At 50.4% G+C, this 119,420-nt stretch overlaps 1 protein-coding gene across 3 annotated transcripts; it reads right to left on the bottom strand.

Moving 5' to 3' along the window:
* Positions 1–9,174: 9,174 nt before the first annotated feature.
* Positions 9,175–107,860, bottom strand: IGF2BP2 (insulin like growth factor 2 mRNA binding protein 2). Of its 3 annotated transcripts, XM_054039516.1 has the most exons (16): positions 107,551–107,860; positions 106,279–106,339; positions 53,408–53,456; positions 51,980–52,031; positions 48,218–48,281; positions 44,110–44,382; positions 40,841–40,975; positions 39,842–39,964; positions 39,235–39,370; positions 38,823–38,951; positions 29,032–29,100; positions 23,792–23,908; positions 16,174–16,248; positions 14,637–14,768; positions 13,553–13,666; positions 9,175–10,941 (listed from the first exon to the last, which is right to left on the bottom strand). In XM_054039516.1, exons 1-16 carry the CDS (start codon positions 107,726–107,728, stop codon positions 10,846–10,848), a joined length of 1,803 nt encoding a protein of 600 aa, XP_053895491.1. In that variant the 5' UTR covers positions 107,729–107,860; the 3' UTR covers positions 9,175–10,845. The 3 variants fall into 3 exon arrangements, with proteins under 3 accessions (XP_053895491.1, XP_053895492.1, XP_053895493.1); XM_054039517.1 differs by lacking the exon at positions 29,032–29,100 and having other exon boundaries at positions 107,551–107,859; XM_054039518.1 differs by lacking the exons at positions 48,218–48,281; positions 51,980–52,031; positions 53,408–53,456; positions 106,279–106,339; positions 107,551–107,860 and adding an exon at positions 45,022–48,203.
* Between the last annotated feature and the right edge of the window lie 11,560 nt (positions 107,861–119,420).

The following is a 119,420-nucleotide window of genomic DNA, read 5'->3' as shown; positions in this document are numbered from 1 at the left end:
ACTCCTGTTCCTTTTGCGGATACAGACTAACATGGCTGCTACTCTAAAATTTAACATGAATGTGATGTTCCGTTAAGAGGTCTGGAAGAGTTTAAGATGAAGAATATAAGAATTGAGGAGGCTGAATACCCTGCGTCAGCAGGTAGTAGGGGAATTTAAATTATTCAGCAGATGGGGTTGAATGTTATAAGTGGGGAGGGGGATATACAGGATGAGAGGAAGAATGGCCCAGTGGTTGGGGTGTTAACCTGAGACTGGGTTCAGTTCCTCACTCTGTCACAGCCTGCTTGTGGGACCATGGACACGTCACTGTGCTTGGATACTAGAAGAGGGTATTTGCATGCTGCACATTTCCACATGGCCTTCATTTTGCTCTTTGGCTAGGTTTCCAGTCACTAAGCACCCCTCACAGCAGCCCACATTGTCCCTCGTGTGCACATGACCCAGAGAGGTTTAGTTAAGGTGAGACACTCAAATTGGGAGGAACCCTGGTCTCCTAACTCCCAATCCCACAATTTACCCACAAGACCATCTTCATAAGCAGCTTATGTTAATGCTTATGTAAGTGGAGATGACACTCACCATAATAGGCAGATGTTACTAGAGGAGGGAAACAAAAGATCATTGCATGGCAGTGATTTCTATTCAGTTAAGTTTAACATGAGAAGGCGAACCCTGCCCTCTAGAGGGGGGATGTCAAACATACTGTCTGCCAGCTGCATCTAGCCCATATAGTTTCATCTATCTTGCAGACTTCACCTGAATCTTCTGGCTTGTCTTCATGACATCATAGTCCGCATTACAGGTGTGTGGTTTGTAGAGTGCATCAAAGTGTTTCACTCTAACTCACCTGTAGACTCTGTTAGTGTGCACTGATGCAGTCCTGTTTCAAACAGGACTACATCAGTCTGCACTAAAGAACATTGAGTGCATGCCAGCAGGGCCCACCTGGAGAAGTTGGAGCACAACACGCTGGTGCATTCCATACCCTACATAGTCCACATGGGGCAGGGTAGACAAGCCCTTAATTTCATTATTAGGACAACGGTGGTCGACGTGGTTATTTGCTCCAAAGTTGATGCTCTGGTTCAAGTTAAGAGATGCCAGGTTTCTGGGAGCAGCAGTAGTCACTAAAATCTAAAATAAATGTAAGTAATTACCAACAGAGAAATTAACACCAAAATTAGCCTTTGTAGAGTGTGGCCTGCATCAAGTTGCAAGGTGTCCAATCAGGCCAGACATACACAATGAGTTTGACACCCCTGCACTACAGTCAAGTTATGATTTTGAAATGATAATCTTCAAAACAAAGTGTAGTACAGGACAGAATCAACTCAAATGCTGAAGAAATGCCACCATTAAATAGCCTCCAAAGGAAACTTTCTCTTTTAGTTTTACCTTAGAATTTGAAATTTATCTTCCGGGCTGCTCTGGGAGGTCTCAGATGTGTAGTGGGAGGGGAACACAGTTCCTGATATTTAATTGTTCACCCATTCAAGTTCTTACGTCTTCCAAATGAATATTTTGAACACACCAACCAGTGTTGAAATGTTAGTGGCAAGGTGGTGGTCTTTCCACTCATCTGCACCTGTCTGTAGCAAAAAAATCGAGGCTTTGATTTCTCTGATTATGTCAAAGGGTGCTGAGGGAGATCTACCTAGGGGATCACATCAGATTAGTGCTGCATATGAACATAAAACCTAACTCACTTCACATTTTTTCCCTGCAGAGTTACATTTGTGCAGTTTCCACTTTTAAGGCTTTCACTCCAGTAGGCTCACAGTGATTAGCTGAGATCAATAGCCAGCCCCCACTACCCCTTTTGAGGAAGCAATATTGAAAGTTTTTCACATAAAAGTTGGATCTACAGTGGGGCTTGAGCCAAGCTGGAGACAGTCACGCATGTGCAGCATGATTGGGATTCCTTTGCAAGCCAGTATTTGCAGGCAAAATGACGAGCAACTGCCACACCATAACATGCTGTGGCCATTCAACCTGAGCAGCACCTGCATAGTGGGAGTTTACTCCTGCCCATGGCAGCTTTTTGAAGAATGTGGTGTGCATGTTTGTTGCTCTTTGCCTGGGTCTTGCCAGGGCTTCTTTTGCATGTGTTGTCTTTGCTTTCAGGGTACTTGGGCAGCTAATTCCTTTTGATTTCAATGGAAGTAGGGCCTAAATAACTTTTGAGGAGCTGGGCCTGGTTTAAGATCTATTTCAAAAGCCAAGTGCAGACTCAAATTGTTCTGAAGCTTTCTGTGCCTCATAAGCAAGGCCACAATGTTAGCACAGGGATATTTAGTATATTTCAGGGCAGGGGTGTGGGGAAAAATGATTAGTTATGGAGAGGTCACCAAATGTAGTTTTCATGACATCTGCATACACAAGTATATAGTGGGGGCATTAGAGTGAGCCCTGCACCATGGGGCCTGGCTCCCCATTTCGGGCACTGTTGCCCAGAGTGTCAGCACCTCTCAACCTTGGCTCATCTGCGCCTCCCTCTCCATCTACAGTGGGGCAGATGGGCCAAACCTGTGTGGCATTGTGACCTACCGCAAGGAGTCATAATGCCACTTGGATGAATCCAATGTCTTTTTACAGCCATTTCCAAGATTTCAGACTTTATTCAACTGCATGATTTCTGTGAGATCTGATAAAATTCTAGCCCCAGCAGGGCCCTGGGTGCAAGTTTGGGATCATGTGGTCCAATGATTACTCAGGTAAAGCTTCCCATAGCAGTAATATTCTAAAACCTGTAGGTGCTGTGAGATTTTCTTGAAAATTGTTGTTCCCTAACAGTAGGGTTACCATATCTAATAAATAAAAAAAGAGGACCCTCCATGGGCCCTGGCCCTGCCCATTTCCCCACCCTAGCCCCGCCCCTTCCCCATCCTAACTCCGCCCCCTCCTCCCTCCCACTCCCAGCCAGGGGGAAAGGGCTGCCCCAGGGCTACTGGCTTCAGGGTTTGCCGGGCAGCCCCCAGACCCTGCGCCCCCGGCCGGCGCTTCCCCAGCGCAGCTGGAGCCCGGGAGGGGAAGCGCCCAGCTGGGGGCGCAGGGTCTGGAGGCTGCCCAGCAAACCGTGAAGCCGGTAGCGCTCTGGCTTTGGGCAGCCCCTATGCCTCCGGACCCTGCGCCCCCAGCCGGGCACTTCCCCTCCCGGGCTCCGGAGGCCCGGGGGGCTGCCCGAAGCCGGTAGCTCTCCAGCAGCCCGGCTCTTAAACAGAGTCGGGGAGGAGCAGAGCCGCCATTTTCCCGGACATGTTCAGCTTTTTGGCAATTCCCCCCGGATGGGGGTTTGACTGCCGAAAAGCCGGACATGTCTGGGAAAAAGAGAACTTATGGTAACCCTAAGCCTAACAGAGATGGGCTAGAGCTGGGACTTATTGACATGTGACACTTTACTGCTCCAACTCCTGTGTGGACACTCCTGGCTCAGAAAGTGGGATATGCTACTTTGGACAAAAGAATTCTGACTGGTCCAGGGGATGTTCTCTCTGTGTAACTGTACCAGTAAATTTCTCCCTGTACCCATGAGCTTTGTGAGAAGAACAGCCAGTGAGATGAATAGGTCAGTTCCCACCTCTGCACTATTGTATGGCTGTATTCATCTCCAGCCTGTGGTTATTTGTGTGGGGATGTTAGTGAGTTGATACCTCTCAGAGCCTCATGCTGTGGAGGTTTGTGCAAAGCCTGTTCCCACTTGCTGCCTCTAGCTTGTAATTGTTCTCAGAGACCACCTCCCCCCATGAATCTTAGATGCTGCCATTGTCTTCCCTCTCTGGACGATATAATCCTAATTCTTTAATCAGCCCAAAACACTGGTGTGGCCACAGCCTCCTGCTCATAGTGAAGACTGACAGAGGGAAGCTATGCTGCTATCCCATAAGAATGGCAGTACTGGGTCAGACCAAAGATCCATCTAGCCCAGTATCCTGTCTACTGACAGTGGCCAATGCCAGGTGCCCCAGAGGGAGTGAACCTAACAGGCAATGATCAAGTGATCTCTCTCCTGCCATCCATCTCCATCCTCTGACAAACAGAGGCTAAGGACACCATTCCTTACCCATCCTGGCTAATAGCCATTAATGGACTTAACTACCATGAATTTATCCAGTTCTCTTTTAACTCTGTTATAGTCCTAGCCTTCACAACCTCCTCAGGTAAGGAGTTCCACAAGTTGACTGTGCACTGCGTGAAGAACTTCCTTGTATTTGTTTTAAACCTGCTGCCTATTAATTTCATTTGGTGACCCCTAGTTCTTGTATTATGGGAATAAGTAAATAACTTTTCCTTATCCACTTTATCTACATCACTCATGATTTTATATACCTTTATCATATCCCCCTTAGTCTCCTCTTTTCCAAGCTGAAGAGTCCTAGCCTCTTTAATCTCTCCTCATATGGGACCCGTTCCAAACCCCTAATAATTTTAGTTGCCCTTTTCTGAACCTTTTCTAGTGCCAGTAGATCTTTTTTGAGATGAGGAGACCACATCTATACGCAGTATTCGAGATGTACCATCGATTTATATAAGGGCAATAATATATTCTCAGTCTTATTCTCTATCCCCTTTTTAATGATTCCTAACATCCTGTTTGCTTTTTTGACCGCCTCTGCACACTGGGTGGACATCTTCAGAGAACTATCCACGATGACTCCAAGATCTTTTTCCTGATTTGTTGTAGCTAAATTAGCCCCCATCATATTGTATGTATAGTTGGGGTTATTTTTTCCAATGTGCATTACTTTACATTTATCCACATTACATTTCATTTGCCATTTTGTTGCCCAATCACTTAGTTTTGTGAGATCTTTTTGAAGTTCTTCACAGTCTGCTTTGGTCTTAACTATCTTGAGCAGTTTAGTATCATCTGCAAACTTTGCCACCTCACTGTTTACCCTTTTCTCCAGATCATTTATGAATAAGTTGAATAGGATTGGTCCGAGGACTGACCCTTGGGGAACACCACTAGTTACCCCTCTCCATTCTGAGAATTTACCATTAATTCCTACCCTTTGTTCCTGGTCTTTTAACCAGTTTTCAATCCATGAAAGGACCTTCCCTTTTATCCCATGACAGCTTAATTTACATAAGAGCCTTTGGTGAGGGACCTTGTCAAAGGCTTTCTGGAAATCTAAGTACACTATGTCCACTGGATCCCCCTTGTCCACATGTTTGTTGACCCCTTCAAAGAACTCTAATAGATTAGTAAAACACGATTTCCCTTTACAGAAACCATGTTGACTATTGCTCAACAGTTTGTTTTTCTATGTGTCTGACAATTTTATTCTTAACTATTGTTTCAACTAATTTGCCTGGTACCGACGTTAGACTTACCGGTCTGTAATTGCTGGGATCACCTCTAGAGCCCTTTTTAAATATTGGCATTACATTAGCTAACTTCCAGTCATCGGGTACAGAAGCTGATTTAAAGGACAGGTTACAAACCTTAGTTAATAGTTCTGCATCTTCACATTTGAGTTCTTTCAGAACTCTTGGGTGAATGTCATCTGGTCCCGGTGACTTGTTAACGTTAAGTTTATCAATTAATTCCAAAACCACCTCTAGTGACACTTCAATCTGTGACAGTTCCTCAGATTTGTCACCTACAAAAGCTGGCTCAGGTTTGGGAATCTCCTTAACATCCTCAGCCATGAAGACTGAAGCAAAGAATCCATTTAGTTTCTCCGCAATGACTTTATCGTCTTTAAGCGCTGCTTTTGTATCTCTATCATCAAGGGGCCCCACTGGTTGTTTAGCAGGCTTCCTGCTTCTGATGTACTTAAAAAACATTTTATTACCTTTGGAGTTTTTGGCTAGCTGTTCTTCAAACTCCTCTTTGGCTTTTCTTATTACATTCTTGCACTTAATTTGGCAGTGTTTATGCTCCTTTCTATTTGCCTCACTAGGATTTGACTTCCACTTTTTAAAGGAAGTCTTTATCTCTCACTGCTTCTTTAACGTGGTTGTTAAGCTACGGTGGCTCTTTTTTAGTTGCATTCAATCTCCGGAAAGCTGCTGCGTGCTGTTGCCACCTGAAATGTCAGCCTTGATTCAAACCAGGCCAACAAAGGCCCAGGATCTCTGGAAACCGAGATGGCTGCTTTGTGGGAGGGGAAGAGAGCCTTGCTGCTGGTGGAAGAGTTTAACTTTGCCATGAGTTGCTCTTCTCTACATTGGAGCCTGGGCTGCTGGTTTATTTGTGTCTCATCCCTCTTCTTTTCTGAGCCCATTTCCTCCTCAGCTAGAGAAAAAATGAAAGGAAGAGCAGTGCATTATCTGTCACAGGGAGGATACTTGTATATGTATTGCCCCTCAGTGGTCCAGCAAGGGCACCCACTCAGGTTTCTGGCTCCCTTGGCTCTCACCTCTCCTGGGTGGAGATAGACCTCGCTGCTCCCTTCTGACTGGGGTACTTCCAGGCTGTACAGTTCCCTGGTCAGCAGCTGCCAGGCCTCAGCCTGTTTGTTGCGGGTATTTTAAGTATGTCGTAGGCAGGGCGGGGCTTCTGTGACGTTTTGTTTATTGCCCATGACATGTATGTGACTTTTACTAAAAAACACCCAGATAAAAACCTTACTCTTACTGCTTGTCATTATGACATGGGCTCGAGGGCAGGTCACAGCCCAAGCTGCTTGGGCACTGCCTCCCCACTGGTGGCCGGGGGCTAGCACAGGTGCAGCGGATGCAGGCTGGTGGCAGACACAGCTGTCCAGGAGTTGCTTATATCTTGAGGCCACTAGGCTGTGTGAATGAGTCTCGGCTGCCCTGGTTTTGGTCAGACACACACCTCGATGCCATTGCTGTCTGGCTCAACCGCAGTAAGTTTTGAATGCTGCAGCAGCTTGCTTCCAAACTGTCTGGGAATGGGTGCAGCTTCAGGGACCAGAACACCAGCAGGCGCCTGAAAGAAGAGAATGGCAGGGGCGGAGGACAGAAATGAACAAAGTGAGGGAGGGGAGATGGGGGGCACTCTGGTATGAGGGGGCAGGGGAGAGGGATGGGGGGCATACAGAGCCCCCTTGCATGGGGGGGGAGGAGAGGGTTTAGACTGGGCTGGGCATGGGTGGAGAATGGGGGACCCTGGGATGGGGGAAATGGAACTGGGGTGCACAGAACTAAGCCTTGGCAGAGACAGGTGTCTACAGGTCAGTGATTACTGTCTGTCCCTCGTGCAGTACCGGGGCAGCAGAGAGTGGTGCTGGGATGTTGGGTGATCCTGTATCATCAGGCAGCGGTGCCTAGGTGACTGTCTGGGTGATAGGGATCTGTGCTAAGGTGATCTTAGGTGGGAGGCTGGCTGGTACCAGGAGCGTGAGGACCAGTGCCTCGATTCCAGCAATCTGTGCCCGGGGGAAGGAGAGCGCAGTGCCAGGGACCTGGGCCTTCTAGCCAGCGACCGAGGTTGCGGGACCGGTGTCCTAGGCTGGTGTCTGGCATGGCATTTGCGATGCTGGCAGGCCTACCAGGTTTTTGGCTGCTTGGACTGTCTGGGGCGATGAAGATCCCCATAGGAGCTGGAATCCTCCACCACTCCCAGGAGTTGGAGGAGGATCCCTGGCTGGACCAGGGGGGTCTGTCTGTAGCAGTATTTCCCTATATCTCTGGGGCAGGCATGTGGCCTGAACCAGGTCCTTTGCCTAGCACCCCCCTTCCCCTCCTTGGGTGGAGCCAGGGAACCCTTTCCTTTAGTTGCTTCTTGGGCACAGCTGAGGGGGAAACAGTGCTGGCAGGATGCCAGTGCCGGCAGGGCACTGATGCCGAGGTGCCAGGAGAGGAGTTCTGGTGGGAGGGCTTGGAGGTTGCGCTGTGCACGGTGTCGATCAGGAGGGCTTTCAAGCACATGTCCCTCTCCTTTTGGGTTTTGGGATGAAATTTTTTTTAAATCTGCACTTGTCCTTTTATATGGGATTCCCCCAAGCTCTTCAAACAGCTGCTGTGGTGGGCCTGGTGCATGAGGAACAGGCCTTGATGCCCTGCTCCAGGGCGAAGCCCCAGCTGGGACTCTTACCACTAAACTTACAATTAAATTGGCTCACTAAGGACCTAAGAACTATATACAAAGGGAATAACAATTGGCTGTTAAGAACTGCTAATGCTTTTGGGATGCAAGACAAAGAGTGCTGACTGTCACAGGTGTAGGGCTGGTGGTGCCTAATATACTGCTGCATGGCCTATCAGAGGGTGCCCCAGCTGACCCCACAGCTACTGCTAAGGCAAAAATCTCCAACTGCACGTGGGTGTGCACACACCTAGAATGGAAGTGACATGAGCAAGCACTTGAAGAAAAATGAGGGGTTCAGGGTGCAGAGGGGGCTCTGGGGTGGGGATGAGGGGTTTGAACTACAGGAGGAGACTCAGGGCTGGGGCCAAGGGGTTCAAAGTGCAGGAGGGGATTAAGAGCTGGAGCAGGGGATTGGGTGTGGACTCTGGCTAGGGGATGTGAGCTCTGGGGCCAGGGATGATGGTTTGGGGGTGCGGGAGGAAGCTCAGGGCTGGGGGGTTCAGAGTGTTTGTGTGTGGGGGGGCTCAGGGCTGGGGATAAGCGGTTTGGGGCAGGGTGTGGGAGGTGCAGGCTCTGGTGTGGGGCTGGGGATCTTGGGGTGTAAGAGGGGGTTCAGAGTGCAGGATGGAGTTTGGGTGCTGGAGTGGGCTGGGGAGCGGATGCAGGCTCCAGCTGGGCGGTGCTTACCTTTGGCAGCTCCAGGAAGCGGCCAGCATGTCTGGCTCCTAGGCAGGAGCAGGGGGCTCTGTGCGCTCCCCCTACAGCGCCCATTGGCTGCAGTTTCTGGCTAATGGGAGCTGAGGAGCCAGCGCTCCAGGCGGGGGCAGCACATGGAGCCCCTGTGGTTGCCCCTGCGAGCCAGGCATGCCAGGAGCTGAACGGTGCCAGGGCAGGCAGGCAGCCTACCTTACTCCCTGATGGTCTAATTGCTTTGGGGCAGCCACCAATTTCTCCCACTCTTATATCCCCTCTGAGTAATGTTGCCATGTCCCCTCTTTTGGGGCTATTCACTGCCTTACACAGCTCCTGGTGGACCCAATGGTGGTCTGGCCGTGGCTCTAGGGCACGACTAGGGCCTTTTATAGCCCACCCACTACCCACCCTTCAGCCAAGCTTGCAGCCCTAGTCAATTCCATGACATTAAATGAAAATAAATACCAAGATGAGGCTCTTGTTAGCTGGATATATTTCTTTTTTTCACAGAACACTGTTTGCAGTAGAGGAAACTGGCATTGCAGTCTGTTGGTACAATGGTATGTTCACGTAAACCAGTACATGGTCATCCTTTAGCGTAGAAAACTCTAATGGCGTGTGCCCTATCAAAACTCAGGAGTTCTACTTCAATCCTTTCTCTCTCGGGTTGTCTTTTTGTCAGTTTGTTTCTAAGAACATTTTCAAGGTTTCTCCAAAGGAAAGGCCATCGGCTCTCAGCTAGCAGAAAGATAATACAGAGCTGTCGTTGCACACGCGGGACGGCACCTTCTCCCGCTGGGCAGCTGACTTGGTCTAGATTTTTTTCCAACTCATTTTTATTAAAAAAATAAAAAAATGCTCCAACTATCAGTTTTACAAGGCATACAAAATCTCTAAAAGGGAAACACGAGGGCAAGGTGCTGAGGTACGAAAACACCTGAGGTAGTTTTTTTTTTTTTTTTTTTTTCCTCTTATTTAAAAAGAAAAAAAAAAATTGCAATTTCCATGCCCTGGGCCAACAACATCTTGTAAGTTATTTGTGTCTCCCCTCCCCCCATTTAAAAAATAAAAAGAAAGAAAGAAAAGCCCCTTCCCCCATCCTGATGCAGTGTCCTCCCCCCACAGGGGCTGAAGCTTCTGCGTGGCTGGGGGCACTGAGGTTTCTTGTTTTTCTTTCTTTCTTTTTTTGCAAAAATGCTAGTACAAGTACCATGGTGGCTGGGTTGGGTGATAATCAAAGTGGAAGTTGTGGCTGGGTGTTTCTTGTGTTTGTTTTCGGTGGTGTGTTACTTAGAGCACAGCTGATGTGGTGGTGGAGAGAGAGAGAGAGAGAAAGTGAGAGGGAGGGAATAGGACAGGATGCAAAAACCAGTGTGGAATCTGTGAAGCAAAGAGAAACAGGTATGTGAGCTGGACAGAGATATATAGAGAGATTCCTCTTCTAAGAGACGGTATCCCTTGTGTTGGCACAGACAGACAATCCAAACGCTGCTCTTCCTAAAACCTTTATGGAAATTGCCACTTTTTACCCTCTTTTAATTTTGCTGCTGGCAGTATCTTCAGTCTATTGTATATTAGATATCCAAGTGGACTCGTTTCTTTCCTTAGAGGTCTAAAAAAAGCCTGCTTTTTCGTAAAACAAAAAGCCCCAAAAAACAAGTAAAAAATAAAAAATTACTTTTTTTTTTCAAAAAAGAAAAATCGGTTAGTTTCGTTACAGATATATTAATTCTAAAATATATTAATGCTGCGAGTGCCACCTCATGCACTGCAGCCCATGCACTGTAAAAATCTTCTCATCTAGTATGTGCACACGTGCACAAAGAGTGGGTCCTAAAGAGCTGTCAGTGGGTTGTTTGCCCCATCTCCGCCTATGTTAGTCCAACTAAAGGGATAGCGTCGTGCTAGTAAATAGAGGAACATGGAGGCTGTGGCCTGGAAGAGTCTGCAGAGCCCCTGCTGTGTGGCATCGTCAGTGTGAGTGGGTTGGAACCCTCCCCCTCCCCACTGTGAGTTCTCTGCACAGCCCAGCCGTGGGCAGACGTTTATGCCTCAGGAGGGTCTTTGGTTGGCTCCCCGATCTGGCGCTCTGGCAGGTGTTGGAAGGGCTACATTCATCGGTTGTTGCTGGCTGGTGTGTCGGAGCCTCACTTGCTGCGCTGTAGGGAAGGAGCTCCCTGAACATGTTTCTGCTCCTGCTGCTTCACCTGCTGTACGATTTCCCTGATCTTGCGCTGTGCAGTCTGCAGGCAAAGCGAGAGAGAGAGAAACAGCTGCAGAGATGGGCCAGGCGGGGTGGGACCCAGTGGCCCAGTGCACCGCCCCCACCTGGTGCAGAGAGAGTCAGGCCTGGGGTTGTGTTGGGGCACACACAGCGAGTTTGCAAACAGCGTTGGCCTGCAATGCTGCCCAGGGCGTGGGGTTTTCAATTGTGCTCAGTGCTGGGCTGGCTGGGGCTGAATTTCCATTCCTCAGTGCCCTGGCTCAGCTGTACGAAGCAAAGCCTTGTGTGCTGGTCATGCCGTCACTTCCACACTGTGACGGTGGTGCCTGCCCCTCACACTGCCTACCCATGCCCTGTATGTCATGGCTCTTGCAATGATAAAGCCTGGCATGGCCTCGCCTACAGCAGAGCATGGTTCTACTGGGCCTAGCGCATCAGCCACTGCACAGCTGCTAAAGCCTGACTCCCTATGACCCCATAATTTGAAATTCCTGTGGGTAACCCCAGAACTTGACAGTACTGCAGTCAGCCATCTTGTGTGTCCAGCCACCACTAGCTGAAAACCAAATGCCACAGAGCTAGGACTAATCTTAGCGCTGAAGGGCAAGGCCGTGCAGCTGCATGTTTGTGGTTTGCTAATCAGAATGGGAGGAAAGGGCAGAGAGTCAATGCACCATGAGAACGGGAGGCATGTTTGGAGAATTGACCTTGGTTAGGTGCCCCTGACACACATGTTTTATTGTTGTTATGACTGGAAATACTAGAAATGTTTTGATGATGAGAAATAATGAATAGTTTGCTGAAATTAGGGGTTACTATGGTGACCTACCAGGAGTCACTATGGGTTATGTGCTTTGTTTAAGTTAGCTATAAAAGTTTAAGCAAAAGGATACATTTTGAAGCAGCCTGAGGAACTTTCCTTTGGGCAAGGAGCTGGCACCTAAGTTCCCCAGCAGCTGGGTGGAAGGAGGGCACCCGAAAGGCTGGTAGCTGATTCCTGAAAACCATTCCAGACTTTGGGTAAATATAGATGTTTGGGATGCGCTAACCCTGCTGCTACACTACAGTATATGTGTGTATGTATGTGTGCTTAAGAGTTAATAAAAAGTAGTTTTAGGTAAAAGCTCTCTTGTTTGTACCAATCATTTATCAGATGGAGGAGCTGTATCCCCACTGATTTATTCCTGACACCACCTAGAGAGAAGCAGTTAAGTTACCACTGCAAGGAGTTCTGAAAACCCTGTGTAATAAATACCCACCCTCTTCTATCCTGGGTTGTCCTGTGATGTGTGGCCAGGTGAGCAGGACTAAGTAGATGCTCTATTTAGCCTTTAGGGAAGACTCTAATGGCTGCCATTAGCCTAGAGACAGTCAATACAGGCTGGATGCTGCCTGTGGTGATGACCGGGCAGGTTCTCTCCCCCTTTGCTCTTGCAGCACAAAGAGGCCACAAACTGGGCAGCGGCAGACACTTGTGTGCACTCATCAGGCCCCTTATGTTTGAAAATCTCGGTCTTAGTCCATAGTTTATAACCAACAAAATCATATACCAGCACGTTCCACCCTTGTCAGCTCGGGCACGCTCACTGTTGTGCTACAGAACAGGCTCTCGCCAACCATGGGGCTGGAACATTCTAGAACAGTGGTTCTCAAACTATTGTACGGGTGACCCCTTTCACATAGCAAGCCTCTGAGTGCAACCCCCCTTATAAATTAAAAACACTTGTTTATATATTTAACACCATTATAAATGCTGGAGGCAAAGCGGGGTTTGGGGTGGAGGCTGACAGCTCACGACCCCCCCTATAATAACCTCATGACCCCATGAGGGGTCCTGACCCCCAGTTTGAGAACCCGTTCTAGAAGGATCCGGGAAATAACCACCCATAGCCCTGAGCTCTCCAGGTAGACAAATACAGACACAGATCTGTATCAAACTAACACTGACAGAATGGCTCCAGTCAGCGGTTTGACCTGTAAGACCCCAGCCGTCACCTGGGGATGGTGTGAGGGGTAGACTTCTTTTTTTTGAGGGGGGGGCGGGGGGGGCGGAGAGGGAGGAAGGAAATTAAATGCAAAATCCTACCCAGATGCAATGTGACTGAGGCAAATTTAAGCAAACTAATGGTCAGGCAACAGAAAGGTTCAGGTGATTACAACTCTGACCTCTTTGCTCATGGGTTAGGTTGTGAAATGTGTGTACACTGATATCCACAGTGGGACTGATCCAGTTTGCCTTGACATCAGTGCCCAAGTTTCTATTGACTCCAATGGGAACAGGGTGAGAGCTGATGTGTGCAATGTGGGAAAGTTAACAGTATTAGAATGGTAACAATCATTTACAAATGAACTGCTTCAGTATCACATGAACAGAGCTGGTTACACATATAGGAAATCAAGTGACTCTGATGTGTGGTACGTACACTTTAAATCTAGGGACAACATACCCAAATGCATGTACTGAAATGGTTTTGTACTTATGGGAAACCAGGCCTCACACCCTTGTATCAGAACCAAGAAGGCAGGATTTGTATAGATAATACAGATTTTGTCCCGGATGTGAAGGGGCGGACAGATTTCCCTTCTGCCACAAAATACTTTGGAAATTGAAAAATATTCATGCCCTATACCTGACTGGCAAAGAAATGCCCAATGATTTTAACGACAACTTCCTCATTCTCATCAGGAGTTTGGTCACGGGGGACAATGACTTCTGCACTGGTTAAGTTCTGCAGTTCATTCACCTGTAGCAAGAGAAGTTTTAACAACAGTCTGTGTGCATTGTTAACCACTCCAGCTACTGCACCTACCCCCAAGCCAATCCTGGGTTTTCCTCAAAGCCCAGCCAGCAGCAGGACAGCCAGCAGGGGTGTTCTGCTCCTCCTGTGTGTCTGCTCCAGCGGGCTACTTGGGGTGTGGAAGAGATGGGCTAGGGCTGTGGTCAATGGATCCAGCACACTATGGATCCTGGACGGGCTGCACCATGCGGACAGACTGGAAGCTCTCTGTCTCCCTCCTTAGCACCTCTACGCAAAGCATGTTTACTGGGGCTTTGTTCACTGGAGACTGGACTCTAGACTGTTACCCATAGGCAGAGTCCAACCAGCCGACTGGAGGGATCTCTCCCCTCTTCCCACACGCCTTTGTGCCTTGCTGGGCTTCTCAGATCAGCAGCGGTATGAGCTCAGCTCTGCTTACCCAGTTGTACCAGTGCCCAGCGCCCAGCAATTCCAATACCCTCCCCCTAAGGAATCAGGCCATCCCCAAAAGTGGCTGAAGGATGGGTAGCTAATGGCTCTGCAGTGCCTCCAGCTGGCCAATAAGTACAGGGAAGGACTCAGTGAGACACAGTTTTGGCTCAGGCATCAGCAGGACTGGCGCCAGAGGGGGTGATGCCAATCCAACCCAGCAGAGACTCTCCTGCCAGGCTGCTGGTGCAGTTCACTGGGAAAGACCCAATAGCACAGGACCGCAGGCCATGTCTGCTGCGGGATCAGAGCTGTTTGTATTACTGAAGACCCTGAAGTGACCCCAGCTGCTTTGCTGGGTGTGTGTGCAGGGGCATCCTGTCCCATGTGATTCTCTCTCCAGCTTGGGCGGCTATAAAAGAGCTACAGAACAATCAGCAAACAAAGCCAAAAGAATTTCAGTTCCATGACTCCCCCGTCTCCTGGGTCTGGCTGGGGCAGACCGCCGTGCTGCTGGCTGACGTACCGTTTTGCCACCTTTGCCTATCACGCGTCCAGCTGCAGAGGAAGGCACCTTGATGTGGGCTTCAAGCTTTACTTCTTCTTTGGGATTAAAGAAGTTTTCTTCCTTCAGTTTGCCAAATATCCGGCCCTGGGCCTGGAGAGGAAGAAGATCCCATGGTGAATTCCAGGCTCAAGCTCTGTATTTCTGTGCACATGGGGCAGGGAAGGGAGAACTGGACTGGGCCACAGCGAGGGAGAAGAGCAGTCTATGGGCTAAACCACCGGACTGGGAGGCAAGGTGAGTTCTTGGCTCCCTCAGCCCCCCTGGGGGGCCAAGGCCAGAGTTCAGAGGTGACCCGCACGCAGCAGCTCCCAGTTAAGCATCTTGCTGAAGTGGCCAGATTTTCAAATGCTCTTAGTGTCCAGTGACTCTGGATCAGACCCCTATCCTGGGTACTGAGCACACTGGGACATCTGGCCCTTCGCCTTCTGGCTCCCTGCCTGCACAATGGGAACACCACCACTCCCTGGGGCTGCCTTGTCTGTGCGGCACCTCGCGCTCCGGGGCTCCGTCCGGGCAGCACTTCACGCGCCGGAGCCCTGCGCTCCTGAAATCCTACATGGCCAGTTCTGTACCACGGGCCCAGAGGGCATCGTGAAGGCCAGAGGAGGATACTGGGATCCCGAGGCAGGACTGTTGGCAGTCTCCTTCTGGTAAGTGCAGAGTGGAAACGGGGGATCGAGGCAGCGTTGCCCCCTGCTGATAGCCCCACTGCCTTGTGCCAAATGCAAATGTTACTAGCCCAGTAGGTCTGTAGCTCTTGTGAGTGCAGAGGATACAGCTCTGGGGTGTGCTCTGCCCCTGTTCCTTTCAAGGAGATGTTGACACAGAAGCATAGTGACGACATGACACCCATGAACATGGTTAACTGTCTGAGGGTTGATGCTTTTGCAGTGACACTCAGCTGCTCTGGAATTGTAGGGGGAGCCCGAGACTGCAGGCTGAACCCCAATCTGTCCCTATAATGCTGAGCTTTGGCTGCCTGCTGGGCAGCAGCGCCCTCTCCTGGCTGTAAAAGGGTCACGTAGCCCCCCTTCTGGATGGCCGTCTGCAGGCAGGGCGCCTCCACCCCAGGCCGGGAGCACATCTGGGCAGTTAGCTCTCTTCATGCATGGAGCCTGCATGGACGGGACAGAGCAGGCTGCCTCATTAGCAAAGCCAGGCAAGGCATTGTGCCCGTGGCACCCTGCCAGCCCTCCTCTCCTCCCACTCCTCTGGGGCACAAACAGCCTCTTGGATAGGTATGAGGACGCGCAGCAGCAGAGCCCCCAAACAGCACGGCTCTCCCACTGGCAAGCGGGAGGAGATGTGATCCCTTCGCACAGGATCAGGCCCGTCAGTCTGCTCTCTCCCCTCCCTGCTAACCCGGAGTCCTCAGAGCTACTCTTTAAAGCATGTGTTTGCTCTGGCTTCTCCAGGGCTGAGCATCAGGGGGCTTCGAACGTGTACAGTGTCACAGAACCCCTGCTTCGCTCCGCCCTACCCGCTTCCCACTGACCTTAAACTGGGCTTCCGGGGGCCCGGTGATGATCACCATCCTCTCGCTGGCATCTGGACCCTCTGCTGGTGCGATCTACGAGCCACAGAGAGGCAAGTGATTAGCAGCAACATGAGCCTGGCACTCTCTCCCCAAGCCCCCCGCACCTGACCCTGGGTCTGCCCCCCCATCGGAGCACTCAGACTTAGCGTGTCATGGGGAGCTCAGCCAGATCTCGGGCAGGCGTCAGAGCGTTCAGGGTATTTCATGTTTTTTAATGGATGCAGAGTGGAATTTGCTCGGTCTACAAAAAGCCTGATTTCACACTAGAGTAGTTCAGCACTGGAGCTGGCTGGGAAACGAGGATTTTCCCCAGGAAAAGTTTAGACAAAAATGAATTCCCGCTCCTTTTCATTGGCATTTCCCTTTGAATTTCTGAGGGTTTTCAGCAAAAGGGGACATTGCTTGCAAACATTTCTGTTGTGCTGACAGGCCCATTCAGCTGGCTTGACAAACTCTGTCGAGATCTGAGCATTTGGATGCTGTGCAGAAGGGCTTGCAGACATGCCCAGCTTGCTAGATCTCTGCCTGCATGTTGCTGAAAAAATAACACAGGCTCTTAACATGCAATTGGCTGCGCTGGACTGGGCCCAGCCCTGGGCCGAGTCCTGCACAAACAGGGAGGAGTGCGGTCACAGTGCCCCTGATGACAGAGGCACCTGGAGGCTTGAGGGGGTCAGCTGCAAAGTGTGATAGCAGATGCTAGCGGGCAGCATGCCTTTATCTAGACCCCACCGACTTCAAGGGAGCAGCACTGAGGGTCTGTTCTGTGGAAATGGGATCAGACAGGCCCAACACGAGAGTCCAGCAGCAATTTGCCATGGTACTCACACTGCCTTCACATGGGAAGAGTTAAACACTGATTCATGCCTGGAGATTAGCGTTACGTTCACCCTGACTCAGGAATGACACACCGGCTGACCCATGTTGCGGTGGCCTGGAACCCAGCCCCCAAGTGGTTGTGTGTCTGTCTGCATCACTGAGTCACTGCCCATGAGTATCGGCTGCTCCCTACTGCGAGCTGCCTTCCTTGGACCCAGCCACATTCTCCTGAGGGGGTGGTGTGTGTGGGAAGGGGGCACTGTTGTGGGGAGATATTCGGTCTTCGCGTGTCAAAAGCCATGTGAACAGATGTGACTCAGCAGCCGGGGGCTCAGCCTGCCCCTTGCTATGGGCTCCCCCAAAACCCAAGGGGAGGAGCTGTGTCCCCGGTTACAGTGGAATGGGAGCTGCCGATGGTGTCTATGTTCAGTATACGCTGGCTCAGTCCAGAGAAGGGAGTGTTCGTTTTTCCTAGGGGAATGTACGAAGAGAAGCAGGTCACCGCTGTCTTCACTGCACAGGTCAGTCTGGTGATTGGCACCTGGGTCTGAGCACCTGGGTGAGCCCAGCCTGGATGTGGGCACCCCCACGGCAAAGCTCTCCCCCAGCACTCTGTCCCTCTCCTCCTGTATTCCCCGCATCAGCCAGGAGTGACGCTGGAGGCGGGGTAAGCTGAACAAATGGAACCTTATTAAATCCTGTGCACTGCTCTGTCCACGTGGCTGCGTTGCGTCCAGCCCAGCTCCCTGCACTGCCTGGCTTGCTAGTGTCCCCTCAGTTACAGTCCCTCCAGGGAGCATGGACCCAATGACTCCGGTCCCACTGGTCATGGTCCATCTTCCTAATTTTACAGACATTGTGATACAGCCTGACACCCAGCTCCGGCCCCAGGTCCCTCGGCCAGAAGCTCCTAGCATAGAGCCAAGCTGGGCTTGTCTTTACCCAGACTCAGCTGGTCACAGGCTCTGGAACACACTTTGGTCTCCTCAGCAGGCAACTGCACCAGGAGCGACCTAGCTCTGTCTTCCTGTCACCTCTCTCCAAGCCCAGCAAACTGTCTCTGGAGTCTCCTCCATCCCTGAGGGGTCGGCCTCTGCATGGTTCTGTCCCTCCATTCAGGGAGGATCTCTGTATCGCTGTGGGGTCTCTCTGGGTGCCGTGTCTGCTGGCTCCCAAGTGTCTCCTCTTCCTTCAGTCACTAGTCCCTTCTGCGCAGTCACCTTGTGTGATCTGTGTGCCACTCCACCCCTTACCCCTCCTTGCTAGCACCTGCTTTCTCTGCTTCTTGGCCATCTCCTCTCACAGCACCTCCATTCTTCTGGCTGCAACAGATCTCTTTACTTGTAGCAGAGTTTTGGTCCTTCACCCCACTATTTCCTTGGTCTGGACTGTTTGGCACCCCTGTGCACCAAAAATACTAACAAAGAAGAAGAGGAGGAGGAGGAGGAAGAGGAAACAGCCTTGTGTAACAGTCTCTTAGCTGTTTTCATGGCTGATTCCACCTTTCTATTACTCTGGGGTATGCTGCATCTGAATAGCGCTGCTTTTCCTTGAAGGTAAATACGTCTGCTCCCACCTTTTCCCACAGGTAGGCTGGCAGCTCACATGGAACAGAGTCTCCTTCTGCTGGTGGCTATCACGTGACAGGCAAATGTCACATCCTTCTATCCATGGGCAGAGTTGTGTATCCATTCACAGCTAGTAAATACACTCTCAAGCCAGGCTCAGACAGCAGGCAATGCCCAGGCGTGAGGTGTGTATTTTTTGCCTGACATCCATCCTTACTGTGGCAAGGACAACAGTTCTCTGTCCTCAAAACATGATTCTGACCTACATTCTCAGTTCATCTTTCATTTGAAAATTTGGTTCTGCTCCTACCAGAAGTTGGCTTTTGTCTTCCGGCCTCCCTGGTTGGATGTCTTTTTCTGCAGCCTCTTTGGGAGACAGCTCTCCTGCCTGGTAGTACTTCAGGGCGGGGGCATCCATTATCGTTTGTTTCAGTGTCTCCAATGCTTGCTGTTGGGGACCTGCCCAGTCCCACTCAATATCCTGCCTCAGGAGCTGTTGTATGGGTTCCACCACTGCAGCCAGAACTTGGACAGAACATTTTGTCATTCCTATAAACCATTGTAGCCCTTTCCCACCCACTGGAGCATGCCTTGGGCTTGTTGGGATCTGCTTTCAGTGCCCTTGCTGTGAGCTGATGTCCAGCGTATGGCACCTCATGCTGTTTGAGTGGCTTCTTTTCTGAGTTGAGTTTTATGTTTTTGTCCCAGCATCATTGTAGAAAAGCCTGTTGTTTTCTGTCATTCTCTTGTTCAGTTTCTGTATCGTTGCTCTCTTCACCTACAATGAGGATATCTGCAATTATTTTCACCCCAGGCAGTCCTTCCAGCACTTGGGTGAGTCTTCTCTGGAACACATCTGGTGCTGGGCTTATGCCCATGCAAAGGTTGTCAGCCAGTTTATTTGCCAAAACCCATTCCTTACATCAGAGACCATAAAGATTCGCCTTTGGAGAGTTCTAGCAAGATGGCATCAATGGTGGGCAGTGGATAGTGTCATCTTTTCAATCGCTGGTTCAGTGGCTTTGGGTCTATCCAGATGTGTAATTTGCCTGATGGCTTCTGTACACCTCCATGCTGCTTACCGAGGCTATGCTGGCCTCTGCATGTGCTATGATACCCCTATTCTGCGGACTGTTGAGCTCCTTGTGTCCTGGATTACACAGTGCTACCAGAGCTGTCCTTCGTGCTAAGCGCATAGGTTCCATAGTGGGGTCTATTTCCAGGAACAGCTTTCCTGCTAGGCCCCCGTTGCCCTGGAAAACATCCTCATATGCTTTTGCCATTGCCTCCATCATCCATGGGACTCCCCCTTTTTCTTCTTGCTCTGCAGCTGTGAAATTCTGACGCTGCCCTCGGTCACATCCAGGGCTTGTACAGCTGTATGCCCCAAGAGGGGTCTGTGGTGCTTGCCATCTGCCACCACAAACTTCAGCTGGCCCTGGCTGTTGTTTTCCAGGCTTGTTACTATGAGGTGACATATTTTTCTATGGGCTGCATTGTGTTCTCATTATTATTACATTTTAGATTGCACCTGCTCTTTCTAATGGGTGTGTGAGTCCAATTCACCCTGAGGAATCACATTCCAGGAGGCCCCACTCTTCAGCTGAAATTGCACAAGGTGTTTCCTTGTTAACATTGCTGCATGCACGAAGGTTGGTACTGTCTCTTCCTGCTTTCCCGTCCCACCAGCCTGAGCCCAATATGCCCATCTTGTACAAGTCTGACAATCTTTGGGGACCTTTGTCTGCTTTGCCCACACTGGTTCAGTTTGTCTTGTTCCTTGCAGTGCTATCCTAGCGCAGAGCCCATCTCTACCTGCTCATGCTGTCTCTCTTGGTAAATTCATCTCATGGAGCCCTGGCCACCTGCTCGCCTTTGCTGTTGTCTTATTGTACGTACTTCTGGGGCTGTTGTGCCTCCTAGGGCTGTCATCCTCTCTCTTGCAGCTTCCATTGCACGTCCCATGTGTAAGCATCTGTCAAGTCTGAGATCGCATTCCTGGAGCAGCCGTTCCCGCAGGCAGGATCCCAAGTGCTGCATTGTCCTGTCCTGAGTCAGGGTGTTTGACAAGTCCCCAGAATCACATGTGGCAGCCAGTGTGCGTAAAGCAGTAGCATAGGGGTCCATCCCCTTCCCTTAGGATGGGTCTCTAGTCACTCTGCAGTTCTGCATTGGGGAGCAATAGGTCGCTGCTGTCAGGCTTGAGGCCATGGTGAGCTTCAGAGTGGTGCCGACCTCTCTGCTCTGTTCCCTAGTATGGTAAAGTAGCAGTTTCATTTTCCTGCTGTGGTCATCCTCCTGCTTGGCCAGGTCTGTGCACAGCTCAGCTCCTCTTTCCCCCGGGTCCATCGCTGAGCTAGGTTTGTGTCTGCACAATCCAGGGCTGGGGGTGTCGGACCAAGTGCCACGGCTCACGCTGCCAGCTGCTGTGCTGGAGAGAACTCACCGCTCCGGTGTTGCCACCGTGTTTCATTTGCAAAGAGTGAGGTTGGAGGCGGGTAAGCTGAACCCTTTATTAAACCTTGTGCACTGCTCTGTCCACGTGGCCGCGTTGCTTCCAGCCCAGCTCCCCGCACTGGTGTCCCGTCACTAATAGTCCCTCCAGGGAATATGGGTGCTCTGACTCCAGTGTGTCTGGAGACACTCCCCATGGGTCTTCGTGCAGAGACTCTAGGATTAATTCCCAGGCAATTGTGATGAATGCAGACGAACTTGTCTGTTCCTTTTTTTGGGGGGGGGCAGAAAGGGGGGATTGTGGGAAGGGATTGGAGGCCTATCAGCACATGAGTGATTTAGCCTGTGTCCTCACTACAAAGCGGGAAGGTTCCAGCCTGAGCTAAAGTGGAGACTGGGCCCTACCTAACCCCTGGGTCAGCTAGCCTGGACTTAAAGCACCTCCAGACCCAGGGCAGAGGTTACTGTGTGTGGTAGGGAGCCTGATTTAACTGTGCAGTGACGACAGACCTCAAGTACTAAACTGGTGCTCATCACTCTCTAGATAGCTGCCATGCATATTCCATGCCACCCCATGCAGCACTGCACAGTGGGCAGAGAACACTGCTCTGAGAGCATGGATGGGGGTGCTCCACAGGTCACCCCCCCAACGTAGGGTTCAGTAGGAGCATGGGAAGTGGATGGAAAGCAACTAAGAACATAAGAATGGCCATACTGGGTCAAACCAATGGTCCATTTAGTCCAGTATCCTGTCTTCTGACAGTGGCCAATGCCAGGTGACCCAGAGGGAATGAACAGAACAGGTAATCATCAAGTGATCCATCCTGTCGCCCATTCCCAGCTTCTGGCAAACAGAGGCTAGGGACAGCATCCCTGCCCATCCTGGCTAATAGCCATTGATGGACCTATCCTCCATGAACTTATCTAGTTCTTTTTTGAACCCTGTCATCCTCTTGGCCTTCACAACATCCTCTGGCAAAGAGTTCCATAGGTTGACTGTGATTTGTGTGAAGAAATACTTCTTTTTGTTTGTTTTAAACCTGCTACCTATTAATTTCATTTGGTGGCCCCTAGTTCTTGTGTTATGAGAAGGAGTAAATAACACTTCCTTATTTACTTTCTCCATACCAGTCATGATTTTATAGCCCTCTATCATATCTCCGCTTAGTTATCTCTTTTCCAAGCTGAAAAGTCACAGTCTTATTAATTGCTTCTCATATGGAAGCCGTTCCATACCCCTAATAATTTTTGTTGCCTTTTTGTGTACCTTTTCCAATTCCAATATATCTTTTCTGAGATAAGAAAAACTAAGAAAAAAAGGGATGGAGAGATGTCCTCCAAAAGTAGGGAGTAGGGGTGCTGTGCTGCCCCCCCATTTTATTTGCGGGGGTGTCCTGCCGGCTCTTCCATGGGTGCACTTTCACCATGAAAAATGTACTGGGTTGTACCCTATCCTTCTGCTGCAGCCTTGTGACAGGCAAAAATAAATGATTCCTGGTGAGCGAGTGGAGGAGTCCTTCACACCAGGAAAGGGGACTCCCTGTCTCCCGTTACAGTGATTCAACCACGGTAAGCTATTTTATCTTCCAAGTGACCCTGCTTTTTCTAAAGGATCTGAGGGGGGCTTGACCTGTGAGTCAGAGCTCTAGAGCGGTCTTGGGCTGTGTCGAGCATTAAATATCCCTGTCCATTCAGCTTTCCTGATGGTTTTATAACTGTGCACTAGAAAGCACATGGGGGCTATTCCATTAGAGAAGTATTTGTGTTCGCAGCCTTTTTGTTCAACCAGAAACATACTCTGCACACAGGACGCCACTCTGAGGGGTTCACACTGGCGTGCTTTTCCCCAAAGCTCCTTAGCTCCCGGCCACTGGTCAGATTGAACTCTGGTTTCTCCCCAAGCGGCTCCAGTAAAACAAGGACTGGATTGATGGGGAAGGAAGCGGCACTGAAGAGACAGGCGTCAATGGTAGCATGTGTGTGTCACCCCTGGTGTGGGTTAGTATGTCTAGTGGTTAGAATAGGACTGGGAAGCAGGAGATCCTGGCCTCGTCACCAGTGGCCTTACTCAAATCACTTCAAACTTCTGGCCAACAATTTAAAACGGGGGAAATCAAATTAGGCAGCTAGGTCCATACTGTCAGAGTGGCTCAGTACCTGCAGCTCCTGTCACCTTCAGTGGGGACTGGCTGAAAATGAAGCCATTCTGACAAATGTCTCATTTTGAAGCGGTCAGGTTTGAATACTGCATTTCTGCCCCTCCATTTCCCTAGTGGTGTGGTGGGGACCATCTCATTCACCCACCGGGGGCCAGCAGCGCTGGTACAATGGCCACCTGCGAGTAGTCAGCTAATCACCATTGCGGCGGTATTCCCCACATCAGAAGAGCTGTACAGGTTTCAGCACCACCCCCTGGAGTTCACGGAAGCTGAGAGATTTGGGGATGGCAGACGCTCTGGAGTGACATCCCCCTGCTGGCTCAGGAGAGGATGTCGCCATCAACAGACATGATGCATGAGCGGAGAGATCAGAGCTCTCAGGGGACAGAGATGAAGAAAAGAAGCATTTGGCACCAAAGCCTGAAATGGATTTAGGTGCCTGACTGCTGGGGTTCTGAGCCCCTGCGTGTCAAGGTACCAATTCCTTTCTCCATGTCAGCTTGGCAGTTGGCTGGCAGACACCCGAGAGGAGGAGGAGGGTGGGGATGAAGGCAGCCAGCTAGGCTCTTTGCTTACCTTGATAGAGGCGCCAGCAAATCTCGCCAGCTGTTTAATGTGTTGGCCTTTCTTCCCAATGATGGCACCCACTGCCTGCGTCGGGATGAATAAATTCACAACCTCCTGTGCCGGCAACTGAGAGGAGAGAGACAAACACAGAGATCTCAGTCGGAACCCGGCCTGCCTGATGCTTTCCCAGCCGCTTGCCAGGCAGGGCAGGGCGTCATTTCACGGTTCTTGGACGCAAGCAATCGGGGTGCAGCTGATTTGCCCCCTGCGGGAGAAATGAAATCTGTAAAGCTGAGCATGTCTAAAATGCCCATGAAACCATGCTCTTCTCCTACGACGGAGATAGGAGGGTTTCTCTTATTATTATGCATTTCACTGCTTATGAAGACCTAGATATTTGAAATGTCACACCCCAGGAAGGCATCTAAATATCTGAACAGGCATTTGAGTTTTCAGATGATGCGTAAACAAGTGGGCACACAGAGCGGCATGCAAGAGATGCGATCTGCGTGTGGCACAGTGCAGCAAGCGACAGGGCAGGAGAGAGAAGCGCGGAGGCAGCTGCAATGCACACGTATGTGGACAGCTTCCAGAAAAATGAGATTCCTAGGCAGGAAGGCTGAACAGGCCCAGCCCGAGCACCTGCACAGAACAGACCAGAGCCCCTTCCCCAGGGACTCCAGTGGGTGTGAACTAGAGACGATCTCCTAGAAAATGCTAGTCTTGATTTTAACATAGGAACGAGGACAGCTAGACTGATCTCGTGACGTAGCAAAGAGAGGCTGGGGTGGGGATCAGGACGCCAGGCTCCTCCTTGATCCACCACGGGTAAGACGCCAGCCCCTGGGTAAGACGCTAGGGTCCCCGGGATCTAAATGTCTTTAATTCTGGCTTTGAGAAAGGGTCTCCGCTCCCGTGCTGTGCTGCCAGGCAGGGCTTTGTTGAAAGACCTGGACGCAGGCCAGCGCTAATGCTGTACCAAAGCTGGGTCCCGTCCCCTCACCAGCACCAGGCTAAAAAATTTTGGGGCCTTGTGCACTACGATAATTGGGGGCCCCCTTTTCCCTGCCCTGGGGGGGGGAGGCACGGGGTGTGTCTGAGAGTGAGCCTACCCCACGTTCACTGCACCATGGCTCCCCGCTCTGGCCATCGGCTCTCACCCCAGTACGCAGGCAGGCCACCCCCACCCACTGCGTGGCCCTGGGTTGGATTTTGTGTGTCCAGCAGCTAGTCCTGGCTCCGGTGCAGTGCCCAGCGGCAGAGCAGTAACTGTCCCCATGTGAGAATATGATGGGCAGTACTGGTGGAAGGTCTAGGAGAGCCATTTCCATAAACCATCATCCAAAGCACTGCTGTGTATGCCTGCAGAATACAGAGACCACTGTGATCTACCCCCCGCCCCCAATTCCATGTCACACCACACTCATTCCCAGGGCAGCCAGGGGGCCACACACACACACACACACACACACAGTGGGTGAGCATGGATGCATACATCACAGCCCTGCTGGATTTGCAAGGGGGGGACACCACCTTGCTCAGCAGGCTTTACCAGTGCCCCCTCTGCTGCTCTGGCTTAGAAGACCCTTGAAGATGCAGTGTCCTCAAGTACATGTGCATCCCAGCGCTCAGAGGAGGACGGGCTGGAGGAAGGGCAGTGTTGCCAGCTCCTGTGATTTTGGCGTGGTGGTGAGGGAAATCTTAGCTTGCTACAAGCACAGCAGCCCCTGCCCTGGTGATGAAGGGCTTTGATCTCCAGAGCTGGCAATTTCTGTTTCAAAAAGCAAAAATCACCTCTCTGAAGCAGAAGCCACACCCACAGCTTTGGCCGTGGTTTCTATGCACACATAGCAATGTGGCCTCCCCCTCTGACTGCAGCTCCCACCAGCCAATGGTTTTATGACCTTATTTGGGGGCCACTCCACATCCACCAAGGCCAGGCAACTGGCCCCTTTTCGGAAATCCCTAGTTAGTGCTGACATGTTCAGCACAGAATCTGGAGCACACTTAATAGACCTGCCAGTTCTTAATCCAAACTTCCCTAGGATCCTCGAGATCCATCTAGTAGCACGCGGCCGCCCCAGGCCTGTGAACATTCTCTCCTGGTGGCTTCTTGGCTTTTACCATCTGCATTTCCCATCTCGGCTGCTTCATGCAACATTTCAATTTGGTAAAACCAACAATCCAATCGTGCCATGTTTAAAAGGTTCAACAATCCAACCCACCACTGAGCGTTTCTCAAAGCCTCCTCCCCCAAGGGCTAGAAAGAAGAGCTAGAAAGAAGTTGCCAGAGGATGGGTCCACTGTGTGTGTCTCTGACTGGCTAAAACACCATAATCATCATTAAACACTGCCAGTGTGGTGAAAGAGGGAGAGACAAGAAGGCCCCCAGGTAGGGCTTACAGCAGATTTAGAGGCCATTTCTGCTGTCCTGGTAGCTCAGATGCCCCTGGTAAAAGCAAGTACTATTTGAGGCTGCTCAACACAGTTTTGACTCTGATTTTGCTATTTTGGGTAGGGCTGGGAGTTTATATGGGTCTAGTGAAAGCGCTAGGACCCCTAATACAGATGCAGTTGTACTGGCACAGAACCGACATGCAGAGCAGCCCCTGGCGCGTGCTGTAGGAAGACACCGAGTAGGTGCCAGTCCTGGTCTCCTCATCCAAGGGGCTGCACCCATCATTCACTCCAAGGCCCATTCCAAACCCAGCACCAATGGACACTGGCCCTTCTTCAGAGGGCTGATGGGGCTGTAGGAGTGAAGCGTCAGGCTCCTCTCTGGGGAAATACTGACTCTTGGTCTTTTCCCGACTCCGCCAGGACTCAGCACAGGACCCCAGGTCACACTCCTTTCCTCCTAGGATCTGCATGTGGCTCTACCCCCCAATGGGCACAAACCCCCACAACTTCTCCCCCAGGTGAACAGCCTGGCCCAGAGGGGTGTGTCCATTAGCTAGCACCTCGCCTGGGGCAGCTCCCAGCCCGGGGTTCTGCCCCCCGGAAAGGGCACAGGCACAAAGACGGCAGCAGCAACAAGCTGTCCAGGAGAGCTGCTGTAGCAGCTCCCACGTGCAGCGGAGGAACAGAGAAACAACCGGTGGCCACGGCCATGTGCAAATGTGCACTTGGAGCCTGGAGCATGCGACAGCTTTACAACCTCCCCAGGCATCAGCTGGCTCAGGTGATGGAAGTACCCAGCCCGCTCTGTGGGGGCCATGCCTGATTCCAGCCCAGGCTGGTAGCATTAGGGGCCTACATGAACTGAGTGGGTGGGCTTGGTCCACCTCTCACTGTGCATGCGTGTGTGCGTGTGCGTGCATGCATGTGGCTGTGTCCCAGCCTGGAGCCAAGCAGGGAAAGGGCCAGTGCCAGCAGGTGGGGTTGAGGTGCTCAGGGCGTTGTGTAGAGAGGCTGGCACTGTGCCAGGGCAGTAGATGAAGGGGCAGTGGCATCTCCAGACAGACGGTCCAACAGGGTAAATCGTGAGGCAATGGCAGGGGCAGCGGCAGGGCGTTTTCAGGAGTCGCTCATCTCTGGCTTGTCTGTAAAGGCTGCGAGGCCTTCACGGAGCCCTAGGCCAGTGGTTCCCATGAGGAGAACACACACTGCCTTAGATACAGATCTAAAAGTCACTATCATTGAACAAAAAAACTTCAGAAACAGACTTCAAAGAGAAACAGCAGAACTAAAATTCATTTGCAAATTTAACACCATTAATCTGGGCTTGAATAGGGACTGGAAGTGGCTGGCTCATTACAGGAGAGGAAGCAGCTTTTCCTCTCCTGGAATTGACACCTCCTCATCTATTATTGGGAGTGGACTACATCCACCCTGATTGAATTGGCCCTGTCAACACTGGTTCTCCACTTGCGAAGTAACTCCCTGCTCTCCATGTGTCAGTATATAATGCCTGCATCTGTAACTTTCACTCTATGCATCTGAAGAAGTGAGGTTTTTACCCACGAAAGCTTATGGCCAAATAAATCTGTTAGTCTTTAAGGTGCTACCAGACTCCTTGTTGTTTTTGTAGATAGAGACTAACATGGCTACTCCTGATACTTGCCTTAGCCAGAGGTTGGGGCTCTTGCCGGGGATCTCTTGGCTTGAGGCAGACGGTGCCTCCTCCTGAGGCTTTGTCCTGCAGCCCAATATACAGGCAGAGGCAGATTCAGCCCCCGTCTGTGTTCCAGCCCTGGCTGGCCAGATCTCTGAACTGCTAGCTCTGTACTCATCCTGGGACCGGGCTAGCGGTCAGGGACAGCCTGGCAATGAACCACTCTCAGGGGCAAAGCCCAGGAGCATAAGCCCAAACCCACGCTCCGCACTGGGGCAGATTCTCGGAGAGGCCAGCACTACAGACCCTGCTCCGGAGGGGACCCCAGGGCTGCAAAAGGTGGGGTGGGGGGAGGAGCCACCAGGGCTCCCCACCCATGAGTCTCCTGTGGAGGATCTCAGCTGGAATTGCCTTGCTGCCCACATGTGCAGAGCAGCAACACCAGGGACCCAGTGCTCTCCTTGTGGCTCTCTGCATGCTTGTCAGGAGCATCTGGTGCCGCACTGCATCAGCCATCCCTCCCTTGCAGCAGCCGTACCCGCATGCCCCTTGCAGGGAAAGGGCCCCCAGCACTCTGCACCCTGGCACGGGGAAGGTGCTGCCATGTGTCCTTGACTTGCCCTTTAAAAGGCTCAGTTCATCACCCCCTTTCCCCACTGAGCACACATGGGGAGACAGTAAATACACCATGGGCCACCTGGTAGGAGTGGGACTGAGGGGAATTCTCGGGGGCTAAAGGAAAACCACAGCCCCTGCTGCTTCCTCCTGGCAGCTGGGTTTAAATCCCAGGGGCTCAGGTTTGTAACGACACCACGTCACGTGCAGTGAGAGCGCGCTGCCAAGCCTCTGGGTGCCGAGGACTGGAACAGCTCTGGCACCAAGGCCTGTGGAGACACAGGAGAGGTGCCCAGGCCATGCTGTGCTGCGGGGGAGCCCTGCATGGGTGCCGATGTGCTGGCTTGTGCAGAGGGGAGCGGGAACGCACTCTGAAGAGGACTCAATGTTTCCCTGCAGGCGTCTGGATTCCACAGCCTCATTTCCAGCGGCCGCGTCACTGCCGCCGGTTGCCAGGAGGGCACTGACCTGGCACGCTCGCTGCAATGGCAGAGCAGCACCGGACAGAATCACAGCCAAGAGAGGAACGCGGCAGCCAAGCAGGGCGAGCGGTGCCAGCACGGGCAGAGTGGGCACTTACAGAGTGCTGCTGTGGGAAGGCGCCAATGGGGGAGGCTCCGTACAGACCCGAGAGGTATGCCGAGGGGCTCTACGGCAGGAAAGAAAACACAGTCAGTGCAGGTTCCCAGACAGCACGGTCCATACACACCGCGCCTGTGCTACGTCCAGGGGCTGGCTGCTGGGGATCTACCCCCAGCACCTCGCAGCGTGCATGTACACCGGCTTCCCTGCATCCCCTGCCATTGCGCATGCCGTACTTCCTAACACAGGGGGCCCGAGACAGACTGAGAACCAGGCCTGAGGAACAACCAAAAACCCTGCCGGGGCCCCAGCAGAAATGTTGGCCCCTCCCCCAGGCAAATCAAAGCTCTGGGGCTGATGTAAATGAGCCCAGCTCCACTGAAACTGATGGAGATGGCCATGCAAACCTGGAGCATATCCTGACAACCCCCTGGAGGGCCCCCATTCACAGCATGGCTGTGGCTGGTTTCTGGAGCTCTTTAGCCCTCAGAGGCTCACCCAATGGTACGCTGGGGAGGGTGCTCCCCAGTGACGCTATACAGGGAGCTCTCTCGCATTCCTGCTAGCACAACATCTCCAGGAAAATACACTAGTCAGCCACATCTGGCGTATGACAGCATCCCCCTGGGGCGAGCCAGGCACCACAGGAGGGGTCCCAAGGCTGGAGACTTGTTGTGAAGTGGAGAACGAGACGAGAGAGAGAGAGAACAGCCAGGGTTGTGCAGGGGCTGGCACCCAGAGTCCGCAGGGTGCTGCCCCATGAACACACCATGACAGCGCTCCCGGTATGAGGGATGTATGTGGGGGTAACTGACAAGGGCCTGACCCTGCTCCCATTGAGCTCAGTGGCATGGGACAGCTCACACTCAGACCTTGCAGCTGACCCGGAGGGCACAGCTGAGCCATGCGGTGGAGTTATGGCCTGGCTGCTGACGGGATCAGGACTGTAATAAAATGTATCACCAACTGGTCCAAAGGAGGCAGCAAAAGGCAGGAGGAACCTTATACTTTGGCGAATGGCCCTGAGGAGGGAGCAGGCTGCACTAGCCACCTGGTCCTGCAGAGAGGAGGAAGTTGGGCATGAGGACAGAGTGAAAACAGCGTGATCTCAATCACCTGTAGCACTCCCTCCCAAGAGGAAGAGATTCACACAGGCAGGTCTAGCCCTAGGCACAGTTAAACTTGGGGGACATGAGGAAAGGCAGCAGACCCAGAGAAGTTAAGGTGTGTGAGAAACTGAGGTCTGGGCTACACTACAGCTGTCTTACATAGACCTAGGTCAGTGTCTACATTACAGCCTTGCTCCCGCCGATGTGAGTGCCCTGCTACACCGACATGATAACTCCACCTCCACGAGAGGCATAGGGCTTATGTGGTGTCGTTAGGGCAATGCAACATCTCTGTAGATGCTGCCTTACCTCAGCTGTTGTTTGTCAATGTCACAGGTCCACACTGAAGCTGTGAAATTGACAAGAAAGGCTGTTCCCTGTTGTGAACCCCATGCTGGGCTCACAGCTGGGGCTGTCGCCCCAGGGCATGTGGGGGCTCCAGCTGGGAACCCGGATACCGCCTGGGCTCTCAGCTCCCCGCAGAGCTAACCAGCTGGAACCCGCTGGAAGCCTGATAGCCACCCCAGCTCTGGACGCTGAGCTCCCCACTGCGAGCCCCACTCCCTGCTGGGAGAAGGGCAGACACCTGGGCTCCAGGCACAGAGCGCCGCACTTGGATCCTGGGCAGCTGCTGGACTCCTGAGAGCCGGGGTGGGGGTAAGCTTGGGCTCTCAGCCCCCCATGCTACCCCTCTTCAGTCGGTGGAAGTCTGCCTGATGAGGACACACACCACCGACAGCAGGGTAGTGTGGATATGAAAAATAGCAGTAATCACTGTGGGGGCTGTAAATCGAACTAACACGGGTTGACTTAATTTTGTAGTGTAGACAAGTTCTGAGTGTGAATCTCCAGCTGCTGCAGCAGAGCTGGGGCATAGCAGGCTGGCTGGGATTACAGAGCTTTGCGTGTGACAGCAGCAAGGTAACCATGCTGTGCTCAGCACTGGCTCTCATCCTATCCGTTCCTGCCACACACTCAGCTCCCTGGGCCTCAGGCCCAGTCCTCAGCTCCGTATGGGCCTCCTGTGCAGGCTGGGTGTTGGGTGTGCACTCAGGAGGAGTGAGTCTGGTCCCTTGGCTGGTATGTTCCATCCCTGCCCCACCCTGTCTGGTCTGTATAGACTGCAGCCTTTTCCATCCAGAGGGGCTGTCCATCCAGTGCCAGGTACAATGGGTCTGGGACCACGAGGCACTACTGCAAGCCACAGAACACGCTCTATAGAGGGGAAACTGAGGCACAGAGGTGAAGCGACTTGTCTACGGTCACCCAGCAGGTGAGTGGCAGAGCCAGGACCAGAACCAGGACTCCTGATTTCCAAGCCACTGGCCTACCCACCAGGCCATGCGGCTGGCCGCTACGCTGTCCTACATGTTCACACCCATAAACACACACAGCAGAGGGGCCTGCTGTCCACTAAGGATTTGTCTCCAAACACCCCACAGACAAACAGCATCCGAACAAAGCCCATAGCCATTCTCAGTGCATTCACCTTCCCGGGGGAAGCTGTTAGAGATTGAATAGTTTGGTGGTATGTAACCCCTTCGGGGTTTAGAAAGCATGGCTCCTTTAAATTTTTTTTCTAGGAGGGAGGGGGAGAGTGAGGAAAAAAGGAGGGAAACTTCAGGGGGTGGCGCTGGAGCTCAGAGGGAGAGAGAGGCAGCAGCCTGCAAGCCCTCGAAAAGGAAGCAGCAGAGAACCTGCCTGAAGCCTGAGAGGGACAGGGCGGCCGATTGGTGACACCCCAGGACAGGAGCCAGGAGGAGCACTGGGCCAGGGAGGAATTACCCAAGAAGGACAGGCCGGATTTGAACTCGGCTGCGAGTACTGGGGCTTGTGACTCTGCATTGGGAATGAGGAGGGAGGCTGTAGCTAGTTAAGTGGGGAGGTGATCACTCTGTGTGGCTTTGCAGAGAGCGGCAGAAGAGGGCACCGGAGGGATTTGTTGGGGGAAAGTTCACTGGCACTGAAAACGACCAGGAGCATCCAAGACTCGCCACTGGACTGAAACTTTGCTCCGGACTTTTGAACTTTGTGTGCAGACACATTGCTCAGTGTCTGCCCTTCCAGACTGTGCTACCACTGGGCCTTGGTTTGGATGCAACCCTGTTTTACTGCTCCCCCTATAGTTTCCCTTGTTGTTTTTTTCCTCTCATTCCTTTGTAAATAAATATTTCCCTTTCTTATATCCATTGTACTTTTCCTGTGGGTGTGTGTGTTTACTTTGGGGGGTTTGAAACAGGTGCCCTGGGGTGGAAGGAATTTCTCCTGCTGCATTTTATGCGCACCTTCTTTTGGCCAGAGCTGCCTGCAGAGCAGACTCCATGTTAGCCACGAGGGCGTTAAAGTTACACTTGGTGACCCGTACAGGGACTTAGCAGTACACACACGCACACACCTATGTTGCACACCCTGGGCTCTTCTTCACAGAGCAAAGAAACTCCTGAGTGACTTTCATCTCAGTTTCAAAAAAAATAAAAATAAAAATGGAGAGAGGATTACCAGAAGACCTGTACCGAGGGGCATGAACCCCAGTAACCAAAGCTGTGCTGGTGGAGAGGTTCCCAGAAGAGATGGAACCAAATGAAATTGAGGAGAGCCTAGATGCAGCTGAAATACTGGGGAGGGTAAAGGTCCACACCCGTATTTACAACTGCAAAGTGAAGTGCATGGTAGCACTATGTACTCACTCCAAGGAAGCAGATCTTGATAAAGTGCCCAAAGAGGTGCAAGTAGAAGGTATCCCCTGGACAATTCTGGGGGCAGAGCAGTCCCTTCCTAGTGTGCCAGTGTCACTTGAGGTGAATTCTTTAGCGCAGAAATTGCAAGCTCTGATGGTGGATGAGAAGCGGACAAGAAAAGAATTAATTTTGGCATTAGGAGGGGCTCCAACACCTGCAGCACCCAGCCTGGTGGGATGGGCCAAAGAGCTGGGAAATGGCTCTCAAAGATGCATTAAAGCCGGCATATGAAAGTGCTCCATACAAGCGGTGACGTTCTTTCTCGGGGGTGTCACCTGTATCCTCAGGGGAGGATGATTACAAGACCTTGGAGGGATTTTATGGTGCCACTTGTCCAAGAGTGGGAATGCTCTGATGCTGAGAAGCGGAAACGTGTGCTTGAAAGTCTGAGGGGGCCTGCCATGTGAATTATCCGAGCCCTGAAAGACTCCCAACCAGCTGCCACAGTGCAAAACTATTTAACTGCTCTTGAGAGTGTCTACGGTGCTACTAATAGCAGTGAAAACCTGTATTATCGTTTCTGCCATACCTACCAGGAGCCCCACGAACGATTGTTGGATTTCATCAGGAGACTAGAGGATTTGCTAGGAATTTCTCCTGCTGCATTCCTGCGTGCACCTTCTCTTGGCCAGAGCTGCCTGCGGAGCAGACTCCATCTTGGCCACGAGGGCGCTAAAGTTACGGGTACAAGAAACAGACGACTTGATGTGTGCACGTATTGATGAATACAAGACATGTGTGTGCCCCACCAAACAGTGCTTTTGTGGGAGACCCGCACAGCTCTGCTGAGACATCCTCGCCTGCTCTCGTTATGTATTTCATTAAGTCCATTTTTGCAATGCCCTCAACAGAAACATTGCACAGCTCTGTGGGGCTTTTGTTGATCTGCAGCAGCCTCAGATGGCGTCACCTGATATTACTGTGTGCGACTGACACAGGTGTCTGTGTTGCCTGCCATATCACCTGCTAGTGGAAGAAATCTCTGCCTGAACACGGGGAGTGCCTGGCCCTCCAGGAGCAAAGACTGCAAACAAAAAAGGCTTCTCCATATCCTGGCTTATTAGAAGGGATTTAAAGCCACCAAGTGAAACATCTAAGCCTTGATTCCAGGATCATTAATTCCCTTCAACTTTTCAGTCACCCAAGCATCTCCAAGCAGGCATATTTGATATCAAAGTGCACATGGATGTATTATTTGGCCTTAATTTGCAATAGGATTTCTGCAGAGGATTCTCTCCCTTTTGGTTGACTGAACTTTATACAATAGATGTTTGCAAATCAACTTACAAAGGCTTTGATAAAAAACCAAACAGAGCCCAGTTCATTGGGCAGCAGGGTGAATTTTCCATGTTTTAGCCCTTTTTCTAAAACGGTGTGCATCAGATCTTCGGGGGGCTGATCACAAGCAGCTGTCACCCTCACTCATCTGCAGGATACAGCCAGGCGTTTGCAGCTCTTTCACGTCTGCTATGATTGTACAGAGTGACACAAGTGACAGGCTCAGAATGCACGGTGACTAATGACGCTAGTTGCTTGCAGGACAATTTGTCTGGGCGGATGGAGGCAGAACTGTACCCCTCAGACAGAAATGCACATGCACAGCACTAATACATAAGTCTGCATCCCCCCATCCTCCCGCACACACCACCCATGCACACACATGCACCCTCTGCTTCCCAGGAGAGCTCTCCTGAGTGGTACATTCTTTCAATACTATGCCCTGTCTCTAATTTCACTCCGTTCCCCACCTGTTGTGCATATACAGCTAGAGGTTGCGTAACCTACAGATGTTAGGCTGGGAATAGGGCTTTTTACCCTTCCTCTCCCTTTGCCCAAAAAACATTACAGAAGGGAAGGAAGTAGCTTAGTGTGAGAGCTCTCCACTCGTGGTTAGACTGACAAGGAGAGGGCAGGGAGCCAACGCTTGGCCTGGAGCACTTTTTATATTTGGCATAATAAATCATTTAATTTTTCTCTAAAAATAAACTGCCAAGTAGCTTTGCTGGGGCTTTGAGGTCACAGGAGTTTGCTGGGAATGTACACTCCTCCCTTATATCATGTGCACGTTCCCAAAGTAATGCACCAGTCCTAAGAAATGTGAACATTGACATGCAGTGTTCATGAGGAAAACACACACACACAAATACACCACGCAGAAAAGCATGGACACAGTCAGGGCTTTGGAGCTGTGCTCCGGCTCCGCTCCAGCTCCAGGCAAAAACCTGCAGCTCCACTGCTCCGGAGCTGCACCGGGCTCCGCTTCAAAGCCCTGACAGACAGACACACACACACACACACACACACACACACTGGTTTTGCAGTCAATATTTTGTGTTCTTTCTGCACCACCCCCCAAGTATTTCAACTCTGAACGGTGTAAAACTCACCATCCCTCTCCGATCACTTGGCCGCTATGGTTTTCAGAAAAAATAATAAAAGTAAATAGACTTGTTCTCGGTTCCAAATACAGTTACAGCAGCTGAACTGAAATGGTGACACGGAGTGTTAGATACGCCGTAGATCAGGGGTTTATCTGCAGGAGTTAAAAGCCATCTCTGTGATTTCCTGCAGTGCTATCCAAAATCAAGAAGTTATGAAATAATCACTCCATACCAGCAAATCAAGCTGATCGCACAGTTTCCATTGTCAATCCTCTCAACATGCTGTATCTATGCATCTCTGTCCGCCTACCGTGCAGGCAAATTAGGAAGAACGCAGCTCAGAATACGCAGTCACTTATCATATACGGCTCTGGGCTCTCTATCAACTTTCACATACGGATGTCAAGGTACTTATCCCAACTCTGGACACACAGGCACAGAGAGCGAAGTGTCCACTCCAAGGCGTGTCTGGCACCTGCCGGCACCTGTCTGCCTAGGCCCAGGCAGGCCCAGCAGCGGCACAGCTGGGACAGTTTTCGAAAACTGCCCCGATTGGGTTGGTTTTGCCTCATGTGTCCAGAGAGTGCAGTGGCTGTGCGAGTCGTCACAATCCCACCCCTGGAAAGGCACTGCTGCACCGTTAATGGGGCAACTCCAGCATGGCTGGTTAAAAAATGATCCCACTCGTTTTGAAACGATCAAGTAATAAACACAGTTCCCATGAACTGACATCAAAGTTGTCTGACACCCGACAAACGTACAGCCCTCCTCCAGGATGAAACCATTCCTCAGAGGGATGGTGTATTACTCAGCATTACTCACACTAGCTATGTCTGCTTTATGGTAGTTCATCCACTTCCAAGCCAAGGGCTGCTCTTCACCCCTGCAGGAGCCTTTCCCAGTTCTCTCTCGCTGTCACCTCAAAAAGCCTGGCCCTGCTTCCTGAGAATCACCCTGCATGGGCTCTGTTGGGGTACTCAGATCCCGGCTTAGCCAGAGCTAGGATGGGCATGGCCAGACAGGCTGTTTCCGAGGTAACCCACCCCAAGTAATCCAGGCTTTTACAGAGGACAGCGCACTTAGAGTTGTGCCAGAAACGGGTTGGGAGGCAGTGCAGAATGAAGAGCGCAGAAGTCATGTGTCTGTCAGCTCACCCCACTTGAGAGCTGGCCGTAGCACATGAAGCTTCTGAGTGACCTTCAGCTGTAGAGCATGTTACACCAGGAGAGCATGGAAGAGCCAAAGTCACAGCTGAAGCCTGCCCCTAACAGGCCACCCCAGATAAAGGGCTCCCCGGGGTAGCACTGCCCCGTGGGAGTTCCAGAGCAGTGATGGACACACACAGACAAAGGCTGTGAAGACCCCTCACAAGGAGGAGGAAAGATTCACAATCTTCTTCATAGAACCACCAAAATGCAGGGCTGGAAGGACCTCGAGAGGTCATTAAGTCCAGCCCCCTGCGCTGAGACGGGACCAAGTAAACCTAGATCAATCTGACAGATGTTTGTCCAACCGGTTCTTAAACACCTCCAGTGATGGGGATTCTACAACCTCCCTTGGAAGCCCGTTCTGGAGCTCAACTACCCTTATAGGTAGAAAGTTTTTCTTCATATCTAACCTAAATCTCCCTTGCTGCAGATTGAACTTCTTGTCCTACCTTCAGTGGACATGGAGAACAACTGATCGCTTTATAACAGCCCTTAACATATTTGAAGACTATCAGGTGCCCCCTCAGTCTTCTTTTCTCAAGACTAAATAGGCCCAGTTTTTTTAACCTTTCCTCATAGGCCAGGTTTTCTAAATCTTTAATCATTTTTGTTGCTCTCCTCTGGACTCCCTACAATTTCTCCAGTACTGCAGCTGGGGCCTCACCAGTGCTGAGTAGAGCAGTACTATCATGTCCCGTGTTTTACATAGGAGATGCCTGTCAATACACCCCAGATTGATAGTAGCTTTTTTGCAGCCGCATCATACTTTTGACTAGAATCCCAGATCCTTTTCAGCAGCACCGACACCTAGCCAGTTAGTCCCCATTTTGTACTTGTGCGTTTGATTTTTCCCTCCTAAGTGTCGTACTCAGCACTTGTCTTTATTGAATTCTGTCTGTTTGAATTCAGACCAATTGTCCAATTTGGCAAGGTCGTTTTGAATTCTAATCTTGTCCTCCAAAGTGCTGGCAGCCCCTCCCACAATGCTGTCACCCCCAAATTTTATAAGCACTCTCGCCACTTCATTATCCAAGTCATTAATGAAAATATTGAATAGCACCAGACCCATGACTGAGCTGTACGTGTCTCACTAAATACGCCCTCCCAGTCCGACAGCACACCATTAATAACGACTCTTTGAGTAGGTCTTTCAACCAGGTGTTCACCCACCTTTATAGGAATTCCATCTAGACCCCATTTCCCTAGCTGGCTTATAGGAACGTCATGTGGGACTGTGTCAAAGCCTTACTAAAATCAAGCTCTCTCATGGCTCCTGCCCATGCACTCAGCCAGTAACCCTGCTCTGCTCCTGCCCAGCTGCACCATCTCTGTTTGGGATGAGCTTTCACCTAGGAACCTCACTCACTCAGGCACTGGGAAAGCAAGCAGGCTCCAGAACCTTGCTTCACACTGAGCTGAGAATCACCAGCTGGCCAAGTCTCACAGCCTACAGTGGGATGGGGAGAGATGAGCGAATCCAGAGGGTGCTGGATTTGGTTTATCACTACCTCCTTTAACTGTTCCATAGCCCGAATCCTGGCCTTGTTACTGTTTTTAATTCCGACTGACTTCTGCCTAAGCAGCTGCTGAGTATGGACACCAGGTCTGGGCTCTGTGTAGGAGTGTTTGACGTGAACGCCAAGTGTGCTTATTTCAGGGTTTGCAGGGGTGTGTGCAGAGCCTGGGATCACCCACCACCAATACGTGCTGTTCTACAAGCTTGTCACCCGCAGACATGCAGACCCCAGCCCCGCCCCCACCCCACTCCACAGGCCAGCTGGGCAAGGGAGCACGCTCTGTACCCCCGAAGGGGGGAAGCATTAGGTGCATTGCTCCTGCTGGCGCAGTGCAGGTCCATGCTGCCCCAAACGCAGGCCAGAGATTTAAAGCCGCAGCAAGCCCTTAAAGGAAAAAAATATGTACAAAAGTACTGACCTAGGCCTAACTGGGAGGGATTATACACAAGTCTATACAGTGCTGGGGCGCTGCTTCTCCTTTCTGGGTCCTCAGCCCCAAATATAGCACGTGAGGCCCCATCCTGCTGGGAGAGCGAAATCTCCGCAGGCTGAGGAAAGCTACGGGCGCATGAAGAGTTCGTACTCCAGCAAGAAGCAGGATCTCCCTGGTGCTGGGGCCCCAGGGGGGAGGGATCGGGGTATAAACAAATCCTCCCAAAACCATCAAGAAAAAAATCAGTGCTCTTATACAAGAGTGTATACGGGACACCTCCTGCCAAAGCCATACCTGTCCTCACTAGAGGGTTAGCGTGAGAGTGTCTCCTCCTAACCCCACTGAACTAGGGGAACACACCCCGCATGCACACACACAGAGGCCTGGCCTACCGCGTACTTACCGCAAAGGGGTTGTAGGAGGCAGCTGCAGCAGCTCCGCGGGCTCCCGCTGCAGAGGGCAGCATGGACAGCCCCGTGGAGAAGATCCCTAGTGCGCTGAGGTTCAGCCCGGGGATCAGGTTGGCTTGTTGCTAGAAATGCAAAACACAGAGACATGGGAAACATGGAACAAATGGGGGGGGAGGGGAAGAAGAGGGGAAGCCACATGCACCAAAGTGCCCAATGACTCCTACACGTCTGCCCAGACAGCTCGATCCAGTAGGGCCCGTTCTGCATCAGCCCCATGATGAGCAGAACCGCCTGCAAACACCCTGGGGCCAACTTCACCAGCTTCCACTGGACTAACTCTGGTTCTGGCCCTGACATTTGAGGTCTCTACTGGGAGGATGGGAGCCGCAGGAAGGGGGTGCTTACGTTGACGGCGACAATATCATTCTCATAGGCCTCTCGCAACTTCTTCATGATCTCCACTTCGGCATTGGAGCAGGCCTCGATGCTGCCCTTCACCGTAATGGTCCGTTCAGGGTTATAAATGGTTAAATCCTGTAAACTAAGCAGTTACGGACAGGTGAAACTGCTGCCATCAAGGCAACAGAAAAGCAAGCTGCCTTCACCCGCCTGCTTAGAGCAGGGAACCTTCTCCTTGGAGCAACCAGGAAGAACCCAGGGCTGCAGATTATCCCCCACCGGCCAGCCACTTCCACTGGCCATTGTGCAGGGGAGCATAGCCTAGATGTCCTGTTTCCATTCCAGACCTTCCCAACATGGCTCGCTTTACTGGCATCCATGTCTTCACCAGAGCCGGGCTGGGTGGAGCACCCCTACCTGTGTCTGTACACCTTTGGAGGATTCCTACGCTGGCTCCACACACTCACCAGCGTGTACCCTGAGGGCTGGCTTCAACAGCTCCCCTGACGCTCACCTCCCGCAGCCAGAGAGCAAGGAGCCCAGTTTTGGGCCATACAGTAGCTCTCTGGGCTGGAGGTGGGTTGTTCTCCTCCACTAGGATATCACAACTTACGGAGAGATGGTGATCTTGGTCCCTGTGTCTTGCTCAATTTTCTTCAGGTTTCGTCCCTCTTTGCCGATCAGTCTCCCAACTAGACTGTTGTGTGCTAAGATTTTCAAGGGAACCTCTTCGGCGCTAAAATAAACAAAAGGCGTTTGGTTTTTTTTGTAAGTTCCTTTTCCCCCTGTTCTCCTATAACCAGTATACTCCAAACCGTGGAGTTCTCCTGGCCAGGAACACACACAAAAAGAAAAGAAAAGTAGGACAAAAACACAATATGGACTTTTTTCATTGCAAAACCTGTACGTTTGTAGAGTCCTTGTCATTTAAAGAATCTAAAATGAGTCCTCTCCACACTTACAGAAAATCCAGACAAATAGCTCCTCCTGCAGCTAACCGTTTGGGACAGGAGAGGAATCAAAATAACCCTGATCTAGAAAGACTGATTGCAACTGGGGCTGGTCGACAATGGGTTGGTATTTTTCCATGAAAAAATTCAAACCACACACAAAAAATTTTTCATTTGGTTCAAACTTCTTTAAGGGATTTTAAAATTGTTTCAATGAAACAAGTTGAATTGCTACTATTTGTTTCAAATTGCTGTTTGGAAAAAAGGAAATCGACCTGAATCTCCAGAACACAGGAAATGGACTCCCATTCCAGCAGGGAGAAGGGGAGAGAAAAAGCAAGCATTGAAAGCATGGGTCCTAAGGCATTACTAAAAGCCTGAGGCTTTACATGTGGGCTGGTTTCCTTTGCTGTCAAACCAGGCATGTTCTAGTAACCAAAACCTTACATCAGTTAGTTGTGCTGACTAAGCCTTTTAAATACACAAACGTATTAAACCAAATCCCCATTTTTTACATAGGCAACTATTACATTTTCTCTGCTGGACCTCTGGGGATTTATTCTTCAAACCGGCTCATTACTCTCCATCATTGTTTCTCCCCGCCTGATGCATGTGGCTGCAGGAATCCTCCTCCTGTGGAGTGCTCTGTACGGAACACTTACGATTTAGTCTCGTCCGCTTCTTTCTGCATGATATCGAGGATCATGCGGCATGCTTCAGAGCACCCTTCGGGGCTGGCGTGGATGGTGATTGGCTTCTCAGCAGCACCGGCATTCTCCTTCCGATGGATGTCTACCCTGCACCAAGAGAATCAGCACAGAGAAGCCCGAGATCAGGCTGACGTCATAACAAGGCACTTCAACGAAGCATCAAAGATAGTGCATCTATTTGCGTTACATTGCGTTTACACTGCTGTCTACAGACAGTACCTCTGAACCAGGAGTCATGCTCATGCTGCTGAAACCAGCTCTGAACCAACCGTCCTGAAGGGACCAGAATTCAGCACGTGGCTGCACTGACAGTTGTGCAGAACCGTGGAAATCTCACCAGATGCACTCACCATTCAGGACAGGTTTGTTTCAAGGTTTGTTAAACTTTTTGCAGGAATCCGGGCCTAAGTTTTGAATGATTGACGGCCCAGGTTTGCATGAACCCAGACTGAGTTCTACTAAACACAGGGTTTCAAATAGTGTTGGCACTAAACCAGGTTCAACTCAGATTTGACTTTCTTTGGCTTTAAGATTTGGGGTTAATTTGCAAGTGAAAATCAAAGAGAATGAGTGGGTGGGGGGAGCTGAGCCAACACAGATCAGCACAGAGCTGGTCCCTAAGACGCAGAGCAGTTTTTTCAGTTCCAGCAGGTGCCAGTACTGCTATACGTTCTTCTCCTCAGCTTCTTCGGGATCCACCAGAACACAGCAGGGCAACAGAGCTCTGCTGCGGCACCCACAGGCCTGAGGGCAGGGAGAGGCGTCACAGCCACTGCACAGCGCAAGTGGTATGTTAAAAACCAAAAGGGTGAAGTGAGTGCGTGAGTGTGTCTCTCTGCACATGTGTGCGTCCCTGTCCCAGCTGGAGAGGATGACCCCACTCTGTGTGCATATGTGAGTGCTGTTCTCTTTGTTAGGAAATGTCTTGTATATTACAGAGGAATAGTCACACTTAGGCAGCATCACATAGGAAAAGAATTACACCAAGAGAGGGATTTGGCCTTCAGTTTTGGTACTCTTGGAGATAGCTGTATCTTAATTAGGGCTTTCTCCTTCCCATAGCTGATTGTGACATGACAGGAACAGACCAGGGGTCCATTTAGCCCAACTAGCCTTCTCCAACAGCAGCTTGTACTGGATGCTTTCAAAGGAGACCAAATATCCCCCTAATTCACTTGGCCATATCTGCAACTCTTGTTCTCTCACACCCTGGCTGAAGATCAACTCACACCAGCAGGCTGGACTGTGGCTTCACTCCACAGCCTGCATTTTGGGGCTCCAGGAGGTGTACCGGGGAGGGCTGTGCTGCAGGGGGAGCCTGGGAAGCATTTTGGCTGCTAGCCAGGGTGCAGCATGCATTTCCCCCACTCCACACCCCCATATTGGCTCTGCTCTGCTGGCCAGTGCCTGGCTACAGACTGGTCCTCGTACTGCCCACTCTGGTGTGGCTGCTGCTGTTGAGAACACGCCTGGAGCAGCTCTGGTGCTCACTCAGGGTGCGGGAGAGCTGTGGCTGAGTCGTGCTCAGGGGGGCGGGATGGGGAAAGTGCCACGCACCCTCTCCTCCCACAGAGGGCTTCTCACAATTCGTGATAGCTGCTACAAGGCATTCGGTTACTCCGTGTAACCCAGGACGTTAGTCTCCTTCAAAACAGATCTAATCCTGTTCAGGCTCTTGAGAAGATCAATAATTTAATGATAACCTGTGGGACTTGCTGATGCAGTGTAACCAGATAATTGTATGTCACATTAATGCTGAGTACCGTGATGGATCTGGTAGCAGCATCTTCTCTCATGACTGCCAGGCTGAAACTACAAAGATTAGCAATCCTCAGTGTGTTTCAGAGTGAGCTGAATACCAGCTGGGGTCAAGACATTTTTTTGCCCAAGTAGGTGTATTATCAGGATTTGCACATTTTCCTCTGACGCTGCTGTCAGAAGGAGGACATCTAGAGGAACTAAATGGATTGTGGATCAGTTCTGGGATGATAATTTCTTTGTCCTGCTATGTCTTCGTGTACAGAGACAGGCGGCAGTTGATGACTGATGAATTTTGGGTTAAACACAAATAGCTTTGGGCAATAACAAACTGGAGAGGGAAAACTGTGAAGAAAATCAGAATGTTACATACATGTTCAGCATTAGGGAGGCAGATCTGAAAAACCCCACCAGCAGCAGACTCCTTCTTTAAACAACACAAGATTAGAGCAGGGGGAAAGAGTTAAAGTCGGACGCACAGCCTGGGCGCTGAAATCTACTAGCAATTGTCCCATTTCCAAGTAATGTACTCCTGACACTGAGCTCTCCTCTGAAGCCTCTATTTCTCACGTCAGGTATTTTATAAAGTGCCCTAAAGGCATCGCTCAGGAGGGCCTTGCTCACTAATCCTGGGATCAGCCTCATGCCACTTGGATTTTCTTCCCAATTTGTGTGTTCCTTGCTAGAGCAATGGGCTGAGATGACCCGACTCTTGGCCTATCTATGCTTGTGGGCCCTGCTCCTGTGCTGCAACGTGTGCCAGCATCGCACAGCAGCGGCACGGCTCGGTCTTTGAACGCGCACAGCCCAGGAAGAGCTGCCTCCTGGTTCTGGCTGCCGGCAGTGCTCAGGCGTCCGGCTGTTACGTATCTTTTCGGATACAACACACGCTCTGATCAGAAGTAAGGGGCCCTGTTACTGACCTCATCCGAGAAGAGACTCCCCCTCTCATGGGCCAATGTGAATGGTTTGGGACTGTGACCCCAGGCAGGAGATGATCTTGTGACCAGACGCCAATTTAATTCAAACTAGGGTGTTCAGTCACTGGCCAGCACTGCATGCGGTGCCAAGCCAGCCTGCCCCAGAGGGAGCTTGGGAATGGATGGTGTAGCACGGAGGCATGGTCCCTCCCCTAGCAGCAGAGTGAATGCATGAGGCACCAGCTCCGAGAATTGGGCCACTTATTCCTGCGCCTAATTTCAGGCTCCCAGGTTGGACCGTTCTGGCCAATGTACTATTATGGCATGATGGCCAGCACTGCCGTGCTGTGCGCCCCCTGCTGCTCTGATTGCTACCATCCTAGACATCAGACTGAGACAAGACAGCATTGCATTAACGGCACAGGCAATGACACATTCCTGGCATACAGGCGAGCGCGCTCTAGTGCACCCAATCTGAGCTGGGCAGCTACAGGCCACCTGCGGAGTCCTGGGGAAGGAAACACAACCGTTCGCGGTACTTACTTGGACTGGGTTTGCTTAGTGAGGTTCTTTATGGTCAAGCCCTCCTTTCCTATGATCGCACCAACAAACTGCGTGGGGACCAGGATCCGCAGTGGGAAATCGAGCTGTTTGGGCTGTGAGGAGCCCCCCGGGGAGGGGCCCCGCTCCCTGGAGGCACGGCCCCCCCGGCGGGACCGCTGAGAGGGCGGAGGGGAGCTCACCTCTTCATCCGGGATGTAGGAAATCTTGAAGGAATAGTTCTCAAACTGGTGGCCGCTGAGCTTCTCAATTGCTCTGAAAGGTAGAGAAAAGAAGCCACTGGTTAGGCCCTGCACCAGCTGCGGGTGCCAGGCCTGAACACCTTTGCCAGGAGACAAGCCACTGACCTGACCAGGTGCAGAGACTGTCCCCGTCCCTGTGGACTGGGTAAATGTCCACACTGTCTGGGCATGGTCCAAGGTCTCTCCTAGGAGCACAGGTGTCCCTAGAGCAGAGATCTCACGGCTCCCCAAGCCTGGGCCTTCGCCCCTGTCAGAGACATCCAAATGCCTCAGACAGTCACAATGTGTCCAAAGGGTGTGTGTAACCCACTGCCACTTGGCAGGGCTCTGTTCTCCTCAAGGGCGCGTCCCGAGCCCCTGCTCTGCATCCCTTAAGGGCATGTCCTCTGTGCAGCGCTCTATCCCCCAACCCCTGCTCCCTGCCCCTCAAGGCACGTCCCCCACCCCTGCTCCCCGCAGCGCTCTGTGCCCCCGGAACACTGCAGGGGTGATGAGCTTACTGCAGCTTTGGCTAACTGATGGCTGGTGTGATCCCAGCACAGCTGATGGAGCTGCATTGCGGAGGCATTAGTGCAACATTGACTCAGTAGCTCTCTCCCAGCCCCTCCCAGGGCTGCCCAAGTCCCAACCCAGAGGAGAGAGACAGCCTCACCTTCTCCATTCCTCAGCAAGGGACCACGCCAGCTCCATCCCAGCCTGGCAGGAGACAGGCAGGCCAGTTGGAACTCGCACAAGTAGGGGTCCTGGCCAGTTCTCCCTCCCCGCAGCTCCAGGAGCGCCCTCCACCCCAGCTCTGTAACCCTCAAACACCCCTGGAGACTCCCCAGGCAACAGCCTCCTGGTAACAGCACTTTCCTAAGCCCACCGTCCAGGGGTGAAAGTAACTTAAAGGACTTACTGGTAAGCTGGAATCCTTAGCAGGGGGGCGGGACCTCAACTGGAAGGGAGCGGGGCCTAACACCGGAAGAGGCGTGGCCTTTAAATCCGTCCGCTGCTACCGCAGTGGAGCCCCAGACCCTTTAAATCACTGCCAGAGCCTTGCTGCTGGAGCCCCAGGGTAGCGGAGGTGGCTTAAAGAGCCTGGGGCGGTGATTTAAAGGGCCGCCGCTACCCCAGGGCTCTGGCAGTGATTTAAAGGGCCCTTTAAATTGCAGGCTGGTGGAAGCTGAGTCCAGCTGGTATGGTCAGCTGTGTACCGGCTCTTGCCAGTATGCCATACCGGCTTACTTTCACCTCTGCCACCATCTGGCTAGCTGTGCTCCGCTGGCATGCACCTTCCCTGTGGAGCCCCGCCGGACAGCGGGAGCCTAGCAGCAAATCAAGTGTCGCCAGTGGCTGGAGCCACCCTGAGCACAACAGCCCTCAGTGTACATGGAGGGCACTGGGTTTAATCTTCCTTATACATCCTAAAGCAGCTGATCGGCTCTGCATTCCTGGCCCTTTGCACAGAAGGAGCATAGCCTGTGGGACAGCGTCCAGGATAGGGGCTGCTCTACCTAACCAGCACAGGCAGGGCCAGGAGCCATGGGGCTGGAAAGCTGCCCAAGCTCTACTTCACACGCACGCTGCAAGGCGCTGTATAGAACAGTCCACGTCCCAAACCGGAGCCCAGTTCAAGGGACAGGGTGAGAGTTTATGGGGTGCTCCGCTTGGACCGTTCTCTGGGGCCAGCCCCACCCCCCGACTGCACAGCGAGGCCAACACTGAGCCCCTCTGAAAATCCAGTCGGCACCCGGCTCTTTGTGGGCTGCCTGCAGTTCCTGCTCCTGGAGCTGGGGCAGGTTCTGTGACCAGCGGCACAGAAGAGGGAGCGCGCCGGGGCCGGGGCAGCCGGGGCCGGGGCGTCTCAGACCAGCTGATGGGGACATGGATCCCATGGATTTCTGGGCCAAAGAACATTCTAGCCCACTCTGACCCACTGACAATAACTCTGGCAATTCCCCCAAGCCCAGGGCAAATGGATGGGGGGTTTTCCAGGCGGTTACTGAACTCTGACCCGGGAACAGCTCATTCTTTAGTGCCAGAGAAAGCCGGGGGGGAACAGGGTTCCGGGTCCTCTTACAATAGTGAGGCTGTAGCAACTGCTCAGTGGGAAGCACTCGAGGATGCTTGTTGAAAGCAGATGACCAACAGAACCACCTCGGATTCGCAGAGCAACGGGAGGTGCTGAGGGCTTGTCCACCGTGATGCCAATGGTAATGGAGCAGGGAGCTGATTACTGCCCCTACTGTGCAGCGAGAGCTTGCTACCAGGGAGGAGCTGAATGATTTGCTCCAGGAATGCTAGGTAACAGACCAGCGGGAGCTGCGACAGAGCAGCCGGCCCCGGGGGAGTGCAAGCCGGATGGGAGATGTCTGACCTTTCCAGATACTCCTTGTTCTCCAGGACACAGTGAGTTTCTGGGATCTCCAACGTGTGATGGCTTCAGAGTCTCAGCTCATTAAGGGCCTGGCCCTGCTCCCTTTCTCACAATGAGCAGATCACAATGCCCCAGATTGTCCTGTGGGTTTCATGGAGTGGTGGGGTGGGGGCTGAATCAGGCCCTGGCCTGCAGTGACCACTTGTGTGTGACTGGACTTGTGAGCTAACATGATCTCAGCAGCAGGGCTGGCTCCTGGATGGGGCCAGCTGAACCATTCGCCCAGGGCAAGTGAAAAACGCCAGCGCCGAGAGACTGGTCACAAAGCAACTGGGCATGCAGCCACTGGGTGGGCACAGTGCCCCATCCGGCATAGCACAGGAGGGAACCAGGAAGGGCCAGATTCTGCCTCCCTTTTGCATGCTGAGCAGTACTTTCCTGGGAAGGGGATGGGGGGGGAATCCATTGATTTCAGTGCCCCTCCCCCCCCCACCCAGAGCACCTAGATATGCAGGGACATTTGGAAACACTGCCAGCACCTCCTGCTGGGCTCCCTTCCAAACTGAGCCAATCAGGTGGCTTAGTTTGCTGTGTATTTGGCCAAAGTACTGGCCTTACTGAAGGCAATGGGAGTTTTGTCATTGCCTTCAGCGGGGCCAGGATTTCACCCCTGGATGACACTGAACCTTTCGACTGAGCCCAGGCAAGGGGCAGTGCTAGCCGCTCCGCACCAGGAGCACTGGGATGGACTCAGGGTTTGTCCACCAGACACTCAGTGTGTGGCCAGTCAGGACGTGAATGAACAGCATGCCAGCCTGCTGCACATTAACTGACCACGTGTATCCTGCTAGCGTGCGCGAAAAGGTCTGCAGTGCACACTGCCATACAGGGCCCAACAAAATCACACTCTCCGATTCATTCAAATCGCCTTGGACTGTCAGCAGGAACAAAAACTAGCAAAAGGGTCCTAAAGAAGAACGGGTCTTAGCCGACAGCTTCATTAATGATCTAGAGAAAGGAAGAAACTCAGTTTATACTAAATTATGAGACAGAAAATAAAACCAGGAGGCCTAGTGAGACAGGACGAACTGGCAGAGCAGTAACAGCATGAACAGAATCTGAAAAAATGCAATCTGAACATCTAGGAGAAATAATTTGGGAAAAATGAGGCTGAATTTCAAGGAAAATCTTCCTGAGAGCAAGATCAGTAACTGCTATGGGATCAGCGACGCCCCCCTCGCGTGGCACATCCCAAACAGGGCCTTCAGGACCTAAGTCTTTTCCCTCCCCTGAGTTGAGGGGCAGCTCACCGCCAGCATGTCAGAACCCTGGGTCAGTCGCGGGCAACCCCACTGTTCCTTACATGGAAATAAATGAGCCCCGCCCCAGCGAGGCGGAGAGACAAAAGGTGAATGCAAGGAAAGGCACTGCCCGGAGGAAGAAAGAGAGAGGGTGAAAGGAAGGATGAAAGAGAGCAAGAGCCACTTACACTTTTGCTTCTTCTTTTGTTGCATACGTTACGTTGACAACGGCCGTTTCTGCGTCTGTGTTGACTAAGGGGAAAGCAACACACGCTGGCATTAGACGGAGAAGGTCTTCGTCACCTTTTCCTGGGTGACAGTTGCTAAGCCTGTCAGCTGTTCCTGGCCAGGGGTGGGTTTGATTGATCTTTACAGTGAGAGGCTGGGAGGGAAGCCATTCCCTTGGGCCGGATGCCTGCGATGGTGGGGTTGGCTAATCTTTGCTCACTGGCTGATCTATGCCCTCTGTGGATACTAAGTTCAGGAGTAGCTGGGTGTGGACCTCATTCTTGGAGCTGCACATTCTGCTACTGCCATCTGAGGCCTGTCCTGCGCACCAGCTGGGTCACAGCGGGGTGCGTGTCGCTCTGTCTGGCTGTGGGCGGAGGTGAATGAGTGTCCACTGTTAACTGTGATGAGAACTCCAAACTCACTTTCTTTGTGACCTGGTCAGCAGTTTTTAACCATCGTCTCTAGGTGCTGCGCCAGTGGTTTAGTGTCCCCAGCCTGTTACGCTGGTAAACAATTCTGCTCTTTGATGGGGCTGAAGAACACCTGCATCCAGGGGAGGATGAGCATTGATGCATGGTTAATGCAGGGCTCTGCCTACTGCTGAAGGCTAACAGAAGGGATCGCCTCTCTCCAGGAGTTCTTGGAGACCTCTCTCTAACCCAGCTTCACCCCATGGCCAGGATGTTTTGCATAGACACTAAATTGCAAAGGGAAACTTTTCTATTTCCTACTGTGAGTGGGCCAGGCAGTCTAGCCCTTTGATCACTGCTGCTCAGGCTGGCAGGCACTGGCTCTGTGCTGCGTGACACAGCTGAGGAGAGCTGAGCGTAACTAAGTGAAGTGGCCCAGAGAACAAGGGGCAACAGAAAAACAAGATGCCCCTGGTTGGCGTCCTGTGGCATTACCAGGAGCCCAAGTGCCCCCCACACTGGCTCTGAGCAACTGGTGAATGACTGCTTGGGGCTCTCTCTCATGTACCCACGGGAAGATTCACATTCTTGGTAGGGCGGGATTTCTAGCGGAGTGCAGTGATGCTAGAGGGCCGCCCCTACCCTTTGGGAGAGAAGTGAAGCTCTTATCTGAATCAACAGCAGTTGCCGGGAGCTAGGAGGGGCCTCTCCTGGGTGCTGCCTGGCACGGACCTGCTGGGGCGCTGGGGAGGGCGCTTGGCCAAGCTTCTCTGCTGTCTGGCTGCCTGTGACTCTTCTCTTCATGTCCTGTGCTGTCTGGGGACCTGCCCCTCTTCCCCCACACTGTGTGAAACATCCCAGGGCTTTCTCCAGCCCTCTCCCCTTTCCGGGTGGGATGAGTCAGGTCTGTGCTAGGCTGGTCGCTGCCATCACCCTTTATCATACGGTTTCACAGCCACGTGGGAGTTGCACCTGCAACAGCTGGGGAGATGGGAGTCTTGGGTTCTAATCCAGGCTAGGCCACTGATCTGCTGTGGGATTTCAGGCAAGTCACTTAAACAATCTGTGCCTCGGTTTCTCCACCTGAGCATCACACTTCCCTAATTCACAGAACTGTTGCAAGGGCTAACGGAGGCTCAATAGATCTCAGAGAAAAGGCAGTAGACGAAGGCCAGGCAAGTGTTACTGTTATGCAGTTACAGCACCCCCCTCATGGCAGGGGTGGGCAAACTTTTTGGCCAGAGGGCCACATGTGGGAATAGAAATTGTATGGCAGGCCATGAATGCTCAGAAAATTGGGGTTGGGATGTGGGAGGGGGGGGAGGGCTCTGGTTGGGGGGTGGGATCCGGGGTGGGGCCAGAAATGAGGCATTCAGGGTGCGGGAGGGAGCTCTGGGCTGGGGTAGGGGGCCAGGGTGCGGGAAGGGGTGCAGGCTTTGGCTGGGGGTGCAGGCTCTGGGGTGGGGCTGAAGAGTTTGGGGTGCAGAAGAGTGCTCCGGGCTGGGATGAGGGGTTCAGAGGGCAGGAGGGGGATCAAGGCTGGGGCAGGGGGTTGGGGTGTGGGGAGAGGCTCAGGGGTGCAGGCTCTGAGCGGCGCTTACCTCAAGCAGCTCCCAGAAGCAGCAGCATGTCCCTTCTCTGGCTCCTACGCAGAGGTGCGGCCAGGCGGCTCCGCATGCTGCCCCATCCACAGGCACCACCAGTGCAGTTTCCATTGGAGCGCCGAAGAGGGCCATTGGAGTGCATAGGAGCCAGAGCGGGGCCATGCCGTGGCTTCCGGGAGCCGCACAGCGCAGCCCCGACCCAGTGCCCCGGCTGGAGCGTGGAGCGGGGCAAGCCCCAGACCCCGCTCCCCAGCGGGAGCTCGCGGTCTGGCATAAAAAGGCTAGTGGGCCATAGTTTAAAGCAGGGGTGGGCAAAGGGTGGTTTATACTCAGAGGCTGATTCCCAAAGCTGCCCAGGGGACCTAGATGCCCTTGAGGGGTTTGAGATACTCTGCCAGAGTGCCCAGTCCTGAAATCCTCTCTCAGGCAAAAATCCCACTGACTTAATGGGGCCATTTATCCTGTGGCATGGATCTGATCCTGTTCTAGGCTCAGCTCAACAGGGAGCCTGGGGGATTTCTCTTGCACTTATCTCTCAGGCGCTGCTGAGAGCTCACACCCAACGCATTGCTGACAACACAGAGAGGGGCTCCGGGACAGCTCTGGTAAATGCCTTGCACTCTGAATACAAAGTACGGAAAAGTCTCATTAAAAATCAGCCATAAAAATACTGCTCCTGCCCACCGTGTGCAACTGCCCCAGGAACGGCCTAACAGAAAACAAAGGCACCCTTTTAGTATGCTAACAGGGCTCTTGGGACATGCTCTGGGTAGCTGCTAAGCCCTGCATCCCTGTGGTGCAGTCTTGCAAGATCATGTGTGCACGCGTGCGCGCGTGTGTGTGTGCATTGCCTTGGAGAACACTTTGCAAATCTCCATCACTTGCTTGAGCACAATGGGGTGCAGCTCTGATGAGTGCAGGATTTCGTGATGCCCCCAGGGCCAGATGCTGGCAGCCTCATGCAGGGGGAGTAGGCCTTTACCCCGCAAAAAGACCCAGTAGGACTGCCAGAGAAATGAGGCACTCCTACTCAACAGCAACTAGTGCTGATGGCAGGATCAGGCCCCAAGCCACCCATGGCTTTATCAGATGAGCCCAAGCACCATCAGCAAAAGCCGAACTGCTACCTGGTCTCAGGCAGACCTGGGGCTTGCCCTGTGTGGGCAGCCCCATGCCTGGCAATGTGGAAGCACGGAAAGAGGAGCTGGCCGGGTGAGGATAGGTTTGGGGATTTCCTGGCGTTCCAGGTGCTGTCTAGATGGCTTCTGGAGTCCAATGGCCTTTTACTGCCAACCTACACTGCTCCCGAGTCAAAGGGCTGCTGGCCAGTTGGCTCTGGTGTGCACAACAGCCAGAATCCCAGATAACGGGACTCATGGCTGTGGCACTGAGCGGGCCTGTGTCCTGCAAGGCGGCATGCCACCATCCCAGCCCCGCCCTGCCAGACGGCGTGGGCTTTTCTCCCCTCCTCGCCTACAGGCCAGGTAGCGGGTAGCTTGGAAACCCACCTGCTGCCAATACAGCTGAGCTAGGAGCACTTTGTCCCCCTTTGGCCCGGTCCACAATGACCAGGCAAAACAGGATCACGTATCTGAAGAGATGGGTTGGGCTGGGACTGAGCATAGAAATATCCAAGGGAGGGGAGGAAGTCTCCTAAGTGGAGGGGGGGGGGGGGGGCGGATGATGCCATCTCCCCATTTCTTACCTTGTTCCACATTCTCTACAGTCCCATACTGAGCTAAAAGTCCATCTAGCACCTGAAAGAGAAAGCATCAAGCAATGCAGGGTAAGTCAGCCTGGAAAGGCTCCCAGGGTTAAAGACCTAGCGATAGGGACCCTCCCCTGTGCGTCTGGCTGACATGGGGAGCAGGACAGAGTTCCGGCTCTACCTACACAAGACAAGTATCAGAGGGGTAGCTGTGTTAGTCTGTATCCACAGAAACAGTAGTTCTCAGATTTTTGTACTGGTGACCCCTTTCACACAGCAAGCCTCTGAGTGCGACCACCCCTTATACATTAAAAACACTTTTTATATATTTAACACCACTATAAATGCTGGATGCAAAGTGGAGTTTGGGGCGGAGGCTGACAGCTTGCGACCCTCCATGTAATAACCTTGCAACCCCCGAGGGATCCTGACCCCGAGTTTAAGAACCCCAGCACAAAAACGAGAAGTCCAGTGGCACCTTAAAGACTAACAGATCTATTTGGGTATAAGCTTTCGTGGGAAAAAACCCCCATTTCTTCAGATGTATCTTATGCCCAAATAAATCTATTAGTCTTTAAGGTGCCACCGGACTCCTCGTTGTTATTACACAAGACAAGTGACTGGTTGCTGACTGTCTCTCCTCAGCCCTTGTCGCCTGAGGTTCAACACGCCCAGTTGCTGGGCTGGACGGACCAAACCACTTTCCGATTCCCGGCAGAGATTCCCTCAGGCACGTTCTTGGAGGGAGCACTGACAATGGCTGGGCCTCGCCTTCTGAGTGGGGAAAGATGTCCTTTTCCTAGCGTAAACATACACTGAAGCCCAAATGAACCTGCAGCTGAGTCTCTCGAGCACCACTGTCCCTATGGCAGCTATTGCTGGCATCAGAATTGGACTCGGCTGCCTCCAGACCTTCTGGGTCACCCCAGCGAACGTCGCCACGGCAGGAACAGAGAGGAAACGCCACCTCCGAAGAAACCCTGGAAGATGCTGGAGGTACTTCCCCAAAGCCCATCACGTCAGCTCTATGCTGGGTCTGGCTTTGGCCAGCTGATGGCAAGGAACCCAGGGCGCTCCCCAACATGAGCCACTCCCCAGCCTGGCACCTGGTGCCAGGCAGAAGCAGCAGGTGAATTATTTTCACAAGGCAGCTCCTCTCCCGGGACTGCAATGCTGTAGCCACTTTGAGGAGATGGGACATCTTGAGCTATAGCCAAGCCACACCCACGCCGTGCGCCTCAGGCTAGGAAACACAATGTCACCGGAACAGCCTTCTGCAAAGGCTGCTTTCTGCTTCCCTCCTCAAGCCACCGGGAAGATGCCACAGGACAAAGCTCAGACTGCGCTTGCAGCTCCTGCCCAGCCTGCAACGTTTATTCAGATGCAATGACAGGGGGACTTTGTAGGAAGCGGGAATCTACTTACCTCCCACTGTAGGTGAGGGGGGATGTTCCGGATCTGAATCTTCCTGCTCCTGTAAAGAAACCAGCACAGATTAGCCCAAACACCACTCCAGCTCCTGGGGGCCAATCCCCATCACTAACTCTCCAGCCAGGATGTACCCTGTGAGATGCGCCACCCCATGATTCCCCTCACTTATTCACTTGTCTCACAATTAACGTGGAGGAAAAAATCCCAACCCTGCCCCTCCCCCGCTGCGAAGCAGTAACCCCTGTCTGCTAAAGGAACAGGTATGATGCCATTTTACAGACCACGAAGCAAACCCAGTGGCAGGGTAAAACGCTGCCTGGGTGTCGTTAGGAGTACAAAAAGAGCTTCAGTGCTCCCAGACAGTTCTCTGAGAGCAGGAGCCTTGTCTGTTTCAATCTCCTGTGTTCTCCCGAAACCCAGGAAAGCGGATGGAAGGCTGGCACATGTGCGTATTTGCAATTACACACGCACCCGTGCTCCAGGGTTTGGTGAGCAGGTCGCTCCCAGGAGGAGTCGAAATTTTACCAACAATTTGTCCCTTCCTTTGGAGCCACATGCAAGTCTTTTGCATTGGAACCAACAACGTGGGGCACAGCAAAGGGGAGCAGGCCCAGGAGGCAGTAAGAATGCTGGGCCAGGAAAACCATGGCAGCATTTCCTTAGATACAACTGCAGTGAGAGCAAATTCTGCCAAGACAAAGCCCATGGTGCTGCAGCTGCACCCAGGGCCAAAGAGGCAGAGGCCTCTACCACTGGAGCCACTGGCAGGCGCGATTTGGGAACAACACATTGTTAGAGGAGACAGGCTGCAGCTGAAGGAAAGGGGACTGGCTAATTTAATGCCAGCCAGCGCAAGGCAGTCACCAGGCACTTAGCAGAAGGCGTGCCTACACTGGACCTGGAGGTAGAATTTCCAGCTCAGACAGACATACCCACGTTACTGCTGATCCAGCAGTGCGGATGGCCGGAGGGGCTGGCTGCCCCCCATACACACAGGATCATGCTCTCGGGGCGACCAAGCCATGCTACTGTTTTTAGCATGCTACGGCGGGCACATCTGCCTGAACTGGGAATTATGGCGCCAGCTCCCATGAAGCTGTACCCAGAGAGATGGGGTGGGGAAAGCAAACCTTGTCCAGACTCTCAGAATGCTATGGGCATTAGCAATCCCACTGTGAGACCCCGGCGGAGACCAGGTGCGGGAGTATTTACTGCAATGTGGCTAGGCGAGGTCATATCCTGGTGGGCAGGGAGTACAGTGTTGACCTCTTGGTAAAACCTACCAGCACCTTGCCTTCACTAGGGTTTTACAGCAGGACAGCTCATGCACATTGGTTATCCTGCTGTAAACCCCCCTCCACCGACAGCGAAGATATAGCCGGAGACAACGCCACGGCAGTGCCTCGGGCGGAACTCTCACAAGATGGAGATTTTCCACTGAGGGGACCTGACCTCTGCACGGCCTGCTGGCGGAACCGCGATTGGATCGGAGCTGAGCCAGTTTCAAAGAACACTGCAGGGTTTGCCTCTGTGCAACGACCAAACCAGGGAAGGACGACCCCGCCAGACCCCCCAGGCAGGACAAGTTGCTGCACTGCAACAGGCACAGAGCAGTGTCCACTGAAGTCCACTGTAGACAGTACTGCAAATCTGACTTCCTAGACACACCATTCATATACTATGGCGATGGCAGAGGGCAGTTAGGAAACCACAAGATGTCAGAGCTAGCCACACATTTCAGGGTGTCTCCTCCAGCACCTCTCCCTTGGCTTTCTGTCCTGGGTGAGAGCCCCACTGTCATCAAAGTTCAGATTCCAGCCATGAAAAGCCAGTGCTGATGACAGACATGCAGTGACATCATCATTACTAATCAGCCCTCCTGAACAAGCTCATTGGGTGCATCACAACGTTAGGACAACACGCTGCCTGGAAATGTCGTGGGAGAGAAGCCGGGATGACACAGGGGCCTGGGATCACTCAGGCGCGTTGCGGGAGGGAATGAAAAGCAGATGATCTCAGTCGGTGGGGGTAGATAAAGTGTATCTGCTGTGCCCTGGACACTGATGAGGTGTTTGCTACAGCTTGACTGCGCCCAGCCCTGCACGGGTGTGCCAGGGGTGAACAGAGCCTTCCTCTCCCTTGCACATCAGTGCGGAGGCTGAGCAGAGGGCAGGCAGCCATGGCCCATCCCCACTACTCCATCCGTTCCTGCAATTCTGTGAAGTCTGGGGGGCCCTAAGCTGCCTGTGCTAGGCACAACGGGCCAGATTTACAAAGGGATTTCAGTGTCTAATGGGATTTACATAAGCGCCTAAGCAGGTTAGGTGCCTAATTCCCTCTGTCAATCTGGCGCAGTGCCCCAGAAGTGCCCGCTTTAGGCACAGTGCCATCACACCACTGGCCACCAGGAAGCCCTCACCAGGTACTCATCTCTCCTGCTCTGAAAGGGGATCTAACATCACCGCAGCTTCTGAAAGCACCTCCAGTCTCTGCAGCAAGGCTGCTGGTTCCTGCTGCTAGTTGTGTTCTTCGGTGACTCCGAACCAACATCGCCTACACCTCCTCCAGCATTAGGGCAACTCCTCTGTCCTCAGCAGTGGGGGGCAACAATGGTTTGATCAGAGCACGGAGAGCGCAGCACACTAAGGAAACACGGCCTGGCTTTGCCAGTGCCCCGCCACCCCAGAGCACACAACGGGGAGCTGACAAACTGCCTTGGAAATGATTCAAACGCCCCTGCCAGCCGAGCCAGTGGAAATTCACAGCTCCTGCAGGTTAGTGGGGGGTGGGAGGAACATTTTCTGTTCTCCCCTCAACTATTTTCCCAACCCCCAAAGCAGTGCTCAGAGGTGGGAAACCTAGGGTGACCAGATGTCCAGATTTTATAGGGACAGTCCTGATTTTTGGGTCTTTTTCTTATATAAGCTCCTATTACCCCCCACTCCCGTCCTGATTTTTCACATATTCTGTCTGGTCACCCTAGGGAAACCAATTGTGCTGCAAGGAAAACCGGCTGCCTTGTACACCTCCCTTGGCTGGGGGACGCACGCCTGGGGCTGGGAGAGGGGCATTTATCCATTGCTCCCCTTCCACCAAGGCACAAGGATGACCAAGAGATGCACTGCTAAGCAGAGGTGCCACATGTGATCAGACCCGCTCTGCTGCAGAAACAGATACCAGGCACAGAAAAGACACAGCCTTGGGAGGTGGTGTAATAGAGTTTGGGAGAGGCACAGTACTTTTGAGCAGCAACACCACACAGACCTCACATCTGAGAGACACAATTGGCATTGACTGCCCCACATCTGCTCCTGGGGGGTATCGCAGATCAGGGACCTGCATCTGCATTTCCCCTCAGAGGTCCGGCAAGGGCCCCCAATCTCAGGCTTCCAGCTCCCTACCCGTTGCCTTTCCTGGGTGGAGTCCAGCACCTCTCTCCCTTCTGACTAGGGTATTCCCAGGCTGCACAGTTGCCTGCCTTCACTGTGTTATCCCCAGCACAGACACCTCTGCTTGATTTCTCCTCAGAGACTGGTAACAATGATTGCTCCAGATATGTTACCACCCAGCTCTTTCTAAGCCAGCCCACTCTATTCTTCAGGTAAAATGCCTTACAGAGAAAAGAATCAAAAACAATACAACAACCTGCACCCCTTCTAACAGCTCACCAGGCATCAGTCCCTCTCCCATCCCCCCGGGGACATCTTTGTGGTCACTAGTTCATCAGAGCTTCAGCTCAGAACAAGGAACCAGTCTTACGAGTTCATTAGCATCACCCTCCCTACTCCAGAAGGTATGTCAGATCCAGTCTGGCAAGTCCTGTGTTCACATCCTCTGCCCTTAAAACCAAGGTCCCAGGATCCCTTCCATTTGCTACCTGGTGCTTTTGGGATTTCTCCTCCCATCTCAAGCCCTAGAACAGTTCCGCTCACTCCTGCAGCCAGGGCAGTCAGAGAGGAGCAGCTAACAGTTCCAACCTGCCAAGGATTCCCCACCAAGCACATTTCCTTGAGGCCGGGGCTAGTGGTGCTTCTGGATTGGCCCTGGTACTGCTGGTCAGTGTCTCCCGGACCACACCGGCAATGCAGAGAAGAGCAGAGAACAGGCTGATTTGTCTAGAAATCCTTGGTTCTGGGGAATCCGTTCGTTCACACTGACAGAACTGTCCAGCGAAGCGGCTGGAGCACAGTGCTCCATAGACTGAACTTCATTTGCCCTTTGGCTTTCACAGGCACAATTCCTGGGCTTGTCGGGACTCCACTCACTTTGACTTACTAATGTCCTGACATGCTGTCACAATGCGAGATGAGCCGCATTAGCACCCAAAGGGAGGGCAGGGTACTGGTGATTTTTATATGTTTATATTGCAGCCAAACCTGACTGGAATTTCATGGGACAAGGAGAAGACACTTCCCTAGCCCCAGGGCTCTGTTTCTGCTAAATTTCAGAGGCCTGCTGCAAAAAAAACCTCTCATTTCTAAAGTCAAGAAAAAAACAAAGAGAGAAAAGTCCCTTTTCCCCTGCCATGGGCTGGCTCCTGAGGTCCTTCCTCAGGAGGAATGTTCATCAACTGTGGTCGCTCCCAAGGATTAGTGGATGTCCGCATAATGGCATGAAGCCCCCTCCCAGCACTGCGACCAAGGTCTAGGGCTTGGGGAAGGGACTCACTTGCTCCCCCTTCCTTGCAGGAGTATGCCGTGCCCCTCCCCCCTCCCACTAAGGAGAACAGAGCTGCTGCTGAGAAGGTGTCAGTGTAGCCATCACTTGTGTCACCTGAACAGCCGGTCCCTCGGTCCTGAGACAGGTGTTTCCATGGCTCCCATCAGTGGAGGCCACTGAGTGGAGCATCCACTGCCTGAGGACCCTTATAAAGCCCAGCCATTCTCCCGCCTGACAGTCCTAGTGGCGTCACGGCCTGTCTCCGATAACCTGCCCCGCTCTGCCAATAGATATCATACAGCTGGAGCGCTCCAGAGTGCCGAGCGACATACCCTGGGTGCAGCACAACAGCCGGGGCACAGAGGCCTTCTTCCCCCACAGTCACAAAGACCAGAAACATCCGCGCTCCCAGTACCTCAGCCAGCAGACAATGACCACAAGAAAAGACCCTCACCCCAAGTCATGCCTGGGAACGTGCCCCCTCCTCAAACAGATGGCATCTGCAGTGTGCCTGGAAGGTCACCAAATCTGGGGTATTTTGGACCAAGTTCCAGAGCCCTAACACCCTGCCAACTGTCCCCTCCCTTGGATAACGAGGGAGAACCAGCTGTGGCAGCATGGCATGGGGCAGAGGTGATCCCTCAGGTAGGCCAGTCCCAGGCCACATAGGGTTCTATGGGTCAGAACCAGGATGTTAATAACATCCCTGGGTCCGTTAACCTTGGAGGGCAGAGCATCCAACCAGACCTTGGCCTGGCAGAGAGATGCTCCAATCTCAAAGCGCAGGAGGCAACAGCTGCTGACCCAGGGCTAACTTCCACCTGCCTCACCTCCAATGCCAACCCAAAAGCCAGGTCCCAGGTGTGACCAGCTGCATAAGCTGAGCCAGTGGCTACTTGGGATAGGCCGGGAGATTTGGACCTGGCTCAGAAAACTCATCCTGGGCATGCAGAAGGAAGTAACTGAGAACAATTGATCTCTGTGTGTCTGTTGCCACTGCCACGGGATGCAGAGGGGGCAGCACAGTGGGGCGAGTGGCAAACGGCCACCAGGGACCATCATGCTCAGTGGCACACTCATCAGACCCCATTTTGGAGGGGGAAGCCTCCTACCCCAGAGATCGGATGCAGTTACCCTGCTTTAGTCCCTGCAGGTACCCAAAGCAGGCCCAGCATCAGCTGCCCGGTTTGGGGCACACATACCCAAGCAGCTAGCCACCATGAGCGCAGTTCACACCAGTGCAAGGAAGGAGCCCTTGGTGGCTCAGCATGGGCTGAAACGGCCCTCTCTGGACCTTGGGCCCTTCACTCGTCGTGCCACTGGAATGACTCTCTCTAACTTGGCCTGTCCCCCTACTACCTGCTTTGAACAGAGCACATGCCCACCACCACCTGCCTCAGAAACCCTCTGCCCGTCCTCTGCCACACGCCTTGCCTCCACTACCGCCGCTCCCTCTCAGTGGCCTCCCCTTGGGTCCATGTGCCAGGTCCAGGCCGGTCAGAGTGCTGCCCTCCCCCGTCCTCGCTGTCTAGAGTGATGCAATCATGTCTCCTCAGCCCTCCTCCTGGAGCCCTCTCCTCTCTGCTCGCAGTGCCTGAGACTCTTCCACAGATGGCCCAGTGGCTGCTGTTGCTCCATGGAATTGTCTGCCTAACGCTCTCCATTCCACTAAGCTCAAACCCCATCTTCCACGCTGCCTGCAACCAGCAAACAGCCAGCTGCTTCCCACAACAGCATGGCCCTTCCTTGTGGGCTGCCCCACCCAGGCCCATCCTTTCTGACTGGACTGCCATCATTCTAGCTGTCGCGTTCACGGCACATTTCACACTGAAATGGAATCGTCTTCTGGAGAGCCAGGAGCCTCAGCAGCGAAGGCCAAGACAAGGCTTCAAAGATCAGGATGATTTCCATTTCTCCACCCACCAAATTCTTGGAAAAGCTGCTTGCACCCTTCTACTTTTGCACGTGAGCTGTGAGCTGAGGAGAATATCAGACGGCCTTTGGGAGGAATCAGAGGTGGCTCCGGAGAGACAACGCTTAGAAAACAAAACTGCTCGCTCTGGAAAAAGTCGCCCAACTTTTTCAGTCACTTCGTCGCTGGGAAGAAGCCTGGCCTACAAACTTCCCATCAGTTTCCTTCAGGAGCCTTTTGCTAGACTGAGGGTACAAGGCGAGTTCTGAAAGCCATGGCCCTTATTCTGAGAGCTATTCACTTCCAAAACCAGCCCGCGTGAATTCTCTGTCCGCCTTCGGTGAACTTTAGACCATTTACCAAAGGCCTGACAGGCTTCCCCCATATAGATATGTTCCCCATAAAGACTCAGCATGCTCTGCCAAGCTGGAAGGCCCACAAGGACTCCTGCAGAGATTATATCACCTGCAAAACTGCTGCCACAGAGATTACAGGCTGTGTCTGAACTCCTGCTCCTTTCATGAAGAGCTAAACTCTGTCACGCTTACTCACGGCCAGCAGCCTCTTAATTTCCACGTGGCTTGGTCTACTCACAAAGTAAGGCACTGCTCAGAGTGAATAAGAGTGGCAGAGGGTAGCTCATAGCTACAGTTGTCTCCAAGTTTCCTCCCAAGCCCAACCTGAAAATGCACAGCTGGAAGATACAGGAATCTCCATCAACTTCCCGCAAACTGGAGGCAGAGGTCTGACTGCCCCCATTATGCACACCTGGTAGTGTCTTACACTCTCTTTGGTGGGACCACTCACCGAGTAATGTGCTACTCATTATGCAGCTTCCAATTGACAAACAACTTTGCCAATGGCATGGCGAACCTGTCAAAACATCATAAAATGACAGACTTGAATAAGTCAGAAAAGTTGCCCCAGTGCAAGTTCGAGACTTGTCTATGCCTGCGAGCATGCATGTGCGTGTGAGAGAATGAACTTTCAAGCTCTGCCCAATTCACCAGCCTAGCTCAATTTTTTCCCTCGTCATACTCAGGAAGGTTTATTTTTCTCAAGGAAACTCTATTTGAACTTCCCACACAGGCTAAGCAAAGAATGCATAGCACAGCAGATGCTGGTCTGATTCGGCAGCAGAGGAGAGCTGTATTAAAGCCCTGTTGAAGTTTGCTTCCATAAAGTTTCTATCAAAAATTCTCTCAGAACAACTGAGGATTCATTCCTATAACTCCTTTAAAGAACAACGATCTCTGATCCAAAACCTCCTGCAAGTAAAACACTCCAAGTCCAAACAAAAACACTTGCACCGTAGAAAGTTGTGATTAGTATAAAAACAGACACCATAGAAAATGGTTAGTCAGGGCAGCCCTCTCCAGTTGGTACAGCACTAAAGTTAAGCAGCTGGAAATTAAACCTTTCTGCTTCTGCCAGTCTGAGGCTTGGTCTATGTTTAAAAACTAGACCAATGTAACTATATCACTCGGGGCTGTGAAAAATTTCACACCCTGAGAACCGTATTAGGTCAACCTAACCTCTAGCGTAGATTCAGTTAGGAGAGATAGATTAAATACAGTTGACAGAAAAACCCCTTCCATCACGGTAGGAAGTGTCAACACAGTAGCTGGGCCACTGTAGCGGTGGCAGTGTAGCTGCGCTGAGCTAAAAGACAGGCAGAGTCTTGGCAAATTCAAACCGTTGTATCAGTCAGGAAACAGGCTGGGGGACAGGGCATAGGTGACATGTAAGGGGGGCATTCAGGGCCAAGGCTTCCCCCCCTCCCCGATTTCTGCTTGGCCTGCCGTGGGGGAAGGGAGAGGGGCTTTGTCCTTCTCCCGCTGCACCTGCTCCCCTGCATGCTCGGCCCCTGTCCCTGGCAGCTGGGCCCAGGCAGGGAGCAGAAGTGGCAGGACCAGCCACGTCTCATGCCAGCCACCCTGGGTTGCTACTCTGTGCAGTGTGATGGCTGCCTGTGAGAGCCCAGTTGAGGAGGTGGCGATGTCAGCAGGCCACCCCACCCCCCCAGTCCCGGGGACCAGGGCTGAGTGAGTCGGAGTCCCCTCTCCCTCCCAGCACGTTTCCAGCTCACTTGGCTCCTGTCCCCGGCAACCGGCCCCTGCTGGGGGCGGCAGGCTGGCTACCGCCGCCTCTCCAGCCGGGCTCTCTGAGGCAGCTGCTGTGCTGCACAGACCAGCCACCCCAGTGGTCAGTTCCAGTCCTGTGAGAAGTGGCTCCCTCCTGCTCCCTGCCCAGGCGCCAGGGAGAGCTGTGCTGGGGCGGAGGCACAGTGGGAGAAGGACAGAGCCTCCCCCCACCCCAGGTAACGTGGGACGGGGAGAGCATGGCAGTCCTGGGCTGGGTGCAGGTGTCACGGGGCAGAGGAGACACATGGGGCAGTCACGAGTCTTCCCCTTTGATTGGACCCCTCCAGTATTGGAGGCACGAGTCGTCTATGTGACATGCATGCAAATGGGAAAGACAGCAATGTGCTAGGGAAATGGAAAGCACTGGAGAGAAAAATGCAGGGGCTTCCCTGGAACAGAAATCCACAATCACCTGATCCCAGGGAACAAACAGAGAAATAAAAAGAGAAAAAGACTGAAGGACAAATGCCACAGCTAACTCCAGAGACAGAGGGGTACACCTGGGGCCTAGGTCTGCTCTTGCCCACTGATTTCAATGGCAGGCAGAGACAGGTAAAGTGAGAGCAGAACCTGCCTCTGAAAGTCAACACAAAAGAGGCATGGAAGCCAGATGAGAATGAGGAAGGACTGCTGAAATAACTGGGGAGACTAACACGGAATATACAGAAGAGAGGAGAGAAAGACAAGGGGAGAAGAATAAATGAGAGGGGCAGAGAGCAAAAAGTGGGGATTGGTCCTGCCCCACTAAGGTCAATGGGAGCTGTACTTCTGGCTGGATTGGGAGCAAGACAACGGAAAAAGGACCGGAGAATGGGAAAAAGCCCAAAGCAACCCGGCCCCAGGCAGCCAGCACAGTGTGCGAAAGGCCTATTTACACACAGTGACTGATTGGTTATAAATGCCAGCAATATTACCTCTTTCTAGGGAAGGTTTCTAGAGACAAGAAGAACCCAGGTGTGTGAGATCCAGCAGTTTGTGTGTCCATCCCCAGCATCCTGACATCTCCCCATTTGGCCACAAGAGGGCGCATGCTACACATCATCAGTGCAGGAGAGTGCGGACTGTCGGCAAACCTCTATGGTGCATGTGTATTTTCCCTGGAGCAGAGTTTGGGTGTGCTGGGTGCACACACTTCTTGGGTGGCAGCAGACACTTTGGTCCCAGGTGAAGACACTAGGGACACTTGGGAATCTGGTACAAGCACCACCTTGTCACATATCACTCCTGGCACTTCAATATGCTTTTGATACGGTCTTCCGCAGTATTCTTGCCAGCAAGTTAAACAAGTATGGGCTGGATGAATGGACTATAAGGTGGATAGAAAGCTGGCTAGATTGTCAGGCTCAATGGGTAGTGATCAATGGCTCCATATCTAGTAGGCAGTCGGAATCAAGCGGAGTGCCCCAAGGGTCGGTACTGGGGCTGGTTTTGTTCAATATCTTCATTAATGATCTGGAGGATGGTGTGGACTGCACCCTCAGCAAGTTTGCAGATGACACTAAACTGGGAGGAGTGGTAGATATGCTGGAGGGTAGGGATAGCATACAGAGGGATCTAGACAAATTAGAGGATTGGGCCAAAAAAATCTGATGAGGTTCAACAAGGACAAGTGCAGAGTCCTGCACTTAGGACGGAAGAATCCCATGCACTGCTACAGACTAGGGACTGAATGGCTAGGCAGCAGTTCTGCAGAAAAGGACCTAGGGGTTACAGTGGACGAGAAGCTGGATATGAGTCAACAGTGTGCCCTTGTTGCCAAGAAGGCTAATGGCATTTTGGACTGTATAAGTAGGAGCATTGCCAGCAGATCAAGGGACATAATCATTCCCCTCTATTCGACATTGGTGAGGCCTCATCTGGAGTACTGTGTCCAGTTTTGGGCCCCACAGTACAAGGAGGATGTGGAAAAATTGGAAAGAGTCCAGCGGAGGGCAACAAAAATTATTAGGGGGCTGGAGCACATGACTTATGAGGAGAGGCTGAGCAAATTGGGATTGTTTAGTCTGCAGAAGAGAAGAATGAGGGGGGATTTCATAGCTGCTTTCACCTACCTGAAAGGGGGTTCCAAAGAGGATGGATCTAGACTGTTCTCAGTGGTAGTAGATGACAGAACAAGGAGTAATGGTCTCAAGTTGCAGTGGGGGAGGTTTAGGTTGGATATTAGGAAAAACTTTTTCACTAGTGATGGAATCTCCTTCCTTAGAGGTTTTTAAGGTCAGGCTTGACAAAGCCCTGGCTGGGATGATTTAGTTGGGGATTGGTCCTGCTTTGAGCAGGGGGTTGGATAGATGACCTCCTGAGGTCCCTTCCAACCCTGATATTCTATGATTTTATGATTCTAATACCGCTTTGGAGGATCTCAGAGCTGCTTCTTTGATTTCAGCAGGAGATGCAGGCCGGGAAATCAGCGAGGACGACACTTGTCTCATTTTAAACCAACTGCAATTTGCACATTTTAGTAGCCAAATATCAAACTCCTCATTCGCAACCACAGGCTCCTCCCCACAGGGTGTATTCATGGCCCCTCACTATAGGGGTGTGCTGCCCTCCTGAAACATTTTCCGGCATCACCCAGCACTCCATGCAGTCAGCTGTGGTGCAAGCCAGCAAAGCGGTGTCTCCCCAGCGCAGCTGCCTCCAGAGGCTGGGTGGGGTGGGTATGAACTCTAACACTTAGGGCAAGTCACTTAAAACACTGCACTGGCGCAGCTATGCTGCTGTATGTAGTGCTTTAACAGAGATGCTTTAAGCTGACCAGAGAGAGCTCTCCCATCAGTGTGGTTAATCCACCTCTGCCAGAGGCAATAGCTACGTCAACAGGAGAAGCTCTCTTGTCGACATACTGCTGTCTACGCGGTGGTACAGTCGGTGTAACTGTCCCTAAGGGTGCGGATTTTTCACACCCTTGCGTGACGAAGTTACACCGATCTAGTCCAGACCTCACTCAGCTCTTGGCAGGAATCCACAGGCTAAACACCACCTTTCCCTTTACTAATCACAAGTGTATTTTACCTGTAAAAGATAGGCCAGAATCAGCACAAGAAAGTGTGTAACAGGCCCTTGTCCCGGCACCAGGATCGTGCAATGTGTCAGAGCCATTTGGCCAGACTTTCCTAAGTTGCAAACCAGGCCTGATAAAGAAATTCTACTGAAAGCAGAAGTTGGAGATGTTAGCAATGGCTTTTGGATTTATGCTCATGCCCACTGGGAAACATCACTTTACTAATCTCAACTCAAAGCTCATGGCCATGGCCATCTGCACCCAGGACAGCAAGAGACGCTTCTGCATGGACATCCTGGTGAAAAAAGACTGATTGGAAGCACAGGAGAGCTACGCCCTGGAAACAAAGCTCCTGAATGGACCATCTTCTCCTAGTCCTAGTTCAGCGTCGGTCTGCACTGCCTGGGATTTCACACTCAGCTGGGGCTGAAAGTAGAAACTTGGGGTTTGGCAATTTAAAAACAATCCAGCCATTTTATATTGCGAGGAAGCAAGAGAGAAAAACGAGCGGCTATGGAATTTGGACTTGGATTTTTTATGACTAATTTTTCAGATGTTCACCTGAAATTTCTCAGCCCACAGTGTTTAAAAGACAAGAAATAAACAGCAGCTTAGATCTTCAGGGGTGTATCATATTTCAGTTTATTTATAGAATTGTGTCGCTCAAACGCGCTCTGCTGATTAACCCTTGCTCGCAGGGATTAGGACTCCCGCAGCTCAGCAACTATGCCTGGCAGGAAATGCGCCACACCCACCAATGGCAACACATTTTTAACTGGGAAGGTAATTAACCATTGGAAGAATTCACCAAGGGTCTCAGAGGATTCTCCATCACAGACAATGTTTAAATCAGGATCGGATGTTTTGCTAAAAGCTCTGCTGAAGTTCTAACAGGCTTTAATTCAGGGCAGTCCTAGGGCCTGTGTTGTGTAGGGGGTCAGACTAGATGTTCATGGTCTGGGAATCTATGACTCTGTGAGAAGCCAGGAAGGTCCCATGACTTCAGGGAACATGCTGGTGCCTATTCACTCAGAGTCCCTCGAAGTACCGGGAAGCCAATTCAACCTTAGCCTCGCTTGGAGCATCTGAGCCCAGCAACAGGATCGAGCTCACGTCAGCCTGATGCTGCCAATGGAACAGCTCCCTCCTTGTAAAGCCGTGCAGACTGGCTCTGCACCCCAGGCTGGGATGCAGTGGGAGCACACAGAGCCAGGACAGTTCTGGAGGCAACCTCATCTCCAGGGTCCTGGCCGTGTGGGAGCAAAAGAGCCATTGGCCTCTCATGGTTCAGTGAGGAAGGGACTTCAATGCTGGGTGGCTGGCAGCTACCATAGAAAGCAGCACCAGGCCTAGCTCAGCACCCAGGGCAGCACCGGGCCTGGCTCAGCACCACGCCAGACAGGATCCATCACTCCCAGGGAAACTGCTTTCCAACTCCTGCTGGTGGCGGGAGGGTAACCCTGGGGTCACCGCGAGGAGCTGTCAGCCTGGGGATGCCAAAGGGGGGAGGGCAGGAGGGTTCTCTCCACAAGTCCCAGTAGCCCAGCACCCAGCTGGCTGGGAAATCCCATCCCCACAAGGACACTCACTGCCTGGGGCTGGTTGAGAAGACGGGGACACAGGGTAGGACATGAGCGCACTGTGCCAGCCACACTGGGTGGGAGCACAGCAACTCAGGAGCCTATGCCAGGACTGGGCTCCTGTCCCCACCCACTGACAGGTCTGGTTCTGGCCACCAGGCTGAAGGCCCACTGTACAGGAGCTGGGAGTTCCCCCTTCCCCAGCAGGATGGAGCAGAAGGGGAGCAGGGAAATGAGACTCAGTGGGTACAAAATTATTTAGCTGCAAACAAATATGACAACTTTCCACAGCCTGTGGCTGGCCCCTCCAGGGCCGAGGGTCCACTTGGGCCGGCTGGCGGCCGTTCCTGGGGCAGCACAGCAGGGCTTAAGCTGCGACTGCCCAGATGACCTGGCCTGTGGAGAAAAGCCCCCTCAGCTCCCTGTGCTGCCAGCCCTGCCCCAAGAGCTCCCTGACAATGCACGGCGCAGGGAAGGGTCCTGGACTTGATTGAAAGCCTGCTGCAAAACAGAAGCCTTGCCTGGGAGCTCGACAGCACAGAGCAAGGGGTGACCTCCACTCCAGGCCTAGCGGGTGGGAAGCACAGCCCAGCTGAGATGCAACCACCAGTCAGCAGCAGTGCTGAGGACAGTGCAGGAAATGAGTCAACCAACTTTCATTCCCTCCCCTAGGGCAGGAAACCATCAGGCAGAGACACCCACAAACGAAACCAGGTCACTGAGGGGAGAGGCCAGCAGAGCCTGAGCAAATCAGCCAGGCACAAGGGTACAGCAGTGCCAGGGGTGGGGTGCAGGGCCACACAAGCCAGTGTCCTTCACAGCCGGGCTCTGCCTCCAGACTGTGCTGCCTGCTGGTGGTTTGCTCCCATGACTTGGGTGTGTGCCCCACGCCAGCCAGGGTGTCTCTCCTCCCAGCTTCCCCATCACTAACAGTTAAGGGTGGCCATCAGCAGGGCATTTGCTGTCAGTCTGCCTTGCCCCAGACGCCCCAATCCCTGCTTGCTTGAACATGGGAGCAGGACTCCGGGTGGGTCAGTGCCAAGGGGAGATGAGCAGTTCTACATTTCATGCCCTGCTAGGATCACTAGAGCAGCAGCCAGGTTGTGCGCAGAGGAGGAGAAGTGTCTGCGGGGGAGCAGGGCTCTGGTGGTCACTCTGTCCCTGTATTGAACATCCCAGCACGGACTAGCTCTGCATGTCAGCTGGGAGCTTCTGATGTGGGGCCCTTGGCCAGGCACAGCATGAGCAAAGTGGCTGGATGCTGGCAGCGCCTCACAGGCAGCAGGAGAAGTGGCGTCCCCCTGCCATGGAGCAGTAGCATAGCCATGACAGTGCTTGTGTCCCATGCCGGGTGGGAGGGTGGCTGGTGCATCCAGAGTGGCAGGGATGCGCAGGGTAGGGTAGGACAGTCCTGAAATGCAGAGTTCAAGTCCCGGTCTCGGGCTGGATGACTCTGGGACAGCATCTGTCCCAGATTCCATGGGCTCAGAGGCAGCACTAGCATCTTCCTGGGGGGCAAGGGGGATGGCGCTGAGATGGGCTTTAGCCCCCCCCGTCACCATGAGGCCCCACCCCCTGCTCCTCCTCTCCCTCGAGACCCTGCCACCTGGCCAGGCCGCAAACTGGTGCCAAGTCGTGGTAAGACCCGCCCCGGGGGCAGGGACACAGACCGGGGCTGTTCTCAGGCACCCCATGCAGGTGGAGGGTCTGCGGCTCCCCACAGTAACCCAGGCTCCCTGAGTGGCTCTTACCACTGCCTGGCTTTGGCTTCTGGCCTGGCCAGGGGGCGGGGCCACAGGGGGAAGAGAAGCAAGGGGCAGGGCTAGGGAGGGGGGCCAGGCCCCTGGATGTGTCCAGTTTTTGAATTTTGAAAAGATAGACTCCCTAGTGTAGGACTCGCCTCATGTTGGCATTCGGCACACTCCCGTGCTCGGGATCCCCAGTCCTGCTCCCTGTGCTGTGTGGCGTGGGGTCTGCCGTGCCCCAAGAGTAGGGGCAGCACTGGCACCTAGCGTGTGCTGGGCATTTCTTGCTCGGGCCATGAAAACAAGCTGGGGGCTGGAGCCCTGCCTTCGCTAGCCCTTACCCAGCTGCCTGCCCTGCTGCTGCACTGCCCACAGCATTTCTGTCAGACAGGGACTCGGCCCTTGGTGCAGACCAGGCCTCCCAGTGCTATGTGGGGACTCCTGGAGGGGCCCTCTTCCCTTGGAGCAGTGGCTGTGACCGCCCTGAGGCTATGTGGGCACTGCTCTGCAAAGCGCCACCTGCTGGGCACCCAGGCACGCAAGGCCATGCTTTGCCTCTTCCTGCTCCCTGTAACTTTGTCCCATCCGTTCAGACCCCAGTCAGTGTGCTGGCGTCGACCAAGGGCTGCGGGTTACTAGTGAAGGTACGGCTGAACATGATGACCAGGAGGTACTACAGGCGACACACAGATTTTGTTCTTATTGAACTCTTGGTTAGGGGTGTGATTTTCTACCAAACAATCCAGCCCCGGGTGTGGCTGCAATTATCCCAGCATAAAGGAGCCTTCTCCCAGTATAGTTTATTCCCCAGTCCCGTCCAGGAGCAGCTATCCTAGTACAAAGCACCTTTACACTGATAACTGCATCTACACCACTTGAACTAGGTCAGGGTAGTGAAAGGTGTACACACAGCCTGTGTGTGGACCAGCCCTTCGTGAGCTGGGTTTCAGCTGTGACTGTACAATAGAACCTGGCTAACCTGTACAGCTCCTGGCTCCCAGCCCTTTCCTTCGGCTTTCAGCAGGGCTGGATAGCACAGTGCTGCAGGGATGTCTCCGGTGCCCCATCTACACAAAGCAAACAGCTCTGGTTACACAAAGGGCCAAAGCAGGTCTAACACAGCTTGGCCAGTGAATGTGGCTGGGCTTGAAGTGTGTTAGAACTGGGCTCCTCTACAAATGTGATACATGCCTGCTGCAGAGAGGCCCTAAGACTTCACTGCTGATATAGACATGTACCAATGCACCCAACAGCCGATGAAACATTCTCCTAAACAATTAACCCTGCGCTACACTGATCAAATACATGAGCAAAATCAATTCGGGGCTGCATGTGGCTGTGAGCTCTCCACTGCTCTGTTCGCAGACCAGCCTCTATCCAATAGCCCATTCCAGCACCCTTGCAGCAAAGTCACTGCTACAACGGCTCAAACCGTGCTCCGAACGTCAGAACCGTACTGGCTTTGGAAGCATTTGCATCTTTTCCATTCCCTTTGAGTGCCACTCTGAAAGCACCTCGATGACTGGCTTCACACCCCGTACAAGGGACAGCGCGGGAAGTCACTCGCAGTGACTGTTGATGCACCGAAACCTGGCGTGGCGAGATGAACCTGCAAGTCCCTGTTCAGCAAAACAGCTGCCGATGCCATTGGGGGCTTGCCTGCTTATACACAGAGCAGGGCCTTGGTGCCTGGTCATGGGAGTGGTTCTGAATTTACACTCATACAACAGAACAGAAGCTGACTGCAGGACTTAGTGCCAATGTCCACTGAGGGGCTTCTCCACCCCCTCAGCTTAAGGCAGGAAACCAAAGAGGAGGCTGATGTTGCTCCCCAGTCCTGGGGAAAATGCTGAGAGGTAGCTGGAGCAGCTCCCTCATCCCTGGGCAGTGACAAGAGGCAGCACTTACTACGGAGTGTGAACATGCTGGAGCAACAGCGTTGGCCTAGACACCCCAGAGCAAGCTGCGTTATACATACCCTTGCCCCACTGATCAGCAGCACTGGCCTGGCCAGCTGGAAATGCAGCTCAAGGGACAGCGATAACTGATAATGGACGAAAAAAACAGCTTGTGATAAACAGGCAGCTGGGTAGAGAGGCTGCCACCATGTTTTGGCTTAACTCCAGTAAAAGCAAGTATTTTAAACCAACAAACCATCCCTCCCTTGCATCTAAAACCCCAATCACTGCAGTACTGAGCACCTGAGAGTGAAACCAACTCGGAGAGAAAGTGAAAGTGACTTCCTGCTGGGAGAAAGGCAAGCACCTTTGAAGGGAAAACACGCAAGCTGGATGTTAAAAGCTCTTCCACGTCTCACGATCTACAATGTTATTAGTAAGATAGGTAACACAATGTGCTGTGTTTACGATGTGTCTTGATCAACAGTGAAATAGTTAACAGTGTTGACATTTAAGTCATCATCATTAGGCTTCTGAGTTAACACACCAACGAGATGAATGGGACATTTTGTAACTCTATGGGCTTTTGTTTCTAGCTGTCTGTAGACTCAGGCATCAGTGACACTCTGGTTCACACTCTGAAGATTTATTCATAACCATGAAGGTGAGAGGCTAATTTAAAAAAACCACCCAAACACAGCTTCTGGAGCCGTAGAGAGCCACCTCCAGGAGAAAGCTCTAGGCTCACCAAGCCACTGTGACATAGGCCTGATAAAACCAGGGGGCAAACTCAGACCTAAGAAGGTGGAGATTTTTATGTTCCTTGATCAGGGGTAGGCAACCTGCGGCACGCAAGCTGATTTTCAGCGGCACCAGTCTGGGGGTCTCTGCATTTTAATTTAATTTTAAATGAAGCTTCTTAAACATTTAAAAAATCGTATTTACTTTACATACAACAATAGTTTAGTTATATATTATAGACTTCTAGAAAGAGACCTTCTAAAACTGTTAAAATGTATTACTGGCACGCAAAACCTTAAATCAGAGTGAATAAGTGAAGACTCAGCACCCCACTTCTGAAAGGTTGCTGACCCCTGCCCGTGATAAATACTGGTAGAATGTCGCCACCAGCAACTTATCATGCAGTGTCATTTCTCGCATCCCCCCATGGTCAGGGGAGGTTTTAACGTGCAAGCACAACATTGCAAGCCCCTATGTACCCACAAAATTACCTCTCTAGACAGAAAACTGCCTGATTTGTGACTGCAGTCCAGAAGCGAGGCTTAGTTATAGATGCAACTGCAGAGGCAAATAGCCACCCACATTTCACACCTGCATTTCATTTCAGGCAGAAAACAGTCTGCAATATCGGAGGCTGTACATTACGCTAAATGCCTGTGCTTGCTGTTTAAAAACCCATCGCCTTGTCACCAGAAAAATCAAATCAGTGTTGTGTATGACAAAAAAATCAAATCAGTGTTGTGTATGTAGGACCTACAATGTGTCGTACTGAGGACTTAAAATACTGCTGCCAAGCCAGCAAAAGGCACACAAATACAGTCATAAACCCTCCTTCCAAAGTCGTACTGCGGCCATCATTGATGATTCTCAGACAAGAAGAGAGCGGTGTTTATTCCACCTGGGATACATCTTCACTACCCGCCGTATCGGCAGGTAGCAATCGATTTATCTGGGATCGATATATCGCGTCTCATTAAGACGCGATATATCAATCCCTGAACGCACTCACCGTCGACTCCAGAACTCCACCAGAGCAAGCGGCGGTAGCGCAGTCAACGGGGGAGCCGTGGCTATCGATCCCGCGCCGTCTGGACCCCAGGTAATTCGATCCAAGATACTTCGACTTCAGCTACGCTACGCGTAGCTGAAGTTGTGTATCTTGGATCGACCCCCCCCCAGTGTAGACCAGCCCCTGGTGTCAAGTATCAGAGGGGTAGCCGTGTTAGTCTGAATCTGTAAAAGGCAACAGACGGTCCTGTGGCACCTTTAAGACTAACAGAAGTATTGGAGCATAAGCTTTCGTGGGTGAATGATGAAGTGGGCATTCACCCACGAAAGCTTATGCTCCAATACTTCTGTTAGTCTTAAAGGTGCCACAGGACCCTCTGTTGCTTATTCCACCTGGGTGACTCTGGTTCCAACCCTGGTTCTGACCTGCTCATGAGTGAGTTCAGCTCTACTCATCACCGAGTAGAAACAAGACTCTCAGTTGACTCTGATTACTAAAGAAAGATGATCTAAGATTCATTAAACAATCTCCACACACCCCAAATAAAAACACCCATCCCCACCCACTCTTCTACTTGAGTTTTGCTACTCCCTGCTTAGCAAGTGTGGTTAGAGTTAGGCTGACCCCCTCAAGTAGGCTATATTAAGTGCAGTTCTGCTGCCCTTTATACACACAATAAGGATAACAATGTTTTATTACCTGTGCATTTAAGACTAAAATGAATTTTAACCCAAACAGCCAAAATTGAACACTTTGGCAAGGCAGATCTGTCAGCTGATCAACTAGGCAGAGTAGGTGTGTCTATGCAAATACAGTCTGCTCCTGAGGCCTTTTCACCCAGTTCATCACTAGAGGGCAGGGGAGAGCTGATTCAGAACCTGGCTTACAGGGACAAACACTTGCCAGGATCTAGGCCAGGGATCGGCAACCTTTCAGAAGTGATGTGCCAAGTCTTCATTTAGTGACTCTAATTAAAGGTTTCGTGTGCCAGTAATACATTTTAACATTTTTAGGTCTCTTTCTACAAGTCTATAATATATAACTAAATTATTGTTGTATGTTAAGTAAATAAGCTTTTTAAAATATTTAAGAAGCTTCATTTAAAATTAAATTAAAATGTAGAGCCCCTAGATGGACGGCTAAGACCCAGGCAGTGTGAGTGCCACTGAAAATCAGCTAGCATGCCGCCTTTGGCACGTGTGCCAGAGGTTGCCTACCCCTGATCTAGGCTGATACCGCCTAATACATCTCCCTTTGTGACCTGTGTTTCCCCTAAGAATGTCCCTAGAGGTAGCCCATTTCACTTCCAGGAAGGTTAGCAAGTATAATGAGAGAGGGAGGCTTCTTCTCCAGTGCTGTTCAGGTTTCTCGGGCCCCATTGTGATCATCTCCACCATGTCGATATGTTCTCATCATTGCTCTGATCCGACTGCATCTTACAGTCCAACCGGTTCTCTGCCCAGATATCACAGGGCTGGGAGGAATGCTACTAACAGTTTCATCTTTGCACCTTGTGCAACAACTATGACAGAGCAGAGGGAAATCATCACCCGCAGCCACGTTTGGGGCATGGAGAGCCTACTTGCCACTCTCGCAGAGCGTCAGATGGAGGGTGTTCCTGGAGCTGGGTCACTTCAGTTCCCTGGCGCCAAACACCGACAGAAATGAGGATAAGGGATATAAACCCATGTGCATTAGGGCATCCTGCTGTCAGGGAGCCATCCCCCACAGCAGATCATTCCATCCTCAGCCACTGGGGGGGGAGGGAGGGGGGGCTCCTTGTACCTTCCTCTGTAGGGCAGCAGGCTGGGCTAGATGGAGCAGAACTGGATTTGGCCTGGCAGCATCCCAGCTTGGGGGCTGTTTTCTCCTCTCCCCGTTGGCATAGAAAGCTCATGGGCTCATCTGGGGTACATGAATACTCACAGCACTGAAATTCACCCCAATAGCATGGCACCTGGCACAGGGCCCTCCCCACCAATCAGGCCAATCTGGGGAGGGCTGGTCCATGGTGTGCCGGACCTGGAGACTCCCCTCTGCACTGAGAGCAATTTCCAACTAGTGTTTTTTTAAACTCCACCTGGGCACTATGGGTGGGATGCAATGGCAGGTGGCACAGAGCTGCCTAGGGCATCTCCCCTGGCAGAGTCTAAGAACATACATCCCTGCCTTCGCTGGACCTCTATACTGGGAATGCAAACGATGGCACTTGAGTGAGTAGCACTGGCAGAGGGCAGAATGAGGCCACGTTAGGTAGGGAGATCTCTATTCTTGGATGCTCTCCAAGTGGTTTAATGACCTTAAATACACATTCCCTACTCAAGACAAGAGGGCATGAGCAATTCTTTGGCACAGGGGGTTTGTTTCGGGAGATGAAGGTTATGAGTTTACTCCCAAGCGGGTGGTTTCATTGACAATAGAGGTGTCTATCTGGATTATATTTAGAGAGAGTAAAATGCTTTCCAAAAGCAACAGGACATGGTAAAACTCTACAAGCCAAACTTCCCAGAAGGAGTATACAGACATCATGTATCTACACACTTCACTCACTATTGTTTGTGCCTTCAGTAGCACCCAGTCAGATGTCTAACTACCTTGCAGTTGCATATGATTATTTTATAGGATCCTATTGTGCTTTTCACCTGGGTTAAAAATTGGGGTAAAAACTATGAAAAGTGCGGACCTAGGCTGAGGTTATGGAGTGAGGATCACGCTTCAGCCCCACTCTGGGGACCAGGCATTCTTTATCCACTCCGCCCCTCTACTGCTCTCCCACCATGTCAAACATCATGAGTCACACCCCCAAAATCAAAAGATAAAAAAACAAAACAAAAAAAAAACACCTCATGATTTTGGGGCCAAAGATTGTAATGTGTTTTTGGGAGCGTTTGGGGATTTTGACAAATGTGTGTGTGCGTGCGCGTCCACCCATGGCACACAGCATCCAGCTTCTCCCCAAACCCCGACATTCTAACTCATTAATTCTGTGTCCTGCCCTCCCCAGCCCACGTCTGCCCCCCAGCCCAATAACTAACTATACACCCCCTGCCCCCACATCAGTGCTAACCCCCCAATCTGCCCCTTTCCCCCAGCCCCACAATTCACTCTGAGCCCCACATCTGTCCCTTGCCCCATCAGCACGAGGTTAAAATTGGCAAGAGGGCTGGAGCTTCTCAATCATTGTGAGATTGGCTCCAGCTCTGGCCAAATCGCACTCCTGGAGAGGACACTGTGAGAGCTGGCCACACTGGGCAGCAGCCCTGGAGCTTCCTGCAGCTGCAAGAGGTTGCCAGAGGTGGAGGTGGGTTTGATCTCCCCTGTGCTGCTGGGAGTGCCCTGCAACCAGGGCAGGTACCTGGAGGTGGGTCTGATCTCCCCCTGAAAGTGGCTGTGCAGGGAAAAAGCAAGTCCTGTCCCTCCCCAGCCCTGTCAGGACTAGCAGCTAGGAGTCCCCAGCTGGGGCGCTCCCAGCAGCATGGGGGAGATCAGACCCACCTCCACCTGGGAGATGGGACCCACAGCAGTGCAGAAGTGAGGGTGGCAATCCTGTGACCCCTCTACAACAGGTTTGCGATCCCCCCACAACCCCATTTTGGGTTGTGATCTCCACGGTTACAACACCCTGAAATTTCAGATGTAAACATCTGAAAATGTGAAACTGACTAATTTTCAAATCCTATGGCTGTGAAATTGACCAGCATGGACCATGACTCTGGTAGGGCCCTAGTTTGACAACACCTTCCATTTCCTTGGCCCAAGATGCACTCACTTACTTGTGCTCTAGGAAGCGCTTTAGGTAAGTAATATTGATACAATACTGCTGCATGATACCTTCATAATTCTGCTGGCTGGCTAGTTAAAATCATCCTCTTCTTTTTACCCTTTTTCCTTTAGAGATGAACACCCACAAACAGAGTGTGCCTGGATTACAACAGAGCTCATACTCTCCAATGTGTGCGCTGAAAGCTTGCCCTCTAAATCCCTACTACTTGGGCACTGAAATAGGTGTCCTGGTTTTCAGAACTCGCACTGAAATCAAAGCGGAGTCAGTGTTTTAAACTAACCTGTCCCTGGTCAGCAGCTGCAAACACAGCACACGAGGTCACTCAAAGATCCTGCTGTTTGTGTTCAAATTAGACTGGCGAAGCTCCAAATGTTCTGCCTGGAGCAGCATCTCAGAGCTGGATCCTTATTCGCATAGATGTGCTCTGGAATCTCCCAAGCATCGGCTGCTAGCATCTAGTACTTCCTGCTGTCCCCCGGAGAGACACACCAATGAGCAGTGTCTTGTTACGTTTCTTTCGGAGCCCAGATGAAATGTGTGCTTGTTCAGAGCTCTGAGCTACAGAATCCGGATTTGGGCTGGAGCACACCTCATCCGTGTGGACAGGGCTCACCAGCCTCCTCCTTCCTGGGTTGGGAGCGCAGGCCCCAAGAGGCTCTGACGACTCTTGCTCCTTCTGCGCGGGCCCACCCGCATTCCAGCCGGAGGCCGATGGGAGGCAAGACATTGTGATAAGGTACTTGTGGGATGAATTCTTCCTTTCTGAGTAGTGCTGTCAGGACACATCCTGGGGTAATAGCTGAGCCAGCCAATCCCCAAACAGGGAGCACAGCAGCAGGAAGGGCTGAGGGCAGAGTACACCTGAGGCACAGAAGTGAAGCCCCAGCTGGCTACAATCAGAGCCTCCCAACCAACCAAATCCAACAGCTCAGTTGAGCCCTGCCTCAGGCACTGTAAAATATCCCATTGTTTTCTACAGCCAGAGACAACAGAGAGAGGCCCCTGGTCCTGCTGCTGGAGGAGATGCCGAGAGGGAAACACGAAACACAACATTCTAATCAGGTGACAGAAACAGAGTCAGGGCCAGAAGTTTGATCATTACTGGTACAAAACCAGATTTTACTTGGGGGGAAAAAGGCTCACAAATCAGTGGACCCATCTAGCCTGGTTCCAATCAACCCATAAGGACAGGTGAATGGGATCCCAGCAAGCACACAATCATGTCTGCCCATTTCCCATCAGACACCAAGTCCCTTGCTTTCCTGGCCCTCCAGATGAGTCTTCCGTCTCCCAGGGATGGGTGGGTCTCTGCCACAGAACAGTGGGGCAGACTGGTTCAGGAAAATGGCATATTTCACAGGGTAACATGAACATTTCCCAAACCCATTTGAAGGGCCAGGAGCAACCCGGTAATACTTTGGGAGGTGCTCAAACACCTGCAGAGACAGACACAGAACTCCCATTCATTTGTTAGCTTGTTGGGGCTTTTCTCTGAAAAACAAAAAGAACCAGACAGACAGTAACGGGTGGGTGATTAGTTCAAAAACGTAATGAAGGTCAACAAGACCAATATCAATATGCTGGACCTTCTACTGCAAGAAGGCTTGTATGTGAGTGATGAGCACGCTGAACCACAAGCAAAATCCAAGACAGCATGCGCCTGGGTTTATCAGTTAGCGGTGCAATACAAAGGGGAAATGCTCTTTCATTGCTTGCACTGTGGACAACTCACTACAGAGTCTATCCCAACTTGGGGATCTTGTTGTGCTTCTTCCCTCCAAGTAGGCAGGTTTCTGGGATTTCCCCCAAATTGGCAGCTTCAGACATCTCAGCCTAAGAGATTTGGATACCCAGTTCCCATGACACTTAAGGGAATTGTGTCTCCAAACCCCTTAGGCAGCATTGGAAACCTCAGCCACAGATCCTGACTAGTGCTTTGCTAGGTGTACTGTCCTCCTCAGAAGCCGGTGTCCTGGAACACAGCTGATTTATCACCTGTGCCAGCCAGGGCAGCAGCCTTGAAGGGTGAAAACTCACTCTGCTGTAAAGAACCATTCGGCTGGCTGAACACCACCCCCACCCCTACTCCGTTCTGTACCTCTCTCTCACACATCCTGCAGTTGTGCTCCGGGGAGTTGTCACACTGGGTCTGGGTTCAAGCAGTCCTGGTGCATTTTGCAGCTCTATATTAGGTGATGCCCTGGTGACTGTAGGAAAGCGGCAGAACTAGGAAAGTGGCAGGCAAAGGACAGAAGCTAGAAAGCAGCAAATAGCCACCCTCTCCTGGGAGGGCACAGCGCTGCCTCCTGTTGCTCACGGGGCTGGCTGGCAGCTTGGCCCCAGACCCCAAGAGCAGGACAGCTGGCTCCAGGCAAGGCCCAGCTGCCAGTTCTCTCATGCCTACGTCAGTGGATTGCAGGATCACTCACACCGCTCCCATGACGAACAGGGCAGAGTTTGGATCTCAGCCTTTGCTAAGGACAGCTAAAGTTTTCACAGGAAAGATTCAGTTTCACACACTTTGGACTATCTGATCCCCCTAACTCGCGACACTGGATGGCTGGTGTCTGTGTGCTAGCCCGGCTCTGGCAGGGGGTGCCTTGCCCAAGGCGGTTCCTCCAGGCATCAGCTCAGGCGGATGTTACTGAACGTGAAGTAGGCACTAAGAGTGCCTGGAGTGGAAACGTGCTTGGGGGCAGGTGAGCAGAGAGACAGATGATGAAAACTGCCCTCGATAGAGCTTCAGCAGCTGGTGTGGATGGCGCTCAGACCATGGCATCAGACCCTCCTCAGCACAGGATAGACTTGATTCAACCCCAGCTGTCCCATCATGGAGGGTGGACTTGTAGATCAGGTGCTGGGCTCAATCCCATGCTCTCCCAGCCTCCCTCTGTGACCTGTGGGACTTTCAGAGCTGCCTTAGCCACTTGGGAATTCATGGAAATTGGGCAGTTGGTACAATGGGGTTACAGCCAGGGCCGGCTTTAGGAAGTGCGGGGCCCGATTAGAATACCCGCCAGCGGTCCAGGTCTTTGCTGCGGAAGACCCAGAGCGAGTGAAGGATGTGCTGCCGAAGACCTGGACCGCTGCCGGGCGAGTAAAAAAATTAAAAAGGCGCCTAAATTAGACACACTTCTTTAGAGCGCAGGGCCCTCTTAGGCGCAGGGCCCAATTCCGGGGAATCGGGGGAATTGGCCTAAAGCCGGCCCTGGTTACAGCCCCTCCCGGTCTTGCAGGGGGCGAGAGGCTGAATTTACCCAGCCCATCCAATGCTCTAGCCTTGCTGAAGAAAGCTACATTAGACAGAGAATTGCAAAGGCTTACATGGTCCCTGAATTAGCAGCCATGTGGCTATTTTCAGGCCGCCAGTGGCTGATTGTTCTGCAGTTTCCATCGCAACTTCATTGCAAGGAAATCATTGTCCTTCCTGACCTCTTGAGACTATAAATACAACCCATCTCACTCCATCTTCAGAAAAGGGTCCCTTGCTTTCTTTGTGCCAAGCGTCATCTCTGACAGCGCCACTCAACAGCAGGTCAGCTTCTGACACAGAGCCCAGTTCCTCCCGCGGCTCTCCACAAAGCTCAGGAGGAAAACCCAAAAGACAAGCAAGGTCACAGGCAAAAGGCAGCTAAATAGCTTGACTCAGTGAGATCGAAACACCAGTGACTTGGTTTTTCAACAGAGTCAATCACCTCCAGCTCCTACGGATGTTAGCGGGAGATGGAAGTGCTCAGCCAGTTTGAAAATCTGGCCAAAGTGTATGTCAGCAGTGGAAACAATTCATCCAGTACCTAGAGAGCCTGCAAAAACAACCTACCCTCCCCCACACACACACACACTCGCACATGCACACAGGCATGTAGAGAGGCACAGGTTGTACCATCTTTGTTAATTTCATGCAGCAGATGTCACTGGTAAATATTTCTTTGCAATGGACACTTTCTTTTTCTCTGCAGCTGCTACACTGAACCTAAAGAAAGGAAGAACAAGGAGAGGATTAAAAGAGGAAAAAGATGAACCCAGAAAGAGGAGACAAAAGGGAGCAGAGATATTAACCTGGCACGTGGTGAACTGCAGTAACGCTCGGGGGAACAGGTGGCACCACACACCTGTAATAGCTCTGCACAGGGCATTTTACCTGGCAGGTTCATTCTAGCTCCTCGGCAGCATGCAGGTGGAAGAGGAAACCTGGACCTGCTCTCCCTTCACTGGTGTCTGACAAGAGTAACACCACTGAAGGAAACAGAGTTTCTATTCCAACCTGGGCTTGTCCAGGGTGTTGCATCATTGCCATGTAATTGTTCTTATGATCTTAAATTATCCTAGGGTTGGTTGCGTACTAGGCTTCTTTGGCTCACCAGCCCCCTGCTCAGTCCAGACTAGTGACCTCTGTCTATTATTAAATTCACAAGCGATTGGTATCTCAAATCCCCAGTGTAATTTACAATATTTGGACAGAACAGGTGCGGAGGTTGGAGGAAGACAACAGATTGGAGTTTACCAGGTCTGATCCGGACACTTCTGACATGAAGTCACCAGGAATTTTGCCATTGTCAAAGGGACCTGGATCAGACCCAAAGAGGAAGTACTTAAAGTGCTAAGATGGCAGGTAGAAAGCAATCAGCGTGGGTTGGAGGGGGTTGAATCTATTGTCTTTCCCTTTGTAACCCCCCCCCACTCACAATGAAAGATCAAAAAACGGGTTTCAGTGAATTTTGCCCCGTCCTTGTTGTCAGCCTACAGAGCATGTGAAACAGCAGCTTGGGGCAGTGGTGCTGGAAGGGTTAATGGCTGCCATCAAGCATGCGTTTGATAGGCAGTCACAGACCCTGTTAAAGCTGATGAGCATATGCCGGCCACCCTTCATTTGGGCCAAATAGAAGCAGCAATTGAGCTGCTTGATGCAGTCAGATCACTGGGGACAGTGGAAGCCAACGCCCAAGGCACTACGCTGCATGCAAAGCCGATGAGCAGCCCAGCCACATAGACCAACCTTGGGGCTGGGGACTGACTGGGGGCAATTGCATGTGTCAGCAGCAGCAAGGGACCAGAAAGCCAAGAGGAGGCAGCGGACAGTGAGAGCAGCAGTGGCGAGCACGGCCCTGAGAGGGAGCAGACAGAGCTCCTTGGAACACAGGACTGGCTCAAGGGGAGGCTTGGGAATTGCCAGCATGGAAACTGCTGGCTGACGGTTGCTCCTGCTGGGTCCAGGGGAACAGGACTTGATGGACGTGCTCTGTAAATGCACAGGATTGCTCCAGAGAAACACCTGACTTAGAATCACAGAATCATAGACTATCAGGGTTGGAAGGGACCTCAGGAGGTCATCTAGTCCAACCCCCTGCTCAAAGCAGAACCAACCCCAACTAAATCATCTAAATCTAAATAAATTGAATAACCCAGTCTCCTCCTGACCCAAACAGCCTGGTAAGGTTCAAGATAACCACTCAGGCGAAAGGGAGTAGTACATGGCCAGGCACTTGGTGGCTCTTCACAGCCGTAACCGCGGTCCCTGGGAGCACACCTGACGCTGGAGCAGGGTCTCTCCCAGGCATACGAGCCACAGAAGCGCTTTCTGTTCTGGTCGTGGCTCAAGGCTGCACTGATCTCGATGGTCAATGACATAAAGCAAAGTGGTGTCCATGGCAATGGTACTTGACCGTTCAGCAGACACCAATGTTACTGCATCTGATGGCTGTGATGCTCGGGTGCTGGTGAGAGATCTGGCAGGCTGGCATTGCTCTTCCCTGACTCCTTTCCTTCCTGCTGGTGTGTGATGCTGAGCAGGATGGGAGCTCACTGGTGCTCTGGAAGGGATATTTTTTCAATGCCTTTCCCCCCCCTTCAGAGAAAACGGCCTAAACTCCACCAAGATTCATAGATGTGCCCTGCGGCTGTGAGCTAAAGGCCACCCAGTTTGTGAGGAGAATTATTATATGTCAGTGTAGCTAGATGCCCCTGGGTGGGCTGTTGGCAGTGGGCACTGAACCTGAGGACCTCTGGTTCTAAATGCAGGAGCCCCTCTCTACTGTCTGGGCTAAAAGGCCCCACTCTGTTAGCCAAAGCTCTAGCAGACTCATCAACCTCTGTATGCTCAGGCCACTAGAGGGGCCCCAATAACCACACTGGGTTTGCTCAGGTTACATCAGCACCTCTGGAAATCAAGGCACACATCTGGATTATGGGTGTAGGCACCCAAGGCTCACCAATTTGGTCATTTTGGTCTACGTGACTTACCCAAGACGAGCTCAGCCCAGACTGCCTGAATGCCAATCGCAGGGTCAAAGCTCTACACCACACCTTGTAAGCAATCTAATCTCTGCACCACACTCTGGATAGATGAGGTCTGAGTTAACAATCTCATGAGTAGACTGAACATCAGAAAATACAACTATGTGCAGTGGTGCTGGAGGTGCTGCTGTCCCCCTGGCCTGAAGTAGTAACAACAAACACCATCAGCAGCACTCCCACTATAAAAATTGTTCCGGAGCCCATGCGACAGGGAAGGAAGCAAATCAAGATATCGCTGCTCTCAGAACTCTTCACCCGAGCACTGCTCCTGCCAGACAAAGCTGTCCAATCTATAACGATACTGCAAAGCAAGCAGAGACAAGCAATCCGGCCCTTCGGCATCTCTAGCTGCTGAGATCAGCGAGCATTCACTGTACCCCACTAGAACCATCTGCCGGAGTTGCTCTTAATAGGCCAAATTCTCTGCTGGTGTCAACCGGCCCTACTGGCTTCAGTGGAGGAGCACCAGTTTAATCCAAGAGGGGACGTGACCCAATGGTATATCTTACTTTGGCACCTTCCCAGATAAGCAATGCTGTCTGCAGCTGAAAGATCCGTCATTCTTTCCAGACAGAACTGCAGGGCCCTCCAGAAGCCACGACCCTTCTCTTCTGTCGTAGCCTTCACACATGGACAAAAGCTGGGCAGAGAAGCACCCTCACTGCACCTCTGGAGGGACTGTTGGGCCAGTCCTTGGCACTGTGTGACAGAATGCTGAGAAGGCAGGGCCAAAGAAGAGTGCCAGACCAGGACATGGCCACACAGAAAAGGAGCTTGCGAGTCCAAAATGGAGGGGAGGCAACACAAATAGCTCAAAAGGAGACTCACAAACCCACCTGGATATTAACCAAGGCTTCAAGACTGAAGTGTGGGCTTTGGTGAAGGTCTCAAGAGGGAGCCACTGCTGGAAAGATCCCAGTGGAAGGCACCATCCTACCTACACACAGCACTCTTCTCCTGATGGCCCAAGGCACCAGCACAGACTGGGGAATTCTGGGGTGCTGTTCCTTTGTCTGGACCCTCGCTAAGAAACTGTAGAACATGCCCAGCAGAGGCATTTGTGGCCCGAGCTGCTCTTCTCGACCCTGGGGTACATACGACAGGGATGCAGCTGCCCATTACCTTTCTTGGTGTAACACCACCACTTCTAGCTCTTCCTGCTCTCTCATCCGGCCTTGAGAGGGGGTACTGCAGGGTCTGAATGACTGGCTGATGCGTATGTCAGAAGGCGCTACATGGAAGGGAAATGATGAAGTCATGGCTATCTGCATTGGGTCAGCACCAGAGCTGGCTGGGTTCTGTTGCAAAATGCCATTTCAGGGAAGTAACTTTTTTTTGTGATGGCCTGTGGACATTGACGAAACCTCCTATGGAACTAAACATTGGAAGAAACATTTTTTTAATTTTGGAAAAAAAAAATTTCATCTAAATATGACATTTTATTCAAAAGTGATTTTATTTTTTCATTTTAAAAAAGAATTGCATTTGTTTTAATTCATTAATTTGAATAATTATTTAATTGCCCATTATTTTATTTAATTTTAGTACTTAGAGTGAAGTATCTTATTTTCTAGAATATCCTTGGAAAATGCTTCCAGACTGACACAAAGATATTGAAAACAGCTACTTCTCTAATTAGTACATTGTCTTCTTTTTTTTGTTCAAAACATCAAAGTGCCAAACTATTTCATTACCATGCAAACAGGAGACACTTTTATCTAGAAAATAAGATGTCTTCATCAGTATTAAGTAGCACTGCCCTTAATAATTTTAAAAATAAACTAAAACAGAATACTTTTACTGTATGATGTTATAGGAGAACAGTCACGTCATACTATGCACTATTTGTACTGACAGCATAAAATCATGCAAACATAATAAAATAATGTAAAAGTGGGAGAAATAACTTTCTAAACAAACATTTCATTTTGCAATTTTTCCAGAACACAATTTGCTAAACAAAATTTGGGGGGAAGTTCTGCTTTGAGGCACATTGCAGCAACAGGGATTTCATTCCTGCTCCAAAAGAAAAAAATTTTAAATGTCAAAATTTCGTGTGTGTGTGTGTGTGTGTGTCAGTCTTGCATGGGGTGGGGCTGTCTGTCTGCTGAGAACCTGTGACTAGACCCATTCACTTGCATTGCAAGGTAACTCCTTATACTAAACTTCCTGCCCTAAGAGACACAAGAGGAGGCTCCCAGTGTGCAGCCTTGTTCTCTGTCCTGCAGCTGCGAAGAAGAAAGGCCAGAACTACCCACAGTCACAGACAAGTCCATTCATTACAGCTGCTTCTCAGCGCAGGTGTGTGATTGGGGAGTAGAAATGGCAGAGTATTTCCAGGGTCTGCTGTGCTCTCTCTACAGCCTCAATAAGAACATGGTGATTTCCTTCCATACCCAGCAATGACTGGGTGTGGGCACAGAGAAATCGAACCACTAGGGTTACTGCAGTAAATGGTCAATAATCAATAAAGCAACGAGGAGTGATGGGCCAGCCCCAGGGAAGGGCTGGGATTAGTTTGCAAGTGGATGTCATGGAGTCTCAGACCAGGCAGCCCCAGACAGAGAGAGAGAGCGCCCAAAGTTGATGAAGAAGGGAAAGCGTCATTTCAGGCCATCGGAGACTGGGTGGAACATGCAGCATGGACCAGGGGAGCTTAAGAATTTATTTGAAATCAATGGCTTAACAGAAACAAGCGACGCTGCCCCTTTCCAATTCGCTCCACTCTTTCCCTGTCCCCATACCTTGGTTGGAGTAACTGAGTTTCAGGTGAAGCCCTGATCTCGTGCCTGCATACAGCTGGCACATGCACTGCCTCCACTGGCACAGCAGCAATGGCTGACAGCTCCCACCGTTGTCTTGGCCTCGGGATTCCTGCATCACTCAGAAGAGAAGGATGCTCCTCCGCCAGAGGTGGGAGTGAGCATTACCGGTCTGCTACTGTGGCTGGAACAGGCTCCGTGCCAGGGGAGCGGTCAGTGTGAGTGACAACCTGGCTGCAATAACGGAAAGGGCAGCATCCATCTTCCCAATGAAATAACCCAGCTAAGACCCACCCAGGTCCCAGAGCTGCGAACCCGGAGCTGCATGTCGTCAGACCGTGCACTCGCTCTAATGACACGAACGGCACGGAGGTCCGTGCTGGAAGCTGTGCACAGGGGCTGGGGCACAGAAGCCCAGTGCGGGTGGCAGGCAGAGGGAAAATACAATCTTGTCAACCCAGATCCTGTGCTCAGCACTTCGGGCTCGCTCTCTCTCTCAGTGTAAACCCTGTCCTCAAGCCCAGGCGTGTGGTGGTGCGAGGAACTGGGGCCGCGTGCAAGCCACCACAGCAGCACAGCCATCAAGTTTCTTTAAGGTGCCACCTGATTCCTTGTTTTTGATGGAGAAACCCAGCAGTTAAATGCTTCTGGCGGCTCCTGCCTGGTCATGGGCAGCAGCATCCTGGCTCGCGCTCTGTCAAAATTGGAACCCACAAGCGGATCAGATCTCGTGGTCCCTTCTGGCCTTAATCTCTATGACTAACTCCAGGTTATGTAGCGTCGCCCACACTCAGTGCCAACTGTCTGCACCTGGCCACTTCCCCACCCTTGCCCCCCATCGCTGCCCCACCCATGCATCTACCTGCATTCCAGGGGCCACAGCAGGGCTGGCCCAGTGCACTTGTGAGTGAAAGAGGAAGGCCACAGCCCGCCCAACAGGGGGAGCTCTAACCTTGGGGGGAACCCACAGGGGAGACCGTGAGTCCCTGTGAGCAGAGCTGCGCTGAGGGGAGCGTGGCATACACCCTTCCCAGAGTGAAGCACGTCCCCCGGCCCAGCGTGCACTCCAGTGCAGGGGGCAGCACTCCACACAAAGGCATGATGCTAGTAAGGGGCTTAGACTGGAAGATCTCTGGGGCAGGGACCATCTCTTTTTTCTGCCTTTGTCCATGGTCCTGATCTGTGACTGGGGCTCCAGTAACACAAATCATGAATACCGGTGCCCATCCTCCCCACCCCCACGTGCAAAGAGCTCTTGCTCTGCTCTGAGCAGAGGAGGCAAGCCCAAAAGCCGTCAGTACCCAGTGCCAGTCGTCAGGGCTGAGGCATGCACGCAGCAGGAGGAACACAGCTAGTGTCGCAGTGTCACTCCACAGGCAGGTTGGATCACACCCTGGCCCAGGGTGCTTGTGGAGGGCTACCCTAACTGAAAGAACAAGCCAGCTCCAGAAGGATCAGTTCCTAAGAAGAGACTAAGGAAACCCAGGAGAATGCAAGTCCCCCCACCCCCAATCCCAGCAGTTGGTTGGTGTCTGAAGGATGGCGCTAAGCCACTGAAACCAGAACCTGTCTGGGAAGGAGAGCTGGGATGCATGTTATGATTTCCGCTCCCCCAAATCCCCATGACTGCTGTTCGCAGGCACATGTCACAGGCCAGCCGAGAACAACAGGCTGCTAGCCAACAAACGCTGCATTTCAGCTAGACAAGGTTCCACTTTCCTCCACTAAAATATGCTTGGGTAAAATGTTCAAAAATGCTTAAGTGTACATCTACCCAGCGTGCAGAGCACATACACATCACACCCCCTTGTACTGGTACAGAGAGTAGTGTAGACGGTGAGGTCTGAACCCTGTGGGTAGGTACCCAGGTGCATCCCACGGGGCCCAAGCAGTGCTGTTCTTAGCAACACAATGTCCCATTGCCAGAGCCCTTCCCCACTGCCAGAGGGAAAGACTCCAGCAGTACAGAAGGCTCTGACAGAGGGCAGACAGCAGGGAAAGGCTTAGCTCTCTCCTGCCAGAGCTTTTCACCGACACATGTAGCTACACGCTGCAGTGTGGACTCAGCCTGCTTTTCACTGTGGCATGTAGTGACACTCTGAACATGCTGCCGCAAGAGGTGTGCTCTGTAGGCGTAGGCTACGTCCACACTTCAAATGCTATAGCTTCAGAGTAGACACCTACACCAGCGACAGGCATTCTCCCATCGCTGTAGTCTGCCCATCCATCTCCCCGAGAGGCAGTAGCTAAGTCAATGGAAAGATTCTTCCATCGCCCTGTGCTGTCTACCACCCAGAGCGACGCAGCTATGCCGATGTACATTTCCAGTGCAGACCAGCTCGTAGCCTAAGCCCCATTTTCAGAAGTGAGACAGCCCTAAGCAGCCCATGTCCCACTGAAAGGCAATTGGACTCGGGCTTTAACAGGCAAGAGTTACAAGGGCATCGCATGGGATTAACAACAGCACTGAAGCAGGTCAGGTGCCCAACTCCCAATGGGGAGTTCCATCTCTGCTCTGTTCCCAATGGGAGTTAGACACCTAACCTGCTTCGGGGCTTTTGTCAATCCCCTAAGGCACCCATCTGCATCCTTAAGAGCCTAAATCCCTACATCACTTCTGAAAATGGGGTTTGGGCTCCTGGGTCCCTTAAGGGCTGTTGACAGAGTTATCCCCCTTAACCTTTGCTTGGACAAACTCCGTGTGCAGGAGTCAGGCGAGACTATCATAATGGCCCTTCTTAGCCCCCAATCTATGACTGTCTGATGTCCAGGGTCCTGGCTATGCAGATCTTGTGTCTCTGTGCAGCACATAGGCCCTGCTGTGATAAATGGGCTCTACAGAAACCCTTAGAGGGATCATTTGCCTTTAAGTGCCAGACATAAGATGTCCATTGTGGGCCAGATGCCTCTCTTGCTGGGGACCCCATCAGCAGCTAGAGGCAGGCGATACATGCTCCTGGCGAACAGCCAAATGCTGGCGGCGTTAAAAGTTAAGGGCAAAGTCTGAGGCCAACTCCTCAAAATGTAGACTTTCCCATGATTTCCAGAGTGCGACAGTGAGGATCGTGGAGCAGAAAAGGGTCTTATATTCCTCATCTCTTCTTCTCCTCTTTCCCTCTCTGCCCAGTCATTCTCCTAGCCAGGCTAACAGCGAAAGTTACATATAGGCCCCAGCTAGGAGTGCATCAACTGTCTAATTTTAGTATTCAGAGAAAGCCAAACACAAAATCAAAAAATAACCATAACGATAAACCAACAGTTGCATTACATCTGACCTGTTTTGTAGCAGAATAAAACCAATAACTACAGGCATACAGCAGGAGGCTACAGTTTACAGAAAAATACTTACAGTTGCAATTAGCACTGCAAATAGTTAGCCGACCTCAGTGTAGGAACACAAACACAAAAATTGTGGGGTTCAACATTTTTCCATTCTGTTCTCTTTCTCTCCTTCCATCTCTGAGTTCCTTCCTTACTTTTATTTCCAACCTTTTTTATTCTCTGCCTTCCCTTTTCGCTCTTTGCTTCTGCCCCATCGCCCCTTGCCTCCATTCCAGACTCACAGGGTATTGTGGTTCTCCCCTGCTGCCCCGGCCCCAGGGTGATCTCGCAGAGCATCTTTGGCTCCATGTTCTGCAGACTGCCAGTTGTGAGTTTGTGAAATAGCCCCTAGGAGCCCCTGCAGTGCATAGCTACTGTGGAGTCATCTGAATCTCTTGGACCCTCCATCTGTACACCCTACATTGGGTCTCTGTGAAAAGGCAATTGGGGTGTTTTCCCCCGTCTACGCACCCAGGCATGACAAAGAAATTCATTAACTATATAGCTAGGCAAACCGTGCCTTGCATCGCAAGGCCTGGGAATCACAATGCTGATCAAGCTGGATTAGTTCCTGACGTTCTAGGCCTGCAGACGTGTGTTCTCTGAACACTCTACAGTCTTTCTTGCGAGTGCAGTTCCAGTCAGAAATATAGTCAATGTAGAAAAAGGCACAGTCCTATTTCACAGCCCAGCCACCTGTGCGTGTCTGAATCCGATCTGCTCCCTTTCCCGAGAACACAGCAGCTGGCTATGGTTAGCACGCTAGCACTAACACTGCCATGCAGATGGTAAAGCAGGAGGGGGAAATGGCGGTGCTGCTGCCATGAAGCATGCCTAGTCTCCAACCACCAGGGTCGGGTCTGTCCAGCAGAGGACAGTGCAGACAAGCACATGGCAGCTGATCCCTTATTCCAAGCAGCCGTACATGGCAGTTTACCAACACGAGGCTGACGTGGTAGGTCCGAGTTAGGTGATCCCCGCTCAGGGCCCAGGGGACATTCTTGGGACATGGGAAGCTACAGGACCAGGCTGTATTAGGAACAGTCTAAAGCCAATGCCAACAGCCCCAGTGGGGAAGGAGAGATGCAGACTCCTCCCTAATGGAATCACAGGAGGAATGCTGCCTCCCCAACGGGCTCTTGGCGGGGGTTAATCCTCAGCCCTACCCCGTGGGGGATCCAGAGAGGATCTGAACAGGGTGGGGCTCTTGTATGCAGGGCCCAGTGCTGACCACAGCCCCAGGAGTACCCACAGCAGATCAGGTGCTGTATTCAGGCACTGGGGGGCATAGCCAGGAGCCCCCCGTTTGCTCTCCATGCATCTGGCAGCTCTGCTCTAGGGCGAGGTCCTGCTGACATAGAGGCCGGGCAGAGGAGGGGTTAGGCTCAGATCAGTGGATCTACAACTCCTCTGAGGCTCTGCTTACACTGACAATGCTACCCTGAGAGGGTCCCAGAGCACAGACTCTGGCATGAGCCGGAACCTCTACACTGCAATTAAGCAGCCCCTTAGCCCAAGCCAGTTGTCATGGGCCAGCCACAGGTGTCTAATTGCAGGGAAGACATACCCACTGAGTGCTTTTACCTCCGTCCCCTGGAACAGAGTGTGGGGGCTGGCATAGGGGATGGCACTCGCCCTTACTTATCTGCAGTGCAATATCTTGTCCTGTTGCAACCTAGTGCATGTCACGTACTGACAGCTCAAGGTTATTACTTGGGAATGAAAGTTCCTAGAGTGTTTTGTGTTAAACTGCACTCTGGGGCATCTTCCTTCTCCAGACCTGCTCAGCGACCCTCCTGGCCTCTTCTCTCCATGAGCCTCCCTTATTCAATCCCTGCTGCTCCTTCACTTTTCTGTGTGATCAACAGGACAATTCTACTTTGGAGGGAAAGAGAGGCTGTGCCAGACTGTCTCAGGCCCAGTCTACACATCAAAGGTTTGCCAGCACCATCTTGCTTATGTTGGTTAGGAGTGTGACTGTTTGCTGACCTGGCTGTGCCGGCACAAGCCCTAGTGTAGGCACAGCTATGCCAGCAACACACTCCTGCGCTGGTATAACTGATTTGCTCAGGGAATTGGAATAACTCACACCAGACAAAGCATTTATTGCTACTAGATCATCATCTATGCTGGGAGGGTTTGCTGGTAGAAGTACAAACAAGGCCTAATGTTTTGAGCAATCAAATCAACAATGGAGCTGAAAGAGCTGAAGCAATGAAAGCCGCATTCTCTTACTGCTGCGCTCCCAGGACTCATTCTAGGTGCAATCAGATAAATTTTCTGTCATCTTAAAACTGTGCGCACACACACACACACACACACACACACTTGGAGAATTGCTGCAAAGTCAAGGCTTGGTCTTCTTTTTCAGTGGTAGAATGCTGAACCCAAATAGACCCTTTCACATTGTATTTGACTTTGAAAGGAATCTGGCCACCAGTACAGGACAGTAGGTGGCACCTTTCATGGAAAATCTGTGATTAAAAAAAGATAGATAGATACATTTTCCACTTATAGGCCATGCCTAACCACAACAGAGCAGAACTGGAAAAATGAGACCTCACCCAGTTACAAAGATGGTAAAACAACTCTGGCAGCTGGTAGAGGAATTGTGTGTAAAAAGTCTTAATTTTCATTAGAGGGGAGAGAGGGAGCGATCTTTGGTTATTAGACAAACAAAAATATTAAACAAGCGAGAGATAATCTCCATGCACCTGGCATACGATAGCTGGCTAGATCTGTAGACAATAAAAGCAAATGAAATAACACAAGCTAGCCAGTGCAAAGGCTGTTCAATGTACTCTGGAACAGAAACAAGCCACTTCTCTGCGGAAAAACCACAAATGCTATCAAAACATCCAGGGACTGCAAACAGGTACAAACAATAGAGTCACCTAAATGTCTGTACTCAGCAACCATCTTGTTGATTTCATCTAACATGTGAGGTTGGTTTTTTTAAAGATACGTATGGATTTTTAAACACACTATGAAAACAAGGCTATTTACATACAAAATTTATTAAAATTAGGACTAGATGCTATCATGGCATCTCTCTTGCTACACTTTCCTTTCATTCAAGTGTAACTATTGGTAAGAATTTAGTAACATTTCTTTCATAAACCTTTATTTAGAGGTACGAATTTGACTGTAAAAATTAGGCTGAAATATAGCAGTGGAAGTGTCAAACTGAGCTAGGGATAAATATAACGCAGATACACAGATGTGCTCGGTACCAATTTCCTTCACACTCTAGACGCCCACTGCAGTTTGCAATCAAGGAATTTGAAGAGCAGCCAGGAAGGGCATATTGGACCCATAGAGATCTCAATGCACATTTATCAGAAAAGCTGTTTTTCTATCAGATAAATTTAACAAAGAAACATCACAGTAAGAACGGTGGTTACGTGCTGCACAGAAAGTATCTGTCAATTCTATTGCAGTCTTATTCCTGCGGCACCATTATCCAGAAAGGAAGGAGTATATTTCACAGCACTCTTCAGCTACAGTCCTGATGTAAGAAATAGATTCATAGATTCCAAGGCCAGAAGGGACCATTGTGATCATCTAGTCTGACCTCCTGTGTAACACAGGCCAGAGAACTTCTCCAGAATCATTCCTAGAGCAGAGCTTTTAGAAAAACAGCCAATTTCAAAGTTACCGGTGATGGAGAATCCACCACGCCCTTTGGTAAATTGTTCCAATGGTTAATTACTCTCACTCTTAAAAATTTACATCTTATTTCCAGTCTGAATTTGTCTAGCTTCAACTTCCAGCCATTGGATTGTGTTAGACATTTCTCTGCTAGACTGAAGAGCCCATTAGTAAATATTTGTTCCCCAGATAAGTACTTATAGACTGTGATCAAGTCAACCCTTAACATTCTCTTTGTTAAACTAAATAGACTGAGCTCCTTGAGTCTATCCCTATAAGTTGTCTACTAATCCTTTAATCATGCTTGTGGCTCTTCTCTGACCCTCTCCAATTTACCAAAATCCTTCTTGAATTGTGGGCACCAGAACTGGACACAGGATTCCAGCGGCCGTCGCACCAGTGCCAAATACAGAGATAAAATAACCTGTCTACTCCTACTTGAGATTCCCCTGTTTATGCATCCCAGGATTGCATTAGCCCTTTTGGCCACAGCATCGCACTGGGAGCTCATGTTCAGCTGAATATCTACCACAACCACAAATCTTTTTTGTAGTCACTACTTTCCAGGATAGCGTCCCTCATCCTGTAAGTATGGCCTGCATGCTTTGTTCCTAGATGTATACATTTACATTTAGCTATATTAAAATGCACATTGTTTGCCTGTGCCCAGTTTGCCAAGCAATTCAGATTGCTCTGTGCCAGTGACCTGCCCTCTTCATTATTTACCACTATCCCAACTTTTGTGTCAGCTGCAAACTTTATCAGTGATGATTTTAAGTTTTCTTCCGGGTTTTTAATAAAAATGTAAAAGAGCATAGGGCCAAGAACTGATCTTTGCAGGACCTCACTGGAAACACACCTGTTCAATGCAATTCCCGTGTACAGTTACATTTTTGAGATTCATCAAGCCTGCTTTTAATCCATTTAATGTGTGCCACCTCAATTTGATATCTTTCTAGTTTTTTTATCAAAATGTCATGCAATATCAAGTCACACACATTACAGAAGTCTATTACATCAACACTATTACCTTTATCAATAAACTTGTAATTTCATCAAAAAAGATATCAAGTTAGTTTGACAGGATCTATTGCCATAATCTCACACTGATTGACATTAATTATATTATCCTCCTTTAATTCTTTATTAATCATGTCCTTTATCTTGCCCAGGATCAATGCCAAACTGACAGGCCTACAATTCCATAGGTGATCATATTTACCCTTTTAAAATACTGGCACAACATTGGCTTTCTTCCAGTCTTCTGGAAGTTCCAAGACTTATTGAAAATCAACGTTAATGATCCAGCAAGCTCCTCAGCCAGCTCTTTTAAAACTCTTTGATGCAAGTTTTTTTGGACCTGCTTTTTTTTTTAAATGTCTAATTTTAGTAGCTGCTGTTTAACATCCTCCAAAGAGACTAGTAGAATGGAAAGAGTGTTATCACTATCACATGAGACTGCATCATCTGTTTTTTCTCCAGATACAGAACAGAAATATTTATTGAACACTTCTGCCTTTTCTACATTATTATTGAGAATTCTATCATTTCCATCTAGTAACAGACCAGTACCATTGTCAGGATTCTTTCTGTTCTGAATATACTTTAAAAATCTCCTTATTGTTCTTAACTCTGTTGGCCATGGATTTCTCCTTGTCTCCCTTTGGTTCCCTTATCAAATTTCTACAATTCCTAGCTTCTGATTTATACTCATTACTGTCAACTTCCCCTTTCTTCCATTTGTATATGCGCGCGCACACACACACACAGAGTTTTGTACAGCTGCCTTCACTTCCCCGCTAAACCAGGTCATTTTTTAAACCAATATAGCCTTCTTCCTCAATTGTGGCATTTTGGGCATCTAGTAAGTGTTCTTAAACAATTCCCAGTTATCGTTCACATTTTTCTGATTAAATTCTTCCTCCCAACTGATTTGGATCATAATTGTTTTCAGCTTTGTGAAACTGGCCCTTTTAAAGCACCAAGTATGTGTGCATATAGATAGATACAAACTGGTTTGGACTTTGTAACTGACTTGTGACAACTCCCATTGTTACAAAATTTTGAGATTACTGCACATCAGAATAATGGTGTTTCTGATTTACTCTTTAATAGTTCATTAATGGTGAATATATACTGAAGTATATACTGGGTTTTCACTTAGGCATCTTCCCTGTATCTTACACCAAATCTAAGATTTTCAGTGGTATCAGAAAACACTACACTCTGCAACACCAATTATGTGCTGTACAGACACCGAAGAGTCCAGAGACAGAAGCAGGTCTCCTTCAGTAATCTGCTTGTGACGGTGTGGGACTCACCCCTGTGGCACCTCCTGCTGGTCTCTCAGGGAATTAGCTCGTCCAGCCTCCGGAGTGCCCTCTGCAGGCCAGTGTCCCACTGCCGCTGGCCCCCCGTGTCCCTCCCGGACCTGGTGCCCCGTTATCTGGGGTGCTGCTCTCTGGCGGTAACCCTTCACTCTCAGGGTCTCCCCTCCCCGGGGAACCCCCACCCACTATCCCCACCTTTCCTCAGTCGTAAGGCTACTGCCAGTCATCATCTAGCCCCCGCACCCTGGGGCAGACTGCAGTACCAGCCTACTCATCACTGGCAAAGTTGAGTTTGGACCTGCTGCCTTTGCCTACCCCTGGGCTGTCCTCTGCAACCCCCAGTACCAGTTGGCCTTCTGCTAGGCCGCAGCCTGGGGCTCTCCAGGCTCGAGCTCCCCAGCTCCTCTCCCTTTCCCCAGCCCTGCTCCACTCAGGTACTCTGCTCAGGTCCCTGCAGCCAGGTTCATCTCCCTCTACAGCTAGAGAGAGAGACTCTGCCAGCTTCTGGCTCACTGGCCTTTTATAGGACCAGCTGTGGCCTGATTGGGGCATGGCCACAGCTGTGGCTGTTTCCCCAATCAGCGGAGGCTTGCTGCTTTCCTATCAGCAGACCTCTCACAGTCTCAGCCCTCTCCCAGGGCTGATTTCAAGCCCTTCAGGGCAGGAGCAGGTGACCACCCTGCTACACTGATACATGTCAATACACAGAGAAGTCTGCACTTTCAAGAAGCACGTGGTTAGAGTCCCTCTTTGTACATTCCACTTGGAAAACAAGGAATGTATCTTCTAGTGTCATCAGGAATTCAATATTCTCTGCTCACCTGAGATCACTGCCAAAATGTTGTGTCAAGTATTTCAGTGTAAGAATAGCTCTGGAGTAACCCAGAAGTCCTTGTCATTCACTTAGGATTCAGAATGCCAATTTCCCTTCTCAAACCATTTTTTCTTTTTTTTCTTTTGGGGGGTGGGGGGAAGGTTAATTTGGTAGCATGTATTTTCTTGATCATATCCACATCAAACCATCCGGCTGTGTTTGTTCTTTGCCTGACTTTCACAGGCCCTGCTAATGTCAAGCCTTTGAGGAAACAGAATTTTCAAACTCCGCTGTTTGCATAACAATGCCAGCTCCTCCCTGTCGTCCCCCCCCATACCTGCCCCCCAAACACACATTCATTCAGTAGCTTGCAATGTCACAAAGGCCACATGGCACTGTTTCATTCTCAAGCTGTCTAAGGCCATTCATAAAATTACACTCCTAAAATGTACAGTTGGCAATTCAGGATTCCATAATTAAGGGCTGGCGAATGGATATTAATCGACAAGCACCTTGCAGGATTCCTCATGCTACACAATAAAGGGCCACTGCTCTGGAGACTATGGCCATAGGCTCACAAACAAGAGGTAGTCCCTGCCCCAGGGAGCTTGCAATCTAGGAGCTGGGTCGTGCCATTAAGGCATAGGCCTGGGTAGGCAGTGATACAGGAGGCTTTGTTTCCCCTGGAATTCCTAGGGGGCAGTGTTTTATGACATCATGCACTGCATGAGCTCCCCCAGCGCCAGCTGTGCTAATGAGTGCGAAGCCATCTCAGCCCTCCCTGACCCTTTCAGGTGGCTGAGCTACAGCGGTGCCCACAGTCTGGGGTGGCCTCTGTGCTTGCTGAGCCCAGGCTCCAATGTCTTTGGGGGGAAACGCGCTTCCTCCACTCCCTGTCCTCCCTCACCCCTCAACCCCACACACCCATCTAGGGGCCAACCAAAGAGAATCAGGAAAAAACACATGGAGACCCCATGCCCAGGAAGGCCGTAGGGCAAGGGCTCTATCCCTCGAGGGAGCCAGTCTCAGACGACGAGGGGCGTGGCAGCACCTTACCACAGTGGGCAATTACTGGTGTCCAAGGAGTGAGTTCTAAGGGGGATTCTGAATGCAGGGGGCTCACCTGGTACCATGGAGATGGGAGGGAGCTGCAGGCACAAGGGGCCACAGTCTCTGCTTCACTACAGCCCCTTAGAGCGGCTCTGCCGACACACAGAGGACAGGAACCCTGCGCTTCTGGCCAGCTGGGAACTGGCCCTGTCTAGGGAGAAACCCCAGGTGGCACATAGCTAGCATAATGGCTCCCCCGAGCAGGGCATGTGGCCAGAACCTGACTCACCCACTGGCAAGTCATTTGGAATGGGTGACAAGGCAGAAGCCAGGTGGCAGAGGGGCCCAAAAGGAAATGAGAAGGAAGAAGGTCAAGGCTGGGACTGTGGATGGCACATTTGGGGACAAGAGGGGAGGAGGGAAATGGGATGATGTTTGGAGAGGGAGGTGGAAACAAGGGCACAGGAGAACATCCAGGAAGGTAGTTGGAAGTGAAGGGGGAAGCAGTGACTGGGGGAGCAAGAAGAGCCTGCAGGTGGAGGAGATAGGGTCCGGGGTCAGAGAGAAACCTCAGTGTCAGGAACCAGAATGAAGGAGGAGAGGGTGAAGCAGGGTGGCAGGAAGTAGCTCGCACCAGATCCAGTCACTTCTCTCCACAGATGCTGGTGAGGTGAACAAAGCAGAGGGGCAGGGTGAGCAGAGGGGGTTGGGGCTGGGCATGCAAGACTCACTGAGGGTGACAGAACTGGGCTCAAGGGGGGGGAGGGCTGCTCTAAAAAAAAGGGGGAACAAGCTGACAGAAGAGGACGTGAGCAAGGAGCCTGCATTTTCTCCAGCATGCTCAGCAGAGGGCGCGCAGGAGGCAGCCATGCCAGGACTGAAGGCAGTGAGAGCAGGGCAGTTAGGGAGGAGTTCCACCTAGCACCCAGAGAATGGAAGGAGGAGAGGGCTGGTGCTCAGAGGGGCTGACCACACAGACAATCCTTGATATGGCAGTCCTGGGAGAAGGGGGAAAGAGGAAGAACAAAGAGAAGAAAGATGAGGCCAGGAAGAGGGAACTCAGAGCAGCGACTGGTAAAGCCAGGTCTAAAGAGCAAGAGGGCAGTGAGCTGCTTGACCCAGGCCTGGGGGGCCAATAAGGAAGCCAGGGAGAGGCACGAAGAACCCGCTGAGTCCAGAGGGTGGGAGCTGACCTTGCCCAGGCTAAGGGCAGATTACTTGGATGGAGGCAGAGAGGTATGAGCAGGGAGGGGAAGACAGACAGGAGCGAAAGGTTTGTGCAGGCAGAGAGGCTGGAAGGCGTGTGAGCAGCCTGGCTGGAGAAGGCGCGGGAGAGGCCCTCAGGAGCCAGTGCGGGAGCAAGGAGGTGGCAGGAGAATGAGATCCTGACACTGTGAGTGGGGGTTAATTTGCTGGACCCGGAGCAGGCATCCGGAGGCAGCAGAGGCAAAGGGAGGAGGAGAGAAGGAAAGTGTGCTGTGGATCTGGAGAAGAGGCATTGCGAGGGCACATGTCACTCCAGGCTAAACAGCTTCCATTCTAATCAGAGCAGGAGCTCATCAAGCAAAGATTCCTGTAACACTTCTCCTCTGACCAGGGCAGTGAGCAGCCTCCACAGCCCGCCCTACAGGCACAGCCGGCAGCAGAAGAGCACGGCTGCATGCCACTTTGTAAAAACCATAGCAGAGGTTCCACTAGCAGCCTGCTAGCTATCTGCGGGTCACCCTGCCATCATCTCCACACCGTAACCCAGGCCTAGGGAATCGGACAGCAGTGACAAGCAGCTCTGTGGGAGACCAGCCGTGTCCTCAACCCTGACCATCCACATCAGCATTAAACTGCTCACTGGCCCCTGAGAATTTGGGTGGAGAAACAGGACTGCCAGCTGCATGCAACAGTTCCCTCAATGTGGAATGAAAACCTTTGCTTCTTACTTAGGCATTTCTCATCTGAACAAATCTTGCATGTCTGCAGACTTCACTGCAGCAAGCGGCACGTCTCCCCAGAAGGATGTAGCTGGCTGGATCTCTCGCCAGCAATACACCCCCCAAGCTTCAAGCTTATACCCACTGGGACTTGGTATTCTGATTGACAGTAGTGCCACGCACTGTGCTTGGTGCTGTACACATACAAAATAAGAGATAGTCCCTCCCTAAACAGTTCTTAGGCTGAACAAACAGGACAGATGGGGGCGGGGGGGGAAGAGAGAAAATAATATTGTTATCCCTATTGTACAGCTAGGGAGGTATATCAAATAGAGAGAAATAGAGATCAATCTATATCAAACAAATTGCATCAGTGCACATAGCTATAACATACCAGAGAGATTCATTCGAGGAAGGAATCAAGTTCCTCCAAATTACAGATGCCAACTTTTGCTGGCTTGGGCAAAAACTCTCTGTAATGTTAGTTTTTAACCATTACTAAATATAGGTGCTTTACCCCTCCTCCTCCCCCCATCTATGGAAAAGATTGCCATTCCAGAGCTATAGTACCACAACAACATTGCATGCAACCAATCAAAGCAGGTCACTTTGTAGAGAGAGTCTCTAATACAATTACACTGAAAGCTGTTTGGAGATCATTTAAACTAGCTACCTGAGATAGGAACTAAGGTGGCCTGGGTGGACGTTTCCTTGTAGCTCTCTAGTCTGTATTTTGCCTCCAGATTAGATCAATACACCATATGTATAAAATTTCCAGCAACCGTGTGCTTAAGTGACTCAATGATAATAATCAGGAAAGGTGTCTACTGGGAATAGGAGTAGAGTGTTACAATTGCTAAACACTGGTTCTCCACTTGCGAAGTAACTCCCTGCTCTCCATGTGTCAGTATATAATGCCTGCATCTGTAACTTTCACTCTATGCATCTGAAGAAGTGAGGTTTTTACCCACGAAAGCTTATGCCCAAATAAATCTGTTAGTCTTTAAGGTGCCACCAGACTCCTTGTTGTTTTTGTAGATACAGACTAACACGGCTACCCCCTGATACTCAATGATCTTATTAATTTAGGATTGGCGTTTACCACAGCTTTTAGAACAAACTATCCACTACTGACTTATTTTTATAACGTGATTTTTTTCTTATGCTATCTGAAGGCAAAGGGATGGGGAGATGGATGGGAGTACAATATAAACTGCTTGTTCTCTCAATTTTACTTCCAATTCTCACACCTCAACAGCAACACAAAGAGGAAAATGGGGAAAGAACAGGCTAATGGAGAAGTGACACGTGAAAACCTGTCATCACTACCAGTATCTTTCACCGACCTGAAGAAGAGCTCTGGGCAAGCTGGAAAGCTCGTCTCTTTCCCCACAGAAGTTGGTCCAATAAAATACATGTTCTCACCCACCTTGTCTCTCTGTTGCCAGTACAATTTACTTTGCTGAACTATTTTTTCCATGAGCTCCTTCCTCACACTTCACAGAACTTTCAGCCCCAGACACCCCCAAGTAAGGCATTTGGAGAAAACTGTGTGTTGTTCTTTAAGAATTGTAACACTACTCCTATTCCCAGTAGACACCTTTCCTGATTATGACAGGAGAATACATCCATTCACACAAATCAGAGCCCTATCAAAACATAACCTTCCACATGCTGGTGATAGGAAGAGGGGAGGAACACATACACACAACAGATGAGCCACAATATTTGTATAGATGTATTTCTGAGATAGATTCTTCAAGAGTTTACTTTTTGCTTTAAACAAGCAGCGAGAGAACGCTAAACTATAGATTCAGAGGTTCAGCAGGTGTATTTACAATAGTCTGTCTGTGCAAATAGGTGTTCATGGGTTTCCAGCAAGCTGATAAATATAAAGCTTGGTATGTTTTACACATCGGTCTAATCTCCTCTCCATAAACATGTGTACCTGACACTCAAAAAAGTTACAAACACATAGTAAAAGGAGAATAGCTGCCTATACACAGTAACATGGAGACTTGTAACTTAATTCCATTCTAGACATTTAGACTTCTTCAGCAGCATGTGGAATGCTTATTAAAAAAAAAAGAACATCTTGTCATCAAGAAACAAACCCATACTAGAATATGGCACAGATAAGCATCACGTAAAGCATAATTTGAAATGAAGAAAACCTCTTGGAAAAGTACATTTCACTATTTTAAAATGGACTATCCTGCCTGATGAAATGGCATTTACTACAAGCAAGGTCTGAAGCAAGATAATGGAGCAAACACTCAAAGCTTTTTTCCTCCATTTGGGAATCCCATGTGATAGACTCTGCTGTTCTCTCCCACAGCATCGTACACAAAAATTGCAACTATTCCCTTTCACTGGTACAATATGTGGAAAACCAGAATGAAGTTCACAATCAGAAGAGGAAAAAGAAAACCTTAAAAATAATGCTGGAAGAACATTGCAATTTGGCTGCCCAAAATAGAACCCATACATGCCACCAAATGCAAATTATAAGTTTGCAAAGCAACCAGTGGAATTATAAAGTAAAAGAGCTTTTTAAAAAGTGTTTTAATGACAGTGAGCTTCGGGGGGGAAATAAATATTTTCAGTGCTGGGTCCCGCTAAGTGTCATTCTGTTTTGCTAAAATAATAATACTCGGCACATGCAGCAATTCACATTTTCAAAACACAGTCCAAATGCCAACTAATTACAATTCCCTACATTGCTATAGGGTAGGTAAGTATTATTTTTAAAGAACATTCAATGTCAACATTCTTCCATAAACCAGTTAACTCATGCCTAACTGTGACTTAATCACAGCTGTTTAAGAAGATATAAATTATACTCCATATACAGTTAGCTGTGCTCTGTAGACAGAGCGCAAATTGGTTTGAGACTCAGTTCACACAACAGCCAGAAGACCCTCTCGGTGTCTATGTGAATCCTTTGATTCCATTTTGTAAAATTCTTGGGTATATTTTTTAAACACTAAATGACCCAGGTCCATCCTGCCCCTTTCTAGAAATCCAGAAGGGCAGCTGACATTTAAATCTTTGATTAATATTTGAAAAATGTGGCATGAATGGGGTTTGGAAAAAGTCAAACATTCCCAGATCAGAAAAGTCATATTTCTTTCATTGCATCCCACACAGAATTACTTGTGTGTGTATGTGCAAGAAGGAGGCAAGCGGGAGAAACTAAAGATGTAAAAGTGTCAGTCATGTCTCCTGATTGGACTTCTGTTGATCAAGGGTGAGGTTCCTTAGCTAAAGCACTAAACAGGATCATTTTACATGTAAATCATTTTTGTCACAATTATGCATATCAGGGACAAACGAAACAACAACCGAATGGTCATGATATTAGCCCTCTGGTAGTCCACACTTTGTGCCACGTGACTCTGCCCCTTGATATAGCAGTACTAAAATATTTAACAACCACTGCCATCCCAACACTCTGCCCCCTCTATTCTTTTTTTAAAAAATACATATTGCTTTATTTCAAACTACCACCACCAAAATGAATCATGAAAATTACACACAAAGCTCAGACCAGAGTCTCTAACCACTTGGGGCAGTTGTGAACATTCAGTTTCAGGCTGGAATGGTGATTCACACTTAAACATCAAATAGTTTGAAGTTTCAAAAATAAAATCTACCCTTAAAATGGACATTTTTCTTTGTAAAAACCTCTGTGTTTTGATTATTTATTTCAACAACTAAAGCAAATACCTAGCTATATTTAAACCATTTGCACAGTTTTCTATTTCAGAATTCATTTGTACACCATATTAATGCTCCTTTTCCTCTTAAAAAGAGTAGCAAACTGTTTAATGGGGGATTCCAGCACTACAGAGACACTGTAGCTTTCAGCCTTGAATTTTCTAATTTGATATTTTAAAAGTAGCTAAAATCTAGGGTTTCCTTTTGAAAATTGTGAAAGATCACTGTTCCCCTAGTCATTCGGAGATTAGCTTCACAAGTGTAATTCTGGCAGATATTCCTTGCCCCTATCTCCTGAACTACTGTTCCATATTCACAGAAAACACTAAAAGAGGATCAGGACATGCACGGGCAAGGAAGGATTTTAAATGAAGACAAGTTTCATAAAAGTGCAGCAGGTTTCCAGATTATTAGAAACAGGGTCTTTTTTTAAAAATTGCATTGCTTTGATTGAATTGCAAAAATCTAGATCTGTATGCATTAGACATTTGTATTTGTTAAAGTAAATCAGAAAAGTAATATTCTACTGAAGTTTTGCCATTAAATAGAATAGTAAAATATTTTTAAATGTTCTACTAAATTAGATTTGAAGACTTCTCTAATTAGCTCACCCAGTTCATTTTTCTAGATTATACTAATGTTATACATTTGATTTTTAAAAATAATATTGAAAACATAAAAGAAGAAGACTTTTCAAATAAAGGAATTGGAAATTTAAAACACTGTGAACATTAAATTGAGTTATTTAAACTAATCTGTTTTATTTCTGCCAAATACACATTACATGAAAGTTAGCATTAACAGATTTTTGTTTTGTCCATATTTCATAATTCACAGTTTTCTAATGTTTATTATTATTAACTATGTATTCAGCATCTGCAGCTAAGAATCAAAGTTTTCGATGTATTACATGTCTGCATAAAAAGCATAATTATAGGACTTTTTTTTTTTTTTTTTTTTTTTAAAAACACAGCTTCTCATTCAGCAAATTCTTGAAACAATATGATTTTAAGCAAATGAAGCATTCTCTGTTACCAGAGAATTTAAAGTTTACATGATAAAAAGTGGGGTTTTTTAAATTAGTTTGTCTATACACAATGTAGTACATACAAACAAAAAACAATTGGGATACTGTTTTCTTTAACATTCTTATAGGAGGCAAAAATCACTTGAAGTAGAGAGAACACAATTACTGATTTTTAACTCATGAAAGACAAATTCATAAGCTCTCCTGCACTACTTCATGCTATTTCTCACTACCTCCAGCCCTGTAACCTCCAATCCTTCTACATTACCATGAGGAGGTGTATAGAAAGTGGAGTTTGCAGTGCTACTTCTGACTATTTTACACTATTTCTTAGCTACATAAAGACATACAGATGAGAATGAGGGTTATTTTTGTTTGTGTTTTTGAAATCTAATTCCTGAAAAGGTTCAAGGAAATTTTAACTAAACACAGTAGTGAGAATAAAACTTACTATTTACACATCAAGAGATATTTCAGACACATTTCAATAACAGGCATAACAGAGGTTTTCCCTCTTTATTAAATCCAAACACTACAATGCTACACATTCAGTCCAAACATATAACAACATAAAAAGTATCAAACAAAACCATAAAACACAAAACAAATTTGGACCAAAAGATTTTAAAATAATACATATAATTAACCTGGTACAAAGCTAGCATTCAGGGGAAGTTCTCTGCAGTTTTATTCAATAGTTTTACATTCACATAGCATCAGAACTGTAGGACAGTATCAGCTTGTGTGTAACATGGAAAGTTTTCAGATCCTACACAGCTAACTCAGACAAAACTCCCTACAAAGTCACTGGCAATTTTGCCAGAGCAAGGGGCGTTGGGCAGGGTCCTGTGCATGCAGAGTAAGGGTCCCCACGTATTGGTGCTGTTGACATCAATGGAAGTCACTGCACAAATTCTAATTCTTACAAGCATTAGAATAGTTTGTGGGTTTTCTACAAAGAAAAACTAAATGTAAGCCTGTGTAAGCCTTTATTCCATGATAAAACCATGTTATAAAAAACAGGATGAAATGTCCAAGCTAACTAATATTAAGCCAAAGACACCTTTATATTAACAACAGCTTTTTCAGAGGTCAAAAAATGACATGATCAAATCCAAACACGAACTCAACAATCTGAGGAAACCAAGTAACCAAACTGAAATAGAACCCTCAGGGACAGCTGAACATATAGCACAAAAAGGCAAAAGAAATATTAGATTTTCTCTCTTGACTGTTCAATGATTTTTTTTCAGAGATCCCCAAGCTTTTACTGCAGGTAAAGAGGAATTCACTGTTCCCATCTTTTTGCTTTATGTAACATATGTAACAGACCTGGAAGCGAATACATCCCCAGAGAACTGCCCTTCTAACTAACTGGGCTCTAGCTCAATCATTCTTAAAGTCCTAAGAGTGCAAGAACACTAAGAAAAACTTTCTGCAAAGATTTAACTGCTTTGAAATATTTGAGAGTTACTCTTTTTTATTTCCAGGTAAACTTCTGCATGCTCATTGCATAAGAAACCAGAACACTGTCACATCTTTCACATATGTGCATTAGAAACAACCAACAATATCAATCCCAGTGCCAGACATTAGCCATTTCTCACCAAACTTCATCAAGCTGCCTAAGTTAATTTTCTATGTACCCGTATTTTAAAAATAATACTTGACAATCAATCACACTGAAAAGACCCAGCATGAAGCTAAAGAAGCAACATCAGCAAATTAACACATTCAAGAAGAGCCTTTGCATACAATTTGTACAGTGAGCCTGCGTTTTCACTGAGTTCCACTTCAGACATTTCACAGGAGCACATGTTCAAATAACACTGACTGCTGAGCTATATAATAATAAAAAAAAAAGTCTAGAATTTAAGTTACACATTCGACACACCTGGTTAAAAGATTCATTTCAAAGACACTTCAAATCAGCAACATAAATATATTTAGTGTTTATTATTCTAAAAGAGAACAAGGAAGGAGAAACTTCAGCTTGCAGAAACAAAAGCCTGGATTATTTTTCTTTTGCTAAGACCTCTTTACAAAGCTGGCATTTAATGCAAGCCGCATTTTGCAGCCTACTGTGTTCTCCGTTAGGCAACCAAACCATTTTCAATGTGAAATTTGCTTTAAAGCTTTCCCTTTACCCACTGCTGGGGGAGGGGACTCAGAGCAGGAACAGAACCAACAAGCTGCACATTAAAAGATGTCCTGCCCCACGCTCTCTGAGCATTGTGAAGTTCACGTCTCGTGACACTTAAAAATAACATACACCAGATAATATTGCAAATCCTCCACTGCTCAAAAGATTTTGCATCCGACTATCAACACGCAAACTATACAAACTCTCTAAAACACCTTTCCCCCTTATAATAACAGTTCAACTGTACCATCCCTGCAAAAGGCAGGCCTCTCAGAAAAATCACTACTGCCTTTCTATACCACTGCAGATCTGTGACAGAGCTTGCAATTATATTTCTCAAGGTAAAAAATGCCCACCACTATGTTAGAAGTTTAGAAAGAGATGGCAGCAGATCTTGTACATTTATAAAAGTTTGTGTTAAACAGCTGCCCTAGTAAAATACTACAAGTTGTTTACCTGACAGTATAACAAATTAGTCAGTACATTGGATTTATTTGGATCAAGGGCTTCACACTCATAACCAAAATGACCACAAAAAGTTTTTATGAATATGCTGCGTCCTGAGGGAACAATAGTGACAAAGTGAAGAAGTGTCATACGGCCCAATCAGAATAAAAACTAATTCAAGGAAAATGCAAATAGTAAGTCAGTGACAGAAGAGACCCCCATCTGCCCACGCATGAACAGACCACTCTGCAGCCATCTAAATGGCATGCATTAGATTCTATGCCATCCCCAGAAAGTTCTGTTTACACACGTCCCATACTAGTGCCTTTTGGTTACAAACATTTCAGAACTTTGGCTCATAAGCAGCTGCCACGCCAAAAAGGGCTTTTAACTTCTTTAACTCTCAAAATAAATCAAGATGTTGCTCCAAAGCCTTGGAGATATTGACTAATTTATCCAAAGGACATTTTGTTACCCTCAGCAGAAAGCACTTCAGAGGAAAGAAAAGCAAAAACTAACGAATTGTAATTTTAGCTAGGGAATTTCAGCTGACACAGTAAATATTTACTACTTACTTGCCACAGGAAGTCTTCCACAAAGCCTTTGTTACCATTGTGATCTTTAGAAGTGTGTGGGGGGGGGACTTTTTGCATTTGGTAAACAAGTTACTGCACTGGGAAGAAATGCTTTCCATCCCAACCCGCGTGGAAAGAGGAAAGCCCATCAGACTTCAAAAGTAAATCAATGGCTAGGGCACGCAGCTAGCCATAATGAAAGTAAAAATGCAACTATTGCAACTACCTTCAGCACCCTTGCAAACAACCCTGCTGCCAAGGAGCTAGAGCCGTTCTGGGACTCGCCGCCCCTCGCACGGACTCGAGACAGAGAACGCATGGAAAGGGATTTACCTTAGCTTTTTAGGGACGGAGTAATCCACCTCCATGACTTTGCCATGCAGCTCCACTTTACCTTTAAAACACAACAACAACAGAGACTCAGCATCGTCCGAAGCACAGTCTGGGAGCTAGGGCAGGAAATCTACCCAAAAGTCGGCGAGTGCCCTGCAGCCCGAACTGCGTGGAGAGCCCTGGGGCAGGGGGCAGCCTGCTGGGGGGTCAGGGGGTGCTGTCCGGGGGCGGGAGGGCGCCCAGGGGTCCACGCCCTGGACCCCTGACAACAGTACAATCATTTTCACAAGCAGCACCAAATGGAGAGGCTGGAGTCCGTAGCCCTCAAAATGAAGGACTGGGGCAGCCATGCTTCCACTCCCAGGGCTCCTGCCGCCCACTCCGCTAACCAGAGCTAGCAGGACTTCGCGGGGCTGCGCTCGCTTGCTCGCGGAACACCATGGCAATCTCCCGGCAGCCAAGCCCCACATGCCTCCTCTCCTGCTCTCCTCCTGCCTCTCCTTTCCCCCTACCCGGCACGGGGCGCCAGCTCGGCCGGAGTGGCCCGTCGGGGCTGCCAGAGGGTCCCCTGTGTTTGGGGCTGCGTTGGCCTGGCGCTGCCGTGTGGCTCCTACTCCCTGGCTGGGCTGCAGTTCGCTCGGGGCCCCCCAGCTGCCTCTCGGCCGCTCTTTGCTCCGCGCCCCCGGCGAGTTGGGGCAGGGCACCTCGTAAAAAGGTGCCCGAGGCCGGGAGGGTGGCAAGGGGGCGGCCGGGCGGCAGACCCCGGGTCCCGGCTCCTCTCAATAAAATCGGAGAAAAAAATCAGGGAAAAATAGCCCGGCTGGAGGGAAGCGAGGGAGCGGGGCGGGAGCGGCTGGTCCCGCAGGGCCGGGGCGAGGGGGGACCCGGGTGGCGCGGGCGGGGAGTCGGGGGTCACGGGGCGAGGGAGAGGACCCCCGAGGGCCTGGGGGCCAGCAGGGCGTGGGGAGCTGAGTGGATTCCTGCGGCGGATCCCCGGGGGGAGGGAGCCGGGGATCACAGAGGGGCGTCAGGAAGGGATCCCTGGAGGGGCGGGGAGGGTCCCTGGAGCTCCCTGGGGAGGGGACACTGGATCCGGGGGGCGAGCGGGAGAGGGGCGCGCTGAGGCTCCCCGGGGAGAGGGGTCCTCGGGCAGCTGGGGTGCCCCGGGGCAGGGCTGGGAGGGTCCGGGCAGGGCTCGGGGGCGCTCCCCAGCGAGGCTCGGGGGAGCGGGGCGCCGCGGGTCCCCTGACCTCGGTGCACCCGGGCGCTTACCCGAGAGGGTCTCAATGGCCCGGATGGCCCAGTTCTGGTCCGGGTAATCCACGAAGGCGTAGCCGGACTTGAGCAGGACCTGGCCGGCTAGGGGCAGCTTCCTGTCCCCGAAGAGCTGCCGGAGCTCGTCGGCGGTGGCGGCGGGGCTCAGGTTCCCTATGTAGAGCTTGTTCATCATCCGCCTCTTCGCGGGGAGCCCGCGGCCCCTCCTGCCCGCCGCCGGCACAGACCCGGGCACCGCGCTGCGCCACCCGCCCGCCCGCCGGAGCCTGCAACAGCGCCCCGCAGCCGGGCAGCGGGCGGAGCCGAGCCGAGCCCAGCCCGCGTGTGCCGCCTCCCCCCGCCCTCCCCGGGGACACCGCGCCGAGGGCAGCCGCGCCGGCTCCTCCCGCAGCCGCGAGCCCGCCGGGGGCGCAGCGGGGCTCTCCCCGGCCGGCGCCGGGATCCAGCGCCCTCCCCGCCGCCTGGGCGGGCACCATGTGCGGGACGGGCTGGGCTCGCGCGGCGCCCGCTGGCCGAGCCCCGCTTCCGCCGGCCGGGCAGCTGCTCCGCGCCCCGAAGCTGGGGAGAGGGGGCGCCCGGGGGCACCGTGCGGGACTAGCTCCGGGCCCCGCGGGCTGGGCCATGGGGAGTCTCCTCGGGGCTAGCCACGGGCGGGCGGGTTTCAGGAAAGCCCCTTCCCGCCCAGCTCTGGGCGCGGTGAGCGCTGGAGGCCCCGGGGGCCCACGGCTGTGAGAGCGCAACGGCCGCCCTGCGCCCCTCGGAGGCGCTGGCAACTCCGGTGTCGGGCCGGGCCCCTGTGGAGCTGGGAGAGCACCTGGCTCACGGGCGGGGGGGGCGGGGGGTAGGCAGCCGAGCTATTCGAGGTAGGGTTGGATCTCCTCCGTTGGACACAACAAGCATCCCTCCCCGGATCTCTCCCCACAGCTGGGATTTAGATGCCATTAAAACACCTGGGATGATCGCAGCAATTTCCCATCCCTTTCACACTGCTCTTGCTTTGGTTGTGATGCTCTGCAATGGGTGCATAGATCTTCGCTCTCCCTCCTGGGAGAAGGTCTGGTCCGATGACTTGGCACAAATTATTCATGCATCACTTGATGCTCTTGATTTCTTCTTCTTCTACTGCCACTATTATAACATCGAGAGGCCCCTGCTGACATCAGGGCCCCATTGTGCTAGGCCTGTATAGACAACAGTAAGATAGTACCCATCCCAAAGAGCTTAAATCTAAATGTACAAAAGTTCGTAATGGGCAAAGGCTCTTTATCTGAGCACTCCCTCCTCAATCTGTTGAGGCTTCCAGTCCCCACCTTTCTCACAGGAGGCTCTCAGCATGCTCTTTTCCAGCCCATCAAAGTTCGCTGAGCACAACTCTCATTTTAAATAGATGTAAAACCCTGTCCGGTGTAAGGTTTAAATTATTATTTTCCACTAAGGAGCCATTGGCAATGAGCAGGGGAGGAAAGAGGAGAAAATTTTGATTAATTTTTGAACAGTTCCAGTCATAATTGTAGCTAAACATTTGATAGTAAACTGTCTGAAGAAAGATGATTTTCTGTCTATTTGGATTTCAGTCTTTTTTTAGTTGCTGGCCTCCAGAAAAAAGACCCAGGCTGTCAGAGTAGACTAAGGAGAATGGGGAGTTACCGGACATACCAGTCAAATCCACAGCAGATGACCAAATAGGTTTCTTTGAAAAACCTGGCAAAGGATTTTATTTTATGCCAATGATTTATTTTGCTAAGCACCTGTTGTGACACAGAGGATCCTTGGCAAAGGTTATCCTGTTTTTTACAAATAACTCTCACCTTGGACCAAAGCTCACCACATCAAAAATGTCTTACAGGAGATTTATCTGTAAAGAGGAATGTGTTGGTATCTACAGAAAGCTCGTAACTTGTCAAGACCCATAATCATTGTGAGATGTGTGTGCGGGTAATGTTTATGGAATACTGTATTTATAATGAAAGTCTGCTTTATGGACTTGGAGTAGAAATTAGTCACAGGAGTAATGTGTCTCAATGATGACCCTTTCAAGCAAGAGGGAGTCATCACCCCTCTGTAGTCAGCCAGTGAGGTAATGCAAAGTTCTATTGTCTACCCTTGCCACATCCCAGAACAGTCAATGGAAAACCAAGTGCAAATGATCTAAACCATTGGGAGGTGAACCAGACCATTACAGTGGAGTGCCCTGGCCAAGACTAAAGACAAAAGACTTTTTCAATATAACAGAATGTAGGGAGAGGCACTCTGGATCCATTCACTGAGAAACCCCTTGAGGAGCAGGGGGGTTTCATGAATGTTTTGATCCTGGTTCTTGTGAAACCAGGCAGCTGTGGAACAGACCGAACTTTGGGGAGGGGAAGAAGCCTACTTTATTAGCTAAGAAAGGGAACCATTGAGTCATGTAGATCCAGCGTCACATTTTTTTAGTTTGTTTTATGCTGTAACCATTTGTTTCCATCATTTTCTCTCACTTCTAGTTACATCTTTATTCCCGCTTAAATAAACCTACCTTTGTTGTATTATAAGTGCTCACAAGTGCTGTGTGTTTTACAGGATTGGTGATTTAAGGCAGGGGTCTCCAAACTTTGAGACGAGGGCCATATTAGATTTTTTAAGGGACTTTGCGGGCCGAAGCGACTGTGAAAAAATTAAATATCATTAAAAAAAGAAATATTATTTTAGGATTAGTGAGACGTATGGTACTGATGTTTTTCTGACAAAATTGCATTTAGCTGTGGTTCAAAGTTAGTGTTCCCTATCATCAAAATTGATTGTAAATGTTCATCAGACAAGGTTGATCTGTAGTTGGATTTCACATATTTCATCATCGAAAATGTTTTTTCACACACATAAGTAGTGCCAAACACTGACATTAATCCATGGACAAAGTTTTTTACATGAGCATATTGATCACTTGTCAGGAATTTATAGAACTCTACCAGATTTCCTTCCTTATATTTGTCCTTCAACAAGTCATTGGATTGCAGGTCAATCACTTCCATTTGAAGTTCAGGTGGAAGTTTTTCGAGATCGCAATCAAATGGGTTTTGGAAGATTCGTATTTCTCCTGCATTCACATCAAGGTCAGAGAAACTTTCCTGGAACTGTAGTTTCAGATCAGAAATGATTTCTTGTGCAAACCTAGTTGGGAATCGTGATTCAGTTTCTTGGTTGAACTTCTCACAACATGTAAAATGAGCAAAGCAGTCCCTCATCAGTTGGGACTCGAAAAGAACTAGTTTTTGCCTGAATGCTTTCGCCTGGGTGTACATGTCACAGATAAGCCCGTTTTCCCCTTGTAGTCTAAGATTGAAGTCATTCATGTGCTTGGTAGTGCAAAGCCATTCACTGTTTGTGAGTAAAGGTAGAGGTCATTTTTTTAAATTTAAGAACATTTCAATTGCAGTTCTAAGCTCGAAAAATCGCGACAAAACCTTTCCCCAGCTAAGCCATCGAACTGAAGTGTGGTAGGGCAAATCGTGTTATTCTGATTCTATTTCCACCAGAAATGCTTGGAACTGACGATAGTTAAGTCCATGTGAGCGAATGAAATTCACGGTTGTAACTACGGGTTCCATAACACATGACAAATCCAAATATTTCCTGCACAATGCTTGCTCATGAAGAATGCAATGAAGACTTGGGACAGCCTGCACTTTCACAAGCTTTGTAGATTTGTCCAACCAAACCATTTTTGAACCGCACATGTTTCTACCTCCATTGGTTGCAACACACTTCAGTTGTTTCCATTGCAGGTTGTATTGAGAAAGTGACTTTTCAACTTCTTTGAAAATCTCTTCACCTGTGGTTGTTCCATGCATACTATGCACAGAAGCTAGTTCTTCCGCAACTTCAAAATTACTGCTGACCCTGCGAATAAACAACAGCAGTGAGGAACAGCAGTTAATAAGTAAGGTATTTCCTGGGTGGGAAAGACTCATAGAAAAAGATGAAAAGTTAATGACATCTTGTGTACAGTCCCTCCAAAATAATGTCTCATTGACCTCAGTGTGTGAGCTAACTCAGGCTCTCACCCAGAATGTAATCATGGGAATGATTCGGCAAGCCATAGCAGGACACATTGCCATGGAGGCAATCAACTTGATTTGGTCCCATGTAACGGAGGAAGAATTAGTCCTCCGGCCCTGGTGGAGACTAGTTAACGCTTCATACAATCAACACCAGCAAAGCTTGCAGTTATTCTTGATAATTGTGGCAGGCAAAGAAATTAGGGTAATCCACCCAGTAGTCCCACTGGGATTACAGATTAATGATAACTCAGTAGTGTACTCCAGAGAGCCTAACACTTGGGCCTGGCAGAAAAATAATGTGTGGAACACAGTAAATGTAAAAGGGTGTAGGAGAAAAGAAGGTTTGGGCTATAGCTGTGACGACCAAGCGTTGGAGGAACCTGATGAATGCTTCTTCCCACAATCTGGGAATAAGTCTCCCTGTTCTTTCGATGTTATCCAGGAAGAGGGGTCTGTTATTGTCTATGTTGGTAAATCATGTGTGTGTGTAAGAACAAGATGTAATATTGTATTGATTAATGAACTTTGGATTCAATCCATGGTGCCTTATGTTATTTGGTGTTTCTGTAATATAACTACTATTGTTAGTAAATTTACTGTGCCTATATGAACTGTACAACATTTGAAAGCCTATCCTGAGGGGGAGAATGGCAAACTCGAGATTCAACACCACAACCAGTAGATCTATAGGCTAGCAGCTACAGTTAAAACACAGGCCATCATTCCTGGTGGGAGACTTTGCTTGGGTGGAGCCCCAGTGCAATAGGTCTTTTGAATATCATGCTTCACCCCAGTGTGGTGATCTTCGGTTTCCAAATTATACTAGCAATTAGTCTGGTTCTACTGGTTCGCTCGATCCAGCGACTGATGCGGCTGCTGCAATGGATTGAAGATCAGACCCGGTACCACGGAGTAAGGATGTGATGGGGATACTCGCTCAGTGCAAGCATCCCATCAATAGGGGGACTTGTTACCTATCACCTCTGTGTTCTTGGGGAACCAGGGCGCAGTACCCAGTCTCTCTGATTCACGAAAGACCTTCCCTCACCCAGCCTCTGCTTGAACCAAAGCCGATCAGAAGAAAGACTTACAAAAAGCAATGAAAAGGCAGTGGGAGACACACCTAGACCCCTCCGGACAAGGGTGACAGGATTAAGGAAACTCCCCTAGCCTCATTTGTATCAAAGATGGGAAAGGGAGGCATCTCCATTAACATACAGAATGGAGAACAGAGATTCCAAGGCAAGAACCGCACTGAACCCTGAGACCAGAAAAGCAGGAAAGCACTGCATGATGGGGGATCTCTGCTCCAGATATTAATGAACCCACACCTGCATACACCCAGCTCAGTAGTTATCAGACCAATTCTAGTAATAAATCCTTTATTGGTATCCAAAATACTGAAGCTGCCTAATTATATTGTGAGCTACCTCGAAGGAACACCGCCCATAGCCAGGAATGATCAGTTCCTATTGTCTAACCTGAACAAAATAACTTTAGTGTACTCCATTGAGCCATCAGTTTACCCACAAACAAATCTAGTGTTCTCCCTTGAACCATTGTTCTTTCCCTACAAAAACCCCTATGCATTCTCAAGTAAGTGTTCTGATGCCTGGATCCAAAATCCGCATCAGTTCCATTGGGACTTCATCTTCTGACTGATAATGCTGGGGGCTCTGCTTGTCTCCAGCACTCCGTACCACCAGCTACCACCACCACATGGGAACCCCAATCGATTCAAGCTTCACGGAGTGGTGAGAACCCAGCTCTCTCTCTCTCTTTCTCGGTATAGCCTTCTGACCCTGACTTGTATGATCAGTTATAGTTTTCTAAACCTGACTTTTATAATCAAATTTAAGTTAGATTTACTATTATAACTGTTTTGTTTGTTTGACTCTACTTGTGTGGTTATTACCTGGCAATAAATAACTTTTATGGTTAAGCTGGTTGCCTTTCTCTCTCTCTCGCATTCCCCCTTGTGGGTGTTTTTTGGCTTCCCCATTCACTCTGCAGCAACGCTCCTCGTACCTAAGTTAAAGATCCCTGCAGTGCCCCAAAATCTTGTGGGGTTTGCTCATCAAGTGGGTTACTACCAGAAAAATTGTAATGTGAAAGTGGGGATAGGGATGTGCTGAACCTGGGACATATGAGGGTGACAGCTTGGAGGTGCTGTTCAACCCAGCTTGCTGAGTCCAAAAGCATATAGGGGTCAGCCTGGGAGTGCTGATAAATCCGGTCCTCTCAGACATGCTCTGTTAATGTGTGTGTGTTTGTCTGATTCTGGAGCTGGAAGAACCCAGCCCTGGGGAACCTAGGTCCTGTAGGATAGCTCCACTGGGAGGGAACTTGCAGCAGGGAGAAGTAGAGCTCCATATGAGAACACAAGTGACACAAGCAGTACATTGATAGAATTACAGAACACCCTCCTCCCCCGAAGAGTAACCCTAATAAATGAACGTACCCCAAAGTAATGGGAAAATCTGGTAACATTTCTTTCTTCTCCTATGCGCTATATAAAAATGGAGCATGCGATTGACCGATTTATTTTAATGGCTGGGCCTACCTTTCCTCTAATGGCAGGTTCTCTGGTGGAGTATTGGGCTGACATCACCAGGGGCTGAGCCAAGAGGCACAGCAATGCTGGAGAAGACATTTCTTCTTGGAATGGAATATCACATCCTAATGTGCTTGATGAGCCAAAATCTGCTACATGGGAGTCAGCTGATGATTCAGGGCCATCTCCCACTTCCTGGGTTGTAAACTGTGTTGCTGGGCAATTAAAAAAATATCTAATATTTCCCTGGTAATGTGGTGACTTTCCCCGTCTCATGGTGAGCGCTTAGTGAAGGTGGTTATGCACTGGATGGTGTAGGAATAGCCGTGACTGTTTCTTGCTGCCACGTACAATTCTTCCTGCTTTGCATTATCACGGTTCAAACCCCATTGATAATTGAACTGTGACAATGCAAAGCAGGAAGAATTCATCCATTTCCAGTCTCTTGTTCTGCGCATTCAGTGCACTTTGGGCCATGCTACCATTCAGCAGCGGTGGTAGTAGCTCTATCTTCCACAGTCCAAGCCAACTAGTCTACTTGGATGCTGCAGCAGCTGAAAGTGGTCCCCTGGATCCGTGGCATTCATTGACATTTCCCCTTTCACTGAGCACCTTTGGCACTGAACGCAGCATGACAGGGCTCGTCAGGGCTGTGGGGAAGCAAGCTTCCAAACAACTGATGTAAACTCTCTCCTCCGGGCATTCAAGCTCAGCCAGTGAACTTCCCACTTTTCCTTTAGAGACACCTCCCACAACAGCAGAATCACCTAGGTTTTCAGTGTGGAAGATAACCCATGTTACAACATGATCTTTCCTATATAACCCAGGACATGTTGTTTCTTGGCATGGCCTTAAACTGAGAGACAATACTGCCTTGACTAACTAGTACACCCTACACAAGTTAGTTATACTTATTAGAATCCAAAGACATTTGTCAAATGTAACCTTTTTTGCACACATGAATATTCTGTCTGAATATAGCAGAGGTCCCCAAACCGTGGGGTGCCCCAGCCCTTGGGGGACACGGAGGAACATTAGGGGGATGCAGCAGGACAGGCCAGCCCCTACAGGGGCAGAGAGGGAACGAGTGCCACCCAGCCCTGCTCTGCCCCCAGCTCCGTTTTGGCTCCCAGCTCTGGCCCTAGCCACAGCCTCAGCCTCCGTCTCCTGGCCCCATTCTCAGCCCCCGAGGGTGTGTGCACAGACAGATTACATTATGGGTAAGGGGGGACATAGCATAAAAAGTTTGGGGACCACTTGAATATAGACTAAATGATCAGCAAATCTCTAAGTGCCTTTTATCTATTCTACTGTATATGTACTTGAGGCATTAATTTTCCAAGACACTAGCATTCCATTTTTTAAATCATTTCCCCTAATTTAGGGCATGTTTTTCTTTTCCAGTGAGAAGTTGCCAATTGTCTTGCAACTACTAACAGATCAGAGGGGCAGTCCTTATTTCAGCGAGTGAGACCATTGCCAATAGAAAGCCCCAGAAGGTTTACCCAGAGGTTCACTGGATAATTAATAGTATCAGAGGGGTAGCCGTGTTAGTCTGAATCTGTAAAAAGCAAAATCTTGCATCTGAAGAAGTGAGGTTCTTACCTACGAAAGCTTATGCTCCCAGTACTTCTGTTAGTCTCAAAGGTGCCACAGGACCCTCTGTTGCTGGATAATTAATGTCTAACAGGTTGCAATATTAGGTTATGAACTGCATCTCAATATTCTTTACTAACTGGACATGTCCACCACATAGGTATAATAACCACCTCTTACTTGACAGTTTCTCCACCATCTAGCCCACGCCCAGCCAATCTGAACTTTTTTTTTTTAAACCTTGCTGGAGTAAGAGATAACTGGAACAGTATCTAAAGAAATGTTCCCCGATTGTGTTACAGATCAAGGTCTTATTTCCAAAATAAGTCCATTTCACTGGGGTAGCATGTCTAGAAATACAGGCAGTCCTCGGACTTGCGACACAATTGTTTCCTGAAAATTGGGTCTTAAGTTGAAACGTCGTAACTCGATTTTCCCATAGGAACAATGTCAGATGGAGTGTCATAAAGTCAAAACCAATGTCGGAAAGTTGAAACAGGATGTCAATTTATAAGCGTTGTAAATGCCGTTCGTCATAACTCAAATGTCGTAAAGTCAAGGACTGCCTGTACTCACAACATCCCAGAGTACTTGTTCAATGAAGACCAGTATTTGTCTGTATTAGTGTGCCCTGATCCACCATTGCATTGTGGTGCCTGGTTTGATGATACCATATAACAGCAATCCCATCCTGCATCACCGCTCTCAGCCTTCTTCTATTCCATGTATAGTCTGGCTGCGCTCTCCACGTACCCACAGGAGGCTGATTGGAGGGCATGTGGGTAGTGAACCTGCCTCATCACTGGGAAATCCCACCCAGAAGGGTAGAGCATCCCCTGGCAGGGCCGGTGCCAGCTGAGCTCAGTTTGCCAGCGAGACGGGCCGTGCTGGATAGCTGGGGGTGGAGGACTGTGTCCCTTCCCTTGAAGATAATGGAGTCCTTGTTGGGTTGGGAGAGTGACCCCTCATGCAGAACCTCTTGGAGAGGGGGAGAGGGCAGCTGGCCACCCCCTGAACACAGCAGAAGTGTGTGGAGCCCACTGCCCCCCTCAGCAGATGCCTGTAGTAAGGGGAATCTGGGGGGTCAGGTGGGAATAGGACCAGGGAGGAAAGGGACCAACACAAAGGGCTTCAGGGGTCATCAGATGGGGGCAGGAGCACTTGGGGATAGCAGGGGTCAAGCTACATGAGGAGATTGGGAGCAGCAGAATGTGCATGAAGAGTCCATCGTAAGAGGGTGAGGGTTCTGGGTGCCTCAGCCCTGGCCCGAGGGCAGCAGCAGTATCTTCACCTGCTCAGTGCTAATAAGTGAGGCCAGGGGCAGGGAGAGCTGTGGGGAGCGGAGCTGACCCAGTCAGGTCTCAGCTCAAAGGGCCAAGTGCCTCCCCAATGCCCTAGCCAGGAGACAGGCGCTCTGCTTGCTACACACACTTGGTGACCAGACTGTCCATCAGCCTGTGCCCCTGCTTGGATTGACTGCTCTTTCCTACTGGACAGGGGAAGCAAAGGGAACTGCCCTGCAGGCTGCTCCCGACCTGCCCTATATGAGAGCTGGAAAACCCAGTGTCTGCAGGGAGAATCTGGAGGGCTGGCAGGTCTGGGAGCAAGTGTGTTTGTGTGTGAGAGACAGAGAGAGAGACAATGGGTAACAGGTACATGTACATTTATGCAAATTAAAACCTACAGGTTTTTGTTGTGCAAATGTTGGTAGATAGGTGTAACACGTACAAACTCACTGTGTTCTCTAGATTCCCCAACACTGGTCTGGCCTTAACAAATCCAGCTTGCTCTGGGTGAGTATAAATGGCCACCCAGCATTGCAAACAGATAGCTAGCATTTTTGCTAAGCCCTTTAGGGCATGAGTCAGCACAGAGTCATCGATCCAGAGAGTTTAAGGCCAGAAGGGACCATTCGATTTTCTAGTCCGACCTCCTACATAATTTGGCAGGGCCCTATAGGGTCCATGTGAGGTGAGGTCATCTCCATCTTCAGGGAGAATCCCAACAGTAGCTTCCTTCCCTACATGGAGGAAGTTCTTCCCCTAACAGAACAGCATGAAAGGAATCCCTTACGGGACCTACTACTCATTCCTCCTTAAAATCCACCTGCAAAGCCATGAGCCCTGGGGTTTTGCCATTTTGCAGGCTCTCTGTTGCCTCTAAGACTTTCTCTTCTGTTAATTCTTCCATCTGAAAGTTCTTTACCAACCTCATGACTTTTGCAAAGCCTGCTGCTTCCGGGTGTGACACTCTATATCTTGGGAAAGTGCCCAGTAAACCCCATATTCCTCATTTATATAGAATTGTGATCTTGCATATAAAGCATGCCATGTGAGGTATCAGGGGAAAGGTTATGATCTGCTGAAAGTCGTTGGGGTATGTAAGGATTAAGTAAATACCTGGGTAACCATTATCATGGTAATAGGGAGAAAGGCACAGGCAAGCACTATTTCTTTGCTTGATAGATAAAGTTGCCATCCTTTTCCCTTCCCTTCTGCTTGTTAAGGATAGAGAAGTGTTGCAGCTGCACAAGGAATATGGTGGTCTGAAGGATACCCTTTGTGTGAAGATGTGTTATCTCCCCCCTCCCTTCCTCTCCCAGCTACATAAATGAGCTCAGGGTCATGGCCCCTTCCTCCCTCCCCTGTGAACTCCTGATTAAGGGAACTCATGGCTACAATTACTGCAAAGAAATGTAGCTTCAAGGTAAAAATGTCTGTATAATATGCTTAATGCTGTAAACAGTAAACAGGGGCAAATATAATTATATTCAGTATATAGCTATTAATATTCATTATATGGGTGTTCATATTACTAAATAAGGATTTTGGGGGCGTTGATGTAAATGTGGGTATTTACATATTAACTTAGATAAAAGGGTGTGATGTGATTAATTCGGGGCTTACTCGACAATTGGGTCGAGGAGAACAATTACCGCAATAAAGAAGTCTGTATACTCAATCCGCCTCTGGGTCCTCCTGCTCTTTCTTTCCAACTCTAACAAAAGTCACTGTTCTATCTAAATATGTGTATCATTAATGCATATGAAGTTATGAGAATTGTGTTGTATGGTTGTCACTAAAATATGCTGTGAGTTTGGGAAGCACCCAGATACTAGCTCTCCAGACACAATGCCAAGGAAAGTAACCAAAGCCCGGGCAGGTGTCAAACAACCCATCAACAGCCATTGTCTAGCTACAATTCAATGCCGTACCTGCATAAGGCCACACCAGGGGAATTGCTCAATCTTGCCTGGGGACTCAGCAATACCACCAGATATGCCTGGACTTGTGTTCTCAAGCACATGGCCTAAGGGTATAAAATAGAACACAGTAGTCCCATTCTTTGCCTTTTCTCCTTCCCCCATCTATGCTGCAAGCAACAAGGACACTCAGAAGACTGAAGACTCCAACAGAGGAGACTGGCCCAGGTTTCAAGGGTGAAACCTGTGTATTATGAACTGCAATATCCAGTGGGGTGAGAAAAACTGCTTAATCTAGATGTTGCCCAGTCTAATAGGGTTGAAAGTTTAGACTGCGTGCTTATATTTTCTTTTCTTTTGGTAACTAACTTTGACTTTTTGCCAATCACTTAAAATCTATCATTTGTAGTCAATAAATTTGTTTAACTGTTTATCTTTATCAGTGAGTTTGTCTGAAGTGTTTGGTAAATCTGCTCAG

The sequence above is a fragment of the Malaclemys terrapin genome, chromosome 9 (assembly GCF_027887155.1).
Source record: "Malaclemys terrapin pileata isolate rMalTer1 chromosome 9, rMalTer1.hap1, whole genome shotgun sequence".
In the NCBI taxonomy this organism is placed as follows: Eukaryota; Metazoa; Chordata; order Testudines; family Emydidae; genus Malaclemys; species Malaclemys terrapin.
Note: the sequence above shows the minus strand (reverse complement) of the source record. Positions and strands in the feature narration are given on the sequence as shown.

What these genes read in the sequence shown, in the direction of transcription:
- IGF2BP2 (XM_054039516.1), bottom strand. Translation starts at nt 107,728, where the DNA reads ATGATGAACAAGCTCTACATAGGGAACCTGAGCCCCGCCGCCACCGCC. An exon ending in TCCGTCCCTAAAAAGCTAAG is followed by an intron (nt 53,457 to 106,278) that starts GTAAATCCCTTT and finishes GTTTCTTTACAG; the next exon opens with GAGCAGGAAGATTCAGATCC. An exon ending in TTGCTGGCGCCTCTATCAAG is followed by an intron (nt 16,249 to 23,791) that starts GTAAGCAAAGAG and finishes TGTGGCTCGTAG; the next exon opens with ATCGCACCAGCAGAGGGTCC.